The 136,147-nt window shown below is 53.9% G+C and overlaps 9 protein-coding genes and 2 long non-coding RNA genes across 31 annotated transcripts in view; 10 read left to right on the forward strand and 1 right to left on the reverse strand.

The window, feature by feature from the left end:
• Window positions 1-23,854: 23,854 nt before the first annotated feature.
• On the forward strand, window positions 23,855-35,850 carry LOC123816667. The gene is made up of 4 exons (XR_006785324.1): window positions 23,855-24,170; window positions 32,913-33,611; window positions 34,350-35,366; window positions 35,709-35,850. It is a non-coding gene; the product is annotated as an uncharacterized LOC123816667 (long non-coding RNA).
• HOXB8 (homeobox B8) lies at window positions 35,841-57,138 on the forward strand. 12 transcript variants are annotated; one of them, XM_045835708.1, is made up of 6 exons: window positions 51,093-51,210; window positions 51,958-52,016; window positions 53,197-53,269; window positions 54,175-54,401; window positions 54,689-55,160; window positions 55,972-57,138. In XM_045835708.1, the coding sequence occupies exons 5-6, from the start codon at window positions 54,737-54,739 to the stop codon at window positions 56,277-56,279; spliced, it is 732 nt and encodes a 243-aa protein (XP_045691664.1). In that variant the 5' UTR covers window positions 51,093-51,210; window positions 51,958-52,016; window positions 53,197-53,269; window positions 54,175-54,401; window positions 54,689-54,736; the 3' UTR covers window positions 56,280-57,138. The 12 variants fall into 12 exon arrangements, 11 of the variants coding, with proteins under 11 accessions (XP_045691670.1, XP_045691668.1, XP_045691664.1 ...); XM_045835707.1 differs by having other exon boundaries at window positions 51,197-51,330; XM_045835718.1 differs by having other exon boundaries at window positions 51,197-51,330; window positions 55,975-57,138.
• Window positions 43,033-48,177, forward strand: HOXB9 (homeobox B9). The gene is made up of 2 exons (XM_045835706.1): window positions 43,033-43,656; window positions 46,306-48,177. The coding sequence occupies exons 1-2, from the start codon at window positions 43,140-43,142 to the stop codon at window positions 46,539-46,541; spliced, it is 753 nt and encodes a 250-aa protein (XP_045691662.1). The 5' UTR covers window positions 43,033-43,139; the 3' UTR covers window positions 46,542-48,177.
• A 1,151-nt stretch (window positions 57,139-58,289) lies between the features above and the next one.
• Window positions 58,290-61,959, forward strand: HOXB7 (homeobox B7). The gene is made up of 2 exons (XM_045835719.1): window positions 58,290-58,949; window positions 61,105-61,959. The coding sequence occupies exons 1-2, from the start codon at window positions 58,550-58,552 to the stop codon at window positions 61,356-61,358; spliced, it is 654 nt and encodes a 217-aa protein (XP_045691675.1). The 5' UTR covers window positions 58,290-58,549; the 3' UTR covers window positions 61,359-61,959.
• A 2,226-nt stretch (window positions 61,960-64,185) lies between these two features.
• Window positions 64,186-120,263, forward strand: HOXB3 (homeobox B3). 9 transcript variants are annotated; one of them, XM_045836230.1, is made up of 5 exons: window positions 64,186-64,679; window positions 95,105-95,283; window positions 113,176-113,263; window positions 116,163-116,761; window positions 117,611-120,263. In XM_045836230.1, exons 4-5 carry the CDS (start codon window positions 116,314-116,316, stop codon window positions 118,435-118,437), a joined length of 1,275 nt encoding a protein of 424 aa, XP_045692186.1. In that variant the 5' UTR covers window positions 64,186-64,679; window positions 95,105-95,283; window positions 113,176-113,263; window positions 116,163-116,313; the 3' UTR covers window positions 118,438-120,263. The 9 variants fall into 9 exon arrangements, with proteins under 9 accessions (XP_045692186.1, XP_045692185.1, XP_045692189.1 ...); XM_045836229.1 differs by lacking the exon at window positions 64,186-64,679 and adding an exon at window positions 78,584-78,971; XM_045836233.1 differs by lacking the exon at window positions 64,186-64,679 and adding an exon at window positions 78,584-78,971 and having other exon boundaries at window positions 95,215-95,283.
• Window positions 67,493-73,262, forward strand: HOXB6 (homeobox B6). The gene is made up of 2 exons (XM_045836240.1): window positions 67,493-71,383; window positions 72,358-73,262. The coding sequence occupies exons 1-2, from the start codon at window positions 70,969-70,971 to the stop codon at window positions 72,615-72,617; spliced, it is 675 nt and encodes a 224-aa protein (XP_045692196.1). The 5' UTR covers window positions 67,493-70,968; the 3' UTR covers window positions 72,618-73,262.
• Window positions 75,188-77,736, forward strand: HOXB5 (homeobox B5). The gene is made up of 2 exons (XM_045836238.1): window positions 75,188-75,855; window positions 76,525-77,736. Exons 1-2 carry the CDS (start codon window positions 75,294-75,296, stop codon window positions 76,770-76,772), a joined length of 810 nt encoding a protein of 269 aa, XP_045692194.1. The 5' UTR covers window positions 75,188-75,293; the 3' UTR covers window positions 76,773-77,736.
• HOXB4 (homeobox B4) lies at window positions 90,596-93,604 on the forward strand. Its single transcript, XM_045836239.1, has 2 exons — window positions 90,596-91,257; window positions 92,116-93,604. The coding sequence occupies exons 1-2, from the start codon at window positions 90,801-90,803 to the stop codon at window positions 92,412-92,414; spliced, it is 756 nt and encodes a 251-aa protein (XP_045692195.1). The 5' UTR covers window positions 90,596-90,800; the 3' UTR covers window positions 92,415-93,604.
• On the reverse strand, window positions 109,731-112,564 carry LOC123816964. The gene is made up of 3 exons (XR_006785359.1): window positions 112,182-112,564; window positions 111,374-111,473; window positions 109,731-110,708 (listed from the first exon to the last, which is right to left on the reverse strand). It is a non-coding gene; the product is annotated as an uncharacterized LOC123816964 (long non-coding RNA).
• Window positions 120,264-123,889: 3,626 nt separating the features above from the next.
• On the forward strand, window positions 123,890-126,719 carry HOXB2 (homeobox B2). 2 transcript variants are annotated; one of them, XM_045836662.1, is made up of 2 exons: window positions 123,890-124,289; window positions 125,047-126,719. In XM_045836662.1, exons 1-2 carry the CDS (start codon window positions 123,905-123,907, stop codon window positions 125,712-125,714), a joined length of 1,053 nt encoding a protein of 350 aa, XP_045692618.1. In that variant the 5' UTR covers window positions 123,890-123,904; the 3' UTR covers window positions 125,715-126,719. The 2 variants fall into 2 exon arrangements, with proteins under 2 accessions (XP_045692618.1, XP_045692619.1); XM_045836663.1 differs by having other exon boundaries at window positions 125,050-126,719.
• An 8,117-nt stretch (window positions 126,720-134,836) lies between these two features.
• HOXB1 (homeobox B1) overlaps window positions 134,837-136,147 on the forward strand; it is a 1,390-nt gene continuing 79 nt past the window's right edge. Inside the window, exons 1-2 of the mRNA XM_045837149.1 lie at window positions 134,837-135,422; window positions 135,898-136,147. The exon at window positions 135,898-136,147 is cut by the window's right edge and continues 79 nt beyond it. Of these exons, the coding sequence (XP_045693105.1) occupies window positions 134,837-135,422; window positions 135,898-136,147 (836 nt within the window). The remainder of the gene's footprint in view (window positions 135,423-135,897) is intronic.

Here is a 136,147-nt window from a genome sequence, read left to right on the forward strand (position 1 = left end):
CAATATATTCCAAAGACACCATCGTACAGTTACACAGCCCATAACTCAAACCACTTTCAAAAGTAATGCTATAAATCATTTTCATAATAAAGTACAAGTTTATTTGACAGGTGGTTGCCTTTCATCGGTAATGGAGAGATAAGATTTTAATACTATTTTATAGCACTTAACGAACTGTCCATCATACGGCCCTCCCTCCTTCTCTTTTCAACCCTTTAAGTCACTTCTCTGTTCCAAACTCTTCAGCAGTCCCTTCCCTAAGTCCTGCAGAACAGAGACGTAACTCCGCGTTGTGTCTCCCCAGAGGCCATATAAGGTCAAATTCCTGTTCACATTTGCAGCCTTAACAAGTCACACGGCATAGTCCTTAACTGCTGAGGGGGTGGGAGTGGAGAGAGAGAGAGAGAGAGAGAGAGAGAGAGAGAGAGAGAGAGAGAGAGAGAGAGAGAGAGAATATACCCACAAACTTTCGGTGTATGGGACAACGCTCCAACCAACTGAGCCACCCAGCCAGGGCACCTCATGTAACCCTCACAACGATAAGAGGTAGCAACTTTAATCCCCATTTAACAGATGAGGAACCTACTAGCTAATAGAGGGTAGAGCCGGAACTCGAATCCAGGCTGTAGACCCCACATTCTCTACGCTGCCCACACACACAGTATCTCAGGCCCACGTCCTCTCCCACCCCACCAGCCTCCTGCTTCCTTTACGTGCCGGCGCCTGCCCACCTCTGGGTCTCTGAGCACACGGAGCCCCCCTTCCCAGCGCTGTATGTTCGGAATCCCACCCGTTTTTCAATATTCAGCTCAGATGCCCCCCAGGCCCTGAGCCATCAGGAGGCATGGAGTCTCCTTTCTCTCCTTCGCTCTCATTGCTCCTGACGCAAAGTATGGCTTTTCTAAGCAGAGCCATTGCGAACACAGTGTGGTTCTTTGTGGGTGAACCTGGACTGGAAGACCCTCGAATACGGCGCTTGGGTGTCATTCACCTGCGTATGTCCCACAGCGCCCAGCACGGTGTCTGGCACATGGTAATGACTCAATACACATTTACTAACAAAATTATGCTCTACTGTTAAGTGGCAAAGGTATAGAACAGGATTGTAGTAGTCTAACTTTTCTCTAAAAAGGGGAGAAATAGGACTATATTATCACAGTAATTTTCCCTGGCATCAAGACAGTCTGGGAGGACATACAAGAGACTAATTGCAAGGGCTTCCTCTACGGCAGGAGAGGTTGAGACCGTGTGGAAGGGATACTTTTCACTTTCTACACACACATGGTTTGTAACCATGTGAATGTATTGTTCTTAAAAATAATAAAATAAAATAAAATAAAATAAAACAAAACAGCCCTGGCTGGTGTGGCTCAGTGGATTGAGCGTGGGCTGCAAACCAAAGTGTCGCAGGTTTGAAGTCAGGGTAGATGCCTGGGTTGCAGGCCATGACCCCCAGCAACCGCACACTGATGTTTCTCTCTCTCTCCCTCCCTCCCTCTCTCTCTCTTTCTCTCTCTCTCTCTCTCCCCCCCTTCCCTCTCTAAAAATAAATAAATAAAATATTTTTTAAAAAGTTGATGGTGGAAGAAATCTGACCTTCAGTTTAGCTGTGTCCCCATGAACTCCGCCAGAGAGGAGGGGATGAAGTTCCGTTCCAGACAGAATGAATCTCTCTCTTCCCCATGCTGGACTGCTTCCATTTCACTGGTAGAATATCTACAAAAGAGCAGTTCAATAGCATCTTGTTAGGAGGGAGGGAGAGTTACATTCTGACTCCCTCGGCCCCCAGGATCTCTTCCCTAATCAAACACCAGTTGAGCGAGGATGTTCTGTTCTGGTATCTACCACCTGGGAGAGTCCCCTCCTCCTCTCAGGCTCCATTCCTGTCCCTCTCTTTGACATATTTCTCCCATTTAAAACCCAGTCTTCAGCCTTCAGTTTTTCTTTGTCTCTGCTCTCGTCTGTGGTGAGATCTTTTTAAAAAATTATTATTATTTTTTTAAAGATTTTATTTATTTATTTTTAGAGAGGGAAGGGAGGGAGAAAGAGAGAGAGAGAAACATCAATGTGCGGTTGCTGGGGGCCGTGGCCTGCAACCCAGGCATGTGCCCTGACTGGGAATCGAACCTGTGACACTTTGGTTCGCAGCCCAAGCTCAATCCACTGAGCTACGCCAGCCAGGGCTCTGTGGTGAGATCTTAACTTGTCACATCATCTCCACTCCAAACCTCTGGGATGCTGATCAGATACACGCGTCTCCTCTGACATCCCTCTCCGCCTCCTGGCCCTGATCTCCTGCTGGAACCTGCTGCTACACTTCCAGGCCCGACCTTGCTCTCCTGTGAGGTCTGCTAGGGGGGTACTCAACTCTCTACTCTGAGGAAGGAGTGGTTCTGAACGATCAACCTAATTTCCCCTTAGAGATATCCAATTGGCCTGTGTAGACCCAACTGCCGAGGGCAGCATTGCTTCTGGACGTGAACTTAGTTTGCCCTGGTGCTATGTGAAGGGGCATTGGGGTGTGGGGGAGTGGGAGCAGTGAAGAGGATCCAGAGAGGCTGGGGAGTGGATTCCCTGGGTGAAGTCTCCATCTCCTCTCCAGGCCTCCAAGCAGTTAGACCCAACATCCATATATGCACCGAGAAAAGAGCGGAAAAAACAACCCCTTAGCTGATAATCCAGATATTTGGTTTGCAGGCCACTGAACATCTGGACACAGGAAAATACCTGGTTTGGAAACTATAGTTTTAGTCTCCTTTCAAATTTTGTAACCTGTGATAATATTTGACTGCCGTAAGATCTTGAAGAAACATATCTTTAACTCTTGCACATCTTTAAGAGATTTCCATGCATCCAACATCATTATCGAGATAACTCACACTTTTCAAGGCTGAGGCAAAGGGCAAAGGAAAAATACAGGGAGAGCCCAAGAGATTCAGATCACTGAGTGTGGTTGGGGAAGTCTGTGTGGGCATGACCTCTGTTTACATCTGAGAATGCAGATGCATCTCCGGAGAGCATTATTCCCATCCTCTCCCCACCCCCACCACTCAGGATATGTATTGAAGCACATCTTTCTTTGTCCATCAGCAAATGAAATCCCAGGCTGACTGTTGCTTGGATACCATAGCAGTGATGAAGCCTAAGCGCCTTGATTTTTATAAGCTCTGCTTTATGGGTCATTCAGTAACCAGCTGAGGAGCCAGTCCAGGAAATGAAGCCTTCTTCTTCCAGGAAACTGCCTGTCTTTGCTTTGGAATAGCTTTCCCAGACACATCTGAGCTACGTAGAATGCTCATGAACTCTAAGAGTCATGAACTCTTTTTGCTAAAATCTTCAGTTCTGCCACATCAGCATGATTTGTCTCCTTCTCTGGGAGAGGCCAGGCTGGGAGGAGGATGCCCCATCCAAATGGCCCTGGGAGATTTGAGCCCAGCAGAAAGATGCTGAGCTCTGGCTGGTGTGGCTCAATGGAGTGAGTGACAGGCTGCAAACCAAAGGATCGCTGGTTGGAATCCCAGTCAGGACACATGCCTGGGCTGCAGGCCAGGTCCCCAGTAGGGGGTGTGCAAGAGGCAACCACACATTGATGTTTCTCTCCCTCTCTTTCTCCTTCCCTGTCCCTCTCTCTAGCAAATAAATAAATAATTTTAAAAAGAGAAAATATTTAGGTGTCATTTACAAATCAGTCATCATATCAAGAACCAGGAGGATCTCAAACTGATTTAAAAAAAAATAAAAAAAGATGCCCTGGCCAGGTTGGTTAGCCTTCAGTTGGTTAGAGTCATCCTGAAGCATAAAGGTTGCAAGTTCGATCCCCAGTCAGGGCACATTCAAGAATCAACAAATGAATGCATAAATAATTAGAACAACAACTAACTCTCTCTTTCTCTTCCTCTCCCTCTCTCTCAAGTCAATAAATAAAAATTTAAATTCAATAAATAGATACCATCACCAAGATGATAGAAATGTTAGAATTATATGACAAAGACTTTAAAGTAGGCATCTTTAAAAATGCATCAATGAGTAATTGAGAACATACTTAAAATAAATTAACAAATAGAAGTTTAAGGAAAGAAATAGAAAGTCTCACTCTGGCTTGTGTGACTTGGTTGGGTGTCATCCTGCGAAGTGAAAGTTCACTGGTTCAATTCCTGGTTGGGGCACATGCCTGGGTTGTGGGTTCAGGTCCTGGTTGGGTGCATGTGAGAGGCTTCTGACCAATGTTTCTCTCCCTCTCTTTCTTTCTCCCTCCCTTCCGCTCTTTCAAAAAAAAAATCAAATAAATAGATAAAAATGATTAAAAAATAGAAAGTCTCAGAAAAGAAATAGAAAAAATAAAAAGAACTAAATAGAACTTTATACCCAAAAAATACAACCACCAAAATAAAAACCTCAGTGAATGGGCTAGACAGTAGGATGGAGGGGGCAGAGGAAGGAACCAGTGAACTTAAAGAAGAATAAAGATCACTGACCCTGAAAAACAGAGAGAAAATAGATTGGGGGAAAAAAGAAAGAACAAAGCCTGAGAGACCTGCGGGACTAGGAGCAGAGACCCAGCACTCACGCCACTCACCCCTGGGAGAACGAAGAAGATGTGGCCCCGCTCGAAAAGCTCAAAGCATGAGACAGGCTGAGTATCAGCTTCCAGAGATCCTAGATCCTGATCCCTGCGTCCGTAAATACCAGGCAAACAGGGTCTTTGCAGATGTGATTAAGTGAGGATTTTGGGATGAGGAGACCATCCTGGTGGGCCCTAGGGGTTATCACAAGTGACTTCTCACATCACAAGTGAGAGGCGGAGCGAGACCAGACTCTCCCCGAGGAGGCGGGGGTGTAGACAATGGAAGGGGAGGCTGAATGGATGGGGCCGCAAGCCAAGGGACATGGTGGCTGCCAGGAGATGGCAAAGTCCAGCTCCCACTTAATACCTGAGAACAAACCTCTCAGAAAAATAGAAATAGAAGGGAATACCCTCAACTTGACAGTGAATGTCTATAAAAACCAAGCTAGCATTTGATTTAATGGAACACCATCTTGCTACCATCCTGAGGGGCCTGGTGGGGGCCTGTGTGGACCTCTCTGACACCCACCTCCATCCACACCTGCGGCCTCTGGATGCCCTTTCATCGTGTCTTGGACTCCAGAGTGAATGCGCCAGCGGTCTTCTCTTCTCCCCGGGAGGCGGGTCTCTGAACGAGGCCAGCGCGGTCCTAGTCTCAGGAAAAAGGCCTGTGTGGGCTTCGGGCCACCTGGACAGCTAACCCCAGCGGACATGAGTCACGGTCTGGAAGAGGGGGCATGCCCAGGCCCAGGTGAGACTATCCTTTGTCTCACAGTCCCCCAGGTAGTGGGGAAGGGCCTGAGAGAGGGGCAGAGCAGAGCCCTCCGACAGAGTGGTGTCCTCTTGCCTGGGTCTGAGGTCGATACTGCAGATAAACTTTGAAATTCAAAATTGTTCCATTTCAGAAAGATAATATGCTACATACCCTGGAGATGATCAATGCCCCCAGTGTAATATATTGACACTTCTGTAACAAAACTCATTCATGTTCATTCTAGGTGGGTTAAAAAAAGACTATAACTAATCTCTCCAGATGCCTCCATAGATTCCTTATGTCATTATAAGTCAGCTGTCGCCGTTGTATGAATTTGGGCCAGACTTCAGGAAAAGCGTTTGATTTTTCATGGCTGCTCACCTGAAGACACATGTCCAGACTGCCTTTCAACCAGGTGTGGCGATGCGTGACTTAGTTCTCCCCAGGGGGCAGGAGTGAGAAGTGCTACTCTGGGTCTGAATTTGAAGACGTTGGCCGTGCCTGTCCAGTCTCCTGTCCTTCCCTGCAGGTAGGAATGGGCCTGCTACCCCGCTTCCATCAAGATGAGGAAGAAGTCCTCACACTGGAGAAGCAGCAATACGAAGGGCACCAGCGTTCTCAGACGGCGGTGTGAGGGCAGCATCCATACTAACCCGGACGGCTCAACTCAGGACTGCCATGCAGGAGAGAAATAAACTTCCATTCTTCTGTAAGTCCCTGTATTTGAGCCTCCAGCCCACTCAGCTTTGAACTAATTTATACAAGAGATAAGTATTGAGCATATGAAAGAGGGAAGATACAGCCCCTACCTTCCTGTAGTCTAAGGAAGGGAAATTATTTCTATACAGACAATTCCTAGAAAACTCGCCACGCTGATGTAGCTGCTATGGAAGAACACAGGCCCAGCTAGGGGCTTCGGGGAAAACGTCCTTGCAAATATGATGCCTCCGCTGAAGCATGAAGGTCGAAGAGAGTTGGTCATGTAAGAAAATGGAAAAGGGTATGTTGTGGGTTGAATTCTGTCACCCTAAAAAAAAGATATGTTGGAATCCTAATCTCCCGTGCCTCCAAAGGCCATTGCAGATGTGATTAGTTGGAAACAGGGTCATTGCAGATGTGACTGGTTAAGATGAGGCCGTACTCGAGTAAGGTGGGGCCTTGCATCTTGCATCCAATATGACCAACTGGTGGCCTTAAAGAGGGAAATTCGGACACGGTGGCAGACGCACAGGGCGAACACCATGTGAAGACACAGAGACAGACGGGGGAGACAGCCATGTGGAGACAGAGACGCCGGTTAGCGCGATGCCGCACAAGCCAAGGAGTGCCTGGGGCCACCAGAAGCGCTACAAGGCAGGGAAGGGCCCTGTCCTAGAGGTTTTGGAAGGATCATGGTCTTTACAACACCCTGATTGCCGACTTCTAGCTTCTGGGGCTGTAAGAGAATAAACTCCTGCTGTGCCAGCCACATAATTCGTGGCAGTAGTGGGAACCAACACAGGGTGTTTCAAGTGTAGGCAAAGGCAGAGAGATGAGAAACACATCACATGGTACCCTCAAGGGAACTATCAGAAACTCCGCATTATAGATCCTGGTGTTTAAGGCAGGACATGGCCTGTGACATACATATCTCACCAATGATATATACATGTCTCATAAATCCAATATATGTAATATGTTTTAATGGGAATAAAGAAATGCAAGAGAGAGTGGCTACCAAAGTGACAGCACCATTATCTCATGGTGGTGAAATTTCAGGCAGCGCTCACCTTCTTCCTTGTTCTTTTTCTGTATTGACTGGCACTTCAAATGATCATTTTTAAGAAAATCCTCACCCAAGGACATGTTTATTGATTCTTAAAGAGAGAGGAAGGGAGGGAGAGAGGGAGGGAGAAATATCGATGTGAGAGGGAAATATCGATCGGGTGCCTCTCGAATATGCCCAGACCAAGGATCAGACCCACAACCTTCTGGCAAATGGGACTATGCTCTGACCCACTGAGCCACCCACCAGAGCAAATGATCAGGTATTTTTAATACAATCAGAAAATAATCTGTATCATTCAGGAAGACAAAGGCCATCCGTGAGGAGAATGGCTCAGGGGAGCAGGACAAGGCACAGAGAGACCAGCTAAGGATCTACTGTAACATTCCAGGTGATGCAGGAGGATGGCCTGGACTCAGAAAGCGGTACTGGAAATGGAGAGGGTAAGTATTCAGAAGGTAGAATTGGAGGGACAAGGTAAGTAATTGGATATATTGGGGCTGGTGATAAAAAGGAAGGATTCCAGCCCTGGCTGGTGTGGCTCAGTGGATTGAGGGCTGGCCTATGAACACAAAGGTTACTGGTTCAATTCCCAGTCAGAGCACATCCTGGGTTGAGGGCCAGGTCCCCAGTTGGGGGCGTGCAAGAGGCAACCACACATTGATGTTTCTTTCCCTCTCCTTCTCACTCCATTCCCCTCTCTCTAAAAGTAAATAAATATTTTTTTTAAAAAAGAGGAATCTTTATTTAAAAAGATTCTAGAATGACTCTCAGATCTATAGTTGGGGTGACTTGGTAAATGGGGATCACATTTACTGGGGTGGGAGAACAGGAGGACAGCTGGGTTTTCAGGAGAAGATGGTGAAGTGTGAGTGGAGCATCCAGACAGGAATGTCCTCAGCGGGGACTTCAGTGCTGGTCCGTCTAGCGCTGTGATCTAGATTTCCTCTAGTAAGCTCTCCTTCCCCTCCTCCAGCTCTGTGATTCTAGGATAGTTGCTGTGCTCATACAGACTACACCCCCTGGCTATAGTTGATTGGTCAAGGAAGAACCTCTGACCCAAAGTTCTGGTGTTTTTTGTTTTTAATTTGTAAGATTTTTGAATATTGAAGACAGGACTGGTGACGTATTTGGGAATCACTCCATATAGGTAGCAGTTAGAGCCCTAAATGGGTGCGACTTTCTGGTAACACTTCCCAGTAAAAGGGTAGAAGGAGAGAAGAATGGAATCTACCAAAGGTTAAGGAGGGAGCAAGAGATGTCTTCCCAAATAAATAAAAGGGATGTTTAGAGAAGTAGAAAGAAAACCAGGAGAGAATACTGCCCCCACTTGGAGTTTAAAAAAGGAGCTGAGAAGTTGGCTGGTCCGGGATTCAAATCCAGGTCTTTGTTCTTTCCGCTGCACACCACACACACACACAGAGTCCCATGCATTTTGATTATTCTGTGTTTTTAAAAAAGATTTATTTTAAAAAAAATTTCAGAGAGAGGGGAAGGGAGGGAGAAAGAGAGGGAGAGAAACGTTGATGTGAGAGAGAAACATCAATCAGTTGCCTCTTAGACTCGCCCTGACTGGGACCAAACCGACCACCCAGACATGCGTCCTGACCCGGAATCAAACCGGCGACCTCTCACTGTGCAGGGCCATGCAAACCAACTCAGCTACACCTGTCAGGGCTGTGTTGTTGTTTTCAAAAAACGGGCCTTTTGAGGGAGAGGGAGTATACACAACCGGTTTTATTTTCCAATTTCCCTGTCGAGCCTGTTCTGCATTTGAACGGAAAACTGCCTGTTGGCCAACATTCACTTGTCTGTCTAGGATTCCGTATTCTAGGCCTGGGGCCTGATTAGCACCACAGGCATCAAGGTCCTCAAAACACTCTGGACAAGGACAAACGGACGGTTGAAGCAGGGTGAGGATCCAGATGAGGCCCCGGGGTTGCAGAGCCCCGGGGGTCCCGGGGCAAAGCATTCTGGGAGATTTGGAGCTACGCCCACAGCGTTTTCTCAGAGACGTCAGTTTTATCCCCTTTGTCATCTCCCCACACCTTCTTCTCATGTCATTGGTCCCAGAAACGAGTCATTAAGCTGGTTTACTTAATTTATCGTGTGAATATGCTAATCGAAATACTGTTATCAAATCCCTATGACTTAGGTAATGGAAGGGCGGCAGGAGTTTCGGGAGATCCAATAACCCCTTTAATTAAATTAGACAATGGCCATTAGAGCTAGTAATTAGTGTCACTTGCCTGGTAATTGAATGGTTGATATGAAAAATGGCTCCGTGTCAGTGTCTGCCTCGGAATGAATTGAAGAGGTGTATAAACTTATATACTCTGCTGTATTTATTGTGCATCTATTACGCACCAGGAACTATGCTGAGCAACAGGCTCCAAGCAGCGAGCAAGACAGATGAGGTCCTTACCTTTCCGGAGCTTGCACTTCAGTGCGCTGGTTTCACCAGCCCACTAACAGGGGACGTTTCTAATCATTGAAAAATGCCTTCTGTTAAGTTTCTTCTTAGTAGCAGACGGCACCCACCAGGATCCAGACCAAAGGGTCAGACAAGACGAAGAATAAAATGTTCACATTTGAATTTTCACTACAGCCCCGCAGGGCAGGGTAACAGGTGGAAAGGGCTGGTCCTGGGTTCAGATTCCGCCTGGGCTTCTTCCTGCAGCTGATTCTCTCTTGGAGCCACAGTTTCCTCATCTGAAGCCCTGACATGATCATATGCAAAGCAGATGATGTACTAATCTGGCACGTGGCACAACAGCGATTCTTATTGTCATTAGCGCATTTTTGAGGATGAGAAAATGGACAGAGAGAGGCAAAGTGATTTGCCGAAGTCTCATACCTGGTAATTGTCGGAACAGGAACCTGGACCCACACCTGACTCCGAGCCACGGCCTCTCTCCAATTCGGCATCACCGTGTGGCAGGAAGCCGGGAAGGAATCGTCCACAGGGCAAGTGGTGTGTGTTTATGGAGGGGCGCGGGTATCCTTACATGGGAGGCAGCCTGGGGTAACCAGGGAAGATGTGGGGGTCTGGGTAGGTGTGAACACAGATAATGGCGGGTAAACAAGTCCAGCGGGACTGGTAGGGACAAAACCCAGCCGCAGGGAACAGATTCAGCAGCTGGCAGCTGCCTGCTCACCTGCGGACTAACACTGACCCCTGCCGGCCGCCAGAGTGGCGCAGGCACCGGCCCCCGGCTCCCGGAGCCCGTGGGGTGCCCGTGGCTGGCGCTCACCGCACAAGCAGAAGCCTCAGGGCCGCGCCCCCTTTCCCGGAACAAGGCAGAGAAGGCGGGAGAAGCTGTGGCACCTGGAGACCTCTGTGCTGACCTGCGCCACTTAGGGTGACGTCGCATCGCCCCTCTCACTCAGCTTTTGACGAGAAGGGACCAGAGCTGAGAATTTTGCCTGCCGTGTACCCCCATCCTGGGTATCTCCTGGGCCTCCCCTTGTCGCGCAGTCTCCCACCCTGTTTGGGGACCTGAGAACTTCCAGCCACCTGGATGCTGGCCACCTTGGGCAGACGGCCTTAGACTTGAACCTGAGCATCGCGTGGGGCATCTTAACCAATTCTGGACCAAACGCTACTTGGTCTCCAGCTGGTCCAGAGGGGCAGCCACCAAATGTAGCTCCTTCTCTTCCTCCTCAGGCATCCACAACACTGCCCGGGATCCAGATCAGAGGGGTTAATCCTGCCACTCACTGCTCTTAAGGCCCCTAGGCGCCAGGCGTGGGGGTTGAGTTTCTCCCCACTTCATCTCATCCTCTTCCTCCCTGCTGTCCAATTTCCTTGGCCAGAACTGCTAAAAAATGAGTTAAAAGTCAGTAGTTCAGCTGTTCCTGTGTGGCCTCGCACCTCCATTTGCTCTCTGCAAAATAAAGTGAGTTAAACACTCTGAGAACTAAACAGCATTTCTTAATAAAACCATGTGTTTCTTTTAAAAAAAGGATTTTATTTTATTTATTTTTAGAGAGAGGAGAAGGGAGGGAGAAAGAGGAGGAGAGAAACATCAATGTGCAGTTGCTGGGGGTCATGGCCTGCAGCCCAGGCATGTGCCCTAACTGGGAATCAAACTGGCAACTCTTTGGTTCGCAGGCAGACACTCAATCCACTGAGTCACACCAGCCAGGGCAAATATGCATTTCTTCACATAAGAGAACCCCTTGGGGGAGCAATCTGCAGGAGGCCTCTTTTGCAATTCGGCCAAACATCAGACACAGCCAGGGAGCACGCTGGAGACAGGACGCACAGCTCACACAATGATTCGAAGCTGGTGAAACGACAGAGGACAGAACCAGCAGCAGCCTGATGGGGGGTGTGCCGGGAGTTGGAGGGGGGTTCTCTAGCTTCCCGTGCAGTGCGTGGCGTTTTATTCTATGACTTGGATAAACACAAAGAAGACAGGCTTGCCAGCAATTCAAATATATGGGTTTAGGAGGCAAGAGTTTAAAAACTTTCAGTGAGCTAGGATCACCTCTAGAAAGCAATGAGGTGTTTTCACAAATAAGGATTGATGTCAGGAACCTTTTCTTATTCTCAAATCAAGAGTCCTCATTTGGAAGGGAAGAGCGCTGACTCAGCTAAGTTTCCTGGGAAAACGAGGGAGGGCTGGGGGGGACCTGGCTGAGCTGACCTTGCACAGGGGGTCAGGGGGGCTGCGGCCCGCTGTCTGCCAGCGAAGGTGAGCCTGACTGAGTAGGCAGCACGCACGTCTACAGTGCGTGAAGAGCCTCCGTGTGCATCCTCAGGTCGTCTGAACCCCACGCTGACTGAGGTGGGCCAGGCGGCTCTTGCCACCCTCATTTTCCATAGGGAAGTTGGAACTTGAAGCTCAGAGAAGCACAGAAATTAGCATGATGGAAGGAGGGATCAGAACACAGGTTTTTGATTCTTTCCAACCCAGGGCACGGATGCCTTCTTAATCAAGGGTGACCTGCAGCCCCGGGGGGGGGGCGGGGGCGATGGGCACCACACCCCCTGCACCCTGGAGCACTGCATTCTAACGAGGACACCGTCAGATGACCTCCTGTCCATGATCAATCAGCTCTCCACTGAAATGTCACCTCAAAGAGGTCTTCCCTGACCTGTCTAGCCGTGTCTCCACCCCCAGTGATATTCTTTCACTTTTGTGGACCGCCATCTGAAAATTTCCTGTTTGTCTATGTGGACACAGTTACTGTCTGTCTACTCTGGAGAATGCACGGCATCGTCTCGTTTCCCTCTGTGTCCCGAGGGGCTAGAATAAGTAAGACCTAGCATGTGCCACGTGCGCCGCTAACGTGTGGACGGAATGAATGAACCAGAACAGTGGTTCTCAAGGTCTGGTCCGCAGACTTCTTGGAGGCTCTAGACTCAACACTCAGTCATAATTTGTCTTTTTCCCGGCACTGACCTTGACAGCGTCCACAATGACGGAGCAGGGACAATGGCGGGTAGAGCGGCCGTGGCACCGCAGGGAGACAGCAGTCACTGCATTCTTCGCCACCAGGCACCAAGAGTAAACACCAGACAAGACAAAAGCCACATTCCCTTACGAACATCCTTGTTGACGCAATACAGACGGTTAGTTTTATTCGATCTCAACTCAGCGTGAAATAGGAAGCAGACATCAAGTATTTCTACTGCACATCGAAAGACGTGGTCCTCTGTAGGAAAAACCCTTGTTCGAGCTGTGAGCTGAGTGAGTCGCTTTCTTTACAGAACGCCAGACGAAAGGATGACAGCAGGACGTGTGTGGCCATTCAATGACTTAAACGAGTTAACAAATGTAAAACACTTAGAAGAGTATCTGATGCCCTTTATCCTGCCCATTGTTGTTATTCTTTTTTAAGTGAAACTTTATAGAAGTACCTTTCGAAGCCAAATTATTAGGATTCAGACACTGGGCCTGCCACTCCCTAAGGGTGTGACCTTGGGCCAGTTATGAAACCTTACCATGTCCTAATCTGTAGAATGTGGGCGATAACCTTAGCTTCACAGGGTTGTTTTTTTTTTTTTTTTTTGAGAATTAAATGAGGTAGAGACCTAATGAAATGCCTTGACTGGGTGGCTCAGTTGGTTGGAGCGTTGTCCCATACCCCCAAAAGGGTGCGGGTTCAATCCCCGGTCAGGGCACACACCAAGTTGTAGGCCCAGTCCACGGTCGGGGCAGGCACTGGAGGCAACTCATCAACATCTCTCTCTCTCTCTCTCTCCTTCCTCTCTTTCTAAAAAGCAATGAAAACATGTCCTCCAGTAAGGATAAAAACAGCAACAACAAAAGACATATCCTCAGATGGAGATTTGTTGAAAAAGTCACCAACATTAAAATAAACAAGACACAATTAAAGGATGTGCCAGAGACAATAAGAGATGCGTGCACCCAGCAGGCGCGGCACTGTTTATCACCGGCCTCCCCGCAGTTCTGCGGGGAGCGGACAACTTGGTGGAGCACCTGAAAATCGTTCTGCACGAAGGATGTGAAGGAAATGGAGCAGGAAGCTGTTTGTAAATACCCAAAAGCCTGACGTGAAAGAAAAAATGGCCCTGGCTGGCGTAGCTCAGTGGATTGAGCACGGCTACGAACCAGTGTCGCAGGTTCGATTCCCGGTAAGGGCACATGCCTGGGTTGCAGGCCATGACCCCCAGCAACCCCACATTGATGTTTCTCTCTCTCTCTCTCTCTCTTTCTCCCTTCCCTCTCTAAAATAAGTAAATAAAATCTTTTAAAAAAAGAAAGAAAAGATGATCTTTTTTTTGTACTCCAGGGAGGACCAGGAGCCCTGAATGTAGGAAAACGATTCTCACCAACTCATCCTCTCCCCCGCCCACAACCCTCTGGGAGCTCCCATAATGCCCCCAGACATAACAGAAGCTACCAACTCGTAGTTATAATTATTTAGGTCTTAGGTGCTCCCATTGGACCGTCCCCTTCCATAAACACTTACAAAGTGCTTACAGTGTACCAGACAGTATGTGTGTGAGACCCCCAGCTCACGAATGAGCAAGACTCTGTCTTGGTTCTCCAGAAGTCTCACAGCCCAGCTGAAAGTCAATTGGCGAAAGTTTGGGGGAGCCAGACGTCTGTCTGCTCGTTACAGCCACTTGCTGTCCCTTCCTTTCTCCCAAAGTCTTTAGTTTCAGAACGAACCGAGCAGCTACCTCGCTTTAAATCAACAGACTCAAGGGAAAGAGTTGGGAGGCACAGCCCAAACTCTCCCTGGCAGAGTTCTCTGGGCTTGAAAACAAGTGGCTTTCTGAGCGTGCAGCACCCTCTAGTGTCTGTCCACGGTCGGGCAGGCTCAAACTGTGATACAAAGATGTCTGTTTGCTACCAAGAGTTTCTTCCTTTAGTTTAGCCCTGCTTATGGCTAAGCTACTGTCAGGTCTCTGCTGCAAGAAACAACAAGACAGCTTAAAGAGTAATAAATAACATAGTTGCCAACATTTTGGAGCACTTACTATGCCCCAGGCCCTGTGTTAATTACCTTACCTTGCTTACCAAGAGGCAAGTATTATTATTATTATTATTATTATTATTATTATTATTATTATTTCTGGAATACAGATGAAGGAACTCAGGCAGGTAAGAAAGCCAACTAAAAGCAGAGCCAGAATTCAATCCAAGTGGTCAGACTCCATAATCAAGCCACTGTTATTATTATTATTACTATTATTAGTTATTATTACTGTCAGGGAGAAGCAAATAGCCACAGGAAATACCAAGATAATTCTAGTCACATTTCTCCTGGTCGCTTGGGAGAATCACAACTTATGAAACTCTGGGAGATTTATGTTGGAATATCAAGAATAGAGTGAGAAGGAGCCTCTCTTGGGTTCACACTGAGAGAGACAGAAAGGAACAGTCTAGACTGGGTTTTCCAACTGCGGTCATGACTCCCTGGTGAGCTGCGTAAACTAAAGTTTAGTGAATTGCAACCAGCACGTTAGAACTTGGTACACAACAGTTCAGAAAACACTGGAATGTACTATGACCCGGTACATATTCCCTCCGTATGGGAATCTGAATGCCTGTGGGGCTGATGAAAAACGTTCAACAACCACTGACCCAGCTTATCTTCCTCGCCTCCCAGGACTACAGTCGAGCCGTCTGGTTTGGGTGAAGCTGCCTGGTGTGTTTTGAGACCCCAGGAATGTGGCTTCACAGCCTCTTTCCCCTCCTTCTAGTCACTCATTTTCTTGGAGGGACCCCCAAGGCCAAAGGTGTCACCGTGGGTCTAAATTAAATTCTCCATGCTATAGCCCTCCCTGCCTTTTTGGAGACGAAGAATCAAGATCTCTTTTTCTTTTGGTGGTAGGACCTGTGGCTAAAAATAGTAAGTTTATTTTTAAAATCTAATTTGGTTATTCAATAATTGTTTTTCTCCAAACTCCAAGGGTTGGCGTTAGCCTTCTTTGTGAAGAGACATTGAAAGATGATAGGCATGCATTAGTTCCAATTTGTGTTTGCATTTTGGAGAGGATAAGTCATTTGTCCCAGTTCACGTAGCTAATAAGAGGAAGACCTGGGATTGGAACATAGGACCGTCTGACTCCAGGGCAACGAGCTTTCAGCAACCATTCTGTGCAAAAGGGGCGGAGCTGAGAGGACACCAATGCCTGTTTGGGGTGCCGGTGGGCTGGGTGGAGCCAGGGTGTGTGTTGAGTTGCTTTGTAGGAGCCGCTGCATTGTGGGGGGGGGTGAGTTCCGAACTCTTGGGGGCCCTGTCATAATGCGTCGGGAGGTCCTTGGTGTTTGTGCCTTGATCTGTCACCCTGAAGTGTGCTGCAGTGTAAGACACTGGGAGAAGTTTCAACACAACTCCGAGATGTTTATCATCATTGTTCTCACATAACAGATGGAGAAACTGAGGTTCAGCTTGGTCCACAGAGAATAAAATAGCCGAGAGGCAGATCAGGTAATAAAAAGTATAACTAACAGCTATTGAAGGCTTACTATGTGACAAGCACTATGTTAAGCTAGTTTCATATATTATCTTAGGAATAATTATCTGAGTTTTAAACACTATTTTAAAGATTTTATTTATTTATTTTTAGAGAGGGAAGGGAGGGAGAAAGAGAGAGAGAGAAACATCAATGTGAGGTTGGCTGGGGGCCGTGGTCTGCAACCCAGGCATGTGCCCTGGCTGGGAATCAAACCTGCGATGCTTTGGTTCGCAGCCCGCGCTCAATCCACTGAGCTATACCAGCCAGGGCATTATCTGAGTTTTAAAGACACGGAAACTGGGGCTCGGGGCAGTTGACTAGGACGCCTGAGGCTACGTAGTGAGTGCAGAGCCATGAGTTAACCTGGTCTGCCTAAGACCTTGCTCTTCACCGCTCTAAGACCTAACCCAAGAACGTCAGACCTATGCTTGCATCACAGAAACAAAGTAAATTTAAAAATAGAACAGAACTTACAGCCATAATGAGTCAAAATGATATGGTGGTTAGTACTCAATAAATACTGGCTATTATTTATTCCAGTTTTCTGTTGCTGCACAACAACTCACCCACATGTCTGGCATGGCCACAGACGCCTCCTTGCTAAGGTGAAAGGGGTGTCTACAGGGTAGAGCAAGGCCTGGTCCCACAGCACATCCCACCGGAAGGAGGGGGTCCCCCCCGCCCCTGTCTTCAGTTCCTGGGCACATACCACAGTACCGGAGGAGGTTGCGTCTCTCCCAGACCCTGTGGTTACTTGGAAAGCCCCTTGGGATCAACTGAGTGGACAGCAAAGGGAACCCATCAACTGTGATGGTGACAGCACAACCGCCACACCTGGTGAGCCTTGCTTTCTATGTGTGCTTCTCAACCTTTGACAGACACCTCTGATAAAGGGCAGGTTTCAGGGCTCCCCACAATCTGTCATGTGTCAGCGTCATCTTGGCAATAAAGGATGCCTTGGCCAACAGTTAGCGTCATCTGCACATTTTTTTCCCAGACTTCCAGGCCATTGCCAGTGATCTTGCCGTCCGGTCCAACCAATGGCAACGCAACAACATTCAAAGTTATCCCCTTCGGGGTAAAGAGCTCTTGGAATGTTCTTGTTTCATAGACACCCAAAAATACAAATCAAGGTCAGAGGTATCGCTGCACATACGACAGTCACAAAACCAAGCCTCACCAAGACACTCTTTATCCTCTTCCGAGTTCCAGACATTACTGAGAGTGACCAAGGCATTCATTTCTAAAAATACATAACACTGGGCTTTTGAACAAGATGTGTAATAAAACTTACGCCTCCATTACTGGCTTCAGGCTGGAGGCCTTCTAAAGCGTCACAATGGCTTACTTAAATAAGTTGAAGTTCAATGAAACAAAATGACACATTTTAGTTATCCATCAAACATCAGGGGTGAATTGTGATAGAGTCCAGGTTTGATAAGGAGCTTGATCATCTTTTCATATGATTATTGGCTCATCATTTAGGCAATGAAATAATTCTCAAAACATTTTAAAGGATTGATATTATACAAAATATGTTTTCTGACCCAAGCAGAGTTAAAGCAAATATCAGTAACAACAGATCAGACACATCATCAAAACTTGTGGAAATGAAACAACACACTTCTGAATAATAACCCACAGATCATATGAGAATCACAAAGGAAACTAGAAGATATTTTGAACGGAATGAAATTGGCTCATACAATATATCACAATGTGCTGATGTAGCTAAGAGAGTGTGTTAAGGGGGAATTATAGCATTACATACTTATATGAGAAAAGAAGGCCCTGACCAATGTGGCTCAGTTAGTTGGGCATCGTCTTGCAAAATAAAAGGTCTCCAGTTTGATTCCCAGTCAGGGCACATACCTGGGTTGCAGGTTCAGTCTCTAGTCGGGGCACTTACGGAGAGGTAACCAATCCAGATCGATGTTTCTTTCTCACATTGATGTTTCTCTCCTTAAAAATCTTATTTTAAGATTTTATTTTATAAGATTTAAGGGAGGGAGAAAGAGACAGAGAAACATCAATATGTGGTTGCCTCTCACATGGCCCCCAATGGGGACCTGGCCCACAACCCAGGCATGTGCCTTGACTGGGAATCGAACTGGAGACCTTTTGGTTTGCAGCCCATGCTCAATCCACTGAGCTACATCAGCCAGGGCCAAAATCTTTTTTTTTTTTTTTTAAGAGGAGAGGTCTAACAACAATGTTCTTATATCTTAAGAAATTAAAAAATAAATACAAGAGCAAATTATACCCAGAGTAAGTAGAAGGAAATAATAAAGAGTTGAAATCAATGAAATAGAAAGTGTATAAACAATAGAAAAAAATCAGCGAAACAAATACTTTTTAAGAAAAGATTAATAAGCCCTGACCCATGTGGCTCAGGTGGATGGACACGGTCCTACAAAGCTAAAGGTTGCCAGTTCGATTCCCATTCCCAGTCAGGGCACATGCTGGGGCTGAGGGTTCGGTCCCCCATCAGGGCACATAGGAGAGGCAACCCAGTGATGTTTCTTTCTCACAGTGATGTTTCTCGCCCTCACTTTCTCCCTCCCTTCTCCTCTCTCTAAAACCAAATAAATAAAATCTTTAAAAAAATACAAATAAGAACAGACCGATAAAACCTCACAAGACGAAAAGGGCTTCCCAGATATAATTAAGGACATTGAGATGAGGAGAGTATCTTGAATTATTCATTCAGGTGGGACCAATCTCATCACGTGGGTCTTTAAAATTAGAGAAACTTTCTTGGCAGAATCAGAGAGATCAGACCAAGGAAGAAGGAAAGGAAATCTGAAGAGGGACCTCAATGGCCATCGATGGCTTTGAAGGTGAAGGAAGTGAGGCAGGATCATAAGAATCCAGGAAAATTCCTTGGCAAATGGAATGGGGAAACTGAGACAGATGATTCCAACTGGCCTCAGCCAGCACCCTGTCTCACCGGCCTCCTTCTCCCTTAAGCATTTAAGCCCTCCGGACAATGCCGTACTGGTCAGCATCAGTTAACCTTAGGAACAAAGCCTTGGGGCCGCTGACCACAGAGACAGAGTTTTGGTCAAACTAGAGATGACGTCTAGGCCTCAGTTGTGTTCCAGCTCTGGGCCCAGAAAAGCAGCAAAACCAGCTGAAGTGACACCATGGCCAACATCAGGCACAGATGCAGTGACCAATGACCCCCTGCCCTAGTGCTGACCAATCAGTAGAGGCCGTGACCCTGACCCAATATGCTCATTTTGATAAATCAGCGTATTAAAGGACACACCTGGAAAGCTGATGAACAGTCTATGGAGATCCTCCCCTGAGACCTCCCCTACAATCCCTGCCTTTAGAAAACAGATAAAAACCCTCAAGGCAAAGGGGCCAGTGTGTACTCTCTAGGGCACGCCCACGCCTTCTTTCCTCTGGCATGTACATTTGCTTTCTTTCACCTAAGCTCTAAGTCAAACATCAAGGCTCGCAACTAGGGGAGCAGCGGCCAGCAGCGGCTAACCCCCTGAACTTCTCTCCAAGGGCCCTTCTTCTGCTTCTGTAACTTGTCTCCTAAGTTCATGCAGCCCAGCTGGCTCACTTCTTCTGCCTCTCTGACTTTCTTTCTCAAAGGCCAAGGAAGCTCTCCGAGCAGCCCACCCAAATCTCTTCAAGTGTACTTTTGATTGCATGCTACATAAACTTCCTCTTGCACTGGAGTTCTTGGTTCTGAATTCTTTCTTTGCTGAACTCAAGGACCAAGAGTCAACAACGCTAGTAACAGAAGAAATGAGGCAAGGAATGTGGGTGACCTCTAAAAGCTCCTGTTCCCCACGAAGGTGAACACTGCCCCAGGATCCCTAGGCCTGTTTCCTGACACTTTCCAAAGTGGCTTCTGGCTTCCTCTCTGTCTTTCCCTCCAGAAGGTGAACTCTCTGATGGCAGAAACCGCCTAAGTCTTCCTTGCCACTGTACTTCCCAATGCCTAGTAGTTAATGGTTTCTGAATGAATAAATTCTTTTAATTTAATTTAATTTATTTATTTTTAGAGAGAGACAGACAGGGAGAGAAACATCACTGTGGGAGAGATACATCAGTAGCCCTCAGTTGCCTCTCACACGCCCCCAACCAGGGACCTGGACGGCAACCCAGGCGGGCATGTGCCCTGACTGAGAGTGGAACTGGTGACCGTTTAGCTCGCAGGCCAGCACTCAATCCACTGAGCCACACCAGCCAGGGCTGAATGAATTCTTCAATGAAAGAAAGACTTTCACAGAGGAGGATATCCATAAGGCCAGTGAACATAGGAAAAGGTGCTCAACTTTACTAATCTTCCAAGAAATGCATATTAAAACCACAACGAAAAGGAGCCAATTATATGGTGAAGGAAGATGATTTGACTTTGGGTGGAGGCATCAATGCAATAAACAGATCACGTATCATAGAAGTGTACACCTAAACCCTGTATGACCCTGTGAACCAATGTCACACCAGCAAATTTAATAAAACTTAAAAAACCCCACAGTGATATGTCATTTTACACCATACAATCTAGCAATCCCCTTTCTGGGTGTATATGCAAAAGAATTGAAAGTATAATCTCAAAGAGATATTTGCATGCCCATATTCATTGCAACATTATTCATAATTCTCAGAGGCAGAAGCAACCCAAATGTCCATTAATAAATGAATAAAGAAAATATGGTATATACACACAATGGAATATTATCAGTCTTAAAAAAAATAAGGAAATCAGCCCTGGCTGGCGTAGCTCAGTGGATTGAGCACAGGCTAGGAACCAAAGTTGCAGGTTCAATTCCCAGTCAGGGTACATGCCTGGGTTGCAGGCCATGACCCCCATCAACTGCACATTGATGTTTCTCTCTCTCTCTCTATCTCCCTCCCTTCTTTCTCTAAAAATAAATAAATAAAATCTTTAAAAAATAAGGACATCCAGGGGCTGCCTCTGAAGCTCACCCACGCCTTTCTTCCCTCTCAGGTGTGCGTCATTACGTTTCTGTCTTAAACTCTACGGGTTCCCATGAGACTTGCAACCAGGAAAGCAACAGGCAGGGGCGGCCCATCCCGGGCTTTCCCCCGGAACCTGTCTCCAAGGCCCCTTTTCCTCCGACTTCTCAGTGAGCTGACAGTAGCTCACGCCACGGCTCACTGCTTTCCTGCAACATTTCCAGGGAGCCAAAGCAGAGCACCGCCCCAGCTCTCCTGCTGCTTCTCCTGCTCCAAGACCTTCTTTTGTTTTACTGTCCCCAGCTTTCATAAACATACTCTCCAAAAAAGAAAAAGAAAGAAAAAGAAAAGAAAATCTGGTCCCGTGCTACAGTACAGATCAGATTTGAGGGCATTATGTTAAGTGAAATAAGGCAGCCACGAAAAGGCAAATACTATATGATTCCACTGAAATGAGATAACTAAAGTGGTCAGATTCACTGAAATGGAAAGCAAAGTGCCGACTGTCAAGGGCTGGGGAAAGAAGGGATGGGGAGCTGTTATCCGATGGCCACGAAGTTTCGGTTTTGCAGGCTGAATAACCTCCAGAAACCGGTTGCATAAATGTGCAGCAGTAACTACTGAACTTTACACTTATAAAATGGTTAAGATTGTAAGTTTTATACTCTGTGTTTTCACCACTTTTAAACACACACACACACACACACACACTGCAATAGCATTATAAACCCATCAGAACTACTAAAAGGAACAAGAGAGACAGCACCAGGTATGGGAAAAGCTACGGAGCAGCCGGATCCCACACGTTGCTGGCAGGTGTGTAAACTGGGCAGCTGCCTTGGGAAACTGTTGGTGTCCGGCAGAATAGACGCGTGCCTGCTGAATAACCCTGCATGTTCACCCCCGAGTCTCTCAGGACAGGCGTCCATCAAAAGGCACGAACAGAAATGCTCATAGGTGCTCTTCCATAACAGCCACCAACTGGAAACAACCCAAATCTCCACCAAAAGAAGAAAGGATAAAAATACTGCAATAGACTCACACAGTAGAGTGTGGCACTTGATGGCATCTGGCTATAGAACAGAATGAACTACTCACGGTCATGGACAGCAACATGCACGAGTCCCATGTATGTAATGTACGGGAGTCCACGCATGGGTGAGGCCAACCACAAAAGAATACAGGCCACAACTTTGTTTACATGAAGTTGAAGGACAGACAAAACTAATCGACAGTGATATGGTTACTTTTGGGGTGTATTGACTAGTTGGGGTGATTGATTAGAAGGGGTGATCAGGGAGTCTTCTGGAAGGCTGGAGCTATGGCTGGAAATATGCCGATCCGAGTGGGGATTGCATGCGTGTGTACGTATGCAAAAATACATGGACCCGTACAGTTAATATCGGTACCCTTTGCTGCGTTTACATCATACATCAACCAAAGGTACAGAAAAGGAAAATAGAGAAATAGAATCGTTCATGGAAGCAAAATTTAATTTTACCATATTTCTATATTCAGTGGCTATAAAATAGAATCACCATTTGGGAGTCTTCCTCCCCCATCCCCCACCCCCGGCAGGACAGGCTCATCAGAACCTGCAAACCAGAGCAGGACGCAAAGACAAAACAGGGATCACCTAGCCTGCTGCTCCATTCTACAGAGGAAACAAACTGAGACCCAAAGAGGCAGAGGCAGTGCGGGCGGAGGTTCCACAGTGAGTCAGTGGCGGACACTGGCCTAGAACTCAGACCCCAGACACACCCCACTGCACTCCCGGACAACTATTTGCAGGAAAGGGCTGGAGGAGGAAGAAGGTGTCAGGAAGAAAGCAGGGTAACTCCAGGAGACCGGCTTGGAGTCAGCAAGGCTGGAATGCCAACTATCTGTGGCAGTTTCACTGCTTTTAAATAAGTTGGAACCTCTATTTGGGTCTCAGAAATTAAGAGAAGAGCCTGAGGTTTCAACATGACACTCAAGGAACCCCAAGGGCCCAAAACTGCAAAGGGGACCTAAGGGCTGGGATGGAAAGGGAAACTTCCCTGCTCTTCTTTGACCTTGGCCAAGGTCATTCCTTCTGGACTCACTCCTCTGTTCATTCAGTGGGGGGTGCGGGGCGCGGTAGTCCCACTTAAGGCCCAGGGAACAGAAGAAACAGGTTGAAGGACAGTCCTCAGCCTGGTGCTGCCCCCCAGGCAGGACCGGGCCCCAGGCAGGGGGGGCAGCGAGCAGCAGCAGCAGGAAGGCGGGGGGGGGGGGGCGGGGGGGCCACCCGGTTGCCGCGTCAAACAGGAGATGGTTTGCAACAGGGCGCGGGACTTGGCGGCGAGGGTGGGCCCCAAGACGGAGGAGGGTCCTCGTCCTGGTACTGAGGGACCCGTCACCTCCAGTGCAGGGTCTATGCGCCCCCTCCCTTCTCAGACCGCTCTGGCCTCGCCCCTCCCTCTCACATTTCCAACTCCCAAGGACAACTTGTCGCCGGCTTCAGAAGCTAGGGCTCCTTTCTGTCTCCCAGACTCTGCGTTTTCTCCCACTTCTTTTGTCTGTGTGCGCACTAGACGGGTGTCTGGGAAGCTTTTCTGAGATCAGCTTCTGTCTTGTCTCCTCTCTTCTCTCTCTCTCTCTCTCTCTCTCTCTCTCTCTCTCTCTCTCTCACACACACACACACACACACACACACACGCACACACACACACACACGCACACACACACACACACACACACACACACACACACACACACTCTGCTGGCTATCTCCGCGCCTTTCCTCCGGGGCCTTTCAGAAGCGCCGAAGGCCCATTACAGGAGCCGCCACAGGATGATCCGACGACACCCAGAGGAGGGGGCAGGTGAGGTTCGCCGAAGCCCCGCCCGAGACGTGGAGGAAGGTGGCGCTGGCGCCAATCGGCCGCTGGGGCCCTGTCCTCGACCCCCACCCCCACACACACCTCCCCTTCACTGGCGCCAGGGGGACGGAGGACACAGGAACCCTTTCGCGCCCCCAGTGCCGTCTGCGCTGCTGCCCCAGACGCAGATACGGCGCCCGGAGGCCTCACAGGGGTTGGGGCTGGGAGCGGCGACCTGGGGCCACGTAGCCCCTAGCCCCCAGCGCCATCTCCTCGGTCCCTAGGCTCTGTCGCGCCTAAAGCCCCGAGTCCCCGCAGCCTGTGAAGACCCGCGGAGGACCGCGCGGTTTGGAGAGGTAGGTGAGACACTCCCCTCCCTTTCCCTCGCCGCTGGGGACCGCGATCTCGTAGATCAGACCGCCGCGTGAAAGACCCCGCTGGGACCGGGCAATCCCTGGCCGCGCTTTGAGGACTGGCGGCGGCGGGCGGCGGGCGGCGGGCGGGCGGTACCCGGGGCCACCAGTTAACCTTGAGCTCCAGACAGGCCGATCCAGACGCGCCGATCCTTGAGCTCCGCGGTGGGGCCTGGGGCGCCCCGGCAAAGCCAAGGCCTGCCCTACCCGCTGGCTCCTTACCCGACTTTTCCTCCCCAAGCAAGGGTATGCGAGGCGGCAGAGGGTCGCCTCCCCGTCTCCCCCACACCCAGGGCTCCCCAGAGCCGGGCGCCGAACGCTCCTGCAGCCTCGGGCCCGCTCAGCCCCGTCTCCACTCACTGCCCCGGATTCCGAGCAAATGTAGCCGGAGAGAGAGACGGAGGTCGGTTGCCCTGAGCAGCCTCGTGGGTGGGGGTCGCTTAGAAAGGGTTAACAGTTCTTCTTTCTCCGTGGAAATTAGAAATCGGTCTGGAACTCTGGATCCAGAAGGGAGCCCCCAGGCCCCCAAGATGCAGAATCAGCCGTCTCTCTAGCAAACCGCCCCCCCTCCCGGAAGGGGTGGGGGAGGATGCTTGGGGGGAGTCCCTTGCTTTCAACCACCTTTCACGGAGGCGCGGGGACCTGGCTTCCTCGCCTTCTGGCCTGTGCTGGGGCTCGGGGGCCTCGCGCCTGGGGAAGCGGGTCTGCGCCTGAAGGCTGCCCGCACCGCCATCTTGCTTGAAACTCCCACTCACAAAAATGGTGTGTGTGCTTTTTTTTTTTTGGTAGAGGGTCGTGTTGTTCGTGGGAGGGGCAAAAGTAGGGAAAGGATCTCAGTCTGTATGGACGGGGTCAATATAAAAATGAATCACCTTTGGAAAGGCGTATGCAGAGAAACAGGCAGAATGGGACTGTGTGGTGGGTATCGCGGGGTCTCTTAGACATTAGTAACCCCCCAAGAGTCAGTGAGGAGTCCTGCACCAGGGCAGCTGTACCTCTCAGAATACATAGTCTGTAAATATTGAGGATTTGCACAAACATGGGAAGGATTCACGAAATCATGTGCTCCCAGTTGTGCTCAGGTGGGACACTCGTGTTTTCACCTCTACACACCCCTCCTTCCAAAGTAGAACCGTGCACAGTGTATTTCCCGTATCCCCAAAATGTTAAATGTGGAAACATACAGGCTTGAAGGGCAGGGCAAGGCCGAGAAGCCATCAGATTCCACAATCCTCCCTCACCCCAAGACCCAGTGGAATCATCTTCTCCAAAAGGAGCTAAGAATGTGGGGCTTGGCACTTTTCAAACTCGGAAGAAGAAACAGTTCCTGTGCTTGTTCAGGTGGCTAGGTGTGAGGGGAGTCTGCGGTCTGGCCGGCAGGCCTGGGCTCATAGAGCAGCAAATCCCCAGGCTGAAGGCTTTGGGGCAAGCCCTGCCCACTGAGCCTTGGGTGAGGGCAGGCTTGGCCCTGACCCCGGCTCCACAGGGGATCAGGCAACTGGAGGGCCGGGCCCCTGTCCTGTCTGGATGCCCCACAGGCCTCGGAGCCTATCTGTTCTGGCCCGAAAAGCAGGGATGGCGGAAAGAAAAGCCAACCCTGAAAACATCCAGATCAGCAATCTGCGTAGACACCAAAAGCCCCGCTGAAAGCAGCGGAGAAACTCTCCCTGATTGCAACTTCCCACTCTCCTGTGTGGCCACTGCGGATGGGGTCGGCTTGAGGTTCAGATCTGGGGTCCAGAGCTCAGGGTCTAGGGAGCTAGATGGTAGGGTTTGGGGTCTCTCTCCTCCTTTCCCCACGGCTCCCCTTGCTTCCTTCCTCTTCCAGAGCATCTCAGAAAGGTGACCAGGGCTTTTTACAGAGCCACCAAACCCCACGATTTCAGAGGATTCCAGGCCTCTTGAACATCGTTAAGACCTTCTGTTTGGATTGATTGGAGGAGTTTGTGCCTGGAAAAGGCTGAGCCCAAACAGGAGTGTTCATGTAGGTCTCCACTCTTTGCCCTTCTGCAAGAGCTCCGTCTGCGAACCCCGCAGTGGAAGTGTCCCTACCCACCGCCCCACTGTCTGGAAGGCAAAGGGCGAAGATACCGGGGCCTGAGAGTCGGTCACAACTCGAGACTTTTCCTCAGCAAGAGGCCCAAGTGTGCACCTCACTCACCCGCTTCCCACCCTCACCCTGTCCCCTTCCTCTCTCTTCTCAGCTCCAGGTACGGGAATGACAAACAGCCTGTACCTTGCAGGGATCATTAAGACCAAAGTGCCCCCCCCCAGCACCCCATCGCCCATCTTGGGCTGGCTGTGTCCCCAGTCTGAGCCCCCCCTTTTGAAGTACCCCAGGGCTAGTTTTCAAGGGTGAATCTCAGCTGGAGTGGAGGTGAGAGCTTGGTCCGGAATAAACTGGATACTAACCAATAGCAATGAGAAAGATACCCATGAACTCCAGAGCCTCCACCGTCCAGAGAAGTTCCTCCTTAAACTGTGGTAGAGACCAGCGCGGTGGCTCAGACTGCCAGGACTGATCCGAATGCCCCAACTCGTTCATAGAGAGAGGTCAGCCTCTGGAGCCTGCATCCTTTAACACAATAAAAGAAAGAGGATCCCACATTCCCACTTGGTAGATTTCTTACCTCTTCTTCAGGCCGTTCCTCCTTGGCCCCCGGCCCGTCTCCTGAACTGGGTCGGCCACAGGGAGCGAGGCTACTTCTGGGGGCTGAGACGTCTCTGCTTTGCAGCTCCCATCCCTGCTCCGGGGAGAGCCCGAGTCACTGCCGTGGGCCCAGGTCGCGTGGGGGCTGGGGTGGTGAGAGATCTGAGACCTCTGCGTTCTTCGGTCCGGTCCCCAACTCTGGCCGCACTTTGCAAAGTGCAGACCGTCCCTGAGTCCTGCGTAGGGTTCCCTTGCGCTGGGCCAGCGCGGCAGTCCCCGACGGCACGCACCTAGAAATGCACTGCTGGAGGTCCGCACCTTCGCCTCCGGGCTGGTTGCAGAGTGAAGATCTCTGTGGCTGCCGCCGACCCGCTCCGAAACTGCCTCCCCGCTGCGACGGGAGGACAGGAAGGTCGCTTAGCAGGGAGGCGGTTGAGCCGCAGGAGCCTCGGAGTCTGTTTCCCGGGGAGGGTCTGGGCAACTCGGGACTCTGCAGGCCTCCAGTCCCCTCCGCCTCCGGCCCAGCCGCAGGGGTGGACCCTGGAAGCCTGGGGGAGCCTAGCTGCAAGCTCGGGCCCTTCGGAGGCGGGAGCCGGGCAGAGGGATTAGAAAGGAGGTTTCCAAGTCCGGCGGAAGCGTCGGGCAGCGGCAATTCCGAGGCGAAGGGAGAGCGCAGTTAACGCGGGTGTCCCCTCCCACACCGCAATGCCAAGGGCCTGCGCGCGAAAGCTCTGCCGTGCAGCGAAGGAGGGGGAGGGGGCTGCGCTGGGGCGCTCTGTCCAGCCACCAGCGCAGGGAGCCCCCCTGACCCAGCGCCTGGCCCCGAGCGGGCCCTCCGGGGCGCGCAGGGACCCGAGAGACTGGGCGGGGCGCGCTTTCCGAGGGGGCCGCTTCTTGCCGACGTCTGGCTGCGAGGGAGAGGGGGTCCTAGTCCCCGGGCCCCCGCCGCCGCCGCTGGCGCCAGTGGCTCCCATTGCCCGGCTCTGGATTCTCCTCCCGGAGCGCCCTGCCTTACCACAATTAACGACCTAGCGAAATCCAGACAGGCCCCGGCGGAGGGGCACATCCCTCCTCTCATCCCGGCTAATTAATCAGAGAGCCTTAAGGAGAGCGAGGAGCTGTAAATGGGAGGTTTAGTAGAACGAGGGGGCGCTGACGCGGCCATTAACCTCCCCGTAAAGACGAGAAGCGCGGACGCGCCTGGCCGCGTCGGCGGCCCCTGTGGGCCCTTCCTTCTCAGCACGCGGGTTCCGGCTGCTCCAGCTCCCGCCTCCCGTCGGGCTGTTTGACTTCGCTCTTTGTCATTCTCCTTCTTCCCTCTGGCCGCAGTCAAGGAGCTCTTTCTCTGTGTCTGCTTCTGTTTACCTGCCGTCTGTCTCTTGCGCCCTTTTCGGGGCCCGACCCAGACCAGGAGAACTTCAACTAAGGCCACGGCGAGAGGCCTCGGCTGGCGGGCTGGCTCCGGGTCTCAGAAGTGGTGCTGCAGGGTTGGCTAGCGCGGAGGGAGCTAGAGACCCGGGGGAATATACCCCTACTCCAAACCCCAAGAGTAAGGGCATCTGCAGGGAAGAAAGAACCCTAAAACTTGGGGTTCTCTTTCGGTGTGGACCTGCGCAGTACAAACTGGCCAGTGGCAGGGGTGATCCAGGTCCCCGAGGAGAAGACTCCCCATCACGTGGATTAGAGACCCAGAGACCCCGCGCTCCCCTCTGTGTGGACAAGGGTGCACAGGTAGGACACCTGGGGCCGCCTCGGCTCAGTCCTGGAGTCCTCAGCACCCGTGAGCAGGTGCCCATTGTTGCTGGGAAGGCTGGGTGACAGCACCCATCCGACTTTGTGCCGTACACAATTGTTAGTTCTCTTTGAACTTATCTTGCGGGATACCCAAGTCTATTTCATCGCCTCCCTCTGCAGTCACATTTGTGATATCTGTACGTGAATGGTGGGTGAAAGAAAGGTTCTTAACATTTTGGGGGTCACTCACAGATACTTTAAATCTGAAGAAAGGTATTGATTGCTATCTCCCCAGAGGAAAAATGCATTTATGTAGTACTCTCCAAATCCCACAATTTCGGAGGGTTTCCGACCCCGAGAACCCCAGGTTAAGAACTCCTGTTTGATCAAAGAAGCTGGTGCCTGGAAAATGCAGAGAGACCAGATATGGTCCATGAATGTAGGTCTTCACTCCTCCCCCGGCCCATGGCTGACATCTCAGTTTTCACTAGGTCAACCTTGACCTTTAAAAACAGCTATGTCACAGTACTCCTGCCCACACCACTACTAGCGGGATCTGGCCTCCCAGTGAAGGTCAGTTTTTCCTCCCTCCCCAGGACCAGGGGGCTCGAGCGAGTGGAAAGAAGTCTGCTGGGGAAAGCTGATTTTGGACTGGCCAGGGATGGGACCAGCTGCTGGGGGGGTAGGGGGGCTGAGCTTGGACAGCCTCCCGGGGAGTAAAAACCCGCACTGGAGTTCCTGGGAAGAAAAGGCTCTTCAGCGACAACCCCGTAGATAATTCTGTCTGTGAGCCAGACAAGTGGAGACCAGGCAGTAGAATGTTCTTTTGTGTTTCTTGTTAATCTACCTATTCAATTTCCTCAGAGACTTCAAATCTTCGTGTACGAAGGGCTTAGCCAAGGTTAGGGGCTGCAGGATACCAAACTCTGGGCTGAAAGGGGAAGGATTTGTGCCTAAATGTTTTTGTAACTTGATCCTAAGAGCCAAATGACAGGTAGCCCCTAACACGCCAGGGTGAAGGGGTGGAGTGGGGGGTGGGTTAGCGACCTCCTACTTTCACCCGGCCTCACCGTGTTGCAGCTTATTTAGATACAGCTCTTCCTTCCCAGCCAGGGCCGTGGGGAAAGCTGGCCTGCTCCCCACAGCCCTGTGAATTGACCAAGCCAGATCTTCCAGAAGAAAATTGGGGTTTCTGTGGGGTCTGTGACATGAACAAACTTCCTCGTTTTAGGACTATATTCAGACAAATTAAGGGAACTGAAAATTATCTGCTTATTGTACCCTCCCCCTACACACACACACACACACACACACACACACACACACTCCAAACCGAACCCTTCCCGGCTGGCCCTCAACTGCCTACACATCTCCAGCAAATGTGGCCCAGGGTAGGAAAGATCCCAACCCATTTCTGTCTGCCCCTCTGTGAGCGGGCAGGACCACCACCTACCAGCCCAGCAGTTCTGGGCTGTAACAAGAAGACAACGGTTGGCTTATAGTACTCAGAACCCTGCCTGATAATAAAAAGAAAAAAGCCCCACAATTTTCTGCTTGGGACAACTTAAACTGAATAATTCTGGCTGTGAACGCCTGACCTAAATGCTTTTAATCAGAGCAGAAGAAATATAGGCCTATTTGTTCCTTACTTTACTAATTAAAGAAAGCTAATTGGTGTTCTCAGGAACTTCCGACTGGGGGTCAGAAGCCTCTAGTCAGTTGGTTGCCCCTCCCCCCCACCATGGAGTTGGCCTCTTTCTGACAGACAGTGGAAGGGAGGGGTGCTCCCAGACCCTGTGCACCAGGACTTTTGGCCCTGAAAAGGCAATGCCACCACTGGCTAAAAGTTCTTGCCCAGCAGGGTTCTCCCCCTCCCAGGGTCCCTGGACTCCTTTCCGGGAGCAGAGACCTCTAACTGGCTGCAGGTCAGCACCCTGACAACTAGTGGGGTGCAGCTCCCCCTGGAGCCCTGGAGCTTAGCCCAGGGCTGGGCACACAGTAGGTACTCAGGAAAAGTTCACTGACTGTGGAATGAAAGTTTCCACTAGGCAAAGGTCAGAAACTTGTTTGTGGAGTCCCTGAGGCTGATGCATGGAGACCTCCAAGGCCTCCTGGCTAGCCAGGAAATGAATGAGAGAGACCTCAGATGTTGTTTTCATTCCAGCTTCCTTGGCCCCCTACTTCTTTCTTACTCTTTCTCTAAGGCAGAATCTTGCTGCTCTGGCAAAGGGAAAGGCTCACTGAGAATTGTGAAGAGAATATGTCACTGCTTCCCAGACCTTTTCCGCACCAGATCCAGATACTTCAAGCTAAAGGGAGTTTGAGAAATGAGCCAGATAATTGCTCCAATTCTGTGTTCCTCATAGAAGAGGGAGTTACAGGCCAAGGGGTTCAAGTAGCCTCACTCATATGGACGTTGCTCTCTAAGTCAAAGAATTCATTATACATATCCAGGCGGAGAGGCACACCCTCCAACACAGTCTGGTTCTCTGAGAACAAAGCAAGCTTCTTCCTCCTCCTCCTTTGCCTCCTCCTCCACCTCTTCCCCCCTCCTCTTCCTTGTTATTAACAGTTACTACTTACTAAATGCTCCCAGTTCACCTGGCATTGTGCTAAACCCCAGACACATTGCCCACTAGTTAATCTTTACAAGGGTCCTAAGAGTTGTGATATCCAGAATTTGCAGACGCAGAAGCCTCAGTGTGTGTGTGTGTGTGTGTGTGTGTGAATGTTGGTGTGACACTGGCAGATCTGAATGCTCAAGAGGTATAACAGGGGTGGAAATAAAATTGACAATGAAAAGCTCCAAGTTTTTGAAATATGGAATGTTTTAATAGAACACAGATAATTTCTCCTGCCCTAAAGTAAACAAAGAAGGGATGCAATTAACTGGCTAATTCCAAGCCCCAAATGCTTTCCCTTGAAATAGGCGGATAATGAGGCTGACAGTATGTTTGCAGTTGAATTCGCCTGATGTTGCTCCATTCCGGCCCGCCCCCCTCCACTTTTGTGAATCCGTTGGGCAATCACACACATTCTCATACACAGGAATGCTGACACTCATGAGCCTGATTTCATCCTGCCTCCAGAGTCTTTTATGACTCAGCCCCGGGAGTAGCGTGCCCGAGGCTATGCAGGGCGCAGGTGCTCCAGATGGGCACCCTCCTAATTAGGCACCTGGCAGGGCCCCCCGCCTGGCTGGGAAAGGCACGTCTCCTGAGCCCCAGGCCTGGGCAGGCACTGCACCCTAGTCTACCGTGCTGGCAAGCGCCTCTGCCACCCCAGGCCCCAGTGGTCTTGTAGCCTTTTTCTTCCCTTGCTTCCCTGCAGGGTGTTGTCAGGGACCAATGTCCTGAGAATAACTTTGGAGAAACTTCTGGAAGAGAGCTGTGAAATATAAAAGTATCTCTGCCTTAGGGGAAGGAAAAGAGGGAACCCAGTTTCTCCTACACCATGTTTCTCAGATCCTGGATGTCTCTGAGTGCAGTCTCAGGTGGGGGGAGGGGCGGGGGGGCTTGGTACAGAATAAGGTTTCTTTTTCCTCACCCTACCCTGTAACCCATAGGCTCCATTGGCGCCAAGGGAGCTGCCTGCTCTAAATGACCTTCTCTTTCTGGTTTATGGGACAGTCATAGAGTTGACTCCTTCTCTTAGTCATCAGAGCCTCTTTTATAAAGTATTCAAACCTCACAACATCCAATCTTATAGGCCTGTTTTCATTAGGCCTTTGAGGGCCTGAGGCACTTGCCCACAGTCACACACAGCTAGGAAGTTCATACACCGTGAGCCAGCTTTGTCCTGGAAGGGAGCGGGCCAGACTTGTGTTGGATCCCAGTCCTAGCTGAGCTCCTCCAATTCCCTTATGTGCTCTCCAAATCCTAGACCCAGAAACCCCTAAACTTCCAACATAGACAATCCACAAAGGTTGCCTTTCTGGAAGTGAATTTTGGTTACAAGAAAGACGTTGCTAAGATCGTCATAATTTGGGGGTAAGAATATTCTGCTCGAGTCGAGGATACATCCCCCAGTCCTGCTTCACCGTTTTTAATAGTCGCTCTCATTCTGGCTAACCGCTTCACTTCCTCGGGCCTCAGTGTCTTCTTTTGCATGTGAGGAGTGGAGGTTGAGCATTCTGTCGCTGCCCTTGAGCTGGCTACCGCGGAGATCAAAGGAGATTTGGGCTGTGGAAGGCTCCTTGGAGTCGGGATGGGGGTAGGGGATGCGGAGCGGATGGAGCATGAGTAGCTGTCGACTCCTTTCCCAGCCCTCACTCATTTAATTGTGTTTCTTTCGCTTGGCAGAGGGCGCCAAAGGCGACGCGCCGGCGGCCAGCCCCAGGCCAAACCCAGTGCGTCTGCAGGAACCTCTGCAGGAACCGGCCCCTTCACCCCTGCGTGGGACCCGGAGCTGCGCGAAGATCTTTCTCGTTCAGCGCAGACTCAACACCAAGACGCCGCCTAGAGGTCAGCCGCGGCCACAGCCTCACCCGCCAGCGACCACAGAGCTGGAGCCCCAAGCCGTGGCCAGAAATGGGGGCGCGGGTGGGGTGGAGTCGGGTGGGGAATCCAGCCCAGGTCTCAGGGACGTGGCTGCCTGCACCTCTGACTTCTCTGAGACACCCCTCCCCGCTCCGCCCTTGCCAACGAGCCCTGAGAGGGACCAGGAAGGCCTAGAAATATTTATTCTTATGTCTCTTCCTAAATGAAAAGGAGTGATAATTTCCGTTTCTCCCAGGACCCCGTGTTCATACTGCCTTCTCCCGCTATCCAAATTGTCCAGCCCCCTCCAGTTATGCTAAAACTCTGCTCATCTTCGCCAAGGAAAGGCAGTAGGGGAAAGTGGCCCCTGAATCTGACATCATAGTTATCCACGTTTTCAACTCTCTGCGTAATGTGGAGACCGATATGCTTTTGGAAAGTCTTCAGAAAACTTTCAAGGGTGAAAAGAAACATCGCCTGAGTGGTCTTTACTCACCGAGTGGCCATCAGCTGGACTAGTGTGTGAGTGACACGCCGGACGGTGCTCGTTGGCACTAGCGCCCCTGTTGGTGGGTGTCTGTGCTGACCATTTGAAAGTTGACTCCTTTGGGGGACCAGGCGACCTGGGAAGGAGGAAGCTGGCTGAGGTCTCTGGGGATGGGTTTGAGGTGTTGCTGTTCGGCCCCTTGCAGAGAGTTTTCTTTTGAAAACTGGGGTCCATGGCCTGGGGTCTGGGAACAGGGGCTAGGAGAAAGCGGCCAAGTCCCTGAAAGGTGCACGCAAAACTTGTGTGTGTACAGGTACGTCATTCTAAGGCCGTGGCCTATTCAGACTTTCTCGAGTCTAAGACTAAAATAGTTCAACCCCCTTTCCTGGGCCCAGGGAGCCAGAATCCTAGTTCAAGGAGCCAGTTGCTGAGCTGCCCCCACTGCAGCCCTGGGGGTGGGGCCTGGGTAATAGCAGTCATGAATGGTGTGGAGACTGCTGGCCTCTCAGTTCTGTGCCCCCCCCCCATCACTGACAGCTCCCAGAGGTGAACTCTGAGCGGAGGGTGACTGCCGGTGCTGCCATCACAGTATCTTTAATAACATTGTAGCACGATACAGTGCGAAATGGGGGAGTTCGGGCAAGTAGTGAGGAGGGGAGCTGGAGGGGCCTCTCCATGCATATCCTGGCATAAGAACGTTAGGATGGAAATAAGCTACTTCTTGTTCTCCCGGCTGTTAAGGAGTCCCCCCTCTTCCTCTTTCTTTGTTCAAGGAAGGGGCCAGGGGGCACCCTCACCACCTGCAGCAGAGTGAGACCGCCTGCATCAGAGTCAGCCTTTCAGAAGATTCAGGAACTGTAGCCCACAGCCTAGTATTTCCCCTGCCTATTCCACTTTTACCCATTTAAAAAGAAATCCCCAGCCGCGCTTTGGCACCATTTCTGGGAAGGAGGGGGCATGGAGGGCCGCACCTGTGTGTCTGTGGAAGGAAGGTGCCCTCAGGGCACCAAACTGCCCCCACCCCAGTCTGCAGCTGGGCCCCAGTGTTATACCCACGCGGGGCAGGGCCTGAGCTCCTCTTGGCCTCCAGCGCCTCTAAGACCTGGCCCTTTGGTGTTTTGTTGGTGAATGACTGAGTGAGGTGTGACCCCCCAATTCCTTTGCTCCCCCACCCAGAGCGCATCTAACCAGGCCCCTCCAGCAGACAAAGTGAGCAGAAAATCAGTAACTTCGCTCCCAGTCAGCTGGAGCCCAAGGCGCAGGCGGGTTTTTCCTAGTTTTGGTTCACGAAGGCCTAATGGCGATTCCAAATGCGGAGTCCACCAAGTTGTATAAGAACCCAGCGGTCCAGAGCGGGAAGGAACTGGTACGGAGAGGGCCGTAAAGGTCCAGGTAGTGGCTGTTTCCGTTTGATCTTGAGGCTTTTTAGGAGCCGGAGAGGAGACGGCGGCAGAGCTCGGCAGAGGCTGATTGGGACCCTCCTCAGCGCCCGCCGTCACTTGCACTTCCCCGAAGACAGCCCCTCGGTTTCTCCTCTGGAAGCCCCTGCCGGCTCCGGCCTTCTGACCCCCTCTCCGCGTCTCTCCAGTACCTGGCAGTAAACGGGCGGGGCCGGGCAAAGGTCTGGCTGCTGGAGAGGGAAAGAGAAAAAGAAAACAACAAAACCCGCTTTCAGCGGACAGAGGCAGAGCATGGAGGTCCAGGACGTGGCTGGCAGAGCCGGGGTTTTAGCCTTAGAAATGCCGGGCGCCTAACTGCTTTGGCGAAGACGGGGAGTGTCGTCTGCGCCGGTGAGCCGAGCCAGCGATGCGCGCGGGGCGCGGGGACTGTCGTTCGCGCGGTGGCGTCCAGTCCCGGCCGCGTGGCCGCCCGGGTCCCCGCGCCGGCCAGGGCAGCGCGGCGGCTCCTCCTCCGAGAGAAGGGCCCGCCCGGCAGCGGGGACGCCCGGAGCAGAGCCCGGGGGCCGGGGGCCGGGGGCCGGGGGCCGGGGCTGCTTCTCTCCGCGCAGACGGTCTGCTGAGGCCAAAAGAGGAAAAAAGAAAAAAAAGGGGGGGCCAAGGCGGGGGCTTTTGCGGCTCGTAAATTTGTTTCCCCTGCCTTTTAACCCGCCCCCCGGCCGTCTTTCTTTTCAGGACGCGAGGGGATGTAAACCGTTTGAAGTTCATCAACACGGTGAAGTTTTATTGTATTTCCGGTCCCCAAGATTTATACCCGGGAGGGGGAGCGGGCGGCCAGGCGGACTTCTCCGCTCCCTAGGACTTCCCCGCCGGACACGTGGCCACTCGGACACTCGCCTCCGGGGCGAGGGCGGGAGGGAGCTGGGCCCGACAGGACGCGGACGCCCGCGCCGTCCGCCTTCCGACGGCCGCCTGCACCCGGCGCCGCGACGGCCTGCAGGTAAGTGCGCCGCCCCGGCCCGCCGGCCGCGCGCGCGGGGTGTCTGTGCGTGCGCACCTGCGCGGCTGCGGGCGTCTGGGGGCGTGCAGGTGGCAGCAGAGGGCTTCGGTGGGGCCTGGAAGAGGAGGGCCCAGGCGGAAGGTCAGGAAGACGGAAGCGAAGTTGTTCTCTGCGTTCCCATCTGAGTCCTCAGCCTGCCGGTCTCATTGGCGAATTCGGAATAGATGGTCTTACCTGGGACAGCTCCGCCTCTGCGGGGCCAGGACCCTCGGACGTTCCCGGCTGGGTGACTTCACAGCCACCGCTCCCTGCAGCCCGCTTTCCCTCGCAGTCGTGTTCTTCTTCGGTCTGTGCGCTGGTCGCCCTGGCACTTCCTCACACTCTGTTCTTCCCTCTGTCTCTCCCACCGTCATTTCCTCAGGACGCCTGTCCACTCTCCTGTCTAGATCCCCGTCTTAAAGCTGGGGGTTGAGGTAGGGCTTGAAGACGTGGCCTCTCCAATCTGATCTACCCTGGGTGACCCTGGAATAGAAGCACTAGCAAGATGGTGAACATAGCTGCACCTTGTTAAGTTTGAAGTTGAGAAATCTTTTGATCTGTGAAGACCTCCAGCTGCATAAACAGAGGCTGAGAGGCAATAATGACCACGCAGGTATGTCCACCCATGAGGCCCTGTCCAGCCCTGGGGCTGGGCCTCCGGGCCCTCCGGCCAGGCCTCCTGAAAGGGAGCAGAAGTTCCTGGAATCTGAGCTGCCAAGATCACCTCCAAAAACGGTTCTGCCTAAAGTCTTGCCTCCAGTTCTTTGGATGTGTTTACTGGCAACTGGGTTCTAGCTGGGGAAGAGATAGAGGGAAATGAATGCAGTTAGCCGGCTAGCCATTTTGGCCCAGAAAATGGCTGCAGGGGCCTACCCCCGGGGAGCCTGTGGCCCAGAGCATGAACTGGAACTGCTGAGTGAATTAGGTAGTTTCATGTTGTTGGGCCTGGATTTCTGAACACAACGACATTAAACCACCCGACTCACGGCAGTTACTGCTCCTCGCTTAGCTGGAGGAGTGGGGCGTGGAGCAGAGTCCGGACTGGTGCAGACCGGTGCAGAGGGCTGAGGCCCCTCGCCCAGCAGCAGCCAGTGTGTTCGCCAGGGAGGAGCCCTGGGAAGTTCTCAGGGGTCTCCCCACTTGTGTGTGTTTTTACCGCGTGTCGGGAGAGAAGGGCACCGAAAGGCACCTTGCTGGGCTGCTCTGCAGAGCCCAAGGGTGACAGTTGGGGCTTCGAGCGGCCTTCCTTGGAGTCTGGGGCTCCTTTCTGCACCCAGACTTTCCAAAGAAAGTCTCCCCAACTTGGCAAGTGCTTGATTACAAGAGACGCAGGGAGCCCTTGAGGTCTTTGTAACCCTTTGGGGCAGAGGGCTCCACCTTAACAGGAAGCTTTCGGTCCTTGAAGAGGGCTCAGTATGGTCCTTTCCAAAAGGAAAAAAAACATCAGGATCCCTTGCAGTTTCAGCCTCTAGGCCTCCAGGGTCCTTCGTAGGCCCCCTAGTGGGGCAGAGGTGGGTTTTGTTTAAGTCCTTTTCCCAATCCCACAGTTGGCTGCTTCCCCGCCTAGAGGCCAAGGCATCCTCACAGACCCTGGGTCTGGGCTGCAGGTTTATGTAGGTGCTGAGAGCCAACCCCCGGGAAAGGGGCCTGACTTGTAGGCTACTGGGGAGCCCAGGCTGTTGGGCAGCTCATTCAGACGGATGGAGTGACAGGAGATGGAGAAGGGGGTGGGGAAGGGGCAAAGCTGTGATACCCTCTTTGACCCCAGCCCTCTCCGGGCTCCTGGCTCTCTGCCCAGGAAAGGAATAACTACAAGTGCTGGCGGAAGGCGTGGGATGGTCCAAAGCATAAGCTAACTTTTGTTCCCAAATTCCACCCCCCACCCCCCACCCCTGCTCGAGGCAGAGGAAATGTGGAAAGGGGCCCAACCGGATGGGGCTCCGGCGCCAGGCTGGCTTGGAGGGTAAAGGAGGGGGTCTTTGAACAAGGGGCCTCTGCTAGGGTGGAGGGGCCCCTTGGGAGACCCACTCCCAACCCAGGGGCAATGCAGCCTTTACCCCACTGTCCTGCTGAGCCAAGGCCCACAGCACTGTCTCTTGATATTTTCTCGCCCTCGCGTCTGGGTGAAGGGAGTCTGGAGTTCCTGCTGCCTTACCTTGCTTCTCGCTGGGCCTCTTGCAAACCTGCCCAGCCCAGCCGCTCGCTGGGAGCCTCACTGTCTTCCATCCCTTGCGTTCCTTGGCCGCCCCCTCCCAGGAACAGTGCTGTAAAAAGAGAAAAAAAAGGGGGATGTTAGAGAGAAAGGAGGAAATAAAGTCTTTGGAAAGCAGAGAGTTTTACAACAGCCACAGGTTTTATGGAAGCAATTCCATAATAACCTTCTACCTGCTCAGCTCCTTTCCGCCCGGCCTGCCGCCCACCCCGTTTGGCCTCCTGGATTCTCCCTCCCAAGGAGTCAGCCGCCCCCACCACCTTCCGAGTCCCTGATGTCTGAGGGTTGGTAAGAAGAGATTCCAGACACATGTGCTTGGGCCGCTGACCTCTCAGTCCTTCCTTTCGTCTCGGACATGTTGGAAGGGATGTTGCACAGCAGATTGCGTTACTTTACGATTAAAATCCCCATGTGCAGGGTGTGGAGACACCGAGGTTTGAGTTTCTGTGTGCAGATCCAGTGTGATTCGTTTTGGAGGTGGTTTTGTATGAGGGGTGGAGGTTCTGGGGACCTCAGTGTCCTCCCCCATGGAGCAGCTGTCCCGTCTCCTTTCCCAGAGTGGGTCTGGGCTATGTGATCCTGGGTCAGAAGAAATATCTTGGGGTGCTTAGGGGCATAGACTGGGGGACTTTTCTAATTTCGTTGTCCCCAGCCGTGCTTTTGTGTGACCTCCGCAGTTACCTGAGGGCTTTCACATTACACTCATATTTGCATCCTGGTCAGATTCGCACTATGGGGAACACGCTCATGCACAAGCATGGTTCCTCCATCTGGGGCCCATCCTTACCCTGAAGTAAGCACCACACAACGCACTCTCGCCCCTGCAGCTTTAGGTAAGATACGCAGCCAAGGATTTTTGGTGGGACAAAACATGTCACGAAATTTCATGACCTCCCTTGGAACAACCCGGGGTATATTTCCTTCATTTTCCAGATACATATTTCAGAAGGAAGTTGTAAAAGAATTCCAACTTAAGTCACATGCAGTTGTTTGAGGCTGCGGTATACATTTCACTTCAATATTAAGTCAACAGGCGGGTTTTCAAGTGAAGCTTCCAAATCAGCTAATGTTTTATAGCCCCAATTCAAGTACGCAAACACTCAAGTTTTTGCCCTTTTCACAGGGGGTGTGAGGTTTATAAAAATGTGCACACAAGCTTTTGGACCATAGATCTTGTACAAGTAAAATTGTAAACCTACATAACTCAGGGGTTGTTCACGCATCTACTTATGAACCACTAGGTTGTACATGCGAAAGCTGAAGCACACCCAGTATTACGGTTGGGCAAATTTACTTATTACATATTCGATACACAGCATAGAGCACAGCACATTTGCACACTGGATCCGATATTGATTTGAAATATATGTCCAGGATGTCAGGATATACACATCTACCCAAACACAGCATGCATACATTTCAGCTTAGTTCACCCATGCAAAACAAACTTTCCCTTTTCCCATGTATTGTTTTCGTGTTTTTTTCTTTCTTTCCATTTTCCCCCTCTGTCTACATTTTGTTTCTCTTCTTACTGACAAGGACCCTTCTGAAATCCGCCCCTAAATCTAGGCACTCACCGGCTGGTCCTGGCCAGGTTCGGCCTCACTCAGCTGTGCTCTGGGCCCCAGTGCGGCCAGGGGCTGCCGTGTTACCCTCCCTGCTCTTCCCGGAGCCACCCGACACTGGCCCCAGCTGTGTGCAGGCGCGGCTCCTGTGCAGGGAATGGCAAGAGGCTTGGAAGGGAGGCAGGGTTTTCCTCGTTTCTCTTTAGGATTGGGGGTGGGGTGGGGAGCAGTTTGCTCCCTCAGGACACCGTGACCCCCACTCAACCAACCCCTATTAAGCATCTTTAGACACTGGGCTCCAGGGGCCGCAATCCTGTTTGTCTCCCTCGGGCCTGGTAGGTGCCATTGTCTGGGAGAAAAAACAAGGTTGGGGGGGGGGTGGTCACAGGCCCTCAACACCCAAACAAGGGGCTCCTTCTCAGCCAACCATGTAATCATTTGCCTGAACTGGAGCTGAGCTCCGATTTGGAGCAACAGTGCTTTCTAGAAAAGCCTGTCTGCGTGGGACTCATTGCCTGGCACATGGAGTCCCCACCTGGAGGGAGGTGAGCTGCGGTGCAGGCTCCAGGGCCCGGTGCTGGCTCATGCTTTTCCTCTCAGTCACTTCTCCTGAGGGGCCTGAGGCCCGCAGAGCCTGTCACTTTGAAACTGTTCCCACCCTCTAGCTTCTTTGTGAGCTAAGGCCAAGCTCTGGTCTCAGAAAAGAGGTCTGGGTCCTCTCCTTATTCAACACCCAGGAGCCACCAGGGGGTTCAGGGCAACTCCCCAGGCAGACAGGCACCCCCAACCTGGACGCTGCCTGCTGGGACACCCCACCCTGGTAGGGCAGGGGCCATGGCCCAAATGCTCTTCCAGCTCTAACTTCCTCCCTGCGCTAAATGGCCCTCTTGACTGCCCTGTTGAGCGACAAATCCAGGGTGGGGAGTGGCAACCAGAGGGCTGCAGTCGGAGTCCAGTGCCTGCGCAGCCTGCGTCTTTAGAGCAGCCTAGCGCTGTGACTTCTCCATAAATTAAAAAAAAAGTCCCTGCCCCCAGTCCGCATGTCCTTTTGGGCCCTAATTTATATATTGCACAAAGCCATATACTCAGCCCGCCATGCTTCATAACACCATTATTTATGGCAGGAGAGATCTTTTTCCTGAAGAGTATATTTATTACAGGTAAAGCCAACAGCAGACTCCATACATCTGGCAAATTGAGAACAGGTGCTTTGCCTTAAAACTGATTCATTCACACTGCGCCCAGCTTTCTCGCTGGCGAGTCCGGTAGCTCCCTCCACTTTCCCAAGCGTCCTACCGCTACTTAGAAGAATTTGCATGTTGTTTTTTTTTTTTTGTCTCCACACTTGGGTCCCATGGAAAAAGCAGATCTTCCAGCTGTTCAGTTCTGGATATGCTGGGCTGTCGCCCTCAGAGAGCTGGGGTGGAAAAGGAGGGGGGCGGCTGGGCGCCTGCATTGATCTTTAAAAAATCATTTTGAAATCGCCATAATGTGAAGAAATATGGCGCTTCGCCCTCGTATTTCACACGTAATGACACGAGATGGCTTCATTTGGAAAGAAGAGCGGGTGGGAGGGTGCGCGTGTGCGGAGGTGATCTGCAGCCTTCTGCGCGGGCAGAGGGGTAAATGGCCAAAAAGATAAAACATCAAATTAGAATGGCCCTACTTTTGTTAAAATAATGGGGCTGGGGACAGCCTGTGTGTTAAGGACCCAGGACCGGTGAGGGCTGAGAAAAGCTGCCCCTGCCTGCCCCTAAACGCCACGCAAGGACCACCGGGTCTGTCCAGGGGCCACCCTCCCTGGGCACCCACACCACAAGAAGTGACTGCGCCCAGGGTGGAAACTGGAAGAGCAAAGAGGAGCCAGGAAGCCAGCCAGTGGGGTTCGGGGTTGGGGGGCGGGTGTGTGTGGATCCCAGCTCAGGGCTGGAAGGACTGATAACAACAAAACAGGGGCTTGGAAGCTCCGGTGAGACAGTCGCAGGAGGGAAGGCAGCGGCGGAGCAGGAGGCTGACCCCGCGGGCTCACTGTCTGTGCTGGCGCCCGACCCCGGTGTCCGGGAACCTCTCCGAGGGACAGTGTCAGGTGAAAGGAGCCCGAGGAGAGAGGGGACAGGCTCCATCCTCACCGGGTGCAAGAGGAGAGATCACTCTGAACCCCTTCCCGCACCTCTGCTCCACTGACACCTTAGGGGAAGTTCCCTCAGTCCTTTGTCAGTTCAGCTCCCCCATCTGGGCGGTTCTCAGGGCCTGGCCTGTTATTCAGCGGAGGAAAGGAGAAATGGCTGTCCCCCCTCACCCCCATACTTCCTTTTGGCCGGGGCCAGAGAGAGGCCCGAGACATTTAGAGGAGCTTTGGCTAGTTGCATCAAAGTCACAGGCTCAACTTTCCAGGGCCTGGTGGATCCCTTTAAACTCACGACGGTTCTGATTTCAGGACAGCTGCATTTTAGGGCAGGGTTTTTGGACACTGACCCCCTTACATCCTCCTCTCCCCTCTCAGCTACTGAGGGGTCAGGAGAAGATCCCCGGGCCCTTCACCCTCCTCAAACGGCCACAGAGAGCCCCCTCCAAAAGAGAAGAACGCCTCAAAAATGCCCAACTTCTACCCCCCGTCATTTCCAGGGGATGGCTGCTGCGCAGTTGTCTAATAAACACTTTGTGTCAAGGGGACAGAAAAGAGGAAACGAGGGCCCGCGGGGCGGAGTGGAGGTGCGAATGCGGGGGTGGGGGTGGGGGGACAGGACCACTTCCTCTTTAATCGCGCCGTGGGCCCCACTGGCTGCTCCCAGGCTGGGGCTCTCTGCCTCTCCAGCCCGCCTGGGGAGAGGGCTCCGCAGCCCGCGTCCCTCCCGAGGCAGCCCGCTGCTTTCCCTCCGCCTCTCCTCCGCCCCCGCCGCCCCACGTCGAGAACTGGCCCCCCTTCCTGCAAAAGGCGGGGGGACCGGGAGGCCGGCTGCTCGGGCTGAGGTTACGTGGCCGCCCGAGCCCTGACGTGATAGCACATTGCATCAGCATAAAACAATCCATCCTCGATATGGAATGCGGTGCGGACGCATGACAGAGAGAGCGCAGCCCCCTAGCCGGATTGATTTATGTCGGAGCTGACGCTTTATCAGGCAGTCGGAAAAACTTTGACCAATCATTTTGCAAGGAGCGCTGAGCCGGGCTGCTCCACTGTACTTTGTTGGCTGAGAAGTTGAGCAGGGGGTGGGGGTGGGAGGGTGGGGGGCTGGGGGGGTCGCGTCCGAAAGCCCTCACACCGGTCTGGGTGCCACCTCTCTCCCTGCTTGGGCGCCGCCGCGCGAGCGCTTCCCTTCCCCCTGCGAGCGCCCGGATAATGTCTGAGAATGTCCATTTCTGGGACGCTTAGCAGCTATTATGTCGACTCGATCATAAGTCACGAGAGTGAGGACGCGCCTCCAGCCAAGTTTCCTTCCGGCCAGTACGCGAGCCCCCGGCAGCCGGGCCACGCGGAGCACCTGGAGTTCCCCTCGTGCAGCTTCCAGCCCAAAGCGCCGGTGTTCGGCGCCTCCTGGGCGCCGCTGAGCCCGCACGCGTCCGGGAGCCTGCCGTCGGTCTACCACCCCTACATCCAGCCCCAGGGCGTCCCGCCGGCCGAGAGCAGGTACCTCCGCACCTGGCTGGAGCCGGCGCCGCGCGGCGAGGCGGCCGCCGGGCAGGGCCCGGCGGCGGTGAAGGCGGAGCCGCTGCTGGGCGCGCCGGGGGAGCTGCTCAAGCAGGGCACGCCCGAGTACAGTTTGGAAACTTCGGCGGGCAGGGAGGCCGTCCTGTCTAATCAAAGACCCAGCTACGGGGACAATAAAATTTGCGAAGGAAGCGAGGACAAAGAGAGGCCGGATCAAAGTAAGTTATAAAAAGTGAGGAATACCCAGGCCGAAGGCCAGGCGAGGGGGAGGGGAAGGGAGAGGCAATAAACTGCGGACAATGTGAAGGGAAACCGCGGCGGTGGCCGGAGAGCGAGCCGGGAGGAGGGGAGAGGGCGGAAGGAAGGAAGGAAGCAAGCTGGGTGCCCCGAAGGGAGCCCGAGGCCGCGGGAGGAGCGACGCCCCCACCACGCCAAGTCCTGGAGGGACCTGGGGCGCTGGGACCAGCTCGCTGCTCTGGCGGCCTCCCTTCCCCCGCACTCGCGGGGACCTGGCTGGAAGCTCGGGAAGAGGCTGGGCGGAGAGAGGGGCTGGCGGGGCCGGGGAGGCAGCCAGCGAGGCGGAGTGCCCGCGCGGGCAAGGGCGGGAGCGCACGGGGCTGCCCGGGCCCGCGCGGCTGGCAGAGCTCCCCGCGCCACGCTCAGACCGTAAAAGCCGGCCAAGGGGAAGTGGGAGGGGGCTCATTAGGATTTTATTTGCGATGCAACAGCTTGGCGGAGAACTGAGCCTAGCAGATCTCGCGCAGTAGCGGCTGAGGGTCGGCAGCCGGCGCCCGGAGGGGCGGGGAAGCCCAGGAACCGGTGACGGAGCCCCCTCCCCGGATGCGCCGGCCCCTCCCCGGAGCCTTCCCCCGGCCTCCTCCTCCCCTCCTTGGCATCCACTCCAGGGTTGCGGCTTCCTTTTCTGCAGCGCCCCGCTGCTCTCCACGGGGCTCCCTGGCCCCAGCTGGTGCTGCCCGCCTCGCAGGGAGTCGGGAATCTCTTCCGAACTTTGGGGCCGACAGCCGGAGGGAGAAGGAGGGGTCCCAGAGGGGCCCTGGGGAGAGGAAGGATGGAGAAGAGGCTCGCGGAGAGGTGGAGGACGGTGCCCTCCGACAGTAGCCCCTCATCATCCCCCAGCTCCTCCTCAAGTGCCCCCGCCAGGAACCCGGGTCTGGATGCGTTCCTGGAGGTGCTGCTGGCTGAGGGTGGTGGTGGTGAGTCTCGTGTGTTTTGTTTTCAGGGTTGAAAAGAGAATATTCGTTGGGGGCTTTTAACCCCAACCCATAACCCTCGGGCTGGTGGGGACAAGTCCTCACCTCTTACTCTTTTGGGAGAGTGGGGGTCCGATTTTTTTTTAACTCTCTCCTTGCCTGGCCAGATTTCCCACCAACAGAGCGGTGCACAGGCCCTTTGGGGCGCCCCTACTGCCCCACTCCCCTGAGGTCCCTGTGGGGTCCCAGCAGCCAGGTTGAATAATAAGAGCTGGCATTTGAGTAACCCTGATTCTTCCCAAACCCTCCCTGCTCACACCCAAACAGACCCCCCCACCCCCCAAACCCCAACTGCCTGGAAAACCCATTATTGCAAGGCAGCAGTTTGGTTAGAATCAATTATTAACCGTTTTTTTCCTCTTTCATATTTAATGCGAATGTGGGTCCCATCACAGGCAATCACATTAAGGAAATAGCGCTGCAAATTGGTAAGACATGGTACTTAGTGTAGGATGAACCAGATTATTTTTAAAATAATATATTCCGTGCTTTTTTATTCGGAGAGAAGGAATCAAGCAGAGGGCGGCTATCATGTCTAATAGCTCTGCTTCGTGTGGCAACTTTTCCTGAGTTCCAGGGTGGGAAGAGAGACAGTGAGGAGAAGAGAAGCCTGTACATATTTTTTATTTCCTCTCCCCCCACAAACCTTCCACTCGATTACCCTGCTCTCAGTCCCCCTTTGCCACACGGAGCCCGCTGGAGTTCGGCGTGCTGTGAGTGACTCTCTGTAACCGCCCCCCCCCCCCACCGTTATCCATGGCTCCCCACAAGGGGACCGGCACATTCTTGCTTCCCCATTTCCCTGAACTTGCTTTAACCAAAATGTGAGCTGAGCAGGAGCGGAAAGGGAGAGACTATTGCAACCATAAGTTATCTGTGAGCCCCTGGCGCTCCCTCGTCCACAGACCGGAGTTGATGGATGGTTGCAATTGGGGCTGCTTGTGAACTGGAGTGTGCTGGGTGTTGGTGCCTCTCCGTGCGGACCTGTGTTTGTGGTGTGTGTGTGTGGGGGGGGGGAGATGTCTACACAGACACACATGCCTGCTGCCATGTGGCCAAGGGACTCGAGCTTGTGACCAGGGCACAGTGTCCTGGGGCTGAACTGAAGGGCCGAGCCGTCCCGTGGCTGTGGCTGAACAGGAGCTGCTCTCCCCCAGCCCGGTCCTTCTCTGACCTCGCAGACCTGGAGCCAGGGCCCTTCAGGTCGGCCACCCCTGGTTAGACCGGCCCATGGTGCTGGGAGGGGCTGGCCACGCTGAGCTCAGACCCGAGTCCTCACCGTTTGGGACACGAGTGCAGGAAGAGACTGAATGAGGACCCGAGGCAGGCAAGGCTTTGGGCGTGCGGAGCAGCCTGGCACGTGGCTGGTTCCCTCCTGTCCAACTGACCTCTCACCTGGAGACGTCCCTAGCAACTCGTGGCCCATTGCTGGGGCCCCTCCTTGGCACTCAAAGGCCCAGGTGCCCCTTCCTCCAACGTGAGGTGGGAAGTGGAAACCAGGGGTGAGCCTTGTTGGAAGGAGAACTGGAGGGCCCTTCATCCCCCACCCCACCCCCTTCCTTCCTTCCTTTGATTCTATCGCTGCTTCTCTTTCAGCCAACCCTTCTGCCAACTGGCTGCACGCTCGCTCTTCCCGGAAAAAGCGCTGTCCCTACACCAAATACCAGACGCTGGAGCTAGAGAAGGAGTTTCTGTTCAATATGTACCTCACCAGGGACCGTAGGCACGAAGTGGCCAGACTCCTCAATCTGAGTGAGAGACAAGTCAAAATCTGGTTTCAGAACCGTCGGATGAAAATGAAGAAAATGAATAAGGAACAGGGCAAAGAGTAAAGATTCTCCCCCCCACACACTTCCCACCCCTTTCCCCCCTCACGCTTATTTATGAGTGACGGCTGCAAAGCCAGTGCTGTCTGGGATACAGTCAAGTGAGTGGGGAAGGGACTCCTTCTCCTCAAAGTCCTCTCCTGCCATCCAGAGCCTCTCTCCTTGGCTCTTACCAGCCCTCTTCTCCCTGGATCTCAGGAGAAAGTTTTGTTAATTTAGAAGCTAGATGTAGTTGGTTGCTAAGAAGGGGATGGGCCACGAGGAAAGGAAGACCCTAGTCCTGCCCCTAGCAGTCCCCTCTGATGTTTGTGGGAAGCCCCAGCCCCTGGCTTCCAGCCTTCCAGTCTCCCCCACACCTACCCCAAAGTCACCGAGGGACACCCCAACTGCAAAGAGCCCACCAGACGCCCGCATGCGTACAGCCTGGAGCCCGCAGCAGTGCAAGGGGGGAGCTCCCAGCCAACGCTCCAATGAGGTGACCTCCCAAGTGCACCTCAGATCTGTTAGAACAGCCGGCAGACCATCAGGCGAGATCCTGTCCCTGATGCACACACACAGCAAGACGTCTAGGGACACACCTCGGAGTGAGGCATTGCAGCCCAAAGGGCTGACCACCCCAACACCGACCCCACAGAACCCTCCACTCCACCCCGCCCTACCCCAGGGCCAAGGGTATGATAAACGCAGCCCCCAAGTGGGTGAGCTAGAAAGGGCAAGGAAAGGCAGCGGCGGTCTTAGGAAGGTATCTTAGGTTTTATGAAGGTATTCCACACACACACACACACCACACACACGTGTGGTTGCAGGATCTGTCTAATTCTGCATGTCGTTTTCCTCTCCTCCCAACAAAAGGAGGTCAGCTCGTGGGTCGTAAGCCTTGAGAGTGTTGTCCATCTGTTCATCCGCGCCCCGCTTGACTGAGACTGTAGCTTCTCTCGCTCCCCACCGGCCCCTGCATTCTTCCGCATCCTCCCGGCTCTGAAATCATCTCTGTTCGGTCGGATCCACCTTGCACCAGCGAGTCAAGCCGCCCCTTGTAGAAAACCCCTCCGCCCTCCGTCCCCTGCTAGGTCGACCCCGCCACAGGCGAGAAAGCCAGGGTAGCAGAGTCCCATGGAGAATTTATTGAGAATCGATTCCCGAACTCCCTTCCCGGGTAAGTTATAGGGGAGAGGGGGAGCGAGGCCTCCGGCGAGTGGCATTAGAGGCGTGTTCCTCCCCACCCCGCCCACGTCCGGAGGAACCCCCGGCCTGGCGGCCGCCCGCCCCAGCGCAGGAGGAGCAGGGCCCCAGCGCCCATCTTTGCTTCCGGCGACGCGGGCCTGGATGGCGATCTGCGCGGCTGCTGAGCGCACGCTTCTGGGGAACAGTCCCGCGTGCAGAGGAAAGAGGCGGAATGGCACCTAATCATCATCGCGCCGAAGCTCACCCTCTGCTCCCCTTCCGCCCCCTTGCTCCCCCACCTCTCCAGCCCCTTTCAATTCCATGGACTCTTGCTTCTGCGTCTCCCGCCCCTGCAAGGGGACATTCCAGTAGAACTTTTTGGCTTTGTCGGTGGCTGTCGTGAAATTGTGCTGTGTTTTGTGATTTCTTTGGGGGGGGGGGGTGATCGTCTCGCCTGTCTTCAGTTGTCGCTTATGTAGGAGGGTGGTGGGTGGGAACGGGGAGGGGAAGGGGCCTAGAGCTCTGATTGTTTTTGGAAGAAAAAAAAATGAGAAAAACAACAAAAATATATATCACTCTAGAAAACAAATCTCTCCTGTGTCTTATTCTGTGTTGGCTCTCCTCGCCCAGCCAGGGGCAGAGATCCTAGTTCCGAGGGGGTTAGTGTGAGGAGAAAAAGAGAGGCCCCTGTGCCCAGGACGTTTCTCCTTAGACCTTGCAGAGCGGGCTTCCTGGGGAGCTGATGGAGCAGAGCCTTCCGGCAGGAGAGCTGGGCGCCTGGAGGCGGAGGAAAGGGAAGATGAGCAGTTGGGAAGGGGGTCTGCTTTTGCTTCCTCTGAAGTTGCGCTGTGGGGGGGGGGTCTCCCCACAGACTCGAGAGGCAGAGGGAAGGCAGGGCCGGCCGTGCAGCTCCGGGTAGCAGTTACTCTCTCCGGGGCAGAGAGAGGAGGCCAAGGGCGTCACCTTGGTTTGCCCACTTTAAAGTACCACGCAAGCAAGGAGGGCAGTAACTTCTTTTCTGCTGTTCCCCACAGCAGGGCAACCGGGTAGGCAGAGGCCTCCAGAAGGCTGCGCTGTCCTTTCCTCCATCCGAAGGAGCCCCACCTGGAATCTGAGGCGCCAGTTTGAGCCAAAGGAAGCTGCCTTGGTTTAAAGCGGGTGGAGGTGGGTAGGGGTGGAGGCTTGGGAAGGCCGCTCCCAAAGGTGGAAAGAGAGGGTTGAATGTGGCACAGCATCGCCTCAGGAGAAAAACCCCCTTTCCAGCTGGAGCCCAGAGCTACCCTCTGTTGAGGGAGGCACCTCTCTGGCCCTGTCAGACTCTGGTGTCCCCACTCGAGTTCCTTGGAAGATGGCTGTTCTCAGGCAGCTCTGCCCTTTCCATCCAGGCTTTGGGATTTGGCTTCTGCCGGGCTGGCGCTTGGGAGCCCGCTTCCCACCCCCTGGAGACTCCCACGCTGCCACCCCAGCGCGGCCTGCAAGGACCCTGCGGTCCGGGCAGAGGTAGGGACAAAGTATAACCTGTAACCCGGATGAAAGGATCCTGGAAGTGAAAAGGCCAGGCCTACCCCTCTCCAGCGAACAAAAGGATGTACTAATCAGAGACCGAGCCGGAGCTGGAGAAAGTGGAGCTCCAGGATGTGGTGGGGCCTGGCACCCCATCCTCCGAGGGTTCCATTCCGGGTGGAAAAGGAATCTGGCTTTAGAGCTTGTGTGGACTCGTCTTCCTCCACCGCCCGGGCTCCCTGGAGCCAGCCGGGGCTGCGAGTGGCGGAGAAGGCCGGGTTCAGCCCAGAGGAAAGGCAAAGACCGAGGCTGGGACCAGACGCAGTGCTGCAGGGTAGGGCGTGAGGGCGCGGGAGAGGAAAGCCTCCAGCGGCGTCTGGGCCCTTAGCCGTGGTGGCTGCTTTAAAGACAAACAAAGGCGAAGATGCGGAGGCTGGGAAGCCGGAGATGGGGAAATCTGTTGTCATAAAAGAGAGCGAAATAGTCAGGGAGGAAGACCGAGAGAGTGCGAGACAGAGAAGCCGGGAGAGGAATTCAATGCCGTGTGCGCAGCAATAAAAGAATATGACCGCTATAAAAGTTTATAGCGTATAAATTTCTGAAGGTTAAGAAACTAAACAGCAGCAAAGCAAACAGTGAGGGGAAACTTTCTGAGCTGGGAGAGCCGCAGCTGGGTCTGGGCTCGGGCCTGGGGGGTGGGGGGCTGTCACAGCCCCCACCTTCAACGTCCAGTAACTGGGCTTGGGGTTTCCGGGGGCCCCAGGGCGCAAAGAGAGGAGAAGAGGGAACGGGGACAGAAAACACTTTGTTGTCGCAAATGTCTTAGAGAACGCAATCGGGACTCTTGTCTTTGTTCTTCACACCCCCTCCAGAATCGGACGTCATAAAGAAGACACCCCCCCCGCGCGCACGCACACTCACAGTCACACACACACACACACACACACACACTCAGGTCCGGCGGGGCCAGACGTCTGGGCGCGGGCAACCGCCTGGTCCTTTTCCAGCCCCACTGCACCCTGTCAGGCTTCCTCTCCACCCCCCACTAAAAAGCCCGATTGTTTCTCCTCAGAATTTGAAACAAATCGTATTCGTTTGAAAAGGGCTCGGCTCCCCCTTTTACCGGCCCGAAACGGCGCACTGCTTGGAGGTCTCCGCCAGAACTTGGGGTCTTGAAATGGGGAGCAGAAGAGCGGGAAAAAAAGCTCAGGCTTTTTTTTTTTTTTTCCCTTCCCACCCCCTCAACCTTTTTATTTTTTAAAGCTTATCTTCACGATTGTATGAACCATTTCCTGACTTTCGATGCATTTTCTCTCGCCTGCTCTTGTTTCCCTCTCCCTTTTCTGCCAATAGCGAAAGTTTCTCCCCGCTTGTCGCCGGGGTGGCCGGCTCCCAGGGAAACTGGCGGAGTCGGGGGCGGCGGCGCCTTTTCTCAGGACGACCGCTAGATGGCAGCCTTGCTCCACGCGAAAATCCCGGGAGCGGCGGCTGCGGGCGCCGGCGGCTGCAAGTCGCACCTTGGTCGGCCCTGAATCTACGAACTGAGCGCTACCAGAAGTCATGAATAATTTGCGCGTAATAAAAATAGAAGCTTCATTATGGCTGTTTCCCCCATTTTATAGATTTCAGATGTGCTCGTATTGCTCCCCTCTCCTCAAATGGTCAATTTTCTGAATTTCCCCCAGGAGGAGGGCTCAGCGCTTCTTATCCACCCAGTTTCTGTGTTCGGTGGGGCAACAAATGCCTAAGGACGGGGAATAATAGTAATAGTAGTAGCAATAATAATAATAATAATAATAATAACAACAATAATAGGAATAATGGGTCTAAATGAAAGAGGAGAATTGGTTCGGGGGAAGTGAGAGTTTTCCGGGGAGGGGGCAGCAGGGACGCCCGCGGGTGCGGGCGAGCCAGTCAGGTGAACGGGGAGAACCGGCAGGAAAAGGTCAGAGGAAGAGGAAGCTGCGGGGAACCTCCTGCCCGAGTCGGCGGCAGGAGAGGGAGCCGGGTGAGCCAGCCTGGGGGTGGGGCGGGGGTGGGGGCAGTTTTGGGGGAGATGGATCCGTGGCTCCGGTGGGGGTTGGAGGCGCCCGGAGTCGGCGGCGGGGCGCGCAGCGCAAGAGCCTTTGTAAGTGTCGGGGTCGGGGCTGGGCGCGCGTCGAGGGGGGGTGGGGGGGGGACCCGGGCGCGGGGCAGGGCCTCCCCCGGAACGGCGAGGTGCAGGAAAGCTCCGGGGTTTCTTGGGGGGGTTCTGTGCGCCCCGAGTTGGGCCGCGGAAAACTTGCGCGGTTTGCAGCAGCGTGGAGGGGCAGAAGCGGCGGCCGGGAGCTGGAGCTCGGTTTTCCCTGCGGTCCGCGCCATCTCCAGGTGTGCGCTCGGGCTCGGTGCGCAAACGTGAGCTGCACGGCTCCCTTCCCAATTTAGCAGCTGGAGGCCTGGGCTTCGGGAGTTTTTCGTTCTGAGACCCGTGCGCCGCCTGCCCATAGCCCCCTGGATTCCACATGTGTTTCCTCCTGGCCCAGTCCCGTCCGGGCCCGCTGTCGGGACAAGCCTGAGCGAGAAACAGATGCCCCCCGCCTTAAAACCAGCCCGGCCGCAGCCTCCCCTCTTTTCCCCTAGGAGCAGGTGCGAAGAGGCCGGCGGAGTTTCTCCAGTTGAGTTTCTCTAATAAATCTGCGCTCCGTTGGGTGTTTATAAATTATCTCCTCGCTCTTTCTTGTTTTTCCTTATAATAGAAACATTTTCCTTCCATCAGGAATTTCTGGCACGGTGTAGGGATGATTTAGAACCAGCCATTGAATTTCTGCCTCACCGGTGAGTCCTCAAATGATGACCATAAAATCCGCCGCACTTGATAAAAATGTTCGCTTCGGCAACAACTTAACTCGCCCTTCCACTGCCTCGCCGCCCTCTTGGTCCGGGGCCGGGGGCTCGAGACCTCCCCCTCCTTTTCTCCTGTCTCCCCCTGTCAGCCCTCTCCCATTCTTCACGTTCACTTTTGAAGGGCCAAGTGGCCGCAATGGTAACCTCCCCTTAGAATGGCGATGGTTTCATTTTTACAAAGGTTGGGGTGAATCCGATCCCCAAAAAGCACTCCTCTCAATACAGGGCAAACCTCTCCCCTAACTGAACCATTAATTGAATGTATTTGGAAAACCTCCACTTTTGTTGCTAGAAATTTTCTCTTCGTTCTCTCCCTTCCTCCTTTCTTTTCTCTCCTTCCTTTGGCCAGTGAGCTCCTTCCGGAGACTGTTGGCTCAGACCCTCAGACCAGGGCCTTCTGAAGCCTAGTCACCATTGTCACTAGGCCTGATAGGCCGGAAAAGGCCACCGGCCTGAGAACATGGCACCCAGTCAGTTCGAAACTGCAGTCCGTGTCAGCCCCAGGGACTCAGGTCTGGAGGGAGAGCTCAGGGGGAGGAGGGAGAAAATGGGGTGCCCAGTGGCCTTGCTGCATCCCTATCCCCTCTACCCCAAGGTCAGTTTAGGCAGTGACAATGGCTCGAAGGACACTGAGAGCTAAAAGGTGTCCCCTTCTTACACCCCATACAGCCACTGGCTAGGGCAGAGGAGGGCACAGGACAGCGTGCAGCCAGGCCGGGTGCCAGGGCCTTGGTGCCCAGCAGTGGCCCCTTTTTCCCTTTGATGTGCGGGCGGTTTAGCCGTGCCCTCTCACCCTTGGATGCTGAAGCCTGGCCTGGGAAGGCTGGGAGGCCACTGGGCTTGGTTACTGGGTCCCAAGGCCTGGGTGCAGAGGTGGGGCAGCCCAACTGGCTGTCACCCTGCTGGTGGCATCAGGCCCCTCTCCCATCACACAAAGTTGGCCCCCCAAAGTGCTGACTGGGGCCCAAGTGCCTTCTAGAGACCTCCTCCCCACTCCAGCACTCCCCCAAATGAGGCTGTGCAACACTGCAAAACCCTCAGTTGCAAGGGGCAACTTTGCTCAGTGCTTCACCACTGCCCATTAACCAGAAAGTTTCTTCTCCCCGCCCAGGTCCCTCCTCAAGCCCTCCCAGACCCCTTCTCCAAAGAAAACCTGCGCTTGTTTGTTTAATAGGGGAACGCTGGTGAGTGGCCTGGGTGGGGCAGAGAGGGGGTGGCTTGGGGGCTGCAGAGACCGGGTGGGACAGGTGCTGTCACAGCTGAGGAGGCAAAAAATCTCGGGAAAGTCACCGTTTGCGCCGAAAAAACCCATAATCGTTTTCATTTCGGCTTCGTCACCCCCACCGTGCTGCAGCCGGGCGGCGGGGGCGATCGAAGCTGCAGTTTTATAGCTGTAGAGGAAAGAACTCGTAAAATGCTAACAGCTTTTATGCGCTGCGGCATAAACAACAACAGACTCCAGCTTTATTGCGTTTTATAGTTTGTTAAAGAGTTTACAGCCGTTTTTTGGGGGGGGGCCGGTTACCCAGCCAATTCCCTCTACAGGATAGTTAAACCTTTATCAATAATAAGGAAATTGATCATTAAAGCTTTAAATATGACTACCTCGTTTGTTTGAAAATATGTTTAGGAGAGGAAGCTGTATGATTTGATAACTTGTATTAAAATACCAATTACATTTATAGGACCTTTTAAAACTCGGCGCAATTAAACCGTGTTCTTTTACATTTTTCCGAAGCGACCCTGACATTTAAAAAGACTCCAACTGCCTCGTTAAAATCACGAAATTAACAGCGTGCTTACGCCTGGCGCGTTGTGTCTGTGTGTGTGCGTGGTTTTTTCCGTGACTCCCCCACATCAGTCTTTGGGGGTGGTCTGCGAAGGTATTTGATTTGTTGTGAGGCGAGAGATATCTCATTAATGTAGGTAGTTAAACAGATTTAATCCGTATTCATTCTCTCTCACCCCCTCTCCTCTCCCCCTCTCTCTCCCCCTCTCTCTCTCCCTGGGTGTGTGTGTTTTTTTTTTCTTCCCCTCCTTTTTTTCCCCCCTCGCTCTCTCCTCACTCCCTGGCGCTCTCTCGCTCTAGCTCTCTCTCTCGCTCGCTCTCTCTCGCTCGCACCCTCGCTCTGCGTTCTGTCCGGGAGGAGTACGGAGAAGCCAATAGGATGCGGGGTCTCTAATGGATGCAAATGATCATGAAAAGACAGTGCAAAATATGAAACAACTCATTTGCAGGGAAGTAAATCACCGAAAACTGTTTATGAACTGGCATCCTTTCTTCGAAATGTAAAGCGAGGACCTCTTTAAGTGGCGGTATATTTTTGTTTGGGGGGTGGGGGGTGGGGGGAGGGCGAGCGAGCCGCGGCTGCCATGCAAGCTTAGACTTTCCGAGGCTTCGCTGTCCTTTTCTATTCCTGGAAATCACAAAAAGTGTGGTGGCTTCGAGATCTTCTTCGCCTTTTCTTTCTTTTCTTTCTTTTTTTTTTTTTTCCTCCTCCCTTTCCCTCTCCTTTCCTGGCGAGGGTGACTAGGAGCCGGCGAATCCGCGTTTTTTTTCTCTCTCTCCCTCCCTTTCCCCCTCCCCACCCCCTCCCCAACAGCCCCCAACTACAGCCGCCGCCGCCGCCGCCGCTTCAAAATTCAATAAAATGAGCTCTTATTTCGTCAACTCACTGTTCTCCAAATACAAAACCGGGGAGTCCCTGCGCCCCAATTATTATGACTGCGGCTTCGCCCAGGACCTGGGCGGCCGACCCACCGTGGTGTACGGTCCCAGCAGCGGCGGCAGCTTCCAGCACCCGTCGCAAATCCAGGAGTTCTACCACGGGCCGTCGTCGCTGTCCACGGCTCCCTACCAGCAAAACCCGTGCGCCGTGGCGTGCCACGGGGACCCAGGCAACTTCTACGGCTACGACCCGCTGCAGCGGCAGAGCCTGTTTGGTGCGCAGGATCCAGACCTGGTGCAGTACGCCGACTGCAAGCTCGCCGCCGCCAGCGGCCTGGGCGAGGAGGCCGAGGGGTCCGAGCAGAGCCCGTCGCCCACCCAGCTCTTCCCCTGGATGCGCCCGCAAGGTGAGCTCGCCGCGGGGCGGGAGGGAGACCTGAGGGCCCAAGGCGGGCCACGGGGCCGGACAGGCCGGGGCGCATTTCCTCCAGCTCCTGCTGGACCTGCCTGTTCCGTTCAGATGGCCTCCCTCTTCTTCGCTTCCTTCCTTCCTTCCTTCCTTTTTTTCTTTCTTCCTTTCTTTTCTTTCTTTTTTTTTTTTTGTTCCCCTTGAAGGAGGGTCTCTAAGAGACATTTCCTGAATCCATAAACCCCTCACCCCGCCTGACTTTTCTTCTTCTCCCCCTCCTCTTCCCCCCTTTTACTGTTTTATGGGGGGTAGTGGAGAAAGGGTGGTGGGAGTGGGGGCGCTCAACTTCTGCACTTCTCAATTGCTTTATAGTTTAATTACCCTGAAGAAACTTTTCTTCTGGGGCAGAGGCTCTGGGGGCTTTTCAAGGTGGGTCCATTCGTTCCCATCCCGGCTTTTTTATTCTTATTTTCCCCCTCCTTCACATCCTTCCTTCTAAAGTTTATGGCACTTTTAATAGATTTGAACCACCCCTACCCCACTCTCTGGGGCTTGTTACCGGGGGAGAGGGCTTCCCCTTCTGGTTCCCTTAAATTCAGTGGTGTCTGATCCCCCTCACCACCAACCCCCCCCCCGCCCCCGCTGACCGCGGCCTCCTAGCGCCCCCTCCCCCGCGCGCGGGTAGAAGGTCTCTTCTGCCCTTATTATACTGGTCTCCAAGGCTGGTTCACGAATCTTCCAACCTTCTCCGTCTCCGTCCCCTCCCCCACCCTCCCCTCCCTCTGTCTCGCCCTTTCCCCCATTCCCAGCAGCCGCCGGACGCAGGCGAGGCCGACAGACCTACAGCCGCTACCAGACCCTGGAGCTGGAGAAGGAGTTCCTATTTAATCCCTATCTGACTCGCAAGCGGCGGATCGAGGTATCGCATGCGCTGGGACTGACAGAGAGACAGGTCAAAATCTGGTTCCAGAACCGGAGGATGAAGTGGAAAAAGGAAAACAACAAAGACAAGTTCCCCAGCAGCAAATGTGAGCAGGAGGAGCTGGAGAAGCAGAAGCTGGAGAGGGCCCCAGAGGCGGCGGAGGAGGGCGACGCGCAGAAGGGCGACAAGAAGTAGGCTCCAAGTGGGACTGCCAGGGCCGCGGCGGCCCTCCGTCCGCCGGCCCCCGGGCCGCGCCGCCACCGCCACCACCGCCCGCCCCCACCCGAGAGAGCTCCGGCCCCGCGAGCGGGGCCCGGAGCCTGGCCTCCCACCGCAGCGTCCCCACCGCGCCAGTCCCCGCTAGTGGTAGTATCTCGTAATAGCTTCTGTGTGTGAGCTACCGTGGATTTCCTTCCCTTCTCTCGGGGGTCGTGGGGAGAGACAAGGATTGTAAGCAAGGACTCCCTCGCCCAGCGAGGGTGAGCGGCTGCGGCTTGGCTGAGCCCCCGCCCCCGCCCCCGCCCCCTGTAAAAAGCCTCCTTGTGCAATGGTCTCTTTTCCTTTGAACGTGCTTCTTTGTAATGACCGAGGTACCGATTTTTGCTAAGTTCTCCCAACAACATGAAACTGCCTATTCACGCCGTAATTCTTTCTGTCTCCCTCTCTCTCTCTCTCTCTCTCTCTCTCTCTCTCTCTCTCTCTCTCTCTTTCCCCCTCCTCATTTTCTCCTCCCTCCCCTCTCTCCCTGTTGCCCTGCCTAGCTCGCTGGCTTTCTCTCTTGCTTCTCTCTTTTTCCTCCCCACCTTTTTGGTTTGACAGTTTTGTCTTAAGTGTTTCTCAAAAGAGGTTACTTTAGTTAGCATGCGCGCTGTGGGCAATTGTTAAAAGTGTTCTTAGGTTTACTGTGAAGAGAATGTATCCTGTATCCGTGAATTGCTTTATTGGGGGGAGGGAGGGCTAATTATATATTTTGTTGTTTCTCTATACTTTGTTCTGTTGTCTGCGCCTGAAAAGGGCGGAAGAGTTACAATAAAGTTTACAAGCGAGAACCCGAGGCTGGCCGGGCCCGCGCTCCTCATTTGCTCCCGGCGCCTTGCAGAGCTGTGGGAAGCCGGTCACCGGCCTCCTGCGCCCGCCAGGCCGGGCCGGGCCGTGCGGTGCGGAGGAGGGGGCGGGGGCTGGAGGCAGGTGGTGCGAGTCCCTTGGCTCAGGGGCGCAAGGGGTGAGGGAGGCGGCTGCGCGTGATTGGAGGAGAGAGGAGCCAGGGAGGGGAGCCAAGAGAAGCCCCCACCCTTCGCGTTCCGAGGCTGCGTGGCCCTGGAGACCCCGAGACCTGGCCACGCTGGAGAGACGCGCTTGGACTGGTGGCTCTGTCCTCACCACCTTCCTCTTTTGTTTCTGTGTGCCCTCTCCTGTGTGTGTGTGTGTGTGTGTGTGTGTGTGTGTGTGTGTGTGTGTGTGTGTGTGTGTGGTGGGGAGGGAGGTGGAGGGCAGGGCTGCTAAACCAAGCGTATATGTATTTTATTTTTCCCGGACTCTGGTGGGGGGAGCGGGAGGAGAGGAGCGTTGTTCTTCCCTGCCTCTCCCTCGCTGGGACCGGCCACCGAGGCCCCGCTCCCCGGCGTGTGGCTCGCCGCCTTCCTTCCTTCGCCCCCTTCGCCTCTCCAGCGAGGCATCCGCCTCCCGGAACCAGAAGAGCAGCCTACCGAGCCGCCCTCCTCCCTTCCTTTCTCTTCCCACCCACCCCACCCCCTTCCTTTTTTTTTTTTTTTTGTTTAATTTTTAAGCCACCAGAAACCGCGGCATGCAACGCCCGTGGGCTGGGTCCCGCGCCTCTAGGACACCCACGAAGCCTGGCTCCTTCCCTGCCGGTGTGTCTGGGGCACCGAGGGCGAGCCTGGCGCCAGGCTCACCTCGGTCCTCACCTGAGAGGCCCCGGCTGAGTTGCCCCAAAGGCCCAGCCAAGCCGAACTGGTCTCGATTAATAAAGATCTGACCTGCACACGCACCCGTCCGCCCCGTGGCGTGCGACCCCTGAGTTCGTTTCTCGCTGGGTAACGGGCTGGGGGGGGGGCGACAACATGGGTCGCTCGGAGGCTATCTATTTTCTTCTCCACTCAAACCCTTCCTCTCCAAATCTCGCCTGCAAGCTGCCTCCAGCCCACGGGGGTGGACGGCGGCCCTTGAGCCCCCGGCCCCAATCCACAGGGCTTGGCTTCCCCATTCATTATTGATCATATTTTATAAATCCAACGCCACACAATTTTTTCCACATTACCGGGAGCCGTGGGGAGGCTGCCCATCTATTGGCGGAGGGGAAGTCACGTGGGAGGGGGTCACGTGGTCCAAAGAGGAAAAAGGGGGTCCTTTTTGGTGTAAATCTGGACTCTAATTCTGTAATATATCAAGGAATCTCGTAAAACCGACACTAAAACGTCCCTGCCTACAAATCATCCGGCCAAATTATGAGTTCATTGTATTATGCGAATGCTTTATTTTCTAAATATCCAGCCGCAAGTTCGGTTTTCGCCACCGGAGCCTTCCCCGAACAAACTTCTTGTGCGTTTGCTTCCAACCCCCCGCGCCCGGGCTATGGAGCGGGGTCGGGCGCCTCCTTCGCGGCCTCGATGCAGGGCTTGTACCCCGGCGGGGGGGGCATGGCGGGCCAGAGCGCAGCCGGCGTCTACGCGGCCGGCTACGGGCTCGAGCCGAGTTCCTTCAACATGCACTGCGCACCCTTTGAGCAGAACCTCTCCGGGGTGTGTCCCGGCGACCCCGCCAAGGCGGCGGGCGCCAAGGAGCAGAGGGACTCGGACTTGGCGGCCGAGAGTAACTTCCGGATCTACCCCTGGATGCGAAGCTCAGGTAACGCCGCGCACCGAGCCGTCCCGAGCCGCAGCGGCCCGGGCACACTCCCCGGAGGGCGCCCCCTTTCCGGTCAACTGCCCCATTCCACGTCCACAGTGCGCCCGGCAGGCGGTGGGCCCTGGGGACGCGGCACCCCCTTGACCGCGACCCGGCGCTCGGCCTCCACCCCCCTTTTTGCTCGGTGCTCTTAGGCTCGCTCTGCTTCCCGGCGGATCCCTCTCTGCCGACGCCGCGGCGCTCCGAGCCCCCAGCTCACCCCCCACTCTTCCTCCCGGCCTTTTAGCTTTAAATATTTATCAGCCAGGCCGGCACGGGCTGGAGACGAGGCCGTTTGTCTTGCGGAGGAAGGCTGGGGTTTGCAGAGAATAGCCATTAAGGTCCTCCCCTCCCCTCTCCCTTACCCCGCTGGGGATCTCGGCTCTGGGTGTTGTCCCCCAGTCCCAGCTTTGATAAGGTCTAGAGGAGGGGGCTGCAGCACTGAGCAATTCTTCCCTCCCCCTTCCTTCCCAGCCAACCCTGCTCCCCCATTATTCCCTTCTGGACAATTAGAGGTGGGCTCTAGAGGCCTGGCAGGAGGAGGGGGCATGAGAGATGAGGATTCAGTCTGGGACACAGAGGCAGTGAGGCAGGTGGAAAGAGGGGGCGCGCTGAGGCTGAGAGAGAGGAGGCTCCTGACCCCCCAGTGAACTTGGGAAGAGGGCAGCAGGAGAACTAGAGAAAAGGGCAGAGGCCGCATGGAAATACCTCTGGCTTCCTTGGGTGCCCTTCCTGGGGCTCCTAAGCATCCTGGAGACCTGGCCAACAAGTTGGCGGGTATTATTCCAGAAGAGTGAATGTCCTCTTGGGGGAGGCACTAGGACTTTATGGAGCCAAAGCAAGAGTTAGAAAGTATAGACCACTGGGCCAGTTGCTGCAGGAACCCCAAGAGACCAGGTGTCCATGGGGTTTCCTGACACATCTTTCCCAGACAGCCGTCTCAATGCTGCCCTAGACTCAGGGCCAACTCCCAGGTTCAGAAGGCCCAAGACTTGTGCTCCAGCCAGGGTTGAAGGCCAGGAGAAGTCCAGCTCTTACACCATCAGTACTGGTGGTCACGGTCTCCATTACCTGCTCCGCAATTCAGCTGCCTTTCCAGCTGATGTATCAAAGCCCAAATTTTTCTGCTCATAAACATTTCAACTTGGCTTTTATCTGACTTGAAATTAGGGCCCCCAGTCCCTCCTCCCACAGGCTACCTCCCTGGAGGGCTGGCACCAGCACCTCCTCCAGTAAACTGCCCCCCAAGTCCCCTCAAGGTTTGGGGCCTAACCTGGGAAGCTTTCATCTGCCCCTTGGCCCCCACCACCTGGATACTTTATGTTCCGCCCCACCTCAGGCTGCTGTCTGTACTCTCCTCCTGCGCCTTCCTGGAGGCCCATGGGTTGCTTTGGAGAGCTGGGCTGTCTGGGCAGGTGGGCAGGTGGGCCGGTGGGCAGGCGGGAGAGCCTGGCCCTGTCAACGCCTCAGCCACTCACTGGAAAACAGGCATCAGAGGGCAGCTGCTCTCAGACAAACTCCATGCTCCAAGGAAATCTGCAAATTCTCACCAGCTCCTCATTCCACAACAGGCTGGGGGGAGGGAGGGAGGAGAAGGACTGGACCTGTGAGGGTCCTTTGTCTCTTTTCTGGGGGGGTGGGGGGTGGGGAGGATAAACAACTCAGGCCAGACCTAGAGCCTTACTTACTTCAGGGTCACTTGCATGGTTCCTATTGTCCCTACCTCAAAGACCATCAGAGCCTGCATCCAAGAGGGGAGGCTTGGGGTCCCTGGTCCTGAGGGTGACCGAAGGATTAAGATCCCTGCATTCCACATTACACCCTTAGGTGCTGGCCCTTTAACAGCCAGCAGTTTAGATGTTGGGTTCAGAAGCTCTAGGCTGGAAGACTTCTTGGCTGGAAAATGGCAACATTTGCCTCTAGAAACCTGTAAAAGTGTGCAGGGGCATGGCTGGGGCATGGAAAGGGAAAATTTGGTTTAGTGGGAACATGGACCCTTCCAACTTCTGATTTCAAATCACACACAGGGCCTAAGAGAGAGATAGGAACTCTCGTGGCTTTTTTCCTCACGCACTGATTTTTTTTTTCTCTCTCTCTCTCTAAACACTGGGCACAGGAACCGACCGTAAGCGAGGCCGCCAGACCTACACGCGCTACCAGACCCTGGAGCTGGAGAAGGAGTTCCACTACAACCGCTACCTGACGCGGCGGCGGCGCATCGAGATCGCGCACGCGCTCTGCCTGACTGAGCGGCAGATCAAGATCTGGTTCCAGAACCGCCGCATGAAGTGGAAAAAGGAGAACAAGACCGCAGGCCCCGGCGCCACGGAGCAGGACAAGGCAGAGGCGGAGGAGGACGAGGAGGAGTGAGGGGTGGAGAAAGGGCAGAAGAGGAAAGAGATGAGAAAGGGAGAGAGGAGGAAGCCCAGCTCTGGGAACCGAACCAGGAAACTCCACTCAAATAGGGGAAAACTCTGCTTCAGTGAAAAGCAGTTCAATTTTTTTTTTTTGTAAGGAGAGCAAGTGAAATTTTGTTTTCTTAACACTGAAAAAAAAATAACTACCTATAGAAAAGTCTTGCCGGGGGTTTTGTTTTGTACAATATGGGAAGGACGTCTACCTGTCCTATAGCTTTCTGGAATCTGCCTCCCTTTTCTATGTCGCTATTGTCAGGTCTTTGTAAAACTTTGCTGTTTTGTAAGCCCCCTTCTTTGACGCTATCTTTTGTGGTCTGTGGGTCTGGACTAAGGTGTGTCGTTCCCTTGCCCTCCTGAGCCACCCCCCCCCCACCCCCTGCCCTTCCCAGTAGCTGCACTGAAGGGGCCTTAGGGAGCCCGGAAGACCCACTGAGTCCCTTGTCCTCTCTACGCACCTGCCCTGCCCGATGCTCCTCGCTCCTCCCATCCCGTTGTCCTCTTTACATCTTGTGTGTATCTGAAGAATGCAGAAATAAAACACAATTAAAAAACAAGCAAACAGATGCTCTGTTTTCTGGGAAAGGGTGAGGGCCAGCCATGCGTCCCAGCACCCCTCTGTCGTGGCCTCTGCCGCGGGCCCACTTCTGTACCGGGGTCTGCCCTTGTTCATGGTGCCCCTGCGCTGGGGGGTGCCAGCCAGTGAGCCCTGACATCTCACACACATTCCCTTTTTATTTTTTTTTACACATAGCGACATACACAGATGCACACAACCACACACATTTACAGGCTGGTGTCACACATACACACACACGGTCACCTACAGTCACAAAGAGACACTCACAGTCATGTATTCACAAATCCACGCACAGGCACTCACGCGTCCCAACTGCACGCCCAGACACATGCATTCACATTCACACTCACTCACAGACACAGTAATACATGGCCACGTACATTCACGCACTGGTTTACAAACACACAGGCTCCCCTGTGCGGCCCCCAAGTAAACACATCGGGGAGCCCGCATGTTCAACCACACGCATCCACAGAACAGAACAAAAGTAAACCCTTCCGCTTCCACAAACTTCCTCACCGAGGCCTCCAAGCCAGACTGGCGCGGAGGCCGTGCCTCCAGCGCACACACAGCCGGATGCAAAGCGCTGGGCCTCAGACACAGGACGAGCAGAGGGAAAGGGAAGATGACCACCCGAACCCACTGGGGTTCTTGGGCGCGCCGGGCCCAGGCCAGGCCGGCAGCGGAGACCCGGAGAGGCCTCCGACGCCAGGGCGCTCCTGGCGCCCCGCTCGCTCGGCAAATACTTTCCGCAAGAGCTATTCGGTTATTTTATTTCCATTTATTTTGTTTCATTTATTTTAATATAATATTCTAATTCAACACAGTGACCCAAACAAAACTTTAAAATGGGGAAGGGGACAGCCGAGCCGCGAGAACGCGAACCCGAGCGGTGCGAGTTTACCCGCTGGTGCGGCCGCGTCCGGGCGCCCGGAGCCTGCCGCGCCGCCCGCCCCGCTCCGCCGGCTTCCTCCGCGCCCTTCGCCCCGTTCCCGGCGCTGCCAGCCACCTGGAATCTTCTCCGGAGCACAGAGAAAGAGAGAGAAAAAAGAAAAACATTTTGGGAGAAGTTATTTCGTTTCTAAATGTGGGCGCTAGTAGCTCCATTCAAAACACCGGAGTATTTCAGGGGGGCTGGGAAACACGAGGTGAATTTTGTTGTCCTTGTGGTTGCTTTTGCCCCCCCCAAACACCCCCTAATTGAGGCACAGAACCCCGGAGGTTGGCGTCTACGCAGCTAGACCTGCAGAGCTGATTTTTAGTATTTATTCCATGATAAACCCTAGATGACTTAAATTTAAAGAACAGTATTCGGACAGACAGGAGAAAGAGGATCGGAAGGGAAACACGTTTTAGAATCGGTTTGACTCGAGTTCGTAAGTAAAAGGCCCCTAAACGTGCAGTTTCCCCTGTGGATAACCGCAGAACCCCCTGAGAGCACAGGGAGTTGTCACGGGGACCCCGAGCAGGCGGGCATTTGGGCGGCAGAGGCTGGGATCCCGCTTTAGCCTCCTCCAATTTCTGGGGTGCGGAGGCGAGAATCCCGCTGCTGCACTGTCTGTCTTGGCCTCCATCAGGGCCTCCTTACCTCCTTGGGGGAAAGCTAAGCCCTAGGGAACCTTCAGCCCCCACACCCGCAAAGCCCTACGCTTCACAGGTGGGGGTCCCGCCATCAATAGGGCTAAGAACGAGAGGGGCGTTCAGAGGAGGAGGGGGGCACGGAAGCTTTCTTTTTGCCTTGATGCGAGTGGCAGCTCTGAACACCAGCTGCTGCCCCGGACTCACCCCAAAATTGCCTTGGAACAGATCCTGTGCGGGGCACTGGGGGTAATTTTTTACTAGAAGAGAGGGCAGAGCTCCTGTGAGAACAGGGAGGTTCCCAAAAGAACCCCCTTTCCAAGCTGGGCCCTTCAACCTGATGGCCTGCACCCCAAATCTCACTCCTTTTCAGACTGGGGTTTCCCCAAAAAGCGAGGAGGAGAAGAAAAGAAGATGGCGACTGAGAAAAGGGTTGCTGGTGGAGCAGCCATGAAGAAATGCAATAAATTCCTTGTTGTTTTATGAAAATTTACAACTTTGTGATAGAAGTTTATGAGTGGTTGAATCCAGCGATTGGCCGGCGCCGGTCATGTGGCCGGGCGATCGTGAACATGAACTTTTTATCATTTCCCTGGTGGTTATAATGCAGCATTCTTTTGGACACCACACCTAGGTCGGAGCACTGTCGTCCTTCAGGGCTCCAGCCTCTTGATATTTTTATACTTCAGTATCAGTTTGATAAAGCAAAAGAGAGAGAGAGAGAGAGAGGAAGAGAGAGGGGGAGAAGAAAGAAGAGAGAGAGAGAGGGGGCAGGAGGGGTGGGAATTACACAAAAGACAGAACCAAAAATAATTTAAATTCCTAAGTTAATTTCTTTGCTGAGCTGGGATTTTAGTCATCATGGAGGGCAAATGGACAATCTGCCCAGGACTGCAGCCTGATACCATTTTTCAAAGCCAGAACTTACTTCATTTTCTATGCAAATACCAGAAAAGCGAAACACCCTCTCTCCCAAGTCGGAGAAGGGGAAGCGACGGCTCTCAGGTTGGGACAATATTATATGGAAGATGGAGCAGAAACCGAACGCTCTTTTACTCCCCCCCCTCCTTCCTCCCCACCCCTTTCAATCGGAGGAAAGAAACCTCAAGGTCTGCAAAGGTAAGGGAGATTCTACAATTCTCTTCTTATTATTTTGCCTCGATTTTTGTAGGTGGGGCTTCGGTTTGTCTCCCCCCTCCCCTGTCCGAGACAGGGCTGAACCCCACCTCTGGGTGCTACAGGGAGAGGCTTCCCAGGAAATTCGGTGGCAGAGAGAAGGGTGGCCGCTTCCTGGAGGGGGAGCCGAGGCAGGGAAGATGGGAGGAGGAACCGAAAGAGGCCACGGACGGAAAGAGGCCGCAGTCGCCTGTAAGCTGGGAGGAGAGGCTCAAGCGAGGGGGTCGCCAAAGGGAGGATGGGGGTGTCTGAGCTTCGGGGCACCCGCAGAAGCCGGTTGCTGCGGCCTCGGTGGATTTGTGCCCCACCCCCTCCCACCCATCCCTCCCTCCCTCCCTCCCTCGTTTCCGCCTCCCCCAATTGCCCCCCGTGTTGTTCTCTTGCCCGGTTCAGGTATCGGCAGTTTCCCGGCTGCATTGGCATGAGGGGCGGTGGCCTGAGGGACGTCCTGGTCTCTGGAGGGCCTGGAATCTCCAAAGAGGCCAGCGAGGGCTAGGAGGCGGCTAGAGAGAGACAGAAAGAACAATTTACAGAGAAATGCTCATTTACCTCCCTACGGAGACATTTCTGAAATTAAAGGGCTGTAAGTGGAGGCACCCAGATCGAGGGACACCCCCAGGAAGCCTGCCCGACAATGCCCAGGTCTCTCGCCACTCCCACAGGAGGGAGCGTCGCTCTGCAGGGAGACAATTTTGTGGTTTTTAATGCGGTAGGTCACAGTGTGTTGGTTTCTGTGCAATATTGATTCTATTACAGTACTTGTGTTTTATTGGTGTGTGTGGGGGGGTGTGGATTTCCGCGGAGAAAATTGCCATGTGTGTGTCTGATGTTGAAACATTTCGAACTTTCCTGCGTCCAAACCTGGTGATTGTGAAGAAGCTGTTTAGTGTGTTGTTGTTTTAGGCTTGTAAACAAATCCAAAAAAGAGAAGAAAATGAAAAGAGAGCCCAATTAGGGGACCTAATGGTGTCAGGACTAGAAAGCTGCCTAGCGCTGAGCTTAGAAAACTAGTCCTATCCCTCCGGCGCCTGATTTCATTGCCCAGGCAGGCCTCCTAGGGGGTGGGGGGTGGGGAACCTTTGGGCTAGAGACCCAGATTCCTCAAGTAGCTGGTGGGATGGAAGAAGGCGCAGCCTCTAGGTGAGGAATTAAAAATAGAGCAAGAGGGCTTCTGAGGAAGCTGCAAACCAAGAGATAAGCGACTTTGGGAGCGGAGGGCAGGAGAGGCTGAATTAGTTCGGTTTGCACAACTAGGTGATTGCTTTTCTCTTCTTAAAGCCCAGACGCAGAAGCGTGTAGCCTCAGGCCTCTGGTTGCCTAGGGATTGCAGGGTCTGGGGGCTGTGTAAGGGGATATTGGCCCTCTCAATTCTGAGCTAGGAAGAGAAGGACTCAGCCACTTGTGGCGCGGGAGGGGGCCCGTGGAGGCCCAAGTAGGTGCCCTCCCAGCAGGCCGGGACTGGGTGCCTGGAGGGACCCCTCGCTGAGCGCAGCCAGAGAAGTTCTCGGTCAGCACCCAGGGCACTTGGAGCCCAGTCTCAAAGGGAAAATTCCCCAAACCCACCCAGACTAAAGGTCTTTTTCTCCTGTAGCCTCGGCAGGGTATAAATCATCCCTTAGACAGTTTGCTGTGTGACCCAAATTATGCGGTTTGCTGCCATCTACCGTCCGTTTGGAGACATGCGGTTTCGTCGCCGCGAGCCGGGCGACTCGCCGCCTGGATGGTGCCCGACGCCTGGAGCCTGGACGCTCAGGTTTGGCGGGATTCGTGGGACTCCGGGCCCAGATTGTTGCTTTCCGCCGAATCCCGGTCCCCGCGCGCCTGTGTGTGGATTAGCGAACAAGTGTCCCCTCCTGCTCGCCCGCTCCATCCTGGCTCCAACCCTGGTGGCTGGCCCGGACAGCGGCTTTTCCTAGGGCGTGTTGAAAGAGGACTAGTAACTGCATCCCGCGGGCAGAGGGCCCCGGACGCGCGAGCCTCCGCCCCCCACCGCGAGCGCGAGAGGGGATCGTCCGGGCCGCTCGCGGGATCCGAGGCCAAGGCTGTTCAAGGTTTATTTGGTTTTCTTTTCGGCCAAGGGAGGGGCTGGCGGAGGAGGCGCCGGCCGGGCAGTTCCACTCGGTTGTCAAAAGACAACCGGGCCAGTGTTCTGCCGGTGTGCCGGTGGGTCCTGCCAGTGCCTCGGCCGGAGGGTCCGTGGCGGAGGCACCGGGCCTAATTCTCCGGAAGCTGTTGGTGTCTGCAAGTGAGTGCGGGCTCTCCCTTGCTCCCGATCGTTTCGAGCGAAATGGACAGATACGCTTTGGAGGAAAGCCGGGAGTGGGAGTGAAGAGCGCTCATTAAGGAATCACCCCGTTGTGATCTCCGTCCCTGCCGTACCCCTCACACCCGCTGAACCGGACCGCCTTCCCAGAAGGGGTGGCGAGGGCGGGGGTCCGCGCCTCTGCCGCCGCGTTTGAATATTGGCCCCAGCCTCACGGGTTACTGATTAGCTCGGGCTTTCAAGCCGCTGGAGGAAGCTCTGGCCATTCCTTTCAAGGTGCTGTGGCCCCGGTTCCTGGGCGGGGGCTCCAGGAAATTGCCTATGGTGCCAGGCAGGCCGAGGTGTTACTAGGGTCTGGCCTGGAGCTGCAAGAGCTGCGGAGGTCGTGCGGCCCCGCCGTTCTGAGAGCAAACACCAGGGCTGCCGCCCCCCCCACCCCCACCCCCCGCCCTGCGCGCCTTTGGCGCCTCAGGAGTCTGAGCCTGGGCCGCAGGGGCAACCCTTTCAGCTACTCCGCAGCGAGAGTGACTTTCCTGCGGTTAGAAGGCCCGGCCCCGCGCGGAAGGCCCCGAGGGAGCGCGCCCCGAAAGTATTGGGCCCCTCGAGGATTTTTCTTGTAGGCAATCTAAAGGATAGGTAGGGAAGGGAAGGCGTTTAGTACAGAGGGTTAAAACACTTCAGGGCTCTTAGGGTGCTGGTGGACCTGGGGGGAGGGAACTGGGACAGCCAGCTGAGTGCCTAAGCCTTCCCCACCTCCAGATCCGAGACAAGGTCGTTCATTTGCATGATGGAAATGAGGTCTTTGTACCGAGCTCCGGACTGGCCCATTTTAAGGCCCTGTCCCATATAAGCAGCTCCCAAAGACTGGGGGCCACCACATGACTCCCTCTGGGGACATTTATGTTTCCCAAATCCAGAGAATCGGAATTGGGTAGACATCTTCATTTGCCACACCCCAGCCAGAGTTGGAAGTGGGGTGGGGGAAGGTGCCTATGACCCAAAGAGCTGGGGCTGGGGTGGGGGGGGGGATTTGTAGCTGAGAGGAAGGAGGAAGCCTGGACAACGTCTCAGCCTCCCCTCCCCTCCCCTCCACATGCAAACAGGCACATAGCCCTCCCTGAGGTAGGTGGTGGAGGAGAATTTTCCTCCTGAGCTGAGCACAACTGAGACACTTCCCTGGGAGCTGGAACGTGTGTCCGTCCGCAGGGCTGCAGATTCCCAGCACAGAAAACTACAGTTACAAATCCTGCCTGTGGGCTTTCTGAGCGATCCCTGTGTTGTGCACTCAAGAACGGGTGCACCCAATTCATATCCACCTCTCCATACACGTGCTTCCTCGCTGAGGCAGGAGGGGCACCCCAGAGGGGCAGACGGCGGTGCCTGCCGTGTATTTACATATTCCCCCCTTGGAGACAGACAGACAGACGCGGCAGTGGATGGAACCACAGACAGATTCGTAGAGATCTGGCTCCAGAAACCAGGCGGCCTCTGGCCCAGCTCTGCCTGCCTGCTCTTTCTCCCAAACAAACGGATCAGAGGAATAAACGCTCATAAATACCTCTGGGCTTAGATAAGAGCGATGAGGCGCTATTTCCTTTCATGCTGGACTACAGGCGCCCAGGCCCTGCCTTTGCGGCTCCATCTCGTGACCACAGGCAACCTGCAGAGGTGAGGTTAATTTGGGGCTGTGACTCTAAGGATAAGGCGATTATTTTCCTGCTTCTATCACAGGGGAATCTTACTTTGTGCAGACTCCACAGGCAAGCCCATACAGTCCCCGGATGGAGACTCTGTGGCCGGGGAGGGCCAGGGATGTCTGAAGCCCAAGGCCCAGCCTCAGTGGCAGGGAGGGGGGCGGTGCACACACAGGCACTGCCCCACCCTGCTCACCTTGCCCAAACGCTCCTCACGCTCCTGTGGGAATGGGCCCAGTCACAGTTAGATTGGAGCATTTATGATTCCCCATCGTTAGGAGGCTTGAGTTTACTTTTCTTAAAAGATTTAACGACTGTTTCATCTTAAAAGATGAAAAGACTGTAGAGTCTGGCTGGGAAGGGATGGCCCCTCGGCCATGAAGGGGCAGCCCAGAAGTTATCCCGAGTTCAGGAAGCCTTGTAGGCCACTGTGCAGCCAGCCAAGTTCCCACCCTTAGTCACCAGCCCCAGTCCCTACCACTTTCCCGTGTGTCTTTCACCATCTGTCGTGGGCAGAGCTGGCCCACAGAAAGAAGCCCAAAGGGCAAAGGAGAGAGGAGGCTCAGCCTGTCCCCTTCATCAGATTTTGCCCCACACCCAGGCCCATTCCCAGCTCAGGTCCCAGGGTTGTCACTCTTTGCTGCCTGGCCTCCACGTGCACATCAGAATGGTGGAAACACATTGCAGCTCAGTCCTCCAACCTGGCTTCAATGTTCATTTTCTTTAGACGAGAGAGCCAGAGACACCCACTCTTGCTCACACTCAAGCTTGGGAGGCAGCAAAGCCGGTGATACAAAAAAGGGACGGGGGTGGGAGGGGACTGTACAGATGCTGAGAGAGACAGAGTGGTGAGCATCTGGAGAGGGGATTCAGGCTGATAGTTGTGAGCTGCCTGCTGAGTCCCCAGGAGAACCCCAACACCCCTCCCTCATCCAACTAAACTAAAATCGAGTCTCAGGAAATCATGCATTTTTAAAAGAACCCTGCCAGCTTCTGGAGAGACTTAGAAGAGGTGCGAAGTCCTCTCTCTTCCTGATGTTTCTGATCACCTCAAGTATCAGGAGGGTTTGAGGACCCTAAATTGGAGGAAGATCAATTTCTTTCCTATACCCACTTTCCGAGACAACCTTGATTCCTGAGAATCTGTAGCCCAGGATATTCTTCTGTCTTTGTGGGTAGGCGCTGGGGGTGAAGGTGGCAGGCAGGATAGGGATCAGACACACCTAGGCTGGGGGAATGCCCCTCACACCTCCTCTCCTTGTCCCCAAGCGAGGAGAGGGCTAGTCCCTGTCCCCAGTGCCCCTTCCCACGCCGAGAGCGAGCGGGGCACGCTCGAACCAGGTGAGAGAGCTGGGGGAGCAGCAGGCACAGCCCTCGGAGAAGCTCCTAGCCTGGCTGCAGAGCCAGAGGGAGAAGCTTGGGCTCAGACACTCCTCCCATTTCCCGGCCTTCCGTGTCCCCTGGGCAGCAGGCTGTGACCTTACTCTCAGACCACGAGAGTTGTGGAGAAGCAGAAATAATAATCCGGGACTTGGAGGAGACAGAATAGACCTAAGAAATGGGGGGAAATGGTTTCCCAAACCTGGGAAGGAGACAGTTTCTTCTTCGCCTCTCTCTTTCCGAAAACGATGCTAGTTAGCAGAGAACTCTTCTCCGCTTCAACCAACACAAAACCCTAGAAATAATCCTTCCCCTTTGGTTCTCCCCTAGCCTGATTAAGATTCGAGAGATTCAGGGATGGGTAGCCACCCTTCCTTTCAGGGAATGGGGCTCAAGCAACGCAGGGGTTAACTTTTCTGAAAACACAATTAACTTTTTCCTATCCTGCGTGGAAAAGGAGGGATATATTTATTTAATCACTGGGGGATGGGGTGGTGTCAATTCAAAGCTCCCTCCTCCCTCAAAGGCACAGACGCCTTTTTCGCAGATCCTACGTAGGTGGAACAGGACGGGTCGTGTTGTTGGTTGGGGGTGGGGGGGGGGAAGAAAGGAGAAGGGAAGAAGGAGGGGGAAAAAAGGTTGATAGGTTTGTGCGCGGGTCCCTCGTGCGGGCTGCGCTCCTCCTGGGTGCTATTTGACAATTCCTGCCTCTGCCATTGGTCAGTGTTGGATCAGATGGTTGTATTTCCTTCTGGCCCTCACTGGCACCTCGCCATCCCCCCTCAGCTAAAACCCAATCTCAGATATACTACTAATAGGCGCGGCGCTCGGACTATAAAACACAACAAATCATAAACCCGGCGGAGCAGCAGCGGCCGTGCGCGCCTCCCTCCCAATGAGTTCCTATTTCGTGAACTCCACCTTCCCCGTCACTCTGGCCAGCGGGCAGGAGTCCTTCCTGGGCCAGCTACCGCTCTACTCCTCCGGCTATGCGGACCCGCTGAGACACTACCCCGCGCCCTACGGGCCCGGGCCCGGCCAGGACAAGGGCTTCGCCGCCTCCTCCTATTACCCGCCAGCGGGCGGCGGCTACGGCCGAGCGGCGCCCTGCGACTACGGCCCGGCACCGGCCTTCTACCGCGAGAAGGAGTCGGCCTGCGCGCTCTCGGGCGCCGACGAGCCGCCCCCCTTCCACCCCGAGCCGCGGAAGTCCGACTGTGCGCAGGACAAGAGCGTGTTTGGCGAGCCAGAGGAGCAGAAGTGCTCCACGCCCGTCTACCCGTGGATGCAGCGGATGAATTCATGCAACAGTGAGTGAGACTCCGTCGTTGCCGTGAAGCTTGCGGGCACCCACCTGGGGAGACGGAACTACTGAGCCCCCATTCTCTCACGGGGTACGGGCTGGGCATCTTAGTTAGGATCCAAGGGGAGACGGGGCGCCGCACAGGGTCTGCTGCTCTGTCCTTATGCCCTCGGGAGTTACAAAGTTTGCAAAGTCCCAGCCACACTCTGAGCCAGGGAGGCGAATGGGCTCTCTGGAGCACCAGGCCAGATCCGGGATCTCGGGTCAGGGGTCGCAGCCAAGGGCTTGGCTTTCCCTTGCACCCCTCTCCTGGTCGGGTTCCCCACCCCAAGGCTGTTCCACTAAAACCCGAGTGCGTCACGGGAAGGGGGGCGCCGTGACGCTGGCAAGGGAGAGTGGAGTCTGCCCCCGGACTGTGTTTCCCTGGGGGTCGGGGGCTGGGGAAAGATGTGGCACCAGGAAAGGGGTCGCAGTCAGAAGAGGGAGGGAGAATTAGAAGTAGGAAGAGGGGGGAGCGGGCGGAGGGGAGAGCCGGAGAACCAGGCGCCTGGGTCTCAGGTTGGATTATTTGTCGGCCTTAAGTCCCAAATTGATGTCCATTAGCGGGACACGAGAGTGAGAGCCGTTAATGCCGACTATGGATCGATCCACGTCATTACGGATTAAGGGCTGGAATCTATCACACGGTGGTGGGGGAGCCACATGTATGGGGGGAAAAATTGCAGCTAGGAAGAAACACACCTGGTCGGTACTTCCCCAGCCCCTCCCCCTAGGCTCAGGTGGGATTTTAAACTGCTCCTCCCATCCCCCCACCGAGAGTCTAGACTGGAGGCGCAAGCCGAGGAGGCCCGGAGGGAATCTGGAGGGGGCGCTGCAGGGAACAAGAAAGTAGAGGCTGGAGTCCATGTTTGAGGGTCGAGTGAGGAAGGGGGCTCTGACCCTGGTGACCCCAGGCCTCAGCATCTCCTCTCTGCGTAACAGGTTCCTCCTTTGGGCCCAGCGGCCGACGCGGCCGCCAGACCTACACGCGCTACCAGACCCTGGAGCTGGAGAAGGAGTTCCACTACAACCGCTACCTGACGCGGCGGCGGCGCATCGAGATCGCGCACGCCCTGTGTCTGACCGAGCGCCAGATCAAGATCTGGTTCCAGAACCGGCGCATGAAGTGGAAAAAGGAGAGCAAACTGCTCAGCGCATCTCAGCTCAGTGCGGAGGAGGAGGAAGAAAAACCAGCGGAGTGAAGGCGCTGGAAAGGGAGGGGGGACGCGAAGGGAGAGGCCCGTGGGGAGCTGAGGGCATCGAGGAGCTCGAGGAGGCTCTGCGGGCGGGCGGGGGAGCCCGGGGACCTGCTCCTCCGCACAAGACAGGCGGGGCCCAGCGCTCTCCTGAACGCCCCCATCCGCAGAGCTCTCGCTGGGCGTTGGAAGGCCGTGCCGCCTGAGGCCACCCAGCACTCCTCGCGCCCCCTCCATCCCCGCGGAACCCGCCTCAGCCAGATCAGGCTCCCCCGCGTGAGAACTAAGGACTGGACTCACTTGATGTTTCCTGGAAGCAGAGCAAAACACTCTTGTCCGTGTCGCGTCTCATTTCGTCCATGTCCCCCGTGCACGGTTCAATGGCAGCTTCGCAGTCCCCTCAGCGGGGGCCTCGAAGACTCCCTGACCCCAGACCTCTCTCCCACCCCCTCCTGAAAGCCACTGGAAGGAGCACACACTACCTAGAAGTAAGAAGAGGAGCCTGAGAAGAAAACAAAGTTCTATTTTATTAATTTTCTATGTGTTGTGTTTGTAGTCTTCTTGTCTTAGCTCTGGACGTGAAATACTGCGGTAATAATATTAATATTATTAATAATGATGATGATGATGATAATAAAGATGTAAAAACTCGCCGCACAGTCACCTCTGCTCCTCCCTGCCACTCCCCACCCCCCGCCACCGCCCCGCGGTCTCTGTGCCGGAAACTCCGCTGCGGAGCCTGGAGCCTGGCGGGCCCCAGCCGGCATGACGTGACCTCGGAAGTTACGGTCGAGATAAAGGCTGGCGCGGTCCTTCTCAGTCTCAAGAGCTGCGCCTCGGCTGTGCTGAGGCTCGGAATGGCCTCTCTAGGCTCAGACTTGGGAGACAGAGAAGGGCCGTTTCCCCCGTATTCTCTAGCTTTCGCTCGTTTGTCTGTGGCACGAGGGACACCGCCGAGGCCCCCTAGCCCGAGCCCTTGCAGAGACGGAGCCAAGAGGGTCTGGCACCTGAGCAGCGCTTTTCGGTCCTCCTGCTTGCTGAGGCCGTGGCTTTGGCCTGCCCACGCGGCCTGGTCTCTGCTGGCCTTGGCCCTCTGCTCCTGGCCTGTGGCTCCGGAGACCAAATCAGGGTCGCGGGATATCTCTCCGCCCTCAGCTGAAAGCTCCAGGCGCCTTTTCCTGCCTCAAGTAGGAGTTCAGCGACAAGTAGGGGAATGCGAAGCCATCAGCGGTCGCCGGCTGAAGGGCACGACTTTCTCCTCCTTGGAGACCTGAGGGCAGGAGGCCAGGTTATAGGAGTTTGGTCTCACCCCCTCTACAAAAAAAAAAAACAAAAAAACGATCCATTCTCTCGTACCCCCACCCTCACGCGGGCGACAAGTTGCACGCTGTTTTCCTTTCTTCCTCCTTCTCTCTCCCTTTTTTATTTTTAAAGAAAATAGCTGTTCAGCAGAAGGGGCCCAGCTGCGGCGGCCTCCAGCCGCCCAGCGCGCTCAGCATGGCACCGCCGGTCCTCAGAACCCCTTCCCAGGGAAGGTATGGGCTGCCGGGCGCATTCAGAAACTACCCAGGCGCCAGCGAGGGGCTTCGAGCGGGGCCTCCCGGTGCAACAGCGGGCATCTGGCGAGGCGGCTAAAGACTCCCGCCTTGGTCCCGTGCTCTCGAAATCACGTTTTCACCCAGACCCCAGACGCGATGCGGTCGCCGCCACCGGTTTCCCTACAACTAGGCCGCTTAGCACCAGCCAAGCTCTGCCTCTGGGGTCCCTGTCCTTCTCTGCTATTCCCCAGGCTGGGCTAAGAATAAGGAGGAGGTTAGGAAACAGATTCCAAACTTCTAAAAGACACAGGAGAAGCGAAAGTTTTTCCTTCGAACCCACAGGCCGGCCCTGTCTGCTGGGCCTGAGCGCTGTGGAAGGGCCCCTGCAGCCCCTTAGGAACCAGGAGAGGCCGAGGGGGTGCGGGGAGCGGTTGGAAACCTCCGTGTCAATCACTGTTTTTCACACATATCTTCCAACCCTCTCCCCCATTTCTGCCCCCAACTCGGATGTTTGCAAAACGCGAGTAAGGGAAAAGCAACTCAACGATCCTCTCAGTTAGAGTTAAAAATGGTAAGGACAGGGAGAAGAATGCAAATAGAGAGAAGTCACTACACTCCCAAGAAAGCGAGGAAAGGCTCAACCGGGTCCCTCCTGCGAAGACTCAACCTTGCGGGTGACTCTAGGCCAGGTTTCTTTCTCTCCCGGCGTTTGCCGGGAGCCAGCAGGGAGGCAGCCTTCGCCGCCATGGCGGTCTGCGGCCCGCGCTCCCGACGATTGCCGGGAGGTGGCGCGCTCTGCTCAGAGGCCGCCGCCAACCTTCTCCCCGTTTCTCCCCCTTCTTTTTCCCCCTCTCTCGGAGGCTCGCATTGAATCGGCCCTAACGATTCTCGGATCGTCATTATTTGTAACCATAGAGCATGAATTACCTCTTGAGGTCATCAGCGAGAATTTACGACTGGTCAACAAAAGCACGTGATTCCCTAACGCCCCCCCATCCCCCTTTCAACCCCCCCCCATATTTGGCCGCATACATAGCAAAACGAAGTACAGTGCATCGCTATAATTCATTAATACATCATAAATCGTGAAGCACAGGGTTATAACGACCACGATCCACAAATCAAGCCCTCCAAAATCACCCAAATGAGCTCGTACTTTGTAAACTCCTTCTCGGGGCGTTATCCAAATGGCCCGGACTATCAGTTGCTAAATTATGGCAGTGGCAGCTCTCTGAGCGGCTCTTACAGGGATCCCGCTGCCATGCACACCGGCTCTTACGGCTACAATTACAATGGGATGGACCTCAGCGTCAACCGCTCCTCGGCCTCCTCCAGCCACTTTGGGGCGGTGGGCGAGAGCTCGCGCGCCTTCCCCGCGCCCGCCCAGGAGCCCCGCTTCAGGCCAGCGGCGTCGAGCTGCTCCCTGTCCTCGCCTGAGTCCCTGCCCTGCACCAACGGCGACAGCCACGGCGCCAAGCCCTCTGCCTCGTCCCCCTCCGACCAGGCGACCCCGGCCAGCTCCAGCGCCAATTTCACCGAAATAGACGAGGCCAGCGCGTCCTCGGAGCCCGAGGAAGCGGCGAGCCAGCTAAACAGCCCGAGCCTGGCTCGGGCGCAACCAGAGCCCATGGCCACCTCCACAGCCGCGCCCGAGGGGCAGACTCCGCAGATATTCCCCTGGATGAGGAAGCTTCACATCAGCCATGGTAATGCTCGCTCTCTCCCTTTTTTGTCTTCTCGGTGTTCCTTCTCTGCGTTGGGGCGGGGGGGCAAGGAGAGCTTGGCTTTTCCTCGAATATAGATATTTTTTTTTTCTAGAGGGACTCTAAGAGAGTCCTTACAGCTCAGGGGACAGAGCCAAAGAAGCCCTTTAGCTGCGGGGGGGGTGGTGTTGGGGAGTATTATTTTTAAGTAATTTGTTCCCAGGCTCGGCTTAGGTTTTATTCGCCCAGCTGCACTGGCTTTGGGATGGAGGATAAGGTTTATGTAAGGTGGGGAAGGGTCTTGCTTACCCCCGGAATTCTGAGACTACCGCTAGCAAAGGAGGGGCGAGCCAAGGAAATTTCCAGGGCAAAAGTGCAGCCGCTCTCCTCCCTCCCGGGGGCCAGCGGCCGCCTGAGCCCAGCCAAGGGTGAGGCACAGGAGGGAGCCAGAGACAAAGCCGGGCGCTTCGCTGCCGGCAGAAGTGGGGGCTGCAGGAGAAGGGGGTGCAGGAAGGGAGCTTGGATGCGGGGCGTCTGGAGTGGGGAGGATTGGAGCTGCGGCGAGCTGGAGGCCGGGGATGCCTGGGTCCTGCTCCACGCCCCCCTCCCACCCAGTGCCCCCTCCCTTAACCGGAATAACGTTGCTTCGCGGCTCTCCTCTGTCTGCTCCAGATATGACCGGGCCAGACGGAAAAAGGGCCCGGACCGCCTACACCCGCTACCAGACCCTGGAGCTGGAGAAGGAGTTCCACTTCAACCGCTACCTGACGCGGCGGCGGCGCATCGAGATCGCCCACGCGCTCTGCCTGTCCGAGCGCCAGATCAAGATCTGGTTCCAGAACCGGCGCATGAAGTGGAAGAAAGATAACAAACTGAAAAGTATGAGCCTGGCTACAGCCGGCAGCGCCTTCCAGCCCTGAGCCCTCCGGGAGGAGCCCTGGGCGGCCCAACTGCCCTCGCCGCCCCCAGCCCCAGCCCCTCAGAGCCTCCCCGTGCTGCCGCCGCCCGCTGGGGACTGGTTCCCTGGAGCCTGCCTCGCCCCGGCCTTGTGTTACGATTTTTCGTTTGGTCTTAGATCTTCCTGTGGCACTCTCTCTCCTGGACTGGTTAATCTTGTTATTATTGTTAATAATAATGATAATTATTATCCCCCCCCCCACGCTCCTCGCTCCCCTCCGCTCACCCCAAATCCACCAGTGTTTCTGAATGTTCGTGTCTGTGGTTGCACTCCTTCCTCCAGGAAGAAAAGAAACTCGCATGTTTAATGTGAACTTTCCCTTCCCCATCTTGTTCTCCTAACTTATTTATAAAAGGACGATTGCTGTATTTTGAGTTTCAGCTCGAAACTTCTCTAAGGGGCAGCAGTTAAGGTGGGGCGTTGCCGCAGTGCCGGGGCCCAGCTGAGCTGGCCTCGAGATGGAGTCCATGACTGTCTCTTTCTGCCCTCCTCTTCCTCCTCCCTCGCCACTCCCCAGGCCCAAGTCTCTTAGTGGCTTGGGCCTGAGGTTGGAAGGGGCCAGGGAGGACCAAGGGGATGGTGTTGAGAAGAGGGAAGGTATATAGTGATATTTGAGTTCCTGCCGCCTGGGTAGGCCCCACAAGGCCTGGTCTGGGAGTGTACGGAAACAAAAATAATCTTCAGTGTAAAATGTTTTGTGTATTTCTCTGTGAATCCGTGGGTCTGGCGTAGAGGGCCCAAAGCTTGTAAATATGGGGATAGTCTGGGTCAGACCCATCTCCTCCCCCCCTACCCATTTCGCTTCCAAAACATTTGTAGTGAGCGAGTGGATACTGTGCTATGTGTGAAATCTGTCTCTGCCGGACCTGTCTCAGTGATTCGCTTTTGATATTTGTTTGTAGCTTTCCTTGAAGTCAAATAAATGTTTCCCCTACTCCATTGCCCTTCCATTTGTCTTTTCTCTGGGGTGGGGGGGTGCCTGTGCCATCCCTGGGCACACCCTAGACCATTCTTGGTAGATCTGGGGTACAGGGAAGGGAAAGCAGGATGCCCACCAGCACCCGCTCCTAGCCACCTAAGTCCCTGGCTTGGTCAGCGGTGCTTGGGCCAGAGGACACAGGGCACGCTTGGGGCGTGCCTGGGGGGACTGAGAGGCCCAGAAACCTCAACATGGAGCCGGGGCAAGGAAGGGCCGAGCTGGGCTTCGCTCTGGCCTTCCACCAGCTGGTCAGCAAAGCCTCTGGAAACCTCTTCAAGGAAAGTAATTGGGGCCTAGGTCCTGAGCAGGAGGCTCCTGGCCAGCTGGGAGTGGTGCAGGCCTACCCAGCCCCCCTGTCCCCTGCTCCTCCAAATCCCAATTCAGTTCTGCCACCCATTAAGGCAAAAAAAAAAAAAAGAAGAAAGAAAGAAAGAAAGAAAGAAAGAAAAAGAAAAAGAAAAGAAAGAAAGAAAAAGGAAGAAAGAAAAGAAAAGAAAATCAGCTGGATTTCAAAGGTTTTCTCTCACCCTTAGCCTTCTCTGCACTTATCAAGCGCTCGCTGTCTCTCCAGAGGCCTAACTAACCCTCCTTCTTGATCAGGAATTGAGCTCCCTCCTGGAAGGGCCCCGGTTTCCACTCCAGGCAGAGTGGCCCGGGGCCAGGGCCCAGTCCTACACCACCCAAGTCAGCCTCCACCCTAAGCACAAGAGTCAAGTCCGGACACTTACCCGCTCATCCCTTCCAGCTTGGCCCAACTTCTTACAGGACTTGGGGGGGAGGGGGAGGCTGGTGAGGAGGCAGCCCAGGGCCTTGGAGGCTCTACTGGGCCCTCCTTCCCCCTCACCCCTTGACTTTGTCCCCCTTTGTCCATAGCAAACTATCCCAAAAGTCGCTATGACATTTAGATGTCAAATGGATAGGGGTTTTATCTCGAAGTTAGATCGTAAAAATCACCGAGAAGTCAGACAGATACCCCTCACTGGCTCGAGAAAGTCACGTGAGGTCCATAAAGTTAGTTTTATGGTTTTGGGGAGTTGACACCGCGCGGTATATTTCACATTCTCCAGAATGTTAAGTGACACTTTAACTGCTCGCTGTGGTGGGGAAGGGGGCAGAGGTAGGTGAGGGCTCTCCCAGCCCAGAAGGCGGTGGCAGCAGCAGCGGAGGCCCAGCATTCCCGCAGTAAGTGGCTTCCAGCTTTCGCTTTTCCCCCTTGCAATTTGGGGCTTGGAGCTGGGGAAGGAAAGCATGCCTCCGGCAGGGCTGTAGGATTAGTGGGTGAAATTCAGTCTGCCTTTTGCACCCAAATCTGACAAGCTGGGTGTCTGCAGTGGGGGGCGGTTACTCAGTCCGATAAGGCCTCAGCGGTTGGGGCGCCTGGTTTTTATTTGCAATAGGGTCTGACTCTTTGTGGAGAAAAGGGTTTGTGTGGGGGTTCCTTCGGTGCCCTTGGATATTTAGGGGGTAAGGAGGAGGGGTGTTGTACTGCTGAAAGAAGGCTCCCCCCTTATGGGGGCCACTTCACTGCTGGATATCTTCAGAAAGACATATCCCATCCCCAGGAAAGAAACTTTATGACAGTCATCTGTCAGGGGTGTGTGGGGTGCGCCGCTGGGCACTTTTCTTTGGATACATGTGAACCGAGCTAAAGCACGGGGAAGGGGAAGGTAGCTGCTGTGGGCTGCCTTGCGTTGAAACACTCTCCGGCTTTGAGGTCTCTGAACCCCATGGAAGGGACACCACTGATTCTCCACAGCCGCATCAGGGTTGTCCTAGATGGGGAGCGTAGCTCTTCTGCACCCCACTTCAGCCTGTTGGTCCCAAGCCAACCCTTCTGCTTGGTTCTAAGGAGTGTACTGAGTTCTGAGTGGGGAGTGGATGGGGGGGTAGTCCCCTCAAATCCAAAACCTAACTCCCGGCCAGCAGCGGGCAGAGGAAAGGAGCTTCTCCCCTTGCCTAGAGGAGTTAAATGCTTAAGTACATCCTTGGAAATCCTTCCATGGATCAAACTTGCTCAACAAAACAGGCCTCGACTGTCGGGAGAGAAAAAAAAGGGGGGACTCAGGAGCTGGTAGAGAAAATGGGAAAGGTGCTGTCTTTCCTGCCCTCCGCTCTCCTCTCCTCCCTCCACCAGATCCCTGAAAGCCCCTTTGTTCTGGGACACCACAAATCGGGGGGATTTTATTATTTGACCTTCAGGGGCTTATTTTTCCCCCCTAAGGATAAGTCACCCTTCTAAAACCTGGAGGCCTCTCCTCCACCAAACTGACCCCCAGTTTGGAGACCTGTGGGGTCAACCACCCTGTCACTCCCGCTTTTGACAGCCCACCGCCTCGCCTCTCGCTTCAGCTTCCTAACTCCTGTGGATAGTGCTTGAATTGGATGTGTGACACCTTAAGGGGCTTCTGATCTTTGGGACGAGGAGAGGGTCACACGGTTCCTGCCACTGCCCGTGAACGGACATGCCCACTCTGTCCCCCTGTCCTCTCTCTGCTGCAGCTGCTCTCTGTCCCCTGAGCTCTTCAATCCCTGCCCAGGCCTGACTTACAGGGGGCCATTCCCAGGCTTTGAGAGCCAAAAGGACATCTCCCCAAGAACGGTGGGGCATCTGTATACCTTGGGAAGGACGCTCTTCTGCCAAAAGATTCGCAGCACTGTAGAAAAGACTAATAAAGATTGCAGCCATAGCTTCCACAGGCTTCCACGCTGGGTGAGCCAACTGAGTTGAGAGAGGTGCAGGGGAAGCTGGTGCAGGGGCAGAATCCGACCTGGGCCCTCCTGGGAAGCTCCATCCCACTGTGTCCCTTGCTTCTCTCTCTCAGGAACCCCAGACCGTCATGTGCATCCCTGGAGGTTTTTTTCCCCCTCCCACATCAGTTTTGCTAATTCCAATAAAGGGTGTGTGGGGCAGGCGGCCCAGGGATATCTACTAGGCGTATCTAGACAGACCTTCCGGAATGGCAAAGAGCAGCCCCGGACTGGCAGGCGGAGTGTCCATTTCTGCTGCGGAGGCCCAAACCCTTGGAGGGTCTTCTGCTTTAAGCGGGTCCTGGAGAAGGCACCCTAGCTGGGATTTCCTCTTCCCCACTTCGGGCTCTGGGGCCAACAGTCTCCCTCGAACCCCAGCACGGACCTGTTGGGAGAGGGGATGAGAGGTGAGAAGGGGTTTCTGGCGCAAAGGAACTCTCTCCTGCCCCAGACCCACACGCTTGTCTCCTGCCTTCTTCAAACATTCTCAGGGAAAGAGAAAGCTGCTTCTCTCTCTCTCTCTCACCTTTCTCTCCTTCCTCTCCCACCCGCTTCCCCTTGGTGCAGGCCTCCACCTTCTGAGCTTCAGGCGGGCACCATCTGTTCAGATCTTCGCCCCCAGCCTCCTCGCCCAGGCACAGCCTCCACCTGGGGCAGGGCTGAGGAGGCAGCAGTGGGGCTTTAAGCCTGCAGTTTCCCTTTTCCCCCCAGAAGCCAGCCTGACGACCACTCAGTAGACAACTTGATTGTTTTGTTATATTTGGTTATTCTGTTTTGTTTTGTGTTGTTTCTTCATGGCCACAGGGTGGGAGGAAGTATAAAGAAGTGTAAACAGGAAAGCCGGCCGGGCCTGGAGTTCTGAGGGCCCATATTTCATCGGCTTCCTCTCCATAAGTGCAGCAGGGACACTTAACCCTTCCCTGCCTGGGAGAGTGTGTTCACTGGGGACTGGCGGGGGCAGGGTGTGCGGACATGCTCCGAGATGGAAGCTCCTTTCTCCGCTGGCTTCCTTTCATCTCCGAGGTCTGGATGCTGGCGTGAAGGCCAAGGATTCTGAGCAAGGGACAAGACGGCCCGCTCCGCACAGGCCCCCAAGCTCAGTCCCCTCAGGGACAGAGAGGAGAAGGCTCAAGCCATGTGCTTCCCTGCCTGGGGACCACCCAGGGCCGACCAAGGAGGGCAGAGCCGGCAAGAACCACTCCCTCCTGTGAGGGGAGAGCCCACTGGTCAATCTCTCCATTTTGGGAGAGTCTAGGAGTAATCAGATTTCAGGCTGGGATCTGCCCACAGCCGGGGTTTATCGATTACTGCGGTGCTGTTACACATCCATATTAATTAACCCAGACACCGCCTGGACGCCGAGGAGGGGGAGGGGAGAAACAGGGGCCCCTTAAGGAGTAGGGACAAACCTCTCTGAGCGTCCCTAGGTTCCAGATTGGAGAGCCCTTCCCCACAGGAACCATCGGTCTTCCCCAAGCTCAGTCTCGGCCCTTCTCAGCAGGGGTGAGACTGACTCTCTGCACTGGGAGCCCACACCAAGTCTCTTGGGGGAGGGCTTGGAATTAAAGGCCCCGAGGCCTGACTGACTTTTCCTAGTTAGAGCTAGGATGCCCCAGTCCTGCATGGGTGGAGGTCCCAGGAAATGTTCCCAGCCCAACCTTTTTAGAGTGGTGAACACCCCTCACCACCTTCCTTGGAACTTCTCCAAGGTAGAAGCTTTTTCTAGTTTGGGAGATTGTTTTGTTCGGTGTTTGGTAGTGGTGGTAGCGATGGCCTACCCCTTCCACCCACCCCTCCCTCCAAAAAGTGATTAAAATCTGTTAAAGGATTTAATTAAGAGAGTTAAATGAAAAGGAAGGAGGCGCAAATGAGTTGGGGGAAAAAAACCCACACCAAAGCTATTCTCAACGATTAAATCGCCATTTTAACAATATAATGGAGTTTGCATCCTGAAAGGGGAAATCAACGCTCATATCTCATCAATAATTCATAGAGTCTGGGATCACGCAGAGGTCAGCAGACGGGGCCGGAGAGACGGCCTACTTGGGGCTGCCAGCCGCTGCCGCATACATTACTCGCCACGGGTCGCACCTCCACCTCCACCGCCACCGCCGCCGCTCTGCTGGGGCAGGGGCATGCCGACAGGTTTAAGCGGATTTTGCGTTCTTTCATTTTGGCGAATGTATTGAGTCTCAGATTTCGGGCCTCAAGAGGAAATGGGGGATTCAGGAGATTGGAGAGGATTGGACTTCGGGCAATTCGGGCCTGGCCGACCTCGAATATCACCACCCACCCAAGTTTTCATCTCTCTTCCTCTTATTTCCCCTCCTTTTTTCTCTGTTTTAGGTGTCCTCTGTCCTGTCTCTTCTCTTCCCAACTTTCCTCTAGGAGAGGAAAATGCACTTTCTGCAGCATCCTGTAGCTTGTCCACCTTGGAGCTGCTCCCAGGCAGCCCCGCTGTGCGGTGGGCGGCTGTGCTTTGGCCTTGCTCTCTGCGTGGATTCGGGCTGAGCTCCCAAGGCTGTGGCTTTGACTGCCACTCCAAGGCGTCCAGCACAGGGCCCCTCAGTTTTGGTGGCAGGGGTCCCTGAATCTTGGAGTCCTGTGGGCTAGAGATGAGTGTATCTAAGGGAGAGAAGGTCCGGTGCCCAGTTTTGGTTCGCCTAGCCAAGGGATGACCCAGGTCAAGTGGAAAGGAGGGGATGCAGCCTGGAAAACAGCATTTAGGGGAGAAGCGGAGGGAGAGTCCCAGCAAGTGGGAACATCTCACCTCGGGGACTTGGAGTCCAGAGGAAGGATAATCTCCATCTTCAGGAGTTTCTGCAGGCTTGTTCCATTTTTCTCTTTCTCTCTGGGTGTGTCTCTCGACCTCGCTCTTTCTTTTCTGTTTTCTGACTCCCGAGAGCCCCTAGGGGAAGAGAGACGAAACCCTCCCTTGTGAGAGGTGGGGAGCCTGGAATGCGATATTTGGGCGCAAGGGAAACCAAAAAAAAGCGCAGGTCATCCGTGCTGCCGCTGCGCTGGCCGAGAGGCAGAGGCTGTAACGTCCCGGAGCTGCCAGTAGAGTCCGCCTTAGACCAAGTTCACAGCCAGGCTGGGGCTGCCAGCGAGGCGCCAGCGAGTGGCCGCGCAAGGTGGCCCCGAGCCCACTGGGCCTCGCACGGCCTGGATACTGAGCTCTCTCTCTAGGCCTGTAGGGACTGTCGCCCCCTCCGCTCCCAAGGAACCCTTGCTCCAAGCTCTCCCCACTCTTCACCTTAGAAATCCTCTCCTCCAGGTCAGACCATGCTACCGCTCCGTATACATCTTGCCAGCATCCGGCCCCTTTCTGGGGGGCAGCAATGGAGAGAAGTGGGTCATCAATAGCTGTTCTGGGCATCCTAACAGAAGGGACCCGTGAAAAAGTGGGAAGTGGGGTCAATGCGGGAAGTGGAATTGGAGCCTTTTTGCAAAGGGTTATTTAATAATCAACCTCCTCCCCAGGTCTAAAGCCCCTAGTGTGTGTGAAGGGGGGTGGGGGACAGGGAAGGCCTTTTGCGCTGGGGTTTCTGCAGCCGGCGCAGCAGAATGATACCCTGGGCGGTGAGGCCAGTGTTATTGCCGGAGGGGTCGCGAAGTTGGAGGGTCAAAAGTTTACCGCGTGCGTGAGCAGGCGGCGGCGGCGTCTAGTGGCGGGGGCGGGGTGGGAGAGGGGAGGAGGCTGTGTGTGAGGAGAGAAGAGAGCGAGCCAGGGATGCTGGAGGTAAGGAAGGCTTGCGGGCTGGGGGGTGGGGTCCGTGGAGGAGCGGCGCTGGGCAGGGAGCAGAGGCAAATGTCCGGGAAAGGAGAAACTGAGGGGGGGAGTAACGCTTCTCCAAAAACCACGGGAGTGGAGTGGGGAGCTGTACAAAAGAGAGCGCTGAGGATGTGGCGAATTCTCTGCGCAATTTTCTCTCCCAAAGATAACCTTTGAGTCACGGTATAAAATTTAATTAAGACCTACCCAGAAGCACACATTTAAAAAATCCAATTACCCACACGTCCTGCAGGAGGTTTGGCGGAGGGGGGGGGTGCTGGGGGCCAAGGAAGGCTTCCAAGGTGAAGGCCTGAGTCCCAGCAAGGCCAACCCACCCCACTTAACCTAAAGGGGCCAAACAGCCGGCACCCCAAACCCCCCCCCCCTCTCTAGGCAGGCCTGTTTTCCAATCAGGGTTTGACCCCCCAGGTTGGGTCCAGGCAGCCAGAATCCATGACCATGGGCCAAGATTGGAAGATTTCTAAACTTCCACCCCTCTTTTCAAGTTGCTTGGGCTTAAGAACTTGGAAACTGAAAGAAGTTTAGCTTATTAATTCTCTCACTGTCCCAAACCTCCACTTGTACGTTTATCCAGGATCCCTCTCTTCCTATTGGGAGGAGGGAGGGGAAATGAGAAGGAAAAATACTGAATGGTCTCACAGAGAGCTTTATAACTGCAGCTGAAACAGGCGACCTGAGATGAACCTTGAATCCATGCATTAAGCTTAGCTCATAAGTAAAATGCTTAGAGACTTTGTAATTATAACACCAGGGCACATGCCTATTTTTGGTCTTTAAATGGCTGTTTGTTGCTTTATGAGATGTCCTCATATTCTCTTCTAAACATTTAATACAGGAGTTGTACCGTGGGTGTTTGTTCTGCCAGGATAGAGATAACCTGAGAGTTTTCATAAAGACATCTTTTGAAATATGGTCAAAAGAGACAATGGCTTAATGTCAAATTTCAGATCGATTTGACCCCAGTTTTTTGACTAAGCCAGCTGGATGTGGGTCCCCATTTCTACTCAGCTTTCAGGCAAGTGTCTCTGGAGAGTCAGGTCAGGAAAGAATTCCTGGGGTCCAGAGGAGGTGGAGGTTAAAGCCTGAACTAGAAAATCTGTCTCCTTCTGTCCCTCCCAGGACATAGTGTTAGCAAATGTGTGGTCCTGTGGGGTAGACGGGAGTGGCTTGAGATCCTGGGCTGGAGGAGCCTCAACGGGGACGGAGAGTCCTCCGCCATCCCCAGCCAGGTTGGGGGCCTTGGGACTCTCTCCCCTAACCTCCTTGTACTAGGGGGGCACCACACTACCAACACTCCCTCTGAACTTGAACTGGATAGAAGGGGTGTCACACCTGACTTGCCTCTGTGGGTCCCTTGGAGGCTGCAGAAAGGGGAAGTGTGCTGTTGGCAGTCACCGGGAGGGGTTCTAATCCTGGAGGGACAAACAAACAAAAAATCTCTGAATATTTTTGATGCCTGTTTAATTTGCCCCTGAACCTCATTGTGCCTCATTGTGGTGGTGATAGGGATGGACAAGGGAGTCACTGTATAGATGAGAAGTGGTTTTAAACAGAGTTTGCGGGCAGGGAGGACTTTTTTTTTTTTAAGGGATAATCGTAGCATCTGAAAGCCAAGCCTCCGGCTTGGACTAGTGCATTTCTCTCTGTTTTTCCCAAACGTATTGCCCTATGAACCACATCTCATGCGCCCACCACCCAGGTGGAGGGGCCGTTCCTGGGGCTTTGGAGCCTCCAAAGTTTTGGCAGAAATGGGGGGGGGGGTATTTCTGACATTGGAGGATAGAATAAAGCAGATGGAGTATGCAGTGGGGTTGGGACACTGGCCCTGCCAAATGCAGCCATTTATAGGGGAGGCAGGAGGGAAGGGGGCTGTCTCCAACCACAGAATCCTACCCTCTTCCTCTTTGCCAGAGTCGAGGAACCGGAACTGACAAAAATATAGGAATGCTAGACTATCAAAGCCAAGGGCCCCCCACCCCACCCCCGCAGGCTGAGTCCTATCCGAATGGAACTTTTTTGAGTGTAGAGGTTGGGTTGAAGGGAAATGAAGGTTCTGGCAAAAAGTGAGCCGGAGAGGACAAGCTGAACCCAAATCTTGCTCTGTCATTTTTCGCCCAAGCAATGACCTGCGCAAAATTCCTTATGACCCGGCGCACTGCGCCACCGTATTATAGCAACTGCCTGCTCGTGGGGAGGCCTGGAGAGGGGTGAACCTCAGGTCACGGCGTCTAAAAATTATTAAAATGTTTGAGAGTCTCGTGACGCGCCAAGCTGTTTAACAAAGACTGCCAAAGTATGAGATTAATACGAAAACTTGCGCTTCAAAAACAAAAACACACCAAAAAAAAAAAAAAGTCTTGTTCCGGCCTCCAAGGGGACCCAGAGCTGCTCTGACCGGTAGCCGCGGTTCGGTTTTCCGGACACACAATAGTGGACCAGAGCGAGCTCAGCTGTCGCCGAGCGGGTCCCGGGCAGGGGGGCGGCCGGGAGGCGCGGGGAGTCGCTCCGTGAGTACTCTGCGGGCTCCCGCTCCGGGCCTTCCACTCCTCCGCACGGCTGCCGGTGCGGTGCGCGGGCCGGCGGGGGGCTCGCCTGCGTCGCCCTCCCGTTTCCCTCTTCCTCGATGTCTCTTCCACCCTTCCAACAAAAGGTAGATGATTGCGCGCTGGCTGGGCGGTTGCGGGGCGCTGAGCGGCGAGAGGTCACTCTAGCAACCTGTGGCTGCCCGGAGAAAGCGACCGGCAAGGCAGCGAGCGAGTCACCCGGGAGCGCAGGGGAGGTGGCTCGACCGCGCGCGAAGAGCTGGCTCTGTCTTATTTTTATTACTATGCATATTGATTCTGGGGATGGAGGAGAGAGGCAGCCTCCTGCTCTGGTGAAACCCATTTTGGGAATCCTTGATAAACCTTGTCCTCTAGCCAATGCGGCTGGACTCGGCTGGGGTGGGAGGTGCGGCGCTTCGGTGGGATAAGTGGCACGGGCAGGTGGCGGCTTCCAGCGTGCGGAGGAGAAAATCTCCACTCTGTCCCTAAGATCAGCCATGCCCAGCCTCTCAGTGGCTCTGTTCTTTCCTGGGGTGTTCTGGGCACTTGGGCCACATCCCTTGTGAAGTGTAGAACAGCAGAGAGGCCGGGTGGTCAGCTCAGCGGCCCTCCCGAAATTTCGAAAAGCCTGCTTAGGAGTTGGACGGGTTTCAGAAAGCCAGAGAGTTGCGAAGAAGGTATGGGGTGGGGGAGGGGCCTGAAGAGTTGGAATGGGTCCTGAAGCTCCTAAGCGGCTTTTGACAAGACTTAGAAAGGTGGTCGCTTGGCGTTGAGGGTCTGGTGGGGGTCCACCTTAAGCATTTTGTCAGTGAGCTCAAGGCCAGACCTCAGTCTCCCTGGGTGCTCAGATGGGGGTCTGAGATTAAGGTAACTACAGTATAATTGAGTGTGTGTGTGTGATACGTGTGACTTTTCAAATACAAGGGAGTCCAGCCTGGCTGGAAAAGTGTTGGTGTTAAAAATCAGGCCTGGAGGCCAACATTGACCATCTAGATTTGGGATAGAAAAGAGGGTCTCTGGACCTAGTTGCTGGCGTGTGAGAGCTCCCCTCCTACCCACCTGCAAAGGTCCCAGGACTGAGGATGAGCAGAGACCTCTAGAGTGTCATGGTTAAAAGGTTGTTTTTTGTTATTGCCCTATTTGTTAATGAAGCTGATATTTTTCTGACGTGTTCACAAGTATTTTTCAGACCTAGGGAGATGGGTAGAGAGTCTGAGTGGGGAAGAGGTTGCCTCTACTACATATTCCCTTACCCTGGGAAGGCCATCAGTTTTCACAGCCTGGGACTCAGTTCCCTCCACCTCACTCCCACTCTCCCAGTTTGGTAAATTCAGTGGCTACTGGAAGCCTCAGGAAATTCGTTTGGAAACCCCAGATCCCCCAGGTTTCCCAGATCCCCATTTGGGTCCCACTGCCAGCAACCCTAGCAGGTGGCCCAATAAGCAAGTTGAGAGAGAAATAGAGAGGGAGAGAGAGCCTGCCTGGGGCTAGGGAGGTGGGGAGCCCGGGTCCCTCCTCACACTTCAGGGATTAACCTCCGTTTCTGGCCCCAGGAGGTTTGGGAGGTTGGGAGGGACCGGAATATCATCTGGCTGCATCTTTTATGGTTCCTCATTGCCCTTCATTCGGAAATGAAACGCCTTTGATCTTTTTCTCAGGTTGTAAACAGAATTGCCCGTCATTAAATGTCCGGGGCCCCATCTGCTTGGTCTCCCAGCATTTTTCTTTACAGCTGTTTCTCCCTCATTTTACCATTGAATTTTTCCAAAAGGACTTTTATGACACCCCCTTCACACCCAGCCGCCTTTCCCCCCTCCCTTTGCTAAGAGGCGCCTTGAAAAATATCTAGATATTCGTTTGATCGGAAAACTAAAGGCTGCAAGGGTCACTGGAGGAGCCCATTGGGGTTTTGTTTTTCTTTAAAAAAAAAAAAAAAAGTCCTGGGGGATGGGAGGGGCGCGAGGGCACCCAGAAGGGCCTGATTCTGACTCGCTGCAGCCTCGGGATGACCCTTCCTCCTTTTGTGTTTAGCTAATGTTTACATCTCATAATTCATGCGCAACCGCCGAGAGAGTTGCGCAGCGGCTGCGAGGTTCGCGTCTCTTTGCCTGATGGCTGCTCCTAGCTCTAATAGAAAAGAAAGAGAACTGAAAAGCTTGTAATCCCAAGGACGGACCCGCAGTGCCTTTTCCTGTTTCCAGAACTCAAAAAATCAGAACAAACGAAATAAAACCAAAGCACTCAAACCACATCCCAAACGAAGAACACGCGGAAAGTAGGAGGACTGGAAAATTTCTGGGCCAAGAAGATCTGTCTGTCTTCTGTATATACCCTGTAGATCCGAATTTGTGTAAGGAATTTTGTGGTCACAAATTCGTATCTAGGGGAATATGTAGTTGACATAAACACTCCGCTCAATTTCCCCCCTCCCGAAGAAAATTTTTTTTTTTCCTAAATGAGGACCATGCGGTGACTGACCACACGAAGACTCCTCCCTTCTTCTTTCTTCCTCTTTCTTTTCCTCCCGCAACTGGTTAGAAACGGAGAAATCGTCTACCTGAATTCTCCCCATGTTTGCCTCTGGGAGCCTGGGTTTCTGTTCACTTCTCTCAGTAGGTTCATGTTGGTGGTGTTTTTTACTCTACCCTCTTCCTCAAGCCCACCTATTCTCTAGTCTGGGTTCAGGGAGGCTTTACTGAAAATCCGGAAAGAATGACTTTTGTCTTCAGTATGTGAAGGCAAAGGAAATTCGCTTTACAAACAGATGCTGAGGTCGCCTTTTCATTTGGGTTCAGACCAGGGTGCCCTGGAAATTCGCAATTACCAAGGGGTGTTATTGTGCGTGTGTGGGGGGGGGGTCACCCCAGTGCTCCTATCTCCAGCATCACAAGGATGTGAGATTTCTGTTCTCTGAGGAGGCGGTGGCATTAGTGACAATTAGAACGTCTCCACCCCGTGGTTAGTGTTGCTTCGATGGTTCTGAAATTAGCAAATTGCTATTCAATGTGCTCTCCAAAGTTGCTGGTTTTTAAACTCTAGGGCTCACGTTCATTGTGGGAAACCACGTCCTTTCTCCTGCTTGGGACTGTGGGGTAAGGGGAGGAGTGGATAGGAGAGGGGAACAGACGGAGGGACTGACAAAGCCAAACTAATAGCGCAGCTAAATGCGATTTGGAAGGCGAGGTCTCCCCGAATTAGTGCATGAATTTCCTATCGATCCGCCCGCGGTTCCATTCATCTCTGACAAGTCCCTCCGTGCACCCGCCTGCTTGCTTCCAACGCCTCTCTCGCTCCCTACCCCTCCCCATGCCGCTGCAGAGAAAAGCCCCACGCTCAGTGCCTCTCGTCCCCAAGTGGGTTCCCCTCTCTAGGCGAAGACCCCAGGCTGCCTGTCAATTCCCTTCTCGCGCAGAGGCAGGGTGCATGGGCCCCCTGCCTAGGGAGGAAGGGATGGGGGTCCATGGAAGACAGAGAATGCGAGGCGGAGGTGAGGCAGGACAGGAGGGGCTACACTGGGGACCCCCAGCTTCCGAGGGGATCCAGGGATTGCATTCCGCTTAGGGCCCCAACAAGCCCTCTGTTGGCAACCTGCTCTCTCTCTCTCCCCGATCTTGGAGAGAGCGAGGCGAGGAGGCGGTCGCCCCGCGGGAGCCCTATGCAAATCCTGTTGTTGGGTGGGTGGGTGGGTGGGTTGGGAGGGGGGGAGAGGAGAAGGGGAAATAAACCTCTTTGGCTGGAGTAGGGTCCGGGTGAGCAGATTTCCTTATCCGGGAATCGCAGGCGGGGCCGCCATTGGCTCCCAGGATCACGTGGGGTCCTAACTTTGTTCACTTGACAGTAAGTAGGAGGGCTTTCGGAAACAGGAAAACGAGTCAGGGGTCGGAATAAATTTTAGTATATTTTGTGGGCAATTCCCAGAAATTAATGGCTATGAGTTCTTTTTTGATCAACTCAAACTATGTCGACCCCAAGTTCCCTCCGTGCGAGGAATATTCACAGAGCGATTACCTACCCAGCGACCACTCGCCAGGGTACTACGCCGGCGGCCAGAGGCGAGAGAGCAGCTTCCAGCCGGAGGCGGGCTTCGGGCGGCGCGCGGCGTGCACCGTGCAGCGCTACGCGGCCTGCCGGGACCCCGGGCCCCCGCCGCCTCCGCCACCACCCCCGCCGCCCCCGCCACCACCCGGGCTGTCCCCTCGGGCTCCTGCGCCGCCACCCTCCGGGGCCCTCCTCCCGGAGCCCGGCCAGCGCTGCGAGGTGGTCAGCAGCAGCCCCCCGCCGCCTCCCTGCGCCCAGAACCCCCTGCACCCCAGCCCGTCCCACTCCGCGTGCAAAGAGCCCGTCGTCTACCCCTGGATGCGCAAAGTTCACGTGAGCACGGGTGAGTGCGTGGGCACCCCTTCCCCCTCCCACCCCCAGCGCTTTGCACCAAAGGGACCTCGGAGGCATGGGGGGGGGGGGCGGGGAGAAGCTGGAGGAAGCCAATTGTCCCCGCTATAAACTCGCCATTGCCGAGATTTACGGTCGCCTGTTTTCAGAGCCACATAATTACATCCCCCATAAATTTTTATGGCCTGGTGGGCCCTGCGCCTTTGAAGTCGGTTCCCCATCCTCTTTGCCATTCTCACCAGCGACTTTTTCGCCAGGGACACGTAGTCTCAGTGAAGTTGGAAGTTGGGGAGGGGGTGAGAGGTTGGGGAGAAGGAGGAGGCGGCAATCTGTATTTAAGCAGAGAGTTGAGTGAACTCCTACTATTTATTTTTCCGGCTTTCTTTCCTCTAGTCTGCTCCTTGGCTCAAGAAGTGGGCAAAAGTTTTTACTGGGGGCAGGCACTGCTTGGAATCTGAGCGGAGAGGGTGGGAACTAACAGAAGAAAGGTTTAGGGAAGCCCCCTCCCCTTTCACCCCGTATTCTCCCACCCCGGGCCTCAGGCCAAGGCAGGAGAGGACCGATTAAAACCTTGTGAAGATCTCTCACTCCGCCCCCCCCCACGTCTCCCCCTGCCAGACACCCAAACATCATCAAGATAACCCTCTAAAATTCTGAGGTCTCTTTTCCTTCCTGGGGTCCCTCTTTCTTCCCTTTTCGTCCCCCCTCCCCACCCCACAGGAAGAAGAGGTGGCGGGAGAGGGAGGGAGGAAGGGAGGGAAATACTGTGTTAGCTGGAAGAAAGGGCTCTCCCTCCTCCCTTTCTGGGCAATAAAACTTTCTCTTTCTCCTTCTCTCTGTGTGTGTCCAGTAAACCCCAATTACGCCGGCGGGGAGCCCAAGCGCTCTCGGACCGCCTACACTCGCCAGCAGGTCTTGGAGCTGGAGAAGGAATTTCACTACAACCGCTACCTGACGCGGCGCAGGAGGGTGGAGATCGCCCACGCGCTCTGCCTCTCTGAGCGCCAGATCAAGATCTGGTTCCAGAACCGGCGTATGAAGTGGAAAAAAGACCATAAGTTGCCCAATACCAAGATTCGCTCGGGTGGCACCGCGGGCGCAGCAGGCGGGCCCCCGGGCCGGCCCAGCGGAGGTCCTCCCGCGCTCTAGTGGCCCCCGCGCGCGAAAACCGTGAACCTGGGGTGGGGAGGGTGGCGAGCGCCGGGGAATACAGGGGGAGAGAGGCGGGAGGGGACTGGGCCCGGAAAAGCCTTCCTGTCCCACCCCCCCCCCCCATTTTATCTATTTACACGAATAAACGCAGAGAAGGGGGAGGGGAAGCTTTATTTATAAAAACGACAATAGGGAGCCCAGCGAGGCCCCCCAAGAAGCAAAGCTCAAGTCTCTTGCTTTCTTCCTTAAAAAAAAAAAAAGAAAAGAAAAAAAGAAGAAGGAAGAAAGAAAAAGACAGAAAGAGAAATACGAGGAGGCTGCACTCCTCCTTTTCAGCTTTGGCGAAGATGGATCCACGTTTCATCTTTAATCACGCCAGGCCCGGGCCCATCTGTCTTGTTTACTCTGCCGAGGAGAGGACGGAGAGGACGGGCCTCGGTGGCGACCATTACCTCGACACCCAGCTAACAAATGAGGCCCGGCCCGGCTGCCGCCGCCTCTGCTGCTGCCGCTGCTGGAAGGCAACCTGGATTTTCTTTCTTTGTCCCCCCTTCCTGACACCCAGCGAAAGCACCCTCTGATTGTCAGATAGCGCAGTGTTTTAACCACGGTAACACACACATACAACCTCCTCCCCCTCCGTGACCCTGCTCGGGGACACTGACTGCTCGACCCCTTCCACTGCGGGGCTGGGATAGGGGGCAGCAGGAAGGGGCCAAGTGGAGGCGCAGGGAAGTTGAGTCCAAGCAAAAAAAGAGACTTGAAGACCTGGGAGTGCCTTCCTCTGGAAGGTCAAGCCATTCCTGGCAGGGTGAGGGGCCAGTTGAGGTCTAAGAGCTGGGCACAACCCTCTCGCCAAGCTAGAGCTGGACAGAGACATGCTCTCCTAGACTGGAATTGAATGTGAAACTAGGACATAAATTGGTGTGCCCCTCCCGGTCTGGGAGATGATGTTGCAGAGACCTCTCCCATAGTTTATCATTGTTGCATTGATGATTATTAATTATTATTATTATTATTTTATGTCATGTGTGTCCTCTCTCCTATTTCTTGTCCTGACATTCCAAACCAGGCCTCCTTCCTAGTTCTGGGGGGCGCCTGAGTCTAGAACTCTTAAGTTGGAGTGCAAATTTGTGTCCTGTACAGAGTGACAATAGAAATAAATGTTTGGTTTCTTGTGACCAGCACGGCGTGTTTTTGTTGAAGCCTTGATATAAAGATCCAGACAAATGCCACCTAGTCTCTATCTTAAGTGCCCCAGTTCATCCGGACTCACATTGTATGTGGTTGATGATTTTTGGGGTCAGAGTCTGGGGAATTTCTGTCTCTGAGGACTCCAAACTGTAGTAGCTGGTTTGTTTTTCTTTTGGGGTGGGTGTGTTCTGTTTGGGGCTTTCAATTTTTCCTGTCCAGTCCAAAAAAAATGTATGGAGAGGACTGGGAGGGCTGACTCCAATCCCTAATGGGGGGAAAATGTTTCATTGTAGGACACAAGAGGCTTAAGTACAGCAAAGCCTTTCATATCATGATTTATTTGTCATAAGCAAATAAAATGCGGTTAAGCTGTCTCCTTCTAGACAGACGGCTCTGTGCTTATTAAAGTTCCGCGAGAGGATTCTGCGAGGCCGGCCTCTTTCCTCCCGCGGAAGAAGGTATCGTTTTCCTCTGAGGTGTTTAAGGCTTTAATGAGTCTAATTTTTTGCACAGATGTTTCTGGGTGTTTGCAGGTTTTCAGAGTATTTTTATATTACAAAGGAGCTAGCCAGTGCCATAGCTCAAACTCTGACAAGCAAATAGATAATCAAGAAGACAAATGGCCTCTTTTGTGAAGCCCTGCTCCTGTATTAATTTTCATTTTCTTTCTCATAGAAAGTATCGAAAGTAGGACTGGGGACCAAATAGCTTTCTGTCTCGGAGGTCCCAGTCACCCCTAGAATGGAGTGGGGGAAGGGGGGTGGGGGTACCGGAGACCCTCAGAAACTCTGTGAAGCTTGGGCCGCTTTTGTGCATCACCCGGGAGAAGTTCTAAGGTCTGGGGGGCTCCAGCCTGGGGTCTCTGGTCCTCAGGTGGCCCCGGGTACAGCCACCTGCCTCCAGAAAGCTCAGGGCTCGGGAGAGCATGTGCAGTTAAAATCTTTTTGTTGTTGTTGATGTTGTCCTTTCTCCCGTCAGAAAATAAAAAGAGCCAAATCCACCCGCACATTTTATTGTTATTTCTTTATGGCATTTCCCCCGGTTTGCAGCACCCAGGAGTTTGAGGCTGGGTAGGGCCAAGGGACAGACGGGGGCCGGTGTCCCCAGAGCCTGAGAAAGGGTTGAGCTGCTTGTTTAAACGCTGCTGGGAGACTCATAAAAAATCACCCAGACCTGGAGGATGAGAGCGGCCAGCTTTGTTTCAGTCAATCTCGGTGTGGTGTTTAGCTGCCAGGGGATGCGGCCGCCTTTAACAGAGGGGGAAAATAGTTCTTAAAAAGCATATGCCCCCCCCCCAATGCCCCTATAGAACCAAATCAAAGCTGCTCCTTGGAAGGTATGAATAGAATAAAAAAAAGATTTCTATGGAGCTTAAAGTTCACAGCCATTCTGTGTAGACAAGAGCTAAGAAAAATGTGAGAATTATACAGAAAACCATTAATCACTTCTTTTCTTTAAATACGTATCCTCTCTCCTTTGTTATTATTCAACAGCAAATCTCCGCAGACCGGCTGTTGGGGGAAAAAAGTGTTAGCCGTCTTTCCCAGATCTGCGAGGGGGAAAAATTTTGGAACCGTAAAGTTGAAAACTTTTTTCTCTTCAGTTTCGAAGAAGCCCTTCGTCATGAATGGGATGCGAGGAGTTCAGGCGAAAGGAGGCGAGAGGCGCAAAGGTAACGGAGCCCCCCCTGCCTGGGCTGGCGTTTTTTTTAAAAAAAAAAATCGTTTTATGAGCTTTTTGTGTGTGTTTTTTTTTTACAAGGGAAAGAGGAAAGTCCTATCTTGGTGGAGTTTTTATGGTGGATGCCTGATCAGGTTTGGGGCCTTTTATGGTGACCCATGCTGGGGTCAGAGGGAGAGAGAGGGGCCTGACACCTGGAGAGTGTTTGAACTGCTGAGAACTGAGGTGTCAGGGCCCCTGAAGGACCCCAGAGAAGGTGGTCTGTGAGTGCTTTCCTGGTTCTGGAAGATGCGGGCGGGCCTGTGGAGCCCTAGTGTGTGTGCGCTCGTGTGTGTGCAGCGAGGCGCACATGTGGCCGGTGTGTTATGTGACTCTGCCTGTCTGCACTGGGGGCTCGTGCCCCGTGTGTCTGTTTACTGGTGAGAGCAGTCACTGCCACCTCCTGGAAAAACGGAATGCATTTCTTGGATGAAATGGCCCAGCCTTGGAGCAGAGAATAGGCGGCTGTCTTCTTTTTTATTTATTTATTTGTGTGTGTGTGTGTGTGTGTCTAGCTTGGGATTCTAGACAAGTATGCTCAACTCTCTGGAGCAAGAAACTGCTCCATTCACATGCAAAGCTCCTCGACACAGGAATCTGCTTTCTTTCTGGAGGCTCAGTGTTCGGTGTGGTTTCCTTTTGCTCTCCTGATTTGGGGGCTCTGTCCCCCCACCGTCCACCCCGACCTAGGGCCCTGCTTCTGAGGGCGAGCCAGCTGCCAAGCCAGCCGGTGGGCTCTGCCTCAGACCTGAACGTGCTGATCCTTTTTCCCCGGGGCTCACTGAGAGTTTGGAGGCAGGAGGCTGGCAGGAGAGAGAGTTCATGGAAAGGCCACGTTTTCTAGGCGATTAGCTCAGTATTAGAACCGCAAAATGACCTCGGAAGCCCCTTGACCTCTCTGAGACTGGACATTGTGCTGGCCCTGCGTCCTGCCCAGGAGGGAAATTCACACCTCCACTGGGAGTGGTCTTCGGGGCTGTTGTGTGCCCACCTCCAACCCCCTCTCGCCCTCAACCCCTTCCTTGCTATTTTGGGGTTTCTGGCCTGTGTTTCTGTTACTGTTCACTGGGGAGAAAAGGAATACAATTGTTAGCTGGGGTATGGCTGGGGGAGGGAAGGGGGTGCTGGCCTGTCTCTCTGTTCAGGCCTCCTTTCCTCAGGCGGGCTCCCCCCACCCACCCCATGTCCAGTTTATCCCCCTTTTTTTCCTGTTTCCTTTGGAGGAAGCTGAGGGAAGACAGACAAAGGGAATCATCAGTAGGAGAGGTCCACAAGGCTTCAGAGGGCTACAGGAACATGCCCCTGGGTCCTAAGGACAGAGAGCCCCCCCACCTTTGTTGGGGGTTGTTGTGTCTCAAAGTCTGATATCCAAATCCACAACTTCCCAGCCCAGTTTTCTGAAGGTCCTTTGTTTGGGGAGCTGCTATTCCTGTCACCACTTTCACCCCCTTCCCCGGATCCCCAGTTCCACCCCAGCTGCTCACAGAGCCCAGGGAGCACCTCCCTGCCACAGGAGCAGGAGAGACGGGGAGAAGGGTCAGCGCAGACCCCTCTGACCATTTCCAGGGGCAGCTCTGCCATGTTCACCCAAGTTTCCAGAAACTTTTAATGTCCAGAGGTGGGTGCAGGTTTTCTGAGGTGTGAACTCTCAACGTGTTTCCAAACCTGCACTCCGCTTGCTTGTATCTTAACGAGCCACCCTGGCAGCCACCCTCTCCGGAGGAGAGAGACACAGAGAAACAGAGACGCCTGCTGGGAGCAGGAAATGCACCCTTTGGGTTCAGGCTAGGAGAGACAGGACCTTGCTGGGATGTGTCTGCTGTCGGTTTGCATTTTTGTAAATTGTTTGTTGTAACTCAGGGACTCAGTCTCAGGCAAGAAAGAACTGGAACTGGTCGGTATCTTTTTCTTTGTCCCTGGGTGGCGTAATAAATGCAGGCGGTTGAGGCCTTTCGGGGGAAAGGAAGGGAGGGACAAGAAAGGTGAGCTGGGCTGCTCTTGGACTGCAAATGTTTGGGGCTCGAGGGAGATGTGCACCCATTACTCATTAGGGCAGAGATCACCAATTGTGGGGACTCCACAGGCCCAGGTAATAAAGAGCTGGTCACCTGGGACTTGACTGGCTTCTCTCTGGCAGTGTGAGGATTAGGGGTTCACCAATGGGGAGGAGAAGGAAAACAACAGAAAGGGAAGGTTGGAGTTCATACAAGGATTTCAGTCCCACAGGTGGGAACTCAGAGGTCTCCCTTCCCCTCACCCCTAGACCCCACCCTTTGCAGAGCTGAGCGCGGCCTAGGGCCCCCCAGCCCACTGGGTTCACCTCCTACAATTCCAGTGGCTGCCCCTAGTCTTCCTAATCTTTGACCTCTCTTCCCTCCAGGTCCCTGGCCCCCCCCCCCATCTCTCTCCTGCTTTCACCCACCTGGGTCGACGGGGGCAGCCCCAGCACCCTGTGGTGGGTCTCCCTGGGCAGCGGCCAGGGAGGGGGTCTGGTTGGAAAACCGAGTGGGGAAGTTTCCCAGTGTGAGCTGAGCGCTGACGGATTTGTGATCGGCCATAAAACCGGCGCGTTCGGATTCGTAAATCAATCTCGCCTTTCTCACAGTATAAACGTTCGCTTTATCGGCAGCGAGAAAGTGCTCAGCTCGCGCTTGGCGCTTGTTTATTTGAACACGGACATTCCCAGGATCAGAAGAGTGTGGGCATTTTAACAGAACCTGCCCGGCATGCCTTCGTGTCAGTTCGCTGTTCTTTTTCTTGTCCTTAAAAAGAATTTCTCTGTTTCAGGGATTGCTACCTTCCCATGCTTCAGCATATTCCATCTTCTCTCTCGTTGGCTCATATTTTTCTTTGAGACTTGAGTGGACAGTTTCCTTTAGAGAACCGTTTTAATGGATTTGTGGTCAGGACCTTGCAGGGAGTTGCAGGGAATTGCTGAAACTCTGGGCTCGGGGCCCACTACGGGAGGCGGCGGGCTGAATTCAATACCAGTCTGGGTTTTGTATCTGAACAATCAAAGCTGACCACCCCCCTACAGGGCCTGAGCCCTGCCGGCACCCCACCCCTGCATCGGGATCTGGATTCCAAGAAGGCCAGGCCGACCGGCCGGGTGCCTTCTGCTGGGGCCTCAGTGCCGCCACAGCTGGACGCTACTGAGACCCGCACAGGGGCGGCTGTCTCTTTGAGGGTTGCTAAACCATCTGGGTCCTCAGCCTTGTCCCCATTGAATTGCTCTTGGTTCAGACCCCTCCAAATAAATCAAAAGGGGAATCCCCACGCTTCTCTTCCATAAACCTCATTTGTCCTTTCCCTGTCCCGCCTGCCCGGGGCTGCTGTGGCCAGGCTGCCCCAGAGCTGCAGAAGATAAGGCTGGGAGTGTGCAGCGAGGTGCTTCTCCAGGAATGTATTTTCTGCTCCCCTTTCTATCCCTACCCCATATTACAGCCAAGAACCCGATTCTGGTTGTAACTGCTCTGCTCCTTCTGGGTCGAGCTGTACGTGAAGGTCCGGGGTGGTTTTGTTTATTCCGAGATAAAGGTGTCTGCGCATGCTGTTTCTCTCTCTCTAGGCCTAGGGAATGGGCTTCTTCTACCATCCCGGGTGTTCCCTCCTTTAATATGCTGCGCCCCTCATCCTTCCCCATGGATCTGTCTGCGTTGTCTGTGGGTTGGAAGCTCAGGGTACTAACACCTGGGAGATAGGGACCTGGGGCTGCCAGGCCGACTTCAAAGCCTCTTTCTTCCTTTTCTCTCCTCCCCTCCAGTTCAAACCTCCAGCTGTCTTCACTGGAGTTGGGGGCGAGGGGACGGGGACAGGGTGTGACTTAGGTAGAGAGAGGCTGGGAGTCCACTCCTTTTGTGTGGAAACCTCAGTCCGGGTCTTTGTCTCCGGACGTGGCCTCGGTCGGCCAGTAGAATCTGCTCCCCTATAACAGTAACACCACAGTTGAAAAAAGTGTCTGTTGCGGTTATTCTTGACTCCGAGAGTCCCAGAGTCGCCTGTTCACCCTGCCCCTCTGTAAAGGTACCACAAAAGATCAAAATGAGAATGAAAGCCAGCAGTCCCATTCTTTACACATATATAACGTGGACTTATGAAGTGTTTCTTTTGAAGCTGGTCCCTTTAGACGTTCTGTGGATTATTTAGGAAGAGGGGGAGCGGGTCCCACTAAAATCAGTATCCTAGGAGTGAGGGAGAGAATGGAGTTGGAGGGAATCTTGATGTTAAAGGATGCAGAGAGGACTGGAAGCTGAGAAAGCCGGGGGCTTGGAGAAGGGCTCGCGCCCACCCCACCCCACCCCCACCCCCGACGCCCCAGCAGACTATTTCTGCACCTCCACGAACTAAGCAGAAGCAGGAGAAGAGAGAGAGGAGAGGTGGGCTGTAGGTAAGTGTGTGTCGGGGTGGGGTTGGTTAGGGAGCTGTAGATACGGGAGGCAGAGACGTGCATCTGGGCTAGAGAAGGAGAACTCGCTACTATTCCATTGGTGGGGTTGGGGGGGAACCTATTTTGCAGGAAAATTTCTCCTCCTGAAGGGGAAGGTCAGAGTGGTCCTTTGAGCCTGAAATCGAAAGACCCCCTTCCCCCTCCTGGTCACGTGATTCATTAAATAATTAATGCCGAGGTTGCAGAATAGATATGTATTCGTCAGGAAAATCGCAGGCTTCGGTCTCCCTGTTTCTGACGTGCAATTCAACTGTCCTTTGAAAAACAAGCCTGTACCCTGAGAAAAAAAAAAAAGAGAGAGAGGGGGAGAGAGAGGGAGAGAGAGAGAAAAAGAGAGGGAGACAGCAATAAAACAGCCCCGCAGCCGGAGCCACACCGCGGGCTGGGGTATTGTAAGTAGAAGGGGTTTCTCACTACCTACCGCGTCTTATATGTCCATGTAAATTTATTGTTTGTTATTAATGTTATTGTCGTAAACTGTGACAAATAGCCATCTTCATTTCCTGCCATTTCTCTTCACACGGTGCTCTGTGTGTTTATACCCATTGAGGCATTGCATAGAGATTTTAGGAATATTCCTCTCCCCTCTCTCTCTCTCTCTCTCTCTCTCTCTCTCTCCCTCTCCCTCTCCTCCAACCTTTTCCTTGATTTATAGCAATAAGGGTGTCAGCTCCTCAGCCGGCATGCCAGCCATTGTGTGTGCGTGTGCGTGTGCGAGCGTCTGCGTGTGTTTGTGAGCGAGTTGTGTTGTTTATGGCCGTGTCTCCGATAAATCATTTCTCACTGAAAATGATGTGGAAGCTGGGCTGTTTCCGCGGCCGGGAGAGAGTCGCTCTCAGAGGCACTTCCTCCCTCTCTGCGCTGTTCCCAGGAGTTGGTTATTTCACACGATTTACAGTAATATATCAGCAGTTAATATGAAAGCTCTGTAGCTGGAGGTCTTAAATTACAGCATCCGTGATTATCAATTAAGGCGAGATTTGTATAAATTTGGTAAACCAGAAATGCCTCATTGGCATATAAACCCAGTCAAAGACCATGACCTAATATAAAAATTATATTTGTGAGCCCGATACAGCCAACATTCCTGCAGCAGCAGACAGAGCTTCATTTTTTTTTCCCCCCCAGCGGTTCTCCTCCAGAGTTTGGCTGCTCCGACTCCAGCCAGGGGAAGGGACCCAACTCTGAGGGCAGGAGGAGCCCGGGGGCAAGCGAGGTGGAGGCGGAGGAAGAAATGACTGGAGTGGAAGGCAAAAGATTTTTTGCAATCGATGGGGACCAAATCCAAGTCCCTGTGCAATTCAGCTCTAGTGCTGAAGCCTAACCTATAGGACTGAAATGCGTGGTGGGGTGTTTAGGGTGGAGAGGGGGCTGCCCAAAATGAGGGAGACAATGGAGCCAGAGGGTGAAGGGCAGGGAGGCAGGCTGGAAGCCGGGGCTCCCCACCCTCCTGGCTAACAAAACAAGGAAATGAATTCACACCCCAGTAGCCTTCCTTCGACCTCCTGAAACAAAGAAAGTTTCCTCAGCAGTGAGGGACTGTGCGTGTGTTTGGGGCTAAGTTCTCCAAGTTTTTCTAGAAAAGAAATGTTCCAGGATCAGGTGGCCCCAGAAAGTTGAAGTGTCTTCTGGGACCTCTCCCTAAGCCCCCATTCAGAGAGGAGGCAAATGGGCTAGAGACTGTGTGTGTGTGGGGGGGGGGCGCTGGTAACTTTGCTCTAGGGTTTCATAGGGGCGTCCCAGTCCCTCCCCACGAGGGAAGAGCCTGCTGGTCACGAGAAAAGCGAGAGGTGGCTTCTGGGGCAGGCTGGCTGTGCCGCGCCTCCGAGTTGTGATAGATGAGGGCCAGGGGGCCAGAGTCTTTGCCAAGTCAGTCCGGGCTGCTGCTGGCTTCTCCTTCCCTGACTGGAGCTGGGCCAACGGACTTTACAGCTACTATTATCTGTGATATTTAACTCTGCCTGCTAGTGTAAACCTTTGAGTAGGAAAATGAGAGCGACTCTGTGCCCAGGTGTTAATTATTTATGGCACCAGCCTCCCGGAGCTGTGGCTCAGGCCCCGGTGGTGGAGCGCCCAGGAGCTGGCCTCCACACTCTGCTCCAGGTGGGCGTGGAGCCCTGTACTTGTTAACGGGCGGGTTTGTGGCTGGGTGAAGCGTCCCACTTTGGGAGTCTGGGCTGAAAAGGGTTTAGGGAGGAAGACAAGAAGAGGAAGGAGACCCTAGGCTAGGAGGGATGGGGGCATTACCTGGCCTGGATCAAAGGAAGGTGGAGTCCGGATTCACTCAGGGCAGCTTTCACAGGGCTGGAGACCCTGGGGGTGGGGTGAAAGGCCAGGGGCAGCAGCACAGACACCTGAGAAATGGGCGGGGGGGGGGGCTCCATTCAGGCCCTCCATCCTTAAATGTTGGAGGATCCCCCCACACACACTCCCAGACAGTGTGGGAGGTGAGTTTTTCCTTCTCTCTCACCTGACAAGGAGGGTGTAAATGTGGAGGCAGTGAGTTCACCCCCAAAGCAGAGCTCCAGAATTTAGGCCCAAGTCTTGGAACGCTTGAGAGAGCGGGGAGGAGGGGAGGATCACCTCTTCCTTGGAGAGGAAGAGGGACACAGAGGAGGAGGAGGAAGAAGGGAGACTTGCGTTCATTAGCTTCTGAATTCAGCCTGTCTTGGAGGGTGGGCAACAAAAGGGTGTGGGCTGAAGGCTTCCCTCTTCAGGAGTGGCCATAGCTGTGGGGGGGGGGGAGGTGGGAGCCAGGCCCCCAGGCCCCCAGGCCCCTACCCTTGTGTTGCCAGCTCCTCCCCCCTAGCTGGCCTCCCCCCTGCTGCCTTTGCTTGTGCCTGTGACAGCGTGGTCTGACCCCCCCTCTTTTTCCCTCCATTCTCTCAGCCCCCTTCAGGTCTTTGTCTCTTCTGGGCCCTGGGGATACCCCCTCCCTTTCCCTTTTCCCAACTTACACACACACTCTTCCCCAGGAGACAAAAGCAGGGAGATCATCCCTTCCCACCATTATCCTTCCGTCGCTGGCCCTTGGTTAAAGCTCCCTATGTGAGGCCTGATGCTCTCCATCCGGGCCTACAGGCCTACCCCCCAAATCCTCAAGTTTGAAAAGACTTTGCTGGTTTGTTTTCTTTTTTAAATACGTACATTGGGTTTCTTGAACCTCTGTCTCTTACCAGTTCTGTGTGTGCGGGCACACACTTCGTTTCCTTTGGGGCTTGCTGTCCAGGGGACGGGGCAGGACACATGCGATAAAAGGGGTCTGAGGAAAGCTGCTGACTCTGTTTTCTCCCCCTACTCCGCTGGTGTCCACTTTGTCTAGAGGGTTCTCATGCTTTCCCTGTGCCTTTGAGAAGCTGGGCTGCCGCTGCCCTAATGGCCACCTCTGGATAGAAAGATGAGGAGAGAGGGAATGAAGGGCAAAGAGAGGGCCCCAGAGAGAGCACAAGCAGCAGAACCCCTCTCCGGGGCGGGGAGTCGAGGAAGAGCGCACGGAGAGGATGACAGGGCGGGTGGAGACAAAGGCCGGCCGGGGAGCTCGGAGGCTGTCCTGCCACTCGGATGAACACACAGAGCTAAGTGAGAAGAAGGGGAGTGGGGAGGAAACCCCTCGGGTTGCCCCCTTCTCTGAAGAAGAGGATGTCTCCCTGACAATAGGGTGGGTTTTCCCTATTGAGTCGAGCGCCTGCCCGGAGGCCAAGGGTTCCCCACTGCCCCAGGGAGAGGGGCAGCCTAATAAGCAAGCCCAGAAGTGATTTCTGGAGACACTCCCACGTCCTTCACAAGGTTCAATTCAAATCCACTTAAGATACGGAGAGAGGCAGGGTGTGAGAAGACAAAGGGGCTGTGAGGAAGGGACAGAGACAACAGAGATGGTGAGAAATGGGGGTGAGGAGGGGGGGAGAGAGAGAGAGAGAGGGAGAGGCGGGCAAGGAGAAGGAGCCCAGATCCTTTAGGGGGTAGGCACAGAGGGGAGAGGGCTGCGGGGTCTGGAAGCTCCCCCACACTTTGCTTTCTTTACAGGTAGTTGCCCAAAGCTGAGACCATCCCAGAAACAACCGCCTTCGGAGTAGGCCCGGTGGGGGGCATGTGCTACGTCAGGTGTGAGGCAGCTGGGGCGGGAACTGCAGCGTCAGGGAATGGCCAAGACGTCTTGGGCACTTCAGTGTCCTCTTCTGCCACCACCACGAGTAACTTAGTGGTTGGACTGACCCCAAACAGAATTACACCCTAGATGGGGGTGCTGGGGTCAATTTCTCACACCTGGACCCTGGGGTCTTTCTGTGGCTTCTCTCTCCCCCGTGGGTTTGGTCTCTTCCTTTCCTCTTGAGGGACCAGGAGAAGTGGGTCTTCCAGCCGCCTAGGAACTTTCCCTCTCACTTCCCGTCCACAGCCCTTCCCAGGAATCCCCAGCCTGAACAAACGAATGCTCCCTGCGCCGAACTCCTCCCTTCCCCGTCTTTCAGGAAAGAGAAGGAAAAAGGGGGAAGAAAGTTCCTACCACCCTAAGTGGCTTTTAAAAACCGGGAACATTGGAAAATGGAACCCTTTTTCGCCTCTCCAGTCCCTCTCTGAACCCTCCGCCGCTGCTCTGCTGCCTCCATTGAGCACCCCCCACCCCCACCCTCCCGTCCCGTCCTGCCTAGAACTCTCTCCCTTCCCCTCCCTTCTCCGCCGGGCCGGACATATGGAACCCATTTCGCTGGTGACATTGAAGAGCCGCCCGTGCGCCCGCCTTCCCTTCCGCCATGGCGCCCCCGGCGCTCCCGCGCCTCGCCGTGCCCCCCGTCAGTCGCGGCTCCCCTCCCCGGCAACTTGGCCGGCTCTCAGAGCCCAGACCCCAGCACGGCGCCCGGCCGGCCGGGCCGAGGGGGAGCCCGGGCCTCTCCGGAGAGGTGCGCCCCGAGCGCACACCCCGCGTGCCCCGCCGCCCCGCGTCCTCGAAGGCCGAACAAAGCCCAGGGCGGAGGCGGGGGCCGGGTGCGGCAGCGCTTCCCGGCCTCTCCCCGCGGCTGGCCTGCCGTCCCGGGGCTGCCAGGGTCTGAATGACCGGGATTCGGCCGGCAGAGCCCCAGCCGGGGCCGAGGGACACGGGCCTGGCTGTCGGCTCCCGGGCGCGCGCCCCGTTCTCAGCTGCCTGCCGCGGCCTGCGCCCTAGCGGGAGACGGACGCACAGGTAAGTGTGGGTGCTGAGCCAGGGCTCCCGGGGTGGGCTTGGGGTGGAGAGCAGGGTGATGGGGATCCTTCTCCCCTCTCTCCTGGGTCAGCAAAGAGGCTGGATCCAAACCGTGGAAGACAAAGGTGAAGGTAACCTAAGAGGAGAGTGGGGGCTGCAGGGGTAGACGAGCCCGTGTGCAGGGCAGTGTGGAGGAATGTGGGTGTGCATGTGGTACGTGGACAGGAACGGAGTTCGGAGTGTGGGGGAGCTGCCCTCTCAGGAAGGGTGTAGGAGGCCGTGCAGGGCTTTCCGGGGTTGTGAGGGGCATCGGCTGGGGAGGGGGCAAGCATAGCTGGGCCCCCTGCTCCCTCAGTCCAGCTGCCAGCATGGCCAAGCCTGTTAGCACCTTGCGGGTCATTTGAAGCTGAAACTACAAGGGGTTGCGCTGAGGCTGGTGTTAAACTGAGAAGGTAGGAGAGGGGGTGATTTATGGCTTCAGAGAAGCTGTGTTGACTCCCTGCCTGCTTTGGAAACTAAACACCAAACAGAATAGAGGCGGGAGAAGCCCCTCTCTTTGGAGTAGGAGGCAGTGCCAGGTTGATTTTCTGGGATTTATTTTCTCAGATGTGGGGAGGTGGTGGGAACTGTCCCTTTGCAGGCGCAGAATGTGGTGGGTCTGTGGGAGCTAGAAGGAGAGTGTGCACCCATGCACACGTGTAGGTGTGTTTGTGTACACGTCAGTGCTCGGGTTGGGGTTTGTCGGGCTCAGTGTGGCTTTGTGAGTGGGCACACAGGGAGCTGGGAGCGGGCTGGGTGTTCTCAGGTCCTGGTGCTCTGGACACACTCTGCTGCTCTGTGCCCTCACCCTAGGGTGCTGCTTGCTTCCGCCTGTGTTTTCTTTCCTCCCACGGCCACGAGCAGCAGAGTCTACTTGACCGGGGCGCTGGCCCTTCCGTGCCATCTGCCCACGCGCCACCTGATGTTCACCTTGAACCTTTAACTTTGCCCTGGGAGATTAAGGGATTAGTGAGAGTAGCTGTGTGAGAAGGGGAGGGAGAGAGGAGGAAAGGGCCCGGGACGGCAGGAGAGACCGTGGTTTGAGGCTGGGCCTTGGCAGGCTTGGGTCCCACCATTTCTGCTCAAATTCCCCCAAGTCCCTGCTTGAGGGGGAGGGGGGCAAGGGAAGCACAAAGGGGAACAGAGCAGGACGGTGGGGGTGGGGAGAAAAAGATTTTGACCCCCAGATAGTTATTTCCGCAGGCCAACTGGTGGCTCTTGCATTTCTGTCCAGACGCCTGGCTTTGCCTGGAAATTGTTTTGCATTAAATTTTCTCAGCCGCAGAATTATCTTTCCTCGCCTCCAGCTAAACTTGCATTTTTCCACCAGACACTTGGGCCCCGCACCAATGAAATCTGAGAGGAAGCGGCTGGGCCCTAAGTGGCCGTAATTTAATTGATTTTATCATAAATCATCAACTTGATGAAGAACCCGAGGTTTCAGTGAAGTAAATTGATATTAATGGGAGTTTCTTGAAATGCAAACTCGCTGTATTGTTGGGCCATCTTGAGCTGGGGAGGTGGATTACATGCGTCCCAAGAGCAGGGAGCCCGAACCTGGAGCCCTGCACAGCTTCAGGGGGAGGGAGAGCGAGCTAGGAGGGGCAGCTGCAAGCAGGCTGATTTCTGGGGGTGGGGGGGAGCAAGCAGGGAACAGAACTTCGTGGGGAGGGAGCAGAGTCTGACTCCGTGAACCCTGCTGGCCATCTTGGGAACGCTGGTCTCCAACTGGGGGGAGGCAGTCGGAAAGCTGGTAGGTATGTGGGCAGAGCTGGGGGGGTTGGGTGAGAAGGCCAGGCTGGTACAATGGGCGCATTGACTCCTGGTTAAAAATTGCCAGGTTGAAGCCTTCCTCCTCTAATTATACAAATTAATTATTTACTGCTTAGGTTTCTGTGTCCATAAACAGCACTTTTGACTTGGTGATGAAGGTAGAGAACACCCCCCCCCCCCAACACACACACAAACTGCAGAGCAGTAAAAGCCAGTGCATGAGCCTCTGTGTGGGCAAGAAAGACCAGGATGGGGTTGGTGTTCAGTAGTGAAGGTGTAAGCATTTAAATCCCCAAAGGAAATGCCCTGCTTTGGGCTTCGTTGGTGCCCGTCACTGTTTGAACTCTGTCTGTCATTACTGCTTACTGTTTTCCCCTTTTACATCAGCACACAGACGACCACAAGCTCCCAGTCCAACAAGGGACCTCAGAAGATCACTGAGCCCAACCCCCCACCCCCCTTCACACACGCTCTGGCTTCACAGAAGAGTACCCTGCAGCCCAGGGAGTTCTCTGCTTCAGCTCACACGGCCACCCTAGGAACACCTAGGATGTAAGGCTCCTGACTCCCAAGCCTATCTCAAGGATGACTTAAGACAGGTCACTTCCCCACTCTGGGCCTCAGTTTCTCTATCTGTAACAATGGCAGGAGTGGACAGGATAATCCCAGAGCTCTTCCAGGTTTGACCTGGAGGAACTCTCTAGGGCTTGGGAGCAGCTGCCTTGCATGCAGTAGTCACTGCACGCTGATTTGCATTATACAGGGTGTTGGTACCTGCCCAGAGCAGTGGATGGTGACGCGGACTGGCTCCAGGAAACCCACTGGAGTCTACGCCATTCCTCCTCCTGAAGGTTGGAGGAGAAGCCCAGGCCCTTGAGAGCCATGGGAACAGAAGGCAGTGGAGTGGGGTTTGCTAGGTGGCTGGGCTGGAATTGGCATTTGGATGGAGCGTGGTTCTGGAAGGAGGGCTCGACCTCACAGAACAAGGCACTCTTCCTGCCAGGCTCTGGCTGGGGCTGGAGGTGTTCAGAATGCAGTTCTTGAGCTTCTACCCCAGCCAGGCAGGGACTGAACTGTGGTTTCAGAATTTAGATTCCATGATGGCAGGCTACCCACCCCCAGCTTCACCCTGATCCCTGGGCCTTTGGACCCTCTCTTCCCGAGAGAGGGCGACCACGGGGGTGGGGGGCACAGCACCACACCAGACCTCCTCCAAGGGCAGCCAGCACAGGAGACCTGCAAAGGGGGTGACCCCACGTCCATTCTTGCTCTTATTGTCCATCTCTTCCCCCCACTGGGGGAAAATAAAATTCAAAAGGGGTGTGAGCTTCTCAGAATTTGAATGGTTATGAGAGGGGAGATTTCCTGTAGAATCAGGGCTATGGGGAGTCCAGGCAGACAGGAGGAGGCTGCCAGACTGCCTTGGGACGTGTGGCTGAGTTGTGCTGGAGGACATGGGAAGAGATGGGAAACAACTTCGTCTTGGTACTGAAAATCAGAGTCTCTGGCCAGATGATCCACTTCCTAAGGCCTCATCCCAAACCTTATTTTGAGAGAGAGAGAGAGAGAGGGGTGGGGGACAGAGAGAGGGGAAGGATATAGGGGACTGGCAGGTTCAGACTCTGGCCCTATCCCATTTGACTTTGGAGTTTTATATTTGGAGGCAATTTGGAAGGCCTTCCGCTGATTGGTCATTAATCCGGTGAGTTATTGTCTGCTAAACAGAGGTCACTGGGAGAGAGACATCCAATCTGTCAGGAGAGACCTGCGCAGTCACTCGCAGCGTCTGGGCCCCTGGTCCTCTCTTCCCTACTTCTCCCTCCCTTCCCCAGCACCCTCCACCCAGCTCTGCTGGGTTCCCCCCTCTCCCTTTTGCCTTCCCCACTCCGCCCACCTTTGTCTGGACCTCGGGACATCAGCCCCAGGGGCGGGGTTTGCTAGGCCGGGACTGAGCTTCTAGATGAGGCGGGACCCCTGATTCCAAAGGGCCTTTTAAGCCAGCCAGGATCCCGCCAGCCCGTAACTCCCAACTTGGCCGGAGGCAACCCCATCAGCGTGTTCAGGCGGCCTCCGTGGTCGCGGACGAAGCTTTGCACATCCCCATGGCCGGCCTTTTTTTTTTTTTTTTCCTTCCTCCCTTTCATCCTGCCGCTTGGGGTAGCGGGGAGACTACAGCTTGGATTGGAGGAGAACACAGTTTGGATGATTCTTCTTCAATCCCAGTGGCCTTTTTGTTCTTTCGATCCCGGCTGCTGCTGAGCCGGGTCTACACTGGCCTCTGCCGAGGCGCCAAATCTTCTCCACGCTGCTGCCCCTTTGTTCCCGTCTGCTCCCGCATCCCGAGGGTGGGGGGAAGGCAGGTTTGGGGATCCGACACCAGGAGCGGTCTTTGGTAGCAATTCCCATTTTACAACCCCCAGCTTGAAAACCTTTATTAATATTTAGGAAGAGATGGAAATTCATTCGTGTGCGTGTGTGAACTTTACATGGGTCTGCCGCTGCCACAGGACTGGGCAATGAAGCTAGGAGGGTGGGGGTCTGGGAACCCAGACCAGACCAGAAAGAGACATCGTGAAGAGGCTGATTTCAGCCCCAGGTCCCAGCTTCTCTAGGACCCACGCGCGGGTGGGCGGGATTTGGGGCAGGCTGAGCTAGGGGCAGCATCCTCGCTCGCCCCAAGGCTGACAATCAGAAATCAATGTTAAAGGAGCCAGCCAATGTATGCTTCTTGAGAGGGGAATTTTCGTTTGCTCTTTGATGGATTTGGGGGGGGGGAACACCCCCCCCCCCCAAAGGCCTGGGAGCCTGGGCAGCCAGGGAGCTCTCAGGGGAGTTTAAAACACTTCTTGTCCCCTGATACTGGGTACAGAGTAGGAGTGGGGGAGGGGGTGCCAGTGCCCAAAGAGAGCGCTCTGGCTTTTTGGAAACTGAACCAGAGAGAAAAGAATGCCTAGGAAGGGGGACATTTTCTCTAATTTTTACCTTTATTATTAACTTTTGCCTTTAATTATTAGATTACACTAAGGTCTCTGTGTTTTCATCTTTCTCCCCATTTTTTTCAATATCTCTCTCTCTCTCTCTCTCTCTCTCTCACACACACACACACACACACACACACAAAGTTGCTAAGTTTCCCACCTTAAATCCAGGAAGAAATTTTTCCTTCTCCTCTCTCTCTCGCCTGCCCCTGAACCACAACTTCATTGGCAGTGGTGACACCCTCTCCTCCCGTTTCTGCACACTCCAAAATCTTCCCGCAGACACTTCTGGTGTCTCCCACCCCAAGCTCTCTGCCCAAGCTCCTCGCTGCCCTGCCTTCGTCCCTGAAGTTGGACAGGTCCCTACCCCGCATCCACACTTCCAACGAAATGGGAGCCCCCAGGGCTGCCACTTCTACCATCCACAACCCCCACCCTCCTAGCCCCAATTAGGGGCAACCGGCCAGCCCGAAATCTCTGAGAAGGGAAGAAAAAAAATAAGAAATAAACCAAAATGGGTTCTAATCGCCTCCCAAACATTTCAAATGTGCTCTGCGCTCCAGAGTTGATTAAGAGGTCCCACTCCATCTCCTACCACATTTGGGGGTGCATATCCTCTGAAATGTGTCTCCAGGTTAGTTTTCTTGCTCCTTACTTCTTTTTGCTTCTACCCCACTGTGCCCCACTTCCTGGTACAGCCAAAAGGGACCACAGTGAGTTGAGGAGGCTCCAGGAGGGGAGGGGCCCAATGCTGCCCCAGGAAAGCCCCTCCACCCTCAGCTCAGCTCCAGGCCAGGTCCGCCCGCAGCCCGGGCTTGCGGGCTTGCAGGCCTGCAGCTGGCCGTGCGTCCTCCAGGCTGTCTTTCTATTCCTTGATGCAACCAGGTTCTTCTCTTCTGTCCGCTTCCTGACGACCTTCTCTAGCAGCAGCGAGCAGAGCTGGAGGGTCTGAGGTAACTTCTTGGCTTTTGGGGTTTGGAGAGTAAGAGAAAAGACCCAAAGATGCTGGTTCCCTTAAGCCTCTGGAAGCACCCCCTGGAGCCAGTCCCTGACCCACCAACCACAAAGCTTCCTAGAGTCCAACTCTGCCGGTCTCTCGCCAGGGACTAGAGGTCTCAGGACGGACTCCTTGCAGCCACATACTCAGGCAGCCTTCATCCCTCTCTATGAGGGTCCTGGCGTGAGTTCCAACACTGTCTGATCTGGGCTTCCTTTCTTTTCCTTCCTTTTGTTTTCTTAATACTACTAATAAACACAGAAAAAAAATGGCTCACACTCTCCATCTTCATATACTCCCACCCAATTCTCTAAGCCACCAACTCTCTAGGCGGGTGGTAGGATCCTTGGGGACATCACAGTGGGAAGCTCTCCTTGTGGTTCCTACTGCTGGAGGGTGCGGAGGTCATGCGTACCCTGTCCCCTAATTCAGCAGGACCCTAGGAAGCCTGACTTAGGGGCCCTAGAAGAAGTGGGAGCCAAAGGAGTTCAGGGACCACTTCCTATGAGAATAGAACCCTTCCTCAGCCCAAAGCAGAGCCCGTGCGTAAGGAACACAGGGTATCAGGGAAGCTTTGCCAGACACGACCACCCTCTCCTGGAAGGGAGACAATAGCTGGAAACCATCTCTCACCTTTGTTCACCCAGTCCAGTCTCTCCTGGTGCATCCAGATAGGAGAAGGCAAAAGCCAAATATTCTAACCAGGAGGCCACAGAGTAGTGGCTGGTTCTATCTACAAAAAGTTAAGAGAACAAGTTTTCCAAGCTGGCTTTGTAGAAGAAAAAAAGAGAGAGAGAGAGAGAGAGAGAGAGACTGTTTGCTTTTTATTTTGTCTCCTAAACCCCGAGTCAGCAGTTAGGCCGAGTTCAAACACTCCAGCGTTTGGAAACGTCCTGCAGCTCTTTTTGCCTTTTTCTTCTGCTGGGAATGACTTCCCCACCCCCAGACCCAAATCTGCAGACACCTACATTCTTGGCTCCGGCCCTCCGCCCACAGGCCTCCTCCACTTTTCCTGCCCTTCCCAAACATGCCCTAAGAAAAGTTTGGCTTCTGTGGTCTTCCTCCCTTCTGCCAAGAATCATAATCTGGTGGAGCTCAGAAAACAACCAGGTTTGCTCCGAGAAATAATAATGAGGATGACCATCACGGCAGCAAAATGTACCCCCCCCCCACCCTGTCCCTTCTGCCGGCGCGTTTAAAATCAAGCCATTTTGCTAGTTCTTCACATCTTCTTAGAAGTACAAATATCCTTATCACCTCTTAGCCCCTCCTGCCCACCCAGAGGTGAGAATTGTAACAGAAACTTCTCCGGGAAGTTCTTACAGACTCTATCGCTCGCCAGTCTTGAGCTCCAGCTAAACACGGGGTCCTCCTTTTGTCACCCTCTCCTCCCCCCTCCTCCCCCTGCAAGATGGTCTGGAGTTTTAAAATCGTCACTCACCGCTTGTTGTCTGTTCTCAAAAAGGAGGGGCTGTTTAAAAAAAAAATCTGGCCTTCCCCCCCTACCAGTTGGAAACTGGGCCTGGAAATTTGTGGGGAGAGGGGAAGAACTGAGTGGGTGTGGGGGGAGAAGAAACAGATTGGGAGACTCCGATGGAGGGAGTCAGAGCATAGGAGACCCAGCCACTAGTCCCCGGAGGAGTGAAACTACTTAAAAAAAAAAAAGTCCTAGTGTTCCACTGCCTATGAATGCATGGGGCACCCAGCACCCCCACCCCGGGGAAGACGTGCCTTTGACTAGGCCTCCCAACAGCTACTTCTCAATTAGCATAATGGCTTACTGCTGGGGCGGGGGGAGCTGTGACTCCAACTGGCTTGCCTTGCCTTTGCTCCCCCTGCCTCCCCTGCTTAAAATCTCCATTTAAAAATTTACCTGTTCTAAAAAACAAAAACAAAAACAAAAAACCAACCCAAACCTCTCAACCTTCTTTTCTTACACACTCTTTTTTTGGGGAGGGGTTAAAAATCCCCCCTCCCCCAATACCACGATCACCTTCCCTCCTTATCAGGCATCTAAGCTCGCTAAAGGGGGAGAGGTGGGGGGTGTATGTGAGCTTGTGTGTGTGTGTGTGTGTGAGTGTGTGTGTCTGTGTGGTTTTTTTTTTTTCCCTGTGCAAAAGCAGAGGCCATTGTTACGGAGAGTAGGGCGTACCAGTCTTATAGGGCAACCACACTGTGGCGACTTGGCCGTGGCGGAGCCTGGAGCTGGATTCTCGGCGAGCCCAGCAGCCCGAGCACCTTTCGGTCTTCTGTTTTTCCCCCGCTCCCCACCCCCTCCCTCCCGCGCACCCCCGCTCCTAAGCCGAGTGAATTGAAGCGGACGCCGCGCGGCACCTCCGGCCGGTCTGCCCCTCGGGCTCCCCAGCCGGGGTGGCTATTGGGGAGGGGGGGCGACGCAGCTTTAAACAGTGGTCTTTTTTTCCTTTGCCTTCAAGGAGGGGAGATTTCTCGCCTGCCGCTCGCGCTGGGGCTCGATGTGAATATATATTATGTCTGCCTGTTCTCCCCTCGTCGGTGGCTAAGGTAAGCTGGACTAAAATAGGCTATCAGTTTGTGAATGGCGGAGAGTATGTCTCAATGATTTATGGCCCATATGACTCCAATCTCGGTTCAAGAAGAGTTCACAAGCTTTAAGCTTCCTTCCACGCAGCGACTGACTCTCTCTCTCTCTCCCTCCCCTCCCTCCCTCTCTCTCTCTCTCCCTCTCTCCCTCCCTCTCTCTTCCTGCCTCTCTCCTTTTCTCTTCTTTTCTTTCAGCAGCCAGATCCAGGGCTGAATTTTTCTCCGGCTGCTAAGAAGAGCCTAACCTTTCTCTTCCTTTCTTGTTTTATTTTTCTTCTTTCCATTAAAAAAAATTTTTTTTAAGTCCTGGAAGGTGGCCTATCCCCTCTCCCGGGGCTTCCTTGGCTCTTCCGAGAGTGTGCCTGGCAAGGTGGGGTTCTTGGGGTGGCTCACTCCAGCGAGACCCTGGGGGAAGCCAGGAGCCACCGTCTAGCTCCGGAGAAGCCATATGGAGCCTGGATTTTTCCAACATGGAGGCAAGGGAAATAGTCATGTTTGGCTTGGTAGAGCTGCTCCCCACCCCCACTTCTCCTGGATCCCAAGATTCCGGATCCCCCTCGGGCACCATTCCCTCTTCTCACTGTCCCGGCAGACAGGCCTCGGCGCCCTCCAGCTCAGCCTGGCAAAGTCCCGGAGCGGAGTTGCTAAAGCGCCTTTTAATTCGGTTACCTCCAGCGCCCAAACTTGCTGCCGCCCGTAGGGCTGGGCCCTCAACCCAGTGCGCTTGGAACCTGCCATCGCTAACCGTTTCGGCATCCTGAACGCTTTCTCTTCGCCACCTTGGGGCAGCATAGCTGGTCGCCAGCTACCGCGGCAGCAGCGGCCGAGACAGCCCGGCGGCAGCGGCGGCGGCGGCGGCAGCAGCCAGGGGCTAAGCGCGTCCGCAAACCTTCCGGGCCCTTTCTCGGCGGCGGCTGAGTCTCCATTCTTTCCTATCTCGCCTCTGGCTCCTTCGCTTCCCACACTCTCCTGGCCTTGGTCCTGCGATGGTTTGCGGGTTTATTGCAGGGGGAGCGACAGAAATTTCGGCCTCGGGCATCTATTCAAATTATTATTTTACCATCATCATCATCATCATCACCATCACCATCACTGCTGTAACAATTATTTAGCCTGAATAAAGCCAGGGCCCAGCCAGCCAACCCCCACCAACGTTTTTATTTTATTCTTCTATCTATTAATAACAAACTCAACTGATGCCTATTAATTAATCCCCCCTTCAGCCAGGCTGCTCCGAAGCTAATTTTGGTTAAGTCATCAGAGGCTAATGGTAATAATAATAATAAAGGGATTGGGTCAGCCTGGTCAATTGAACTCCAGTTCTCCCTGAAAGGACCTGCTGCTTTGAAGACCCGTGTGTATTTTCCAGAAACAAATTCTTCCCGGAAACCAATCGGAATTGAAGGCCACCTTAGCTTTCTTTTAAGTATAAATCTGTGCCATTAAGAAGGGGATTTATGTGTGGGAGGGATTTCCTTCACCTCCACTCCTTTTCTTTTCCTATTTTTAGTCCTATGTTTAGTTTTCTTTGGAGTTGGCCAGCTGGACTGAATGAGATTTAAATATTCTGAACTCACATGTCAGAAGAGAGGGCCAGTCTGGAGGTTTCATGAAAAAGTGATGGTGAGACATTGGTGAAGACAGAGGGGGAGAGGAAAATGAAGCCAGAAGTTTCAGAAGAAATAGACAAAAATCCTATGACAGCTTCAACCTTTATTCCTGCCCCCCACCCCGCACACTTTGAAAAGACTGCACAAAAAGAATGATTGTATTTATTTCTTTCTTTGCCTTAGAGAACTTCAGTAAAGAGAAGTACCCTGTTTCCAACCCCCAAAATAATATTGTTCAGATTGCTTTGTTGACATTCTTTTTTTCCTAGGGAGGTTTTCTCTTTCAGAAAGCTTTTTCCCATCTTTTGGTAGAAAAGTCCAGCAGTTATCTAGTTTCTTTCTTCTTCTTTTGAAGAAATCAAAGGAAACAAACTGTCAGGAAAAGGGTGGGGAAAAAAATGGAGGAGAGGGGAGATCTGGGCCAAATGGTCACAGCACCAGCGAGCCTAGTCAGGGCAATCGAAACAGCCCTGCTCCGTTTGGGGGCTCCGTGGGGGCCGCTGGCTGACTGGCCCCAGACTTGGCTGAGCAAAGACTCAGACTGGAGGTGGTGGGACCTGCAGCAGGGACTGGGGAAAGGCTCGGTTCCTCTGGCTCTGGAGGTTCAAAGTCTTCAGGAAGTTTCTAGGTCAGGCCGCTGTTGTCTTCGGGAGGTGGGAGGGGAAGGAGAAGGAGACGATCCCCTATACAAGAAGGTTCTCTGCTCAACTTGCGCTTCTTTCTGTCTCTTTCGGAGATTTGTTTTTTCCTTCAGGCAAGACTCCGCTCCCATGAGAGAGACCTAGATGGACATGGAGGGAGACAGAGGCAGGAGGCCTCTCAGCTCAGAGAAGAGTGTTGATGCTTTTATTAGAGTCTCCCAGTTTCCCCCCTCTTGGGCCGCCCTATCTCAAGAGTTGGGGTAGGGGAGATAGGGAGAGGGAGGAGGAGAGGTCAGCGGCCAGCGTGCAGGCAGGAGAGAAAGCAATAAGACCCTCCCAGTAAGAAGTCATACCTAGCCAGTCCCCAAAGGAGTACAGTCCTTATTTTTTAAGTGGAAATGAAAACTGGTGGGTTTTTACTTTAAAATGAAAGCATTGAAATAAGAAAAATCCATTTCAGGTCAGGAAGTGGCCTCAGCATCTGCTGTGAAGATGTTGGGGTGGGGGAGAAGAAAAATCCCTATTGATGTCAGTTCCCTTTTCAGTTCCTAAGATGGATTCGAGCCCCAGTCCTCTTCTCCCCCTTGTGTCTCTTCTCTCGCCCCGCAGGTCAGCGGCTTGGAACAGACCCCGGGAGGAGGGGGGCAGAAAGGGTAGGGGGGGTCCGGCGCCTCACGTGACCCCCGGGGGTGCCAATGTCTGGTCCTGAGGGTATCAGGCCCTTGCAAGTTGCCACCCACTGCCCGGGTTTCGCCCAGCGATGCAGAAAGCCACCTACTACGACAACACCGCAGCTGCACTCTTCGGAGGCTACTCCTCATACCCTGGCAGTAATGGCTTCGGCTACGACGGTGCCCCCCAACCCCCCTTCCAGGCCGCCACGCACCTGGAGGGCGACTACCAGCGCTCAGCATGCTCGCTGCAGTCCCTGGGCAACGCCGCCCCGCATGCTAAGGGCAAGGAGCTCAACGGCAGCTGCATGAGGCCTGGCCTGGCCCCTGAGCCCCTGTCCGCCCCGCCCGGCTCACCCCCGCCCAGCGCAGCACCTACCAGTACCACTAGCAACAGCAGCAATGGGGGCGGGTCCGGCAAAAGCGGCCCCCCCAAATGTGGTCCTGGCTCCAACTCCACCCTCACCAAACAGATATTCCCCTGGATGAAAGAGTCGAGGCAGACGTCCAAGCTGAAAAACAGCTCCCCCGGCACAGGTACCAGCTTTCTGCCTTCCTCACCGTTCGCTTTTGTCCGGGCGAGGAATGTCACTGTTATTGTAGCACCCAGCTCCTAGGCGCCCAGGCGGCGGCCTGGGAACAATATCAGGTGCCGGGCGGCGGCGGCGGCGGCGCGGTTCCCTCACCTCCCACCACCTGATGACCCCTGACCCCGCCAACACCCTCTCCCTCCAGCCACCTTCCACTGGACCTCCTGAGAGCTCCCGAAGGCCGGGCGCTGGGCCTCAGGTCTTCCGAGGCAGCAGCCGCTGCTGGTAGACGCAGAGTCGCCAACAATTGATTATTATTAAGTATGATTACTGTGGGTATTAATCACAATCGCTCGGGCTGCCCCGGGTCCCGGCCTCCAGGCACGGCAGCCTCTTCGTGCCATACTCCCGTGTCCTGCCCACGGATGTCCAGATTCCCTCAAGGGTCTTCCTTGACCACCCACCGTGGTCCACAGGACAGGGCAGGAAGTGGGGGAGTGTCTTCCCAGACCTGGACTTGGGGATGGGGAGAAAAAGTGCTCGGGAACATCCAGCCCTAAATAAATGGCCATGTGGCTCTGTCTGCGTGACATGATCAAATTTTCATAAGCTGGGGCAGCGAGAGGAGAACAGGTCTCTTAATAAATGCCACTATTATAGAGTGTCCGCTAATGCGACGGGTGTGTGTGGGGGGGTAGTGGTTAGCTAGGAGGAGGCGGGGATGGGAAGGGGAGGCGGAGAGGGCTCCGAGTCCAGGCCTGGATTTATTAAGAAACGATGCATTCAATTTCGGCGTGTTCAGTAATTATCTTTTATTTCATTTTCTCCTCTTCCCACCCCTCCCCCTCGGATCCAGCGGAGGGCTGCGGTGGCGGCGGAGGAGGAGGCAGTGGTGGCGGGGGCGGTAGCAGCGGGGGAGGGGACAAGAGCCCCCCGGGGTCTGCGGCGTCCAAGCGGGCGCGGACGGCATACACGAGCGCGCAGCTGGTGGAGCTGGAAAAGGAGTTTCACTTCAACCGCTACCTGTGCCGGCCGCGCCGCGTGGAGATGGCCAACCTGCTGAACCTCAGCGAGCGGCAGATCAAGATATGGTTCCAGAACCGGCGCATGAAGTACAAGAAAGACCAGAAAGCCAAGGGCCTGGCCTCGTCGTCTGGGGGCCCCTCCCCTGCCGGCAGCCCCCCGCAGCCCATGCAGTCCACGGCCGGCTTCATGAACGCCTTACACTCCATGACCCCGAGCTATGAGAGCCCGTCCCCTCCCACCTTCGGCAAAGCCCACCAGAATGCCTACGCGTTGTCCTCCAACTACCAGCCCCCTCTCAAAGGCTGCGGCGCCCCACAGAAGTACCCCCAGACGCCGGCGCCCGATTACGAGCCCCACGTCCTCCAAGCCAACGGGGGCGCCTACGGGACGCCCACTATGCAGGGCAGTCCGGTGTACGTGGGCGGGGGCGGATACGCGGATCCGCTGCCGCCCCCTGCCGGCCCCTCCCTCTATGGCCTCAACCATCTTTCCCACCACCCCTCGGGGAACCTGGACTACAACGGGGCGCCCCCTATGGCCCCCAGCCAGCACCACGGACCCTGCGACCCCCACCCCACCTACACAGACCTCTCCTCTCACCACGCGCCTCCTCCTCAGGGTAGAATCCAAGAAGCGCCCAAGTTAACACACCTGTAATGGGAGAGGGAGGGCGGAGGGGTGAGGTCAAGGGGACAGCCTAGAGGCGCAACCTGGAGGGCTGCAGGAGGAGGCAGGGAAGTGGTAGCCAGGCTTCCTGGGAAGAACAGGCCTGGAGCTCCTTCCCCTCCTGGCCTGAAAGGTTGCTTTTTAAAATCCTCCAGCTCTTGTTCCATTTGCCTGCCAACCCACTGGAAAGGAGTCCACAGCAGATTGACGATGACCCCATCAACCTTAGGCCTCCAGCAATACCCAGTTGGAATTCCACGCTTGGGAGTGGGGTAGAGGAAGGAGAAAGAAAAACAAGGCAGAGAAGCACATTTTAAAAAAACAGGCAAGATGGCTAGGCTATCACCAACCAACCAACTTACCTTCCGTCTCTGTGGGTAATTCCCCCAAATCTTGTTGGGTATTTTTTTTCCCCCCTTGCAATTCTCCTCTAAAAAGAATTAGGAAACATTTCAAAACCAGGGGCACTAAGCACGCTCCCCTCCCACTTCCCTGAAGCCTCGAATTTCCTCGCATCTATCGGAGATGAATGGGGCACTCCTTTCCAGCCCCCTATTTTTCTGCTCCAGGACATGAATACCCATACCCCGCCCCCATCAATGACAGTTTTCAGAGGGCTCAGGGATGGTGAGAGATCTTGAAAGTCAGAGCTGTCTATATTATAAATATATATATATTTTTTCTTTTATGGAAAAGCTGGGAGGTGAGGGCAGGCAAATTGTCAGGACTGCAGGTTTGCCCTTTCTGCGGCCTCCCACTCAGCTCCAGGTCCATCCCGCTCCTTCCACAGAAAGCAATCGGAGACACGAGGTTCTTCTACACTTTTCTTTTCTTCTGTTGCTCTCTTGACTTAACGTGAAAACAGGGTATATTTTAACAAACTGTCTGTCCCAGGCAGGGGCTGCAGCTGGGCCTGTATGCCGTGTGCAGCCCTCTGACAGGACACTTTTGTTGCACTTAGAGTTTACATTTTAATGGATATAAAAACAACTGTGAGAGATGCCTGGGCCTGCAGGAGTCCAGCATCGCTCAAAAAGTGTGTGTTCTAGTGAACATTTTCATATATATTTATTGGTCATAGCCTGTTAAAATATTTTCTTTTTTTTTTGTATTATTTATCCCCTTACATTATGTATTTATATGAGGGAAAAAAAGGAAAAAAAACTGTACTTTTTTTTTAGTATTTACTTGTTATAAAGGACGTGTTTCCTGTCATGTAAAACCAGCTATTTTAGTTATTATTGTACTCTAGAAAAGAGCTGTAGGTTTATGTTACACTCGTACTTATGAGCAATTGTAATTAGTTCTAAAAGGCATGAACTCAGCTCCTAATTGTCACTGTATAGTCCTGAATTTGTAGAATTAGAGTTAATTCCCTCTTGGAACTTTCTTTGTTCTTCCGTAGTTACTTTTTTCCTTACTTAAAAGGGTTGTCTGTCAAACAATTCTTGAATAAACTTTCTGTTATCAATTTTATCTTGTCCTGGTGGTCCAATTTAGATAGCAGAGGGGGGGGCAGCTGACTGCCAAATTTCCCCCAAGGGGATACAGGACACGGAAGGCGCTGTCCTGGCCTTTTTGTCCACTGCTCGTGCGCCTGCCTCCCCTTGCCGTGTCTCCTGTTTATATAGCTTTTCTCACAGGGCCCTGGAACACACTGCCAAGTTCTTTAGATACAATTTAAGTTAGGAGTTGGCGAGGGGGGGGGGGAAGGACTCTTGGGTGTTCTCTCTAGGACTTTCTGTTTGGCGGCTTTGACTCTCCATTTTTCTCATTCATTGACCTTTTGTCTTCCTGCTCCTCTGGCCACAACTTGCTGCCCCCTCCCCCATCCCCTGTAAGCAGCAGCAACAACAATAGCAACAACCACCACCACCACCACCACCACCACCACCACCACCACCACCACCACCACCACCAAAAAGGGGCCCGATCACTGCCCCTTCCAGGCAACCTAAACTTCACGGTTCTCTTCCGGAGCTACAAAACAGTCGTCACGTGACCTGAAACCCAACCACCATTGGGTCTAAAATGAAAACAAAGAAAAATGATTAATCTAAGAAAAAAAAAAAAAACCTCTGAGGCCTGGACTTCTCAGGTCAAACCTTAAAGCCAAAGTGAAATTAAATCACTAAATAAAACTGGGGGTGGAGGCGCCTTTGATTTCCCTGCCAGGGAAAGGGGGAGAGGAGGAGGCCGAGGGAAGCTGTTGGATCCAAGCGTCAATAAAATGGTCCCCAGGCTAATGTGTGGCTGTTTCCACGATCCTTGGGAAAACTTCATTTCTTCGTCGTGGTTCTATAAAAGTTTTATCACATTGGAGCGAGGATAGAGAGGGTCTGTCAAAGATGAAATGTCACCGCTGCGTCGCTGGAGTCGATAAGAGCGAGGAGACGGGGCGGCTGAAATATGGAGCTAATTCGTTGAAAGGGAAGCGATGGCTGCTTGCTGAAGAGTTGCATAATTCTAATTGTAAGCGATGCGCCCGCATTTCTTAATTAGGAGCATATATTTGGTGGAAGTGATGGGGGGGTGTCGTTGAGAATTGTTGCAGGCCCTCAGCCTTAAAGCGAGGGCTGATTTTCATTTTTATGTTGCATCCTGGCAGTCCAAGGTTAGTAATTACAGTCTTTATGCAACAATAAATAACAATAAAAAAGCAACCTGAGTTCTACACCCCACCCTGTAGGATTTTAACTGGACTCGGCGCATCCAAGCAGCAAGCAATTTAGCATTGGGTCAGGCTATAATTTAAAGGCATAAGAGCGTGCAAAGTTTGATTGGGATCAAATAACGCTCAAGGGTTTTTCTCCCCCCCCCTTCCTCTTCTCTGAATAACATTTTTTGAATGGTGTGACTGGATGAAGAGCTGTGTTTGGTTCTGGGGGTGCAGTGGATTATTTAGCAGGAGAGAGGTAGGCCAGGAGAGGTGTAGGCCAAGAGAGAGAATTCAGCTCGAGTCTGAAAAACAGAGCTTTGGCTTAAAGCTGGAATGGCAAACCAGAAAAATAAGGGCCGACGAAGCTGGGTGTCTCCCACCCTTTTTTCTGCGGGATTCCAGGGCTAGCTCAGCAGCCAAAGTCATGGGGAAAATATTGTGCTGTAAGATTCACAGCACAACAGGGGGGCGGGGAAGTGGTGTCTCTGGGAAGGAGGATCTGCTGGCCCCTTTTAACACCCAAGTTTTCTGCTGTTCTCTAATCTGGCAGTAAAATCTGTCAGCAGGGTTAGGGAGAGCCGTATTTCCTGTAGGGACAGCTTTAGCCGGCTGTTGCGGAGAGAAGCTCTGGACCCTGCAGCCAGCTCGAAAGCTCGTGGAAAAAAAAAAAAACACAAAACTTCCAGGGCTTCTCAAGTGGGTGGCCGAGGGAGAACCCCTTCTCAGGCCTCACTGAGCAACTTCCAGAAAACCACTACTCGGATTCTCCTGCCCCTCCCCCATCCACACCTGCAAATGGTAACATTTGATTTCTTTGGAGCTAAGTTGGACAGAACGGACCCTGGCCACTCTGTTCAGTTCATAGCAGTTCTCTCTGAGCCCTCCAGCGTCTGCCACCGCCCTGTCCCTACAGCCCTCGCCCTTCCATTCAGGCATCTCTGTCCCTTTTCAATACTCACCACCACCCACGCGGATGAATACTCACCACCACCCACGCGGCTGTTACATTGACAGAAAGTTTCTAGTTCCAGCTCCCGGCTGAGTTGCCATTTCTCTGCTAACCAGCCTTCTTCCTTCTGGGCAGCTGAGAGCCCGAGGGGGAGGGGAGGCCAGAGCCGCGGGAGTTCTGCAGACAAACTTTCCACCCAACTCAGCGCCCTTCCCTCTGTCCCCATTTCCCATCTGTTTCCCCGATCTCCCAGAATCACCTTTCTCTTGTGCTAACACCCCCCACCCCCAGGCCTTTTAAAGGGATGTGGAATTTCGGCTGTTCCTTCTGCTTTCCCAAAGAGCCAAATTCTTTGATGCCATCGGAGGGAGCTGTCAGGGGGCTAAGATTGATCGCCTCATCTCTTCTCCGTCCCTCTGACCCACTTATTTAAAAATCTTCCCCCAGATCGACTTTTCATTTTCTGCATTGAGACCTGGTTTCCCACCAATTGCTTGGGGCTCCAAGTCTTGTGCCCCCTCCCCCCCCCCAGTAAATTATAGCACTCCCTAAAGTTTACACTATCTCAATTCTTTTAAAAATAACTAACTAACAAACAAACAAACAAAAAACTCCCTCAAGGGCCAGACAAGGAATATCATCTCAACAGTCATTATTTCCATCCCCTCCATATTCAGAGAAATCTTTCTTGAGAGTGATTTTTTGTTTGTTTGTTTTACTAGCACAATGACAAAAACGGGAAGGGACATCTCTTTGTCCTAGGGGAGGACCCCCCCCCCACACACACATATGGACCTGAGCTTTGAGAGTGCACCAAGTTAAATAAATCATTGGCTACCTTGGCTCTTGTTCCCGTTCCTGGATTATAGACACAGATACAAGCTTAAGGCTTGAGTGAGTGCAATACATTTTAGACCCGAACTAAATTGGAGGGTGGGTGTCACAGAGGAACGCAGAGGCGGTCAGATGAGGAAGGCAGGTGGACACAGGGGCAGACACAGCGCGGCAAACACCGCGCAGAGAAGGGAACCGAGACCACACAGCTATGGAGGCCGGAGGCCCAAAAGGGCCCCTCACCATCGCCATCGATCTCACTCCTCTGTGTCAGCCTGGGAGTGTCTGTCGATTTTCCAGGATTTATCTGTTGCTTTTGGAGGGTGGGATGGGGACAGTGGTGCTGATGATTGTAAATCTCTTTTCTTCCTTATTGCACCTTAACGCTGACTTTTCTGAAAGGGGGGAAGCCTCTTTCTACTACCTTTTCCTGCTACATTAAGAACCTTCCCTTTTTTTGGGGGGGGGTGCTGCTTGCCATGTACAGAAAGCATTAATTTACTCTATTAAAATATTTAGAAAGGAGGAAAATCTCTCCCTATACTCTCCTGTGTTCCAGGCTCCCGGAACCTCTCATGCTCTGAAGGACATGAGGGAAAGTTTCTCTAGTTTTTCGGGAGAAAGGGAGGTATTGGGGAGAGGGAGTGAAGGACTGGGGGGTCTCCTGGTATCCAGGTTGGGGTCCTCTAGAGTTTTTGAATCAATTAAAGCAAATAATGCTCTCTGTTTTCCACCAGGCCCAGACAAGCGATTGGCCAAGGCCGGTCGCGTGACCACGAATTCCCTGCAATTTCGCCGGAGTCCTGGGTTTAATAGAGAGAGTCCCCATACGCTTGTATTTATCAGCAATATACAATTATAAAGGCCCAAAATTAAAAAAAGAGATAGAAGGAGAAATCTCCCCCTCCCAAAATCGCTCCATCACATAAACCTGGGGGGGGCAGGAGGGGGGGTCCCTTCCGATCCTCCCTCCTGACGCCCCCCCCAGCAGGCCCCCTCCCCCACCATTGAAAGCCATGAATTTTGAATTTGAGAGGGAGATTGGGTTTATAAACAGCCAGCCATCGCTCGCCGAGTGTCTGACTTCCTTCCCCGCTGTCTTGGAGACATTTCAAACTTCATCAATCAAGGAGTCGACATTAATTCCTCCTCCTCCTCCTTTCGAGCAAACCTTCCCCAGCCTCCAGCCCGGCGCCTCCACCCTTCAGAGACCCGGGAGCCAAAGGCGAGCCGAAGATGGCCCCGCTCTGCCGCCGCCGCCGCCGCCGCTCCCCGCCGCCCCCCTGGCCCCCGAGTTTCCCTGGATGAAAGAGAAGAAATCCGCCAAGAAACCCAGCCAATCTGCCACATCTCCTCCGGCCGCCTCCTCCATCCCGGCCTCCGGGGTCAGCTCGCCCACAGGTCGGTACACGGGTTAGGGGTTGGGTGGGTGAGGGGCAGCTAGAAGAGAGGGGGAGAAAGAGCGATGGGGGAGGAAGGAAAGGTGGCGAGCTTGTTGGGGTTCCTTGCCCCGTTGATTCCAGGGACGAGGAAGCAGAATAGATCGCTGGGGTGCAGGCCTTGGCCGCTGCCAGATTTTTCTTTTTAATCCTACCGCAGATTGTGTAAGCTTGTTGGGAAAGAGCCTTTTCTCTGCCTGGAGAAAAGAATTCGATTGACCTTTATGTGTGTGGAGGAATGAACGTGTGTTGTTAGGACTGAATCTGGGCGCAGGAAAAGATTTGGTCCCATTTCCCCCAGCTCTTACCCCAGTGGGAGAATCTGAGAGCTAGGAGGGAAGGAGGTGAGGAACAGTCCTTCTTTATACACCTTCTTCCCGGGTGGAGTCCAAATTAAGGGGTCCAGTCGGAAGACTTGTGGGGGGGGGGGTGGCGGACTCTGAGGTTCTTGGAGCAAAGGAGAGCCGCTTCCTAACCCCTGCGTCGCCCGTGGGCGGCTCTCTGAATGCTTTGCCCTGACCCGGGCCGGCTGTGGGAGGGAGAGGGACGGGGAGAAAAGGGAAAAGCAATGAGAGAGGGCCGACTTGGTGGGCGGAAAGGAAGGGGTGCTGTGCCATCGACCCAATACTATTTTCGGCGGATGGAGTAGTCTTTATTTCAGCTGAGCTGAGGTTGGGAGGAGAGGGCGGCCCGCTCTGACGCCCAGTCTGCTTTCCCAGCAGATAGCCAGGGGCTGGCGGACGCGGCCGGCGGCGGGGCGCGCAGACTGCGCACGGCTTACACCAACACGCAGCTGCTGGAGCTGGAGAAGGAATTCCACTTTAACAAGTACCTGTGCCGGCCGCGCCGCGTCGAGATCGCGGCCTTGCTGGACCTCACCGAGAGACAGGTCAAAGTCTGGTTCCAGAACCGGCGCATGAAGCACAAGCGGCAGACGCAGCACCGAGAACCGCCCGATGGGGAGCCAGCCTGCCCGGGTGCCCTAGAGGACACCGGCGAGACTGCCCGGGAACCCGAGGCCAGTCCCTCCACCATGCGGGCGGCACGGGGAGCCTGCTCTCACCCGCCCGAGGTCGTGCCATGCCCCCAGGGCGCCCCGGCTTTGGCCTCTCGAGGGGAGGGCGTAGGAGCGCCGAGCCCCAGCTGCGCCCTGCGCAGGGCCGGCGGGCTGGAGCCAGAACAGTCGCGCGAAGACGCCTTCCCAGAGCGACAGGATTCGCCTTTTCTGCCCGACCTCAATTTCTTCGCTGCCGACTCCTGCCTCCAGCTGTCCGGAGGCCTCTCCCCCAGCCTGCAGGGCTCGCTTGACAGCCCTGTTCCCTTTTCCGAGGAAGAGCTGGACTTGTTCACCAGCACCCTCTGTGCCATCGACCTGCAGTTCCCCTAACCTTCCCCTCCCCGCGGCATTCCTGTCCCCCAGAACCCTCCCCTCGGGATCCCTCACCCCCCATGCGGTTTAGAGTTCTTTATGTGTTTTGCTAAAATTCAGGTGTTATTGAATTAGCGTTTAATCCATTTCCTCTCTTCTCTAAAATTTTGGGCACTGGTGCGTCTTTTTGAAATCACACAGAAAAATTCCGTTTGGTAGACTCCTTCCAACGAAATCTCAGGAATAATTAAACTCTAGGGGGGCTTTCTTTAAAAAGAACTAGAGGAACCTATTTTCCTCTTTTTTTTAAGTTTTAGACCGTAGATTATTTATTAAAACTCTTTAATAATAGGAAAAGGGGAGAGTATTTATTGTACATTATTTTCATAGATTAAATAAATGTCTTTATCATACTAATACGACTGTTTTGTTGGGACGCAGCCCCTTTCCCCGACGCCCCTAGGCCGGCCAGACTCCTTCTCTTCCCGCCCGGGGTTTGTCTGGCCCTGGGCCGGGTAAGCCCGGGTGGTACAAAAATGGCCCCATTTGGCCGCCGCTTCTGTCCCCGCAGCTCAGAAAAGACTGGAGGTTTGCTGGAAGCTGGGTCACGTCGCCACGGCCTGAGAGATGGCCTTCGGCCCTGCGTGGGTGTTCCCGGGTCTCTGCTGGGAGCCGGTGCAGGGGGTGTGTGTGCTGTCTGCAGGATGGGGTGCAAGGAGAGGAGGCATGGGACGCAGGCTGCGGAGTCGTGGCGGGGCTGGGCGGCACAGAGGTGCAGCCGAATTGGGAGGGATCCTGGGGTTTCCCTGGCTTCTCGCTACAGTGCCCCAGACGGGGTTGGAGGGACTTTTGCCGGAGCGCAGGAAGCCTGGGCACTCGAGGCCCGGAGGCACGGCCTGGCAAAGCGGGGGAGTGGGGTCGCGACTTTTCTCGGGAAGCACGGCCCGGCGCCCCAGAGGGCGGTGGGCTTCCGAGTGGGCAGCGGTGGAGGCCGGGTGGAAGGCGCGCGCCCCCGCGGCCAGTCCAGGGTCTCTAGGGGTCGGGAGCATGTCCGAGGAGCGGCTGGTCGACCAGCCCGGGGAGCCCGGGCTGCACCGGCAGGCCCTTGGCTCGCAGGGAGGGAAGGAGGAGCGAGGAGTGCGGGAGGGAGACAGGGAAGCGAGGAGGATGCTCAAAATGGCGCTGGGGCGGGTGGCGCGGTGGGCGCGGGAGCGCTGGCGGCCGCCATGACAGCTGCTTCGGGGCGCGCGGGGCTCCTCGCGCGGGAGCGTCCGTGCACCCTCTTTCTCCGTTCTGGGTCGTCCAGTCGACAGTGAAAAGAGGGAATCGGGGAGCCTCCTTTTACCTTTTTGTTTTATTTTAAACAATGAGCCCAACGGATGCAGAGGGCGCGTGATGGACGGAGAGTCCGCGAGGGAGTGGGAAGGGGAGGGAACGCGGCGGCTCTGCAGGCCCCGGTCCGCCTCGGCGGCCCAGACTTTTGATCCTTCGCTTCTGGGATTTGAAGCCTGGCCAGAGCTTTCTCCAAATGCAGACCTACCTGTCTTTGCCAACAAATTCATTTGCCATCTCAACGCTATCTCCTATCCCCCACCGCATCGGCCGGCGACTTGCAAACCCTGTAAGCGGGAAGCAAGAATCGATCTTCCCCATCTGCCTTCTGGCTTCTTCCAGGGAACGTGGAGATTTAAAGGGCCCTGGAAAGCAATCCATCCTCCTTAGGTTTATTTAATATTTCTCGGGCTCAGAAATAGACACCGCAGGGCTACCTCCCTAGCAGATGCTGCCGGTCTCTGAAATCGGTTCATTTCCTGGGCCTCCCAGGCTTTCCCCTGGACCAGCAGGACCGCGACTTGGAGTACCAGGTACCGACCAGCAACAATTGCAAGGAAAAGCCAGGAGCCAGCATAGGTCGTGACAGATAGGACTAGACAAGCCCTCGCATATTTTTTTTTAAAAAACCGGTTCCTCAGTGTAGGAAGTACACACATCTTATTCAGCTGAAACTTAATCCCTTAAACTGTCTTAATATAAAATTTATCTCCTGCATTAAATAATCTTATGTCATGTTAAATTGCACTTATTTCTTTTATAAATAAATTAATATGGAACAATTAGATGTGTTATTATAATATCGTGTATCTTATTAGTTTATTTTTCCTCAGAAAATATATAGGTATGAAATAAATTCAATATATTAAAGTAATAATACACAGCTTATTGGCTTGTGTGTTTATTTTCCTCATAAATAAGTGAATATACAATGTATTAAAACCACACTATACATATCATTGGGCTGTGTGTTTATTTCTCCATAAAATAGGCCCATAGGCAGTGTTAAACATTTTAAAAGTCACAGCACATAGCCATTTCCACACTAACAAAATGAAACAGACATTTCAGCTGGGGCTTTGAGTTCTATGGACAGCCAAACTGGATAATTTGGTCTAATTAAAAATGCTTTTTCAGCTATAACAGGTTGTTACAAAGATCAAGAATACCAGAAGGATCTTGCTAATTGCCCACTTTCCAGCTTTCTTTGGTCAAAAGGAGAGCACCCTTCATCAATGCCAAAAGCGTAGGATCTGCTCTGCTGGAGAGAATTCACATCTTGGGATCACAGCTTGGTCTGCAATATTCAGGGGCCTCTGAGGCTCTGGTTCTTTAAGAGCCTCACTGCTCTATGGCCCAGCAGTATCAGCACTACCTGTGAGCTAGTCAGAAATGCAGCATCTTAGGCCCTACTCCAAACTGAATCAAAATCTCAGTTTAGCAGATCCCCAAGTAATTTCTTTGCACATTCAAGTTTGAGAAGTACTGCTAGACCCTAGTGCCACCTTGCTCCGTGCCTTCCTCCCATGCTAAAGAATTTTTGACCTACTTGACCCCGCTCTTGATTGCCTTCCAAGCCTCCCCAACCCAAATCAGTGGCCCCAAAGGGCAGGGAATCTCAGCTGCCATCTGAGGCAGCACAAGTCCTGACTCCTACCTTCCAGAGTAAATGGGGAGCCAGGAGGTCCAGCCAAATGCTCCGTCTACCTGTCTAGTTGTAGGTACTTTGTGAATCCCGGGGGTGAGAAACAACCAATCCAAGGGAACTGGAAGTTTCAGCATTTCCCTTGGTTGATTACTAGAGAGGAGCTGGAACTCTTTTTTACAGGCAACACACAAGCCTTTCTCTCTCTCACCTTTCTTATGCTCCCAAAACTCACTGTTTCTGATGCCACCACAGAGGAACAAAGAGGCAATGCACTTCCAGAAGGCAATGACTCCAGCTTTCAATCTTCCCACCCAATTTCAAATTCAAAGGAATCCTTTATGAATTTCAGATTCATAAAGGACTGGGATTCAGGATGCCTGTGTTCCCAATTAGCTCTTTTTCTTTCTCACCTCTGGGGTCAGTCTCTTTAGCCTGAGTTTTTCTGGCCGGTCTTGGAGATGGAAGGAGAAGAGGAGGGGTCCCCAGATAATGCAGCAGACCCCGTAGCCATGGCAGGTTAGAGGGCGGTGCCAAGCGGCGGCACTAACTTATCTCATCCTGATTAGGTCAGGACCAAATGTGAGTGGTCTGTGGCACAGACTGGATATAAATCGACTGTGGTTGGGGTGGGAAGGTTGCAGTGCCATCCCGAAAGCTGCTGGTCAGTCTGCTCTGCTTTTGGTGAGTCACTCTTTTAAAAAGAACGGCTCATTAATATTATAGTGACAGCAAAGGACCATTAGATTGAGGAATTGTTTGCAGTCACGATAACCCTGAGTCATTAAAATAATGCAACTTATGCCTGGGCAAGTCCCTTTCCCTTTTCAGACCTCAGTTTCTCCATCTGTAAAATAAATGGAGGAACTGGATGCCTCTAATGTCCTGCACATCGATATGTGCCAACGGTGTATTCATTAGTCTTCCCAAACAGGGTATTAAATATTTATTGTGGCTGGTGCTGTGTGCTTTTAAATGGAGGTGGTGACAATGGCCTACCTTCCAAGTATCTGGTAGAGCCATTTTAACAAATTATAATTTGTATCTTTACACCAAAATTGTGCCCATAGTCGCTATTTAAATGAGAAGGGAGCGATATCTTTTCAACAAGCATGTAATTGGATGCAGTACTGTATGCCAGATGCCAGGTATTCAATAAATATGAATAGTAAGAAGTGTCCTAGCCACATTTTCCTCTGGCGTTCACCCTCTGCCATCATCCCCAACATTTGGTGATGTTTACCTTTGTTTGAAAAAGAGTTGGATGTATACAAAAAGAGGCAGGCACCAAACTTCTTCTTTGGCATGCTGTATTAGACTTTAAAAGACCCCTTTAGTCAGGTTTTATCTGGTTGCTGGACATCAGAGCAAATTCTTGGTCTCCCTACATAGCCCTGCTGAATGGTCCTGCCTACCTTTCCCCCAAGCCTCTAATAAGCACTCAAAGCCCCCAAAGTACATCTTTCTGAAATGTGCTCTAGTCAAATACATTTCCTCGGTTTGCAGAAAGTGGGGCCCCACATCCTCCCCTTTACCTGCTGTGGTTGGTATGACCCCAATCTTCCACTGACCTCTCTAGCCCAGCCCTGCTCTTTGAACCGGTCTTGAGGTGCACCGCACACCCCCCCCCCACCCCATGCTCTCTCCACACTCAATGGTGAGACAGATATTTAGTGCCCAAAGGGCATCTAACAAACCACTTCCTCTTCTACAGAGAGAATCAACAGTGAAAGAACCCTCCTAAAACCTTCTCTAACCACCACAGAAAAATCACAGTCTGGACAGTCATTCAGATACAAATTCAGCTTGATCAATACTTGATAAGGTTTTCAAAGTGGATATTTCGGCCACAACTCTCACACTTGGATAAACCCAATTCAGTAAGAAATTATTTCAATTCTTCATGTCACTCTCATCTTTCCTTTTAGAAAAGAGCCCAACTCCCTGACTTACTTCTTTTCTCTTTGGATGGAAGTTTGCATCCTGTTGGTCTAGATGACAGAAGTGAGGTCCAACCCCCCAGGAAAGATAGTTTCTCGGCTAAATGTCTCCAGGAAGGAGAGACCATGTCCTCCCTAGAAAACTTTCCCTAAATAGTTGGAAAATCAGGAAGTTCTTGCTAATATCCAACCTCAAACCTCTCTGCTGCAATTTTAACCATTTGGATTCTTTACAGATTAGGTTTCAGTTTTCAAAGAACTCTTCAGCTTAGAAGAAAATCCCTTCCTAAACAGAGTCATCCTTCTCAATTCTCGGTGACATTTGCATATGACAAAGTACATATTGGATAACATATGATGATATGTTACATGCAAATATAGCACATACGCAATTCTCCTATCACATGGTTCCATATTTTAACATGCTAGTTATATTAAAAACAGAAGACTGACTCATATCATTTCAGAATATGCATACAATGTTAATATCATAGTTTTACAGAGCTCTCTGTGGTTCATGTTTTTTCGTTTACTTGAATCCTCCTAACAATGCCGTGAAATAAGGAGAATTAAATCCATTCCTCTCCTCTGAGGCTAAGACTCAGAAGCCAGGAAACTTGTCCAGGATCATAATGCCAAGAACTGGTCAAGTACGGATTTGAACCCAAGTATTCTGGCTTCCAAACTAATAGTATTCTCATTACAATGTGCACCACCCACAGTGCCTGTGGTTCTCAACCAGATTTGTGACCATTTAATTAGCTTGCATTAAAAGAAACACCACTGAATTCAAACTCTACCCTGTCCACAAACAGCAACAAGAAACCATCTCTTATAGAGGAAAATTATAACCCTGAATGTCCTTTTAATTAAGTTCCAACTTTTGATTTTGGGCTTGGCTTCCAAGACCTGCGCTGGGGAGAGCATGCAGAGAGACCCTGAAAGACCTAAGGAAAGAGCTGTTCAGATCACTCCTGCCAACCCCCAGCTACAGCAGCTTCCTCTGCAGAAAAGGCCAGAATCAGGTGTAAATGTCTAACACATCCTGTTCTGATTAGAATGGGCCCCCTGTCTGCATTGTCAGTGTGATAAGGACCAGCACCTCTCAAACATAATTTCAGTTCTGAACCTTCTTATGTTCTCCTTGTTCTTCTCTATGTCATGTCTAAGTGGGTTACATAAATGAGGGAATCAACTTTATTTCACACTTCGGTGTTGGAACCATCGAGTCCTTCTCTGGTGAAGTTCCTTTGGTCAACCGGAAAATCCTGTAGCCCATAGGTTACCCCAGACGTGGATTACTTGTCTTTGTTTGTTTTGTTTTACATTCAGCTGTGGGTTTAGCAAGGCATCCAGGCTCCACAGACTTTCTCTTCAGGCCAGAGGCTGCTGAAGCTTCTTTCAAGGAGGTAGAGGCTTGGGAACCTAGGGAGTCAAGTTGCCTTCCCCCCCCCCCCACCCCCAGTCCTTTCTGCTGGGGTTGGGAGAGGCAGCAGGAATTTTGGGAAAAGTTGAAATCTTGCCACTACACGAGGGAAGGAAGCAAGACTCAGGAATGAACAGGAGATTATAGCGATTCCGGAAAGCTGAGGCTAAAACAATCACTGACTGGATGACTAGAGGCACTTCGCCCCACCCCCTTTTATTCTTGTCATTAATAATGGACTACTGGGGACTTCAGCTGTTGTTACTCAGGAGACTGCATTTCCCTAACCCCCACACCGATTGCTGCTGTCTCATTCAACCGATTTGGAATTCACTTCCTCCTTGAGACCTCAAATTGTTCCCCTAATTAAGAGGGCAAGGAGTAAGGTGAGTAGATGCTGTCTGGGTTGAGGGGAAGTCAAGGAGCCTCAGAGTCTTGGAAGCAGAGCAGCCAGGCCTAGCAGGGGCTCGGCTATAGGCCTAGCTCAGACTTGAGGTTGGAAGGGAAACCCTCGTTCCCTATACCTTTCTCCTCCACATGCTGCTGCGGAGAACGTCTTAAAGTGAGAGAGGAAAAAGCTGGGAGCATCTACACACCCAGAAAGGGGAAATAGAAAGAAAGATGTTTGTTCTTACCTCAACACCTTTTTTTTTTTTTCATCAATCCTTCTGCGGGCCACCCCTGCCTCCCATCTCAGCCCTCCTCTCCTTTGTCTGCCCTCATCCCTTTGGCAGTGAACATTCTCCCATCCTCCCTATTGTATCTCTCTTAAAGAAGTTACCAGCTGGTCCCCCTTCCCCCAACTTGTCTTGGTCCTAAGCAGGGTCTGAAGTAACACGTGAGGAGGGAAAGGGGCAGGGGTCCTGTGAAATGCTTTGAGCTCTTTCTTGGTGGGGGGCTGGCGAGGCCCACAGTTGTTCGGAGAAGAGAAAGGCAGAGTGATTCTGGGGATAAGGGTGGAAAGCAGGGGAGGCCGCAGTGGAGGGCAGGCGAAAGGTGGGGATACTGGAATCGGAATTGGAAAGACGAGGAGACACAGAGACTTAGAGGTTCCTTAGAGGAAAACTTGGGGTTCCTTGCAGGAAGATGAGTACTCACCCTGCCCTTCTCCAGGGTGGGGAAGCCTGAGAGATTTCTCTCTGGACCTGTCCCACCTGCTTCTCTTCCTCTCCTGAGCTCCATTGTTTACAAAGACCCTTCCCTGAACTCTTGCCCTCCTGGACTTGCCCTAGCCCCGGCCCCAGGCCTGCAGGCCAGGCAGACACCCTGACAGGTTACAAATGAGCGTGGGTGTTGGATTGCACCAAGCTCTTGTCCTCAGAGTCTGGAGGAGGAGAATCAATGGGCTCTACCTAAGAGTTTCTCTGCGAGTCCCAGCCCAGTCTGAAGAGAGGGTAGGAGGCACTTCCTGTTCTCCTCTCCTCCCCAATCCTTGACTCAACAGACACACAGGAGCAGAAAGGCGTGAGTCCACTCCTGAGCCTCAGGGCATCCATGCTAAATCTCTCATTCTGAGCAAACTCCCCTGATCTATTCTAGAAAGGCGTGGAGAATTTGAGTAATCTTTAAGGTGTAATTGGTATCGCGCTTATGGATCTGAGGCTTGGTATTCTTTTGGGGGATTGGGGAGAGACATGGAGGGTGGTGAAGGAGACAGAGGTAGGAGGGAACTAAAAAAAATGCAGGATCCACACTAGTTTTAAACACTTCAAAGAAAAAAAAAAGAATAAAAATGCCCTCCTCTTCACCTGTAAATATCACCTAGCTCGGTGCTCATTATGACTCTCTGGAGAGATGCAGGGAGTTATTTGAGTCTGGGTGTGCGAGCCAGCTACAGCTATGGATGGCTAGAGAGAGGATAAATACATCTGGAGAGATGAGTTGATGGATAGGGAGGGAATGAATATAAATATGGAGAGAGATGGACGAACGGAGAGATGGATTGAGACAGAGGGAATATGAAGAGAGGCTGAGGGAGAGAAATGGATGTGGGAATGAGGAGAGAGCATTTATGCAGAGAGATGGAGAGAGAAATGGGGCATTTCTCATCCTCCCTCTATATTTCTGTCCTGTCCTTCTCCCTGAAATGCCAGTTTCCCACCCCTTAATGAATTCATCCTCCAGATTCTAGACTCCACCTCACACCCTTAGGTGTTTTTGCACCCTCTTCCTTCACAGTCATCCATTTGGCCCGAGATAACATACCTCAGCCGGCTGTCCCAGCCCATCACCCCAAGACAAATTGGGAGAAAGAGTTCTGGGCAAAGGAAGGAGGCCGGATTCCCTACCTCCCCATCTACAGCCTTAGGGAGAAGGCTCCTTTGGGGGGTGGGAAGAGCGAGGGGGCAGCTGGGTTGAATTTATCCAAATCTAATAACCCAGGAGCCCATTGAAGGTCTTGGGGGTTGGGAGGGGAGGAAAGTCTTGAATATTTCTCTAACCTCCCCCCCTTCCCTTCTTTCCAAAAGTCTTTGAAGAAAGATGTTTTTGACGCTTCCACGTCTCCCTCAGATGGATGGGCTGCGGGTGATTGAAGTGTCTTTGTCATGCTAATGATTGGGGGGTGATGGATGGGCGCTGGGGCTGCCAAACTCTGGCCCACTGCGCCCATTGGCCTGGGAGAGATCACATGCGCCCCTCCACCCCCACTCCCTACCCCCTTCTTGGGGGAGCGCTAGCCCAGGCGAGCTGGCCCAGGCCATGGATGCGAGCTCCAGCGCTGTGACATACTGCCTAAAGGTTGTAGGGCAAGAGGGTGTCTCCCCCAAACGGGCCGACCCTCCTGCGGCCTCTACGCATGGACTATAATAGGATGAACTCCTTCTTAGAGTATCCACTCTGTAACCGGGGACCCAGCGCCTACAGCACCCACAGCGCCCACAGCACCCCTACCTCCTTCCCCCCCAACTCGGCTCCTGCTGTTGACAGCTACGCAAGCGAGACCCGCTATGGTGAGGGGCTGCCCAGCCCCGCGGTTCAGCAGAACTCAGGCTACCCCGTCCATCAGCCACCTTCGGCCCTGGGGGTGTCCTTCCCCAGCTCCGCGACCTCGGGGTACGCCCCAGCAACTTGCGGCTCTAGCTATGGGCCTCCTCAGTACTACCCTCTGGGCCAACCAGAAGGAGATGGAGGATATTTTCATCCGTCGAGCTATGGGGCCCAGCTAGCGGGCTTGTCCGACGGCTATGGAACCGGTGGAGCTGGCCCCGGGCCGTACGCTCCGCCGCAGCCCCCGTATGGGACAGAGCAGACGGCGAGCTTTGCCCCGGCCTATGCTGATCTCCTCTCTGAGGACAAGGAATCGCCCTGCTCCTCAGAACCCAGCACCCCCACAACGCGAACCTTTGACTGGATGAAGGTTAAGAGGAACCCACCCAAGACAGGTAGGGCTCAGGCGTGGCCACCCTCTCTCTGGGGTTCCAAAGCCGCTCTGCTGCCCCTGCACTGAGGTGTCCAGGGTCCAGGCTGGTTCCCTTTCTCTGAGATGCTCTGGTAGAGGCAGGTAAGAGCACTCCGCCCTGTCTCAGGCCGGTGGGGTCTCCCCACCCAGGGAGTGCCGGTTTATCCTTGAGAGTAAGCTTCCACCCTTACCCTCCACTTTCCGGACCTGTGTGCCCAGCGCTGGCCCAGCTCTTGGTGTGCCAAATGGGGGTGGGGGATGTGGGGGATGGAAAGGTGGGAGAGGTTGCTCTACATTTGGAGAACACCTTGAGGGTGGGGTGTGCCTGGTGATCCAAGAACTTTCGAGAACAGAAGTTGGACAGAATGGTGAATGGGGCGCAGCGCTGGCCGGGGAGGAGGGTGGGGGGAGGGAGAAAGGTGAGAGAACTGACGTGCCCTTCTCCGCCCCGCCCCTAGCCAAGGTGTCGGAGCTGGGCTTGGGCGCACCCGGCGGCCTCCGCACCAACTTCACTACGCGGCAGCTGACCGAGCTGGAGAAGGAGTTCCATTTCAACAAGTACCTGAGCCGGGCCCGGCGCGTGGAGATCGCCGCCACCCTGGAGCTCAACGAGACGCAGGTCAAGATTTGGTTCCAGAACCGGCGCATGAAGCAGAAGAAGCGCGAGCGGGAGGGAGGCCGGGTGCCCGCAGCCGCTGCAGGCTGCCC

Source organism: Phyllostomus hastatus, unplaced genomic scaffold (assembly GCF_019186645.2).
Source record: "Phyllostomus hastatus isolate PE091 unplaced genomic scaffold, TTU_PhHast_1.1 phas_contig_210, whole genome shotgun sequence".
Lineage (NCBI taxonomy): Eukaryota > Metazoa > Chordata > Mammalia > Chiroptera > Phyllostomidae > Phyllostomus > Phyllostomus hastatus.

Excerpts from the sequence above, each read along its gene's own strand:
- HOXB2 (XM_045836662.1), top strand. The coding sequence starts at position 123,905 with ATGAATTTTGAATTTGAGAGGGAGATTGGGTTTATAAACAGCCAGCCA. Across the intron at positions 124,290-125,046 it reads CGGGGTCAGCTCGCCCACAG|CAGATAGCCAGGGGCTGGCG; the intron begins GTCGGTACACGG and ends CTGCTTTCCCAG.
- HOXB6 (XM_045836240.1), top strand. The coding sequence starts at position 70,969 with ATGAGTTCCTATTTCGTGAACTCCACCTTCCCCGTCACTCTGGCCAGC. Across the intron at positions 71,384-72,357 it reads GCGGATGAATTCATGCAACA|GTTCCTCCTTTGGGCCCAGC; the intron begins GTGAGTGAGACT and ends TCTGCGTAACAG.
- HOXB3 (XM_045836230.1), top strand. The coding sequence starts at position 116,314 with ATGCAGAAAGCCACCTACTACGACAACACCGCAGCTGCACTCTTCGGA. Across the intron at positions 116,762-117,610 it reads AAACAGCTCCCCCGGCACAG|CGGAGGGCTGCGGTGGCGGC; the intron begins GTACCAGCTTTC and ends CCTCGGATCCAG.
- HOXB4 (XM_045836239.1), top strand. The coding sequence starts at position 90,801 with ATGGCTATGAGTTCTTTTTTGATCAACTCAAACTATGTCGACCCCAAG. Across the intron at positions 91,258-92,115 it reads CAAAGTTCACGTGAGCACGG|TAAACCCCAATTACGCCGGC; the intron begins GTGAGTGCGTGG and ends GTGTGTGTCCAG.
- HOXB7 (XM_045835719.1), top strand. The coding sequence starts at position 58,550 with ATGAGTTCATTGTATTATGCGAATGCTTTATTTTCTAAATATCCAGCC. Across the intron at positions 58,950-61,104 it reads CCCCTGGATGCGAAGCTCAG|GAACCGACCGTAAGCGAGGC; the intron begins GTAACGCCGCGC and ends CACTGGGCACAG.
- HOXB9 (XM_045835706.1), top strand. The coding sequence starts at position 43,140 with ATGTCCATTTCTGGGACGCTTAGCAGCTATTATGTCGACTCGATCATA. Across the intron at positions 43,657-46,305 it reads CAAAGAGAGGCCGGATCAAA|CCAACCCTTCTGCCAACTGG; the intron begins GTAAGTTATAAA and ends CTTCTCTTTCAG.
- HOXB8 (XM_045835714.1), top strand. The coding sequence starts at position 54,737 with ATGAGCTCTTATTTCGTCAACTCACTGTTCTCCAAATACAAAACCGGG. Across the intron at positions 55,161-55,971 it reads CCCCTGGATGCGCCCGCAAG|CAGCCGCCGGACGCAGGCGA; the intron begins GTGAGCTCGCCG and ends CCCCATTCCCAG.
- HOXB5 (XM_045836238.1), top strand. The coding sequence starts at position 75,294 with ATGAGCTCGTACTTTGTAAACTCCTTCTCGGGGCGTTATCCAAATGGC. Across the intron at positions 75,856-76,524 it reads GAAGCTTCACATCAGCCATG|ATATGACCGGGCCAGACGGA; the intron begins GTAATGCTCGCT and ends TGTCTGCTCCAG.